Here is a 143,558-nt window from a genome sequence, read left to right on the forward strand (position 1 = left end):
TATATATATATATATATTATATCACAATCAGACAATTTCTTCATAGGTTTTAATATATAATAAATACTTTGATGATTGAAAAATAAATAAATAAATAAAATTGTGGAGTAGGCTTAACGCGCTTTCATTTGAATTTCAAAGAAGGGCCCACTCTTTCGTAAGGGGAAACCAAACGGCTATTTTCTGTATCTGCTTCAAAAGGTGCCGTTAGAGACTTCGAAAATTGAAACACATTTTCAGTAATATTTCTAAAAAAAGAGGTCCAGAAAGAGAAAGAAAACTCCGATCGAAAGCTCTCCTCCTTTGCCTTTTCTCCAAGCTATTTCTTTCAATCTAGGGTTTCATCATACTCTTCTTCTCCACCAAGAATTCAGGTGAATTCAAGTACCTCTCTGTTTATTAGCTGAGAGAATTGAAGGAAAAAAGAGGAAAAAAAACAGATGATTCTAAAAAGTTTTTATGCTTTCTGTCACTGTTTTGGTTTCTAAAGGATTTGAGACTCTGATCAACCGATAGTCCTTTAAGGCAAGTTAAACGAGTTTACTTGTTCTTCGTTCACCTACGATGATTAATCCAAAATTCATAGCTTCAGTTTTTTTTTTTGCCTCCATCTATATTTTCTCGGAACCAAACGAGGAAATAGGGTTTCTAGGGAATTCCTTTTCTTGAAAGATCTAGTAATTTTGTGGTTCTGATCCATATTTGTGTTCATGTAGGTTTTGGAAAATTGAAAATGATGTCCCTAACCCCATATCATTTCAGAAAAGCTGGATTGGGGGTTATGGCACCTCTGATTTTATTTAATATTTTTCTTAAACAAACATTTTCTATTGGAGTCATTCCAAGATCGTATGTTGGAGGGCGGAATGAGAACTAAGGTATGGCAGAATGACCATGAAATTTATTCTCACTTTTTCAATAACAGTAATCACATATTTCTACAGTCAATATAATGATCGTATTTTGTTTCTTATAAGGCGGTCAATTGCCCGCCGAGGCTGGAGTCATTCCAAGAGCAGTTCGCCAAATCTTTGATTCATTGCAGAGCTCGAAAATTTGCATGGGAAGCAAAGGTATTGTTTTTATTTAATTCCACCTTATTAATTGCTTTTGCTAACAGTTCTTGTTTGAAAACCACCTGCAGGATATTGAGTTATATCTTTATATGTTCTGCTCATGACATCTTTTATTATTTGTCAATGCCTAAAAATTTTGCTTAGAAGTCCAAGTTTTTTATCTCGTTGCCTCCTGGGTTCTTAATTCTTGTGGCTGATGGAATTGTAAGTTAAATTTTTTCCCAAAAATACTTTTGCCAATTAGGGCTTCTTTTGAGTTGTTTAATTGTTCAAACCAGCTTTTTGTATCCCTGTGTGTGTTGTATGGGAATTCTTTTTGTGTTAATGTTTAGTTTCTTGTAGCCTAGTAGTTGATTGGGTAGTCTATACTTTATAGACTACCCAAGGACCCAAGAATGGGCGCAGAATAAAAATCAAGGAATAACTGCTAAAGAATATCGTTTTTATCAATAAAATCCCAGATTGCATGAAGTATTAAGCGAACTCTGGTGTGGAATTTTTAGCTATACTGAACTGGGAATTTGAATATTCTGGAATTATCTTCCACATAAGGGAATTTTGTTTTGATGGACGTGAAGTTTTTGAATATAGAAACGATAATGTTTGTTAAGTTTTATTGTTTTACTTCATGGGGAATAGACAGGCACCAGAAATGTGCCAATATCAATAAACTAGGAGAATGTGGTCATATAGAGGATTAAAACTCCTAGAACTACATGTTTTTGTTAGTTTTTTTAAACTCTAGACAACCTCCTTAAATTCTATGTGACAATAATATTTTTTCTTTTCATTTTTCCCTAATTTCAATTTTACTGTGCACACTGGTGCTTGTAATGACCGGGTATTTTATGACACGTTAGCATTTTTAGTTTGAAAAGTCTTATTTTGTGTGATGGTTGAAAAGTTAAAAAGAAAAGTGTTTGGAGAACACGTGTCAATTTCAGATTGGTGAATTTCATTTTTATTGTGTTGGTCAATTAGACGAGTTGAAATTTTATGCCATGTTAGCCTTGGGGTAGAAAATTTCTTAAGATTTTAGAAATTGAAAACTTCCGGAAACGAAAAACGGAAACGAAAAAAAAAAAAGAATTAATTAAAAATTAATTAGAATTAATTAAGAAAAAATTAAATTAAATTGATGAATAATAAAATTGAGAAAATTAGTTTTGGATAAATAAATTTGTGTGTTAAAAAAAAAAATGAATTAGAAATCAAATAAAACAAATAGAATAAACAAAAGAAAAGTAAAATAAAAGAAAAGAAATGAAAATATTCAATGGGCTATTAAACTTGGGCCATGTAAAGGTAGTATGGATTGTTAAAATGAAATGAAATGGTGGCTGGTGAAATTTTAGTAAAACAAAAAAAAAAAAGGGGAAAAGGGGGAGAATTAGAAATTGGCAACACGCGGGGGAGAGAGAGAGAAGGGCACTGTGCAGAAATTTGGTCACTCGCCGGATCTTTGATCGGCTGTTTGGGTTGAAGCGAAGGTTGTTTGGCCGTCCAAACGGCCGGTCAAAGATCCAGCGAGTGACCAAATTTCTGCACAGTGCCCTTCTCTCTCTCCCCGCGTGCTGCCAGTTTCTAATTCTCCTCATTCCCCCCTCCCCCCCCCCCTTTTTTTTTTACTAAAATTTCACCAGCCACTTAAGCCCAAAACCAAAGGCCCCAATTCCATTTCATTTCATTTTAACAATCCATACTACCTTTACATGGCCCAAGTTTAATAGCCCATTGAATATTTTCATTTCTTTTCTTTTATTTTACTTTTCTTTTGTTTATTCTATTTGTTTTATTTGATTTCCAATTCATTTTTTTTAACACACAAATTTATTTATTAACACCAATCCAAAACTAATTTTCTCAATTTTATTATTCATCAATTTAATTTAATTTTTTCTTAATTAATTCTAATTAATTTTTAATTAATTCTTTTTTTTTTCGTTTTCGTTTTTCGTTTCCAGAAGTTTTCAATTTCTAAAATCTTAAGAAATTTTCTACCCTAAGGCTAACATGGCATAAAATTTCAACTCGTCTAATTGACCGACACAATAAAATGAAATTCACCAATCTGAAATTGACACGTGTTCTCCAAACACTTTTCTTTTTGACTTTTCAACCATCATACAAAATAAGACTTTTCAAACTAAAAATGCTAACGTGTCATAAAATACTCGGTTTCGTCCCGAAATTTAAACTAGCTTACCTTAAAATTCGTAGAAGAGTTGCGGATAGTGTCGTCTCATTTCTTCCTCAGGTTTCCCAAGTGGCTTCTTCTATCCCATGGTGTTGCCACCACACTTTGACTGCAGGAATCACCTTGTTTCTGAACCTATGCTCTCCAACTTCTAGAATTCGTAAAGGTTCCTCCACATAAGAAGTATCTTCACTAATCTGAACATCTTGCAAGTCCACTACCCAAGTTGGATCTGGAGTACACTTCCTTAGCATCGACACATGGAAAACATCATGCACAAGGGACAGCTGCTGAGGCAAAATTAACTTTTATGCCACTGGGCCAACCCTCTTATCAATCTGAAATGGGCCCACAAACCTAGGGGCTAACTTCCCCTTCTTCCCAAATCGAAATATGCCTCTTCGAGGGGACACTTTTACAAACACCCAATCCCCTTCCTCAAACTCCTAGGGCCTTTTCCTTTTGTCTGCATAACTTTTCTGTCTATCATGGGCAGTCTTAAGTTTTTCCTTGATGAGTTGTATCTTCTCTATAGTCTATTGGACAATCTCAGGCCCCAACAAACGACTTTCACCCATCTCTATCCAACACAAGGGCGATCTACAAGGTCTCCCATAGAGTGCTTCATAAGATGCCATGCCAATGCTAGATTGGTAACTGTTGTTATAAGCAAACTCTGCCAAAGGTAAGTAATCTGCCCAATTTCCTCCAAAATCCAAAACACAAGCCCTTAACATGTCTTCTAAGATCTGGATCACTCTCTCTGATTGACCATCTGTCTGAGGGTGAAAAACGGTGCTAAAATTTAGTTGGGTGCCCAAAGCCCTTTGTAAACTCTGCCAAAACTGAGAAGTAAACTTAGGGTCCCTGTCAGACACTATAGATACAGGTATCCCATGTAATATCACAATCTCCTGTATATACAACTTAGCCAAAATATTCATGGAATCAGTAGTTTTCATGGCTAGAAAACGAGCTGACTTAGAAAGACGATCCACAATCACCCAAACTCCATTTTTCTTGCTTCTAGTTCTTGGCAACCCTATCACAAAGTCCATAGTGATATTATCCCACTTCCACTCAGGTATAGGTAAAGGTTGCAACAACCCTGCAGGCCTCTAGTGTTCAGCCTTCACTTGTTGACAAATCTGACAGTTGGCTACAAATTGAGCAATATCTCTCTTCATCCCACTCCACCAAAACTGTCTCTTTAAGTCTTGATACATCTTGGTATTCCCAGGGTGGATGGTAGACTTCGCCCTATGAGCATCTGCTAGAAGTTCATTTCTCAACTTCACATCTTTTGGCACACACAATCTCCCTTTGAACCTCACACTCCCATCTTCATACATAGACCAATTTTCATCTATTTCACCTGCTACCAACTGGGCTTTAACCTTTTCTAAAAACTCATCATGAACTTGGGCCTCCACTATTCTCTGGATAACCATTGGTCTAGTTGATATACTGTACAAGCATGGACCATGCCCTTCCAAACCAAGACATAATTCAAAATCCTCAATAACTGCATGCATCTCAAACTCTCTCAACTCCAAGCTAGACAATTGGCCAAAACTCTTCCTACTCAAGGCATCTACTACAACATTCGCCTTTCCTGGATGATAATGAAGAGCAAAATCGTAATCTTCCAATGTCTCCATCCATCTCTTTTGCCTAGAGTTCAGATCCTTTTGAGTGAAAATGTATTTCAAACTCTTGTGATCAGAGTACACCTCAAACTTCTCTCCATACAAATAGTGTCTCCAAGTCTTAAGGGCAAACACCACTGCTGCAAGCTCCAAATCATGTGTTGGATAATTCCGCTCATGCTACTTTAACTGTCTTGAGGCATAAGCTACCACCTTGCCTTGTTGCATTAGCACACACCCTAGCCCCACTGTGGAAGCATCACAATAAATTGTAAACAACTTTCCACTAATAGGAGCAGTTAACACTAGAGCAATGGTCAATTTCCGCTTCAACTCCTGGAAAGCATTCTCATACTCCTCATTCCAATCAAACTTCACCCATTTTCTAGTCAACCGAGTCATTGGTGCTGCAATTCTAGAGAAGTCTTCTACAAACCTCCTATAATATCCAACCAACCCCAAAAAACTTCTAACCTCAAATACATTAGTAGGCCTTTGCCACTCCTGTACAGCTTCCACCTTGGACTGGTCTATTATTATTCCTGCCTCAGAAACCACATGGCCTAAGAAATTCACTTCAGTAAGCCAAAACTCACTTTTGTCCAACTTCCCATACAATTGATGCCTTCTCAAAGTTTTAAGGGTGGTCACCAAATGCTGCTTATGCTCCTCCAAACTCCTGGAGTAGATCAAGATGTCATCCACAAACACAATCACAAACTGATCCAAGTAAGCATGAAATACTCTGTTCATTAAATCCATGAAAGTAGCGGGGGCATTAGTTAACCCAAAAGGCATGACTAAGAACTCATAATGCCCATATCTCGTTCTAAAAGCGGTTTTAGGAACATCTTCTTCCCTAACCCTCAATTGATGATACCCAGTTCTCAAGTCAATCTTACTAAAATACTTTGCACCCTTCAACTGATCAAACAAGTCATCTATCGATACTTGTTCTTCACAGTAACTCTATTCAACTTCCTATAGTCAATACATAACCTTAGTGTGCCATCTTTCTTCTTCACAAACAACACTGGGGCTCTCCATGGCGACGTACTTGGACGAATAAAACCCTTACCCAACAATTCATGTAACTGAGTTTTCAATTCCTTCAACTCAAGAGGGGCCATCCTATAAGGGGATACTAAAATAGGATCAGTTCCTAGGTATACTTCAATAGAGAAATCAAACTCTCTATGCGGTGGTAAACCTGGTAACTCATCTGGGAATACATCCTGAAACTTCCTCACTACTGGAATTTCTGTAATGTCTTTTTGGGCTTTCTCCTTACCACGAAGGCAAGCTAGGAAATTTATTGATCTCTTCCTCAACACATACTGATAACATGGGTCGGACTGCGAAAAAGGCAAACTAACACACTTCTCTCCAATAAAGCAAACCTCAAATCCCTCTGGTAGACAAAATATTATCCTATGGCGATGACAATCAATAACCGCTCTATACACTGTCAACCAATCCATTCCCAAGATAACATCATACCCAGTCATATCCAAAATCCTCAAATCCACATTTAGTGCTCTATCTGCCAAGGTAATAACACACCCCTTGCATATTCTATCAACTCTAGAATTCGTACCCATAGGGGACTCAATAAGTAACAAATTTTCTACCATTTCTGTTTTCAACTCCAATGCATTAGCACAAGATGCAGAAATGAAAGAATCAGTTGCACCAGTATCAAAAAAAACACGCACCCAAGTACTATATACCAAAATCATACCTTCCACCAAAAGAGGGTTCTCCTCTGGCTCTGTTGGGGTCAAGGCAAAAACTCTTCCTGCTGCCTGCCTTCCCCTACCTCTAACATTCGACCATTGAGAAGAACGGGTCTGATTACTCATAGTAGCTGTCCTGGTTCCCTGCGCTGCTGGGGGTAATTGTGGCATCTGGTAGTAAGGCAATTGAAACTGAGGGGGCTGGAAAGACACTATTGGCTGTTGCTGAGAACTTTCCTGAGACCGAGGTCGAGCCTATTGTACACCCCTCAATGGGCAAGCCCTCCATAAGTGGTCTCCCGCTCCACAACCATAACATACTCTATTAGCAGCCACCCTCTGAGCACTCTGCTCACCTCCTGCATAGAATGAGGAATGCCTCTCAGACTACTGAGTCCTCTGTCTCTGCTACGGGCCCTAAGATCTCCCTTGAGAACTTTCCCCCATTATTTGTTTCCCTTTTCTATTCCCCCTTTGCTCCCGAATTTGGTTGGTCTCCTCAATATCCTACTCCACCAACAAAGCCCTCTTAACCAATTCAGAATAATCCCTTATTGCCAGTGGGACTAATCTGTTCCTAATAGCAGGCCTCAACCCCTGCTGGAACCTCCTAGCCTTTTCTCCTTCCTCACTGATCATCCCCAAAGCAAAACGAGACAACTCTGAGAAACGTGACTCATACTCCAGCACTGACATGGTTCCTTGGATGAGGTGCTCAAACTTCATCCTCTTGGCATGCTTAGCCACCTCCCCAAAATACTTGCCTAGGAAGATTCTCTCAAATTCCTCCCAGGTCATAACTTCAGTGTCATACACCCTTTTCATTGATTCCCACCAGAAATCAGCTTTATCAACAAGCATATATGCTGCCAGACCTACACTTCTTTCCTCAGGTATGTCCAGTCCCACCAGAATTCTTCTCATCCTCCTCAACCAATGCTCAGCTGCTTCAGCACTGAGCTCTCCATTAAAAGATGGAGGCTGTATCACCATGAACCTCTTCATTGCTTCCATTTGGCTCATTGTTGACCTTTTAGTGCGGCTCCTCCTATGTGAGTGGCCTAAATCCTCATGGCCCTGGGTACCTCTTGATCTTCTAGAGTCCTGACCTCTCATCGATTGAACAGTCTCTCTCAACTCCCTTCTTACTTCTTGGAGTAGTTCTTCTCTTAGTTCTTCTCTTACCGACTCCAACTCCTCATTTCTCTCAGATCTTTCTCTTCTGGTCCTTCCTGCCATTTCAAATTTAACAATCCCTAATTCAACCACATTACCAAGGTGAGCAAAATAAATTCACATGTACCCATTTAACAACCTCAACAACTATCAAAACTTTCACTTTCCTACAATCACAATACATAACTCAACATAATTAACATCATCATGTTCTTATTATCATCTACAAGAACCATCACAAGGCTTTTCAAACATCAAGAATCAACAATTAACTAATTTATTTGATAATAAACTCATTAACTAACACATACAGAAAATCATAACATTACAATACACACAACACCCACAAACATTGACCCCAAAGTATTATTGCAACCTTGGCTCTGATACCACACTGTCACGACCCAAATTTTGGGTCGCCCAGAATTTGGGTCGTGACAGTGCTGGTCTAATTTTTCCTGAAATCCAAGATGATGGGAAGGTAATTCTTAACTTACCTATAATTCAAATGTTACATTGTTATACATCAAAATAAGTGTGAATTTAAAATTATAGTTTTCCAGGACAAGTGATAATCATTCATGAATTTACTTACAAGTTTCATAAGGTCACTATTATCTGCCATGCTGTTTTACTTACCAATTAATGCTTGTTGAGGGTTTTCTCTTAGGTCTTATTTACTTCATGTGCTTTCTTTTATGATGCTTTTGCTGTTGTTTTTGCACATCAAACCTTTTGTACAATCATGTTTTACACAAAGGTTTCCATGTAAAATTAATAATGATCTATTTTTATGGTATTAGGGACTTATTATAACCTTGTGGTGTGGTTGCTTATTGCAATTTCAAGTTAAAGTTGACATGGGCAAACCCATACTTAAAGCGTTGGATGTACCTACAAAATTACCTACAAACAAAGATCAATCCGTTGTTAAATCAGAACTAAATGTAGATGGTGTATCTTGGAATGTGACTTGTGTTAGTATGGGAAATCCTCATTCTGTAACTTTTAAAACAAAAGGAGGCCAGGTATGAATTTTGGACATGATGGAACAATTAGTGATTGTTGCATTCGTCTAGATCCATTATGTTGTACCTTATTTTAAAGCATATGTTTTTTTTTTTAATATTATATCTTTTTTCCATTTGACCCTTGATTTGGTCATAGGTAACACACACTTGATGGGATCCTGAGTTCGTTTGGCAACCCCTCTCCTGTCCAGGTATTGAACGAACCAAGTGTCATCTAGGTAATGACCACATTCATTTCAGGAATGATAAATATACTGAACCGTTATGACAATAGAAATCATGAACATAAATGCGTAACTTTAAGCATAAAAGTCGTTATTTGCAAAGGCCAATTATTGACATAAAGTATTAAAGAGACACATAAAATGTTACAACTCTATTAGAATAAAAGGCCATCAGACATCAAATTCAAATATGAAAAACAATTCCTTAGAAAAACTATTATTTGTTTCTTCCAAAAACTGACTTAGGATTCGAAAATGTGTGTTAAGCAAAATCATTTAGACACACCTTGTTGTAGGTAGGTACACTCATTGTCTGCTAAGAGGAAGGTAGCGAGAAAGGAAGATTGTTGTCCATGCACCAACAATTGGTGTCATATGTGGGAATTAAGCTAAAAACCTTAAGAGTAGATAACTAACTTACTTCCTAGAAATGCATCCTCATTTGATAGATATGGGCGATTAATTCCGTGCATAGCAAGCCAAAATGGGGAGAAGACAGGTAGAATATGAGTGAGCAGCTGAAATAGGAAAAAGAAGAGTTATGGGCACAAATGGTCTAGGGACATCATGCGAGCCAGAGGAAGCCACCACACACATAGTCAAATGATCTCGAGGCCAACTCGAAGCTAGACAGCGAAAACTCCTCCGCTTGATAGAGAATCATCACTACAAGCTGACGATGAGTTATTTGCTAGTAGTTCACCAACCTTACCAAAGCCAAGGAGTTCCAAAATGGTGTGTAGTTTAGAAAAATTGGGCGAATGAAACCACTAGTTCGGTGAAGCGCAAGAGGGGCTCAAAATAGGGACCATGAGTGTTAGATGCCTTGAAAACCCGATTTAGGCATCCTCAAGAAGAAGCTTCACTAAGACGTTTTCCGCAATGCATAAATCCCGAACATCAACCACAAGAAGTTTTATTAAAAGCCCCATTTCCCCTAGGCACGATAAGTAGACGATTGGATGACATGTCGTCCATCGTTTGACTTTTATATTATCATTACGAGTTGCCCAAAGAATTCGTGGTACTAAAGTTTACCATGTATGATGGGTCAAGCGATTTTTTTGACCATTTGATGCACTTCCAGCAAATGATGATGCTGGATATAGGTAATGATTTGCCACTATGCAAGGTTTTTTCTGTCAGTCTTCATGGTTTGACTTTGTTGTGGTTTCACCAACTCCTCTAAAAATTTGGCAAACTTATTCAGAGACATATTAGAGGCATTTGTGGCGCATTACCTAAAGCTCTGCCCAACAAAAACAGAATATAAGCACCTTGTTGAACATCAAGATGTTGGAAAACAAGTCAATGAGAGATTTTATGAATTGGTTCAAACAAGTGGTGTTTATAAGTAGAGTCGTACAACAAGAATTCGTGCTTTCTACTATAAATTTTTGAAAAGAGTACAAGTCTAGGCATTCATTTCTTCAAGTATTTTACCAAAAAGCTGTTGGCTACCATGGATGATTTATTCCGGAGGGTAGCCAAGTACATGACAAGATGATGTACAAGCAACCTCTCGGCAGATCCTTGTCACAACCTAGACGTTAAAAAAAAAAAAAAAAAAATTCCAAGTTGTCAGACAACCGGTCTAGACATGGTAACTGAAAATATTCCCAATAAAGGCAGTAAAGACGACAACAACCTTGGTTCGTATTTTTTACTGTCTCATATGAATGTATTATGCCACTTATCCAAGAACTACCTGAATTCAAATGACCGGAACCTATCGAGATAGATTAAGCTAGAAAGGATTAGAGATGATAATGCTTTTACCATAAGGAACATGGGCATATCATGGAAGAGTGCCAACAATTGTACTACATGGTAGAAAAGCTAGTAAAGACTAGAAACTTGAAACGGTATGTTCAAACAGTTGTCGGATTGAACTCTCACTTATCCTATAACACAACGTGGTAGCGATAAATTATATACACAGGGGACCGACAAATAATAAATACTATTCAAGGTATCAAATGAGGATAATGATTAGGACAACCACCGTGAGAGAACATGTAAACATGGTCTAATGTTGTTTCACTTTAGAAAGCGCTCGACCAATTGATAGACTAGTCACCTTCTTACCGATTAACCCTAATCAAGTCATAGTGCCTCATGAGGATGCGCCAGTGCTAACACTTAGACTTAGTGGCTTTAATGTACAAAGGATTTTGGTTAATCCATAGAGCTCCGCTGACCTGTTACAGATGTTAGCCTATAAACGAATGGGACATTCACCAACTGTTTTAGAAAGTCCAAGTTGTGTGCTATTTGAATTTAATGAAACTACTACAATGTTCCTAAGAGATGTCATACTTTTTATTAAAGCCGAACCAGTCACTCTCTATGTAAGATTCTCCGTGGTAGTAGATTTGATGCCCTACAATGCCATACTGGGTCGGGCATAGTTGCACAAAATGAAAGCTATTTTGTCCACTTACCTTCAGACGATCAGTTACTTAATGGAGAAAGACACTTTACCTACACGGGAACTAATTAGCTTTCTGGTAGTGCCATCAAGTAATAATGGAATCAGACCAAAGTACCTTCCCTGTAGACGAGCCTAAGTCATTTGAGGAATGTGCCAAATAGGAATTGCAAAGTCGGACACAAGAGAAAATGGAAGATCGAGACCCTTTGGTTGTAGACTCGCTTGAACGACTAAGTCTTTCTGAAAGCGAAGATCAGATAACTTATAATGCCATACTGGGTCGGGCGTAGTTGCACAAAATGAAAGCTATTTTGTCCACTTACCATCAGATGATCAGTTACTTAATGGAGAAAAGCAAAGTGCACCTATACGGGAACTAATTAGCTTCCTGACAGTGCTATCGAGTAACAATGGAAGCAGACCAAAGTACTTCCCCTACAGATGAGCCTAAGTCATTTGAGGAATGTGCCAAATAGGAATTGCAAAGCCGGACACGAGTGAAAATGGAAGATCGAGACCCTCTGGTTGTAGACTTGCTTGAACGACTAAGTCTTTCTAAAAACGAAGATCAGATAACTTATGTCAACACTTTGTTGATTACAAAAAGTACAATAGTTTAGGGCAAATGCTAAAAAAAAGCAAAGATGTATTCACATGAAAATAGTCAGACATGCTTGTTGGCGCACGACCAACAATATCTTTTTCGACTAGCTTTTTCTGAGCGAACGACGAGCTTTCCTGCAACAACGTGTGTCCGGATGGTTTTTTCGGGCACTTCCCTCCGAATGTTAAGTTAATGTCTAGAAAAGACGAACAATAACTTTTTAGGGAACTTATTTCATACATGAATTTGATGTTTGATGACCCTTTATTCTGACAGAGTTGCAACATTTCACGTATCTCTTTAATACTTTAAATGCTAGTAATTGACCATGCGAATAACAACTTTTGGGCTTAAAGTCAGACATTTATGTTCATGATTTCTTTTGTTGTAACAATTCAGAATATTTATTACTTTTTGCACAATGAATATGGATGTTGCCCAGATAACCCTTTGTTTGTTTGATACTTGGACGAGAAACGAAAGATTGGATGGATGCAGGTCCTACAACACCCCCAAATTCCCTCAACTAGATCCATTTAGAAACTAGATGGACGGTTGGAGATAATTTACTATTAACTTACTTGTTGGAAAAGTTTTCAAAATTTTGTTTTGGAGCTAAAGTGGCACATGTTCGATAGGTGATGCATGATTATGGTGGTTGATAGACAACAAGTCTTTTCAAAATGCCTCGATCATTGCGCCCATTTTTCTCTTATTTAAATGGTATTTTTGCCATTTTGACTTTAGTCTTTTGTTTTTGGATTGGGCTTCTTCTCAAGATTGCACTTGGGGACACTGTTGATGTTATTTTCACCATCAACATTGTTGCAGGTTCGCTATCGGTGCCATTTCAACCTAGTCATTGGTGTCAGAATACCTCTACTTTATTATACCATGTTAGGTTTCTTCATCTTTCATTGAATGTTTCCTTCTTTTATCAGCATTGTGTTAGGGTTTTTGCATATTATGCTACTACATAGTTTTGCCTGAGTTGTGATTTGTGAGGGTGTTTTGCTTGATTTGTAAGGGTTTTTCAAAGCCAAAGCATGAATTTTAACCAACCAATAATTTTATAAGTGGCTTTGAGTCATCGATACTTTATAGAAAACTTTAAGCCATCCAAGGGGTCAAACTTAGTAGCATTAGGATATCGGGTTGATGTATTTTGTGTCTCGATCTAAGAGACATTTGGTTAATTCTTTTACACTATTTTGGTTTTGCTTTTAATCGATGAGACCAGGGCTCATGTTGTTCGGTTTCGTTCCTTCATTTTCAACGGTTTAGTTAAGTGCTTGTAAGCACGTAGCCATCTTTGACTTTGTTCTTCCACTTTTAATGGTTTAGTTAGGTGTTTGTAAGCACGTAGTTGTCGGCTTCATTCTTTCATTTTTAGCGGTTTAGTTAAGTGCTTGTAAGCACATAGTCATCAACTTCATTTTTTGCTTTTAGCGGTTTAGTTAAGTGTTTGTAAGCATGCAGTCAGCTTCGACTTTGTTATTCCACTTTAGCAGTTTAGGTGCTTGTAAGTGCGTAGCCGAATTTGACTTTATTTTTTCGCTTTTAGCAATTTAGGCGCTTGTAAGCACATAGCCAAATTTGACTTTGTTATTTAGATTTAGCGGTTTAGGTGCTTATAAGCACATAGCCAAATTCAACTTTGTTATTCCATTTTTAACGATTTAGGTGCTTGTACAACATATAGTCGGATTCGTCTTTGTTCTTTTGCTTTTAGTGGTTTAGGTACTTGTAATCATGTAGTCAGATTCGTCTTTGTTCTTCTACTTTTAGCAATTTAGGTGCTTGTCAACACATAGTCGATCAACTTTGTTCTTCCACTTTTAGCGGTTTAGGTGCTTGTAAGCACGTAGTCACATTCGATTTTGTTCTTTTGTTTTTAGCGATTTAGTTAGGTGTTTGTAAGCATGTAGTCATATTTAGCTTTGTTTTTCCACTTTAGTGGTTTAAGTGCTTGTAAGCATGTAACCGAATTAGGCTTTGTTCTTCGGCTTTTAGCAGTTTTGGTGCTTGTTTTTTGTAGTTGAATTTGGCTTTGTTCTTCCGTTTTTAACGATTTAGGTGTTTGTTAGCACATAGTCGAATTTGACTTTGTTCTTTCTCTCTTAGCGGTTTAGGTGCTTGTAAGCACATAGTTGGATTCGACTTTATTATTTCATTTTTAGTGATTTAGGTGCTTGTAAGCACATAACTGAATTTGGTTTTGTTCTTCTGATTTTAATGGTTTAGTTAGGTGCTTGTTATCATATAGCCATATTTAACTTTGTTTTTCTATTTGAGTGGTTTAGGTGCTTATAATCACATGGATGAATTCGACTTTGTTTAGTTCATTTTTAGTGATTTAGTTAGGTGATTTGCAAGCACATAGCTGGATTCGGGTTTGTTCTTCTACTTTTAGCGATTTAGTTAGCTGCTTATAAGCACGTGGTCGTATTCGACTTTGTTCTTCCACTTTAGTGGTTTAAGTGCTTGTAAGCACATAGCCAAATTTGACTTTATTCTTTCGCTTTTAGTGGTTTAGTTAGGTGCTTGTGAGCACGTAGCCATATTTGGCTTTGTTCTTCCACTTTAGTAGTTTAGGTGCTTGTAAGCACGTAGCCAACTTCGTGTTGGCTTGGAGGTCATTAAGGCTGGGTGTGAGGTGGCTTCTTCAGCTTGCACAATGTCTTGAGGTCATCTAAGCCTGTAACTCTTCGTGTTCCTATTTCTTTGTAACTTTATTTAATGGTCCAAATTAATAATAAAACTATTTTTTTTAGTGTATGAATATCTCGAAATGAAAGATGGTTAATGGACATGTTGTCAACAATTTGACCAAGTACAACAATATCATTATGGTTGCTCAATTCCAATTCGATTATATAGGGTTTCATAATGGGCCAGTACAAACATGGAGGGTTGTAGCACTAATAGGTGATATTTCTATGCTCAACCTATCGGGTATTATCATATTTATTAGAGACTTAAGGCAGAGGCATCAACCCAAAAAAGGAAAAATCTAAATTAGAAGATAGTACACTGATTGAAGCTATGACAAGGAGCCCACTTGCATTGTGATTGCAGGACTAGTCTCATGTGCTATTGTTGTAATGACTGGGTATTTTATGCTATGTTAGCATTTCTATTTTGAAAAGTTTTATTTTGAGTGATGGTTGAAAAGTAAAAAAGAAAAGTGTCTGAAGGAACACGTGTTAGTTTTGGATTGGTGAAATTCGGTTTATTGTGTTGGTCAATTAGGCGAGTTGAAAATTTTATGTCATGTCAGCCTTAGGATAGAAATTTCTTAGGATTTTAGTAATTGAGAATTTTCGAAAAAGAAAAACGAAAATGAAAAATGAAAAGTTAATTAATTAAAATTAATAAAAAAAATGAAATGAAAAATAACCAAATGAAAATAAAGAGAAAAAAAAAACAAAAATGAAAAGGAATTAATTTGGGCTCGAATGAAATTAAAAGAAAAATGTGAATTAGTTATTGGGTTTTTAAACTTTGGATTGAGCTTGAATGGACTGGTGGTAAGTGGATTAAAACAAGGAAATGAAATGAGTTTTGTAAAAAGAAAGGAAAACATGGGAATTAGTTATTGGGTTTTTGAACTTTGGGCTGGGCTTGAGTGGACTTGTGGTAAGTGGATTAAAACAAGGAAAATGAATGGGCTTTGTAAAAAGAAAGGGAAACAGTAGCAGAATGGTGAGAAAAGGAGGCGGCGGCACTGTGGGAAATTTCATCTCGTCGGAACTTTGACTGGCTGTTTGGGTGGCTAAACGACCTCCGTTTCGGCTCAGATTTTGAGGGGGTGCTCTACTCGACGAGAGGAACAATCCTACGGTGGCCAATCATGTTTTTAATGGTTGAATTCTTAGATCTGTGGTAGGGGAACCTAACCCTAAAAAAATTGTAAATCTTGTCATTATGAGTTAAGTAGGAAATATGAGTGTTGTATGAATTTTTCTGGATTATTTGGAATTTGTTTGAAATTTTTGTAATTACGGGAAATTGCTTTTGGTTGATAATTAATTGTTTTGAATTATTAAAAATTATTAGAAGGGTTGAAAAATTCCGAAATTAGAGTTTAATTTCAAATATAGTGATTTGTGAATTTTTGGGCATTGGTTAGAATATTTTCGAAATTTTTATGGTGGAAAGTTAGTTAATTTCGAATATTAAAAATTATTAGAAGGGTTGAAAAATTCCGAAATTAGGGTTTAATTTAAAAAATAGTGATTTGTGAATTTTTGGGCATTAGTTAGAATATTTTCGGAATTTTTATGGTGGAAAGTTAGTTAATTTCGAATATTAGAAATTATTAGAATGATTGAAAAATTCCGTAAGTGTGGTATAATTTCAAGTTTATTGATATGCAAATTTTTGAATATTTATTTGGGATATTTTCAGAAATTTTAATGTGGAAAATTATTTTATTGGATTATTAGGGAATGTTGAGATTGTTGAAATTATTGAGGAACTTTGGAATTATGGCATTCATTTGCATTATGGTTATGTGAAAAAAATTATGAAAATTGTGAAAAGTGTATGAAATGGAAAAAAATGAAATAGTGATGAAAAATGAAAGCCCGTGTGAGGCGAATTAAGAAGGGAGAGAGATCCCTAGGGTGAAAGACCCAAAAGTTACCCCGGGAAGACTCTGAATGAGGAGTGTATTTGGGTGCGGACGTGTATCATTCGATGAAAGCCCGAGAACAATAGTGCATTGTATGACTATGTGTCACACGTTCATGTACATTCATTTAATTGTTGAATGTTGTGAAATTGTGTATAATATTATATATTAAACTATGTGGTTTGATTGATACTGTTGAATTGTTCCTATTGTGTTGAAGTGTTCTTTTCATATTCTTTGGAACTTAGTAATCCCCTTAACCCCTTGGGTGTTAGGCATCCTACTGAGCAATGTGGAAATGCTCACCCCTTCCTTTTTACACATTTTTAGATGCAGATATTACTCCTGAAGATCCATAGGTGGGGTAGGGAGGACTTCACCCCTTCCTTTTTACACCTTTTTAGATGCAGATATCACTCCTGAGGATCCACAGGTGGGGTAGGGAGGACTTCAGGATGCTCCTGGAACGGCCTAGTGGAGCGTGGCATTTTTTTTTTTTTTTTTACACATACATCCCACTAAAATTCTCATAAACTACAATATCACAAAACTACTCAAAACAACAAGGTTAAATAAATATTCATTATAGTCCAAAAATAAAAGTTCACAATTAAATAACTTAATCAAAATAAGGCTTCATAACAAATTCATAAGTCATAATTACTAAAACAAATCCCAAAATCCAAAAAAACACAATAAGAGAAAATGCCACGCTCCACTAGGCCGCTCCAAGAGCATCCTGAAGTCCTCCCTGCCCCACTTGTGGATCATCAGGAGTGATATCTGCATCTAAAAAGATATAAAAATGAAGTGGTGAGCATTTCCACATTGCTCAGTAGGATGCCTAACACCCAAGGGGTTAAGGGGATTACTAAGTTCCAAAGAATACGAAAAGAACACTTCAACACAATAGGAACAATTCAACAGTATCAATCAAACCACATAGTTTAATATCTAATATTATACACAATTTCACAACATTCAACTATTAAATGAATGTACATGAACGTGTGACACATAGTCATACAATGCACTATTGTTCTCGGGCTTTCACCGAAGGATACACGTCCGCACCCAAATACACGGGGATTCGGAGTCTTCCCAGGGTAACTTTTGGGTTTTTCACCTTAGGTATCTCTCTCCCTTCTTAATTCGCCTCACACGGGCTTTCATTTTTTTTCCATTTCATACACTTTTCACAGTTTTCATAATTTTTTTCACATAACCATAATGCAAATGAATGCCACAATTCCAAAGTTCTTCAATAATTTCAACAATCTCAACATTCCCCAATAATCCAATAAAATAATTTTCCACATTAAAATTTCTGAAAATATCCCAAATAAATATTCAAAATTTGCATATCAATAAATTTGAAATTATACCACACTTATGGAAATTTTCAACCATTCTAATAATTTCTAATATTCGAAATTAATTAACGTTCTACCATAAAAATTCCGAAAATATTCTAACTAATGCCCAAAAATTCACAAATCACTATTTTTTAAATTACACCCTAATTTCGGAATTTTTCAACCCTTCTAATAATTTTTAATATTCAAAATTAACTAACTTTCCACCATAAAAATTCCGAAAATATTCTAACCAATGCCCAAAAATTCACAAATCACTATATTTGAAATTAAACTCTAATTTCAGAATTTTTCAACCTTTCTAATAATTTTTAATAATTCAAAACAATTAATTATCAACCAAAAGCAATTTCCCGCAATTACAAAAATTCCGAACAAATTCCAAATAATCCAGAAAAATTCATACAACACCCATATTTCCTACTTAACTCATAATGACAAGATTTACAATTTTTTTCAAAGGAAAAACACATTAAATTTAAGTTTTAGGGTTAGGTTCCCCTACCACAGATTTAAGAATTCAATCGTTAAAAACACGATTGGCCATCGTAGGATTGTTCCTCTCGTCGAGTAGAGCACCCCCTCAAAATCTGAGCCGAAACGGAGGTCGTTTGGCCACCCAAACGGCCGGTCAAAGTTCCGACGAGATGAAATTTCCCACAGTGCCGCCGCCTCCTTTTCTTACCCGTTTTGCTACTGTTTCCATTTCTTTTTACAAAACCCATTTCTTTTTCTTGTTTTAATCCACTTACCACCCGTCCACTTAAGCCCAGCCCAAAGTTCAAAAACCCAATAACTAATTCCCATGTTTTCCTTTCTTTTTACAAAGCCCATTTCATTTCTTTGTGTTAATCCACTTGCCACCAGTCCACTCAAACCCAGCCCAAAGTTCAAAAACCCAATAACTAATTCCTATTTTTTTTTAAAACCCCATTTCATCAAAGCCCAAATTAATTCCTTTTCATTTTTGTTTTTTTCTCTTTATTTTCATTTGGTTATTTTTCATTTCCAATTTCATTTCATTTTTTTTATTAATTCTAATTAATTTTAATTAATTAATTTTTCATTTTCATTTTCGTTTTTCTTTTCCGAAAATTCTCAATTACTAAAATTCTAAGAAATTTCTACCCTAAGGCTGACATGACATAAAATTTTCAACTCGCCTAATTGACCAACATAATAAACCGAATTTCACCAATCCAAAACTAACACGTGTTCTTCAGACACTTTTCTTTTTGACTTTTCAACCATCACTCAAAATAAGACTTTTCAAAATAAAAATGCTAACGTGTCATAAAATACCCGGTCATTACATTCTACCCCCTAAAAGAAATTTCGTCCCGAAATTTAAACGAGATTACCTTAAAAATCGTAGAAAAGTTGCGGATAGTGTCGTCTCATTTCTTCCTCAGGTTCCCAAGTGGCTTCTTCTATCCCATGGTGTTGCCACCATACTTTGACTGCAGGAATCACCTTGTTTCTGAACCTATGTTCTCCAACCTCCAGAATTCGTAAAGGTTCCTCCACATAAGAAGTATCTTCACTAATTTGGACATCTTGCAAGTCCACTACCCAAGTTGGATCTGGAGTACACTTCCTTAGCATCGATACATGGAAAACATCATGCACAAGGGACAATTGTTGAGGCAAAATTAACTTGTATGCCACTGACCCAACTCTCTTCTCAATTTGAAATGGTCCCACAAATCTAGGGGCTAACTTCCCATTTTTCCCAAATCGAAATATGCCTCTTCGAGGGGACACTTTTACAAACACCCAATCCCCTTCCTCAAACTCCAAGGGCTTTCTCCTTTGGTCTGCATAGCTTTTCTGTCTATCTTGGATAGTTTTAAGCTTTTCCTTGATGATGTGTATCTTTTCTGTAGTCTCTTGAACAATCTTAGGTCCTAACAAACATCTCTCACCCACCTCTATCCAACACAAGGATGATCTACAAGGTCTCCCATAGAGTGCTTCATAAGGTGTCATGCCAATACTAGATTGGTAACTATTGTTATAAGCAAACTTTGCCAAAGGTAAGTAATTTGCCCAATTTCCTCCAAAATCCAAAACACAACCCCTTAACATGTCTTCTAAGATGTGGATCACTCTTTTTGATTGACCATCTGTCTGAGGGTGAAAGGCGGTGCTAAACTTCAATTAGGTGCCCAAAGCCCTTTGCAAACTCTACCAAAACTGAGAAGTAAACTTAGGGTCCCTGTCAGACACTATAGATAAAGGTATCCCATGCAATCTCACAACCTCCTGTATATACAACTTAGCTAAAGAGTTCATGGGATCAGTAGTTTTCATGGCTAGAAAATGAGCTGACTTAGTAAGATAGTCCACAATCACCCAAACTCCATTTTTCTTGCTACTAGTTCTTGGCAACCCTATCACAAAGTCCATAGTGATATGATCCCACTTCCACTCAGGTATAGGTAAAGGTTGCAACAACCCTGCGGGCCTCTAGTGTTCAGCCTTCACTTGCTGAAAAATATGACAGTTGGCTACAAACTGAGCAATATCTCTTTTCATCCCACGCCACCAAAACTGTCTCTTTAAGTCTTGATACATCTTGGTATTCCTAGGATAGATGGTATACTTTGCCCTATGAGCATCTACTAGAAGTTCATTTCTCAACTCCACATCTTTTGGCACACACAATCTCCCTTTAAACCTCACACTCCCATCTTCATACATAGACCAATTTTCATCTACCTCACTTGCTACCAATTGGGCTTTAACATTTTCTAAAAACTCATCATGAACTTGGGCTTCCACTATTCTTTGGATAACCATTGGTTTAGCCGATATACTGTACAAGCATGGACCATGTCCTTCCCAACTAAGACATAACTCAAAATCCTCAATAACTGCATACATCTCAAACTCTCTCAACCCCAAGCTAGACAACTGGCCATAGCTCTTCCTACTCAAGGCATCTGCTACAACATTCGCCTTCCCAGGATGGTAATGAAGGGCAAAATCATAATCTTCCAATGTCTCCATCCATCCCCTCTACCTAGAGTTCAGATTCTTTTGAGTGAAAATGTATTTTAAACTCTTGTGATCAAAGTACATCTCAAAATTCTCTCCATACAAATAGTGTCTCCAAGTCTTTAGGGCAAACATCACTGCTGCAAGCTCCAAATCATGTGCTGGATAATTCCGCTCACGCTGCTTTAATTGTCTTGAGGCATAAGCTACAGTCTTGCCTTGCTACATTAGCACACACCCTAGCCCCACTGTAGAAGCATCACAATAAATCGTAAACAACTCTCTACTAATAAGAGTAGTTAACACTAGAACAGTGGTCAATTTCTGCTTCAACTCTTGGAAAGCATTCTCACACTCCTCATTCCATTCAAACTTCACCCCTTTTCTAGTTAACCGAGTCATTGGTGCTGCAATCCTAGAGAAGTCTCCCACAAACTTCCTATAATATCCAGCCAACCCCAAGAAACTTCTAATCTCAAATACATTAGTAGGCCTTTGCCACTCCTGTACAGCTTCCACCTTGGAATGGTCTATTGCTATTCCTGCCTCAGAAACCACATGGCCTAAGAAATTCACTTCAGTAAGCCAAAACTCACTTTTGTCCAACTGCCCATACAACTGATGCCTTCTTAAAGTTTTAAGAGTGGTCACCAAATGATGTTTATGCTTCTCCAATCAAAATGTCATCCACAAAGACAATCACAAACTGATCCAAGTAAGCACAAAATACTATGTTCATTAAATCCATGAAAGCAGCGGGGACATTAGTTAACCCAAAAGGCATGACTAGAAATTCATAATGCCCATATCTCGTTCTAAAAGCGGTTTTAGGAACATTTTCTTCCCTAACTCTCAATTGATGATACCTAGTTCTTAAGTCAATCTTACTAAAATACTTTGCACCCTTCAACTGATCAAACAAGTCATTTATTCTTGGAAGAGGATACTTGTTCTTCATAGTAACTCTATTCAACTTCCTATAGTCAATAGACAACCTTAGTGTGACATCCTTATTTTTCACAAACAACACTGGGGCTCCCCATGGCGACGTACTCGGACGAATAAAACCCTTACCCAACAATTCATCCAACTGAGTTTTTAATTCTTTCAACTCAAGAGGGGCCATCCTATAAGGGGATATTGAAATAGGATCAGTTCCTGGGTATACTTCAATAGAGAAATCAAATTCTCTATGAGGTGCTAAACCTGGTAACTCATCTAGGAATACATCCTGAAACTTTCTCACTACTGGAATTTCTGTAATGCCCTTCTGGGCTTTTTTCTTACCACGAAGGCAAGCTAGGAAATTTATTAATCCTTTCCTCAACACATACTGATAGCACGGATCAGACTGCGAAAAAGGTAAACTAACACATTTCCCTCCAACAAAGCAAACCTCAAAACCATCTAGTAGACAAAATATTATCCTACAGCGATGACAATCGATAAGCGCTTTATACACTATCAACCAATCCATTTCCAAGATAACATCATACCCAGTCATATCTAAAATCCTCAAATCCACATTAAGTGCTTTATTCGCCAAGGTAATAACGCACCCCTTGCATATTCTATCAACTCTAGAATTTGTACCCATAGGGGATTTGATAAGTAACAAATTCTCTACCATTTCCGTTTTCAACCCCAATGCATTAGCATAAGATGCAGAAATGAAAGAATGAGTTGCACCAGTATCAAACAAAACACGCACCCAAGTACTATATACCAAAATCATACCTTCCACCAATAGGGCGTTCTCCTCTGGCTCTATTGGGGTCAAGACAAAAACTCTCCCAGCTGTCTGCCTTCCCCTACCTCTAGCATTCGATCCCTGAGAAGAACGGGTCTGACTACTCGTGGTAGTTATCCTGGTTTTCTGCGCTGCTGGGGGTAATTGTGGTATCTGGTAGTAAGGCAACTGAAACTGAGGGGGCTGGAAAGACATTACTGACTGCCGCTGAGAACTTCCCTAAGACTAATGTCGAGCCTGCTGTGTGCCCCGCAATGGGCAAGCCCTTCATAAGTGGTCTCCTGTTCCACAACCATAACATACTCTATTAGCAGCCACCCTCTGAGCACTCTGCCCACTTCCTGCATAGAACGAGGGATGTTTCTCAGACTGCTGAGTCCTCTACCTCTACTGTGGCCCTTGGGAACTTTCCTCCATTCTTTGTTTCCCTTTTCTGTCCCCATTTTGCTTTCGAATTTGGTTGGTTTCGTCAATGTCCTGCTCCACCAACAAAGCCCTCTTAACCAACTTAGAATAGTCCTTTATTGCCAATGAGACTAATCTATTCCTAATAGCAGGCCTCAACCCCTGCTGGAACCTTCTAGCTTTTTTTCCTTCTTCCCCGATCATCCCCAAAGCGAATCTAGACAACTCCGAAAAGCGTGACTCATACTCCAGCACCGACATGGTTCCCTGGATGAGGTGCTCAAACTCCATCCTCTTGGCGTGCTTAGCCACCTCTCCAAAATACTTGCCTAGAAAGATCCCCTCAAATTCATCACAGGTTATAACCTCAGTGTCATACACTCTTTTCATCGATTCCCACCAGAAATCAGTTTTATCCACAAGCATGTATGCTGCCAGACTTACCCTCTTTTCCTCAGGTATGTCCAACCCCACTAGAATTCTTCTCATCCTCCTCAACTAATGCTCAGCTGCTTCTGCACTGGGCTCTCCATTAAAAGATGGAGGTTGCATCACCATGAATCTCTTCATCGCTTCCATTTGGCTCATTACTGGCCTCTCAGTGCGGTTCCTCCTATGTGAGTGGTCTGAATCCTCATGGCCCTGGGTACCTCCTAATCTCCTAGAGTCCTGACCTCTCATCGACTGAACAGTCTCTCTCAACTCCCTTCTTACTTCTTGGAGTAGTTCTTCTCTTACCGACTCCAACTCCTCATTTCTCTCAGATCCTCCTCTTCTGGTCCTTCCCGCCATTTCAAATTTAACAATCCCTAATTCAACCGCATTACCAAGGTGAGAAAAATAAATTCACATGTACCTATTTAACAACTTCAACAACTATCAAAACTTTCACTTTTCTACAATCACAATACATAATTCAACATAATTTACATCATCATGTTTCTTATTATCATCAACAAGAACCATCACAAGGCTTTTCAAACATCAAGAATCAACAATTAACTAATTTATTTAATAACACACTCATTAACTAACTCATACAGAAAATCATAACATTACATAACATTACAATACACACAACACCCACAAACATTGACCCTAAGGTATTATTGCAACCTTGGCTCTGATACCACGCTGATTTTGGGATTTGTTTTAGTAATTATAACTTATGGATTTGTTATGAAGCCTTATGTTGATTAAGTTGTTTAATTGTGAACTTTTATTTTTGGACTATAATGAATATTTATTAAACCTTGTTGTTTTGAGTAGTTTTGGGATATTGTAGTTTATGAGAATTCTAGTGGGATGTATGTGTAAAAAAAAAAAAAAAAAAAAATTCAGAGTGTTTTGGTTGATTGCCAGCGTGGAATAAGAGGAACCCTTAGGGTCAAACCTTTGACCTAGGGTCACGGGCCAAATTTTAGGTCGCCCGGAATTTGGGTCATGACAATTGTGCTTTTGGGTCTCTGTCTCATTGTAGAATCCCCTAGATGGTTGACAAGAATTTTTGTAATAATGACAGTGGGTGTGCTTAACATAAATATGGGCAAAAAAGACACAAAAAAGAATTTGAAGCTGCACTGTAGGGACTTGGTGACAATGACTTAGAAGATTCAAAATTCTGGATTTGTTTCAAAGAAGGTACTTGCGTTCAGTTATTGTAGTTGTTATTCTCTTTCTAAACTCGACTTACAATTAGATTTATCTTCTTTTGGTTTTTCTTTGATTTCATTAAAAAAAAAAAAAAAAAAAAAAAATTGTTCACTTCATATACTCTTGGTCTTTACATCTTTTCCTTATTTTAATGTCTGATTTTTTTTCCTTATTTGGTGATCAATAGGGTGAAAAAGACCTTATAGAAGGATACCCTAACCAGAAAGGGATGCAAACGACCTTTGTATCACTATAGCCTACGCCATTCTTCAGGTTTTGCACATTAGGTAGAACTTACCCTTGAAAACCAGCTGTCAAGGGAACCTTAATTTCACGATGTGGGATGTAATTGACCGGTGATAGTTCTGTTTCTAATTAGTAACTTTCATCACCATTGAAGATTATATTCTAGTATGACTAAACCAAAAGCAAAACAGAATGCTTTCATTTCCTTCTTGTTTCATCTTCCCGGTATTTGTTTCTGCATGTTTCTTCCTCCGTGGATCTGCCTGGAGGGAGGAAGATAATCATGTGTACATAACTGGCCCAATTGACTTTTATGGTTCAGTGCATCCTTGATAGCGCTAAATTATTCACATGAGAAGAATCAATGTTTTCAGAACTGAATCCATTATTGAACTGGAAAAGTTATCGGTTCACGATTCACTGATCGAACCGGTGTCGTTATAAATATATAATTTATAAATTATTAAAATTTAAAATAATTATAAAAATAAAAAAATTATATATTATTTTTAAATTAAAATTTTATTTAAAATCAGAAAATTAGTTTAAAATTTAAAATTAATTTTTCAATAAAAAAACTTATTTTAAAATCAGAAATTTATTTAAAATTGTAATGTTTTTATTAATTTAAATTAAAATAATAAGTTTTAAACATGAAGTAAAAAAATAATAAATATAGAAGAAAATAAATAATAAGTGAGATAAGGTAAAAAATAATTTTTAAAAAAATATGGAAAAAGAAAGGAGAGAGTCGAGCAAAAAGGGAAACAGTTTTTCCAATGTGGGGGGTTTCAGTGGGGTTGTTGGGGGAGGGGGTGTTGGCTTTTCTAGCACGTGGTGTGGGCGGGGGGTTCTTGGAGGTCGCGTGGGGGCAGGGTTTCTAGTGCGGGGTGGGGGGGTTCCAATGGTGGGACGAGTGTGTGAGTTCCAACAGGGAATGACGAAAGTGGAAAAAAAAAAAAGTTGTTGGACGATTCGGAGGGAACCGTCCGATTCATCCAGTTTATCGGTTGGACCACTAGTTTAACTTGTCCAATTGACCAGATTGGATCGAAACCGTGATCGGTTGGCTGTCCGACCGATCTAGTCCGATTTTTAAAACCATGAGAAGAATGACTTCCTAGGCCCACTTGACTATTTGTAGAAATTTATGTAAAATATTAAACTAAGTGGGTGTTTTGGTAAACTAACTTAACAACTTAAAATGACTTAATAACTTAATTTAAGTCGTTAAGTAAATTAAATATATTTGGTAAAATAATTAAAATAATTTAATGATATAACTTAAAATTTAAAAAATATATAATAATAAGAAAAAGCAATCAACCTCTACGATCTCATTTGCTATTTCACCTTATTTGCCTTAATTATAATTTATGAGGATAAATATATTATTTTGAAAATTTAAAATAAGTTTTTAAGTTAATTTTATTTAATGATTAAAATAAGAATTAAGTAATAAATTTTAAGTTAACAACCTAAATATTATTTAATTTAAATCATTAAATAATAAATATTAAGCTTTACCAAATACATGTGAGAATTACATATGAGGTTTTTAATCAAATGAATAACTTTCTTCTTATTTGAACTCTCTTTGGATCTCAAAATGTGAGAATCATGCAAAAGAAATTTAAAACCTTTTGGTTCTTGTTAATCAACAACTTTTGAAAAAAAAATTCCAAATCTGATAACTTTTCCAAATCTAAAATGATCATTTTGTGAGTCAAGAGTAACACCTGTAGACGAACATTGCGATGACTCCCTCATTGCCCATACTTAAGGAATTTGAAATAATTCAAATAAATAGATCCCACGTTTGAGCATCGTAAAAAGCAGGGTAAAACCGTAAAAACACTTCTTAATGTTTGTTAAAATAAGTATATTGATGTTTGAGGACTTTGTGGCTTTACATTTCCAAATTGGAGCTCATATTTCTAATATTTTTTTAGGGAAAAATGTAAGGAAAAAAAAAAGAAATATAAAATTAAAAATAGATTTATAATAAAAAAGGTTGAAAATGTATAAATTTCTAATTAATTTTAGATATATTTAATTTTTATTTTTAATAATAAAATCAAAGATGAAAAATCATTTTCTTTATCATGCTCGGTTCCTAGAAATTTTGAAAATGTGACCTAGTATAAATATAAAGAAAAAAAATGAAAAAAAATTAAAATTAATAAATTGTTTTTATATTTTATTTCAAAATCATCTCATTTATTTTAAATATTATATATAAAAATTAAATAATTTGAAAATATATAAATTTGTAATTAATTTTAAATGTATTTGATTTTTTTATTTTTTATTTTTATTTTTCAGAATCGGACAATTTCTTTAGAGGTTTTAATATATAATAAATACTTTGATGATTGCAAGAAAAAAAAATACAAAATTGTGGAGTAGGCTTAACGCGCTTTCATTTGAATTTTCAAGAAGGGTGGGCTCTTTCGAAATGGGAAACCAAACGGCTATTTTCTACATATGCTTCAAAAGGTGCCGTTGGAGAGTTTGAAAATTGAAACACATTTTCAGTAATATTTCTACCAAAAGAGACTCAGAAAGAGAAAGAAAACTCCGATCGAAAGCTCTTCTCCTTTGCCTTTTCTCCAAGCTATTTCTTTCGATCTAGGGTTTCATCATACTCTTCTTCTCCACCAAGAATTCAGGTGAATTCAAGTACCACACTCTGTTTAGTAGCTGAGAGAATTGAAGGAAACAGGAAAAAAAACACTCTGTTTAGTAGCTGAGAGAATTGAAGGAAACAGGAAAAAAAAGAGGTGATTTTAAGAAGTTTTTTTCGCTTTCTGTCACTGTTTTGGTTTCTAAAGGATTTGAGACTGATCAAATTCCACCGATAGTCCTGTAAGGCAAGTTAAATAGATTTACTTGTTCTCTCGGTTGACAGACGATGATTAATCCAAAATTCATAGCTTCAGGTTTTTTTGCCCTTATCTATGTTTTCTTGGAACCAAACGAGGAAATAGGGCTTCCAGGGAATTCCTGTTCTTGAAAGATCTAGTAATTTTGTGGTTCTGATATATGTTTCTGTTCATGTAGATTTTGGAAAGTTGAAAATGATGTCCCTCACCCCAGATCATTTCAGAAAATCTGGATTGGGGGTTATGGCATCTCCAACGCCTTTCCTCACACCAAGACCTGAAAGGCGTCGCATGGATCCCAGGGCGATTGAATGGAGCTCAAATAGACAAGACAGAGACCGGGAGGTTAATGTGCAAGTTGTTCTTAGATGCAGGTTCTCCACTTTATGCCCATTTTTTTTTTTTTTTATGGTTGAAGTTCTGATTATTAGGGTTTATTACCAGTTTGGAGTCTCAATTCTTTTGCAACTGTTTGGATAATAATAGTAGCTGTTAACAAGAGTATTTGGGTGACAAATAGTTTGACCACATCACCTCTGATTTTCTTTAATATTCTTCTTAAACAAACATTTTCTGTTGGTTGAAATTTGCAATGGAATTTTGAGGGTTAGATGAGAAGCATATGTCAAATTAATAATAATGTCAAATTATTATCGGTTGTGGTCCTACTATCGATTTTTTTTTTCCCATACAAGATTGTCTTTTGTATTTTGTATGGATACTACATGTAATCTTTGTTTTGAAAGCTCTGACAGCATATTGAGCAATGGGCTATTTCCTAACAAGTCAAGCCCAGTAGATATTTGAGTTTCAATTGCTTGTTTTAAAATTTTTTTCATTTAGCTGCTATACTGTACAATGGGATAAAATTTGATTGGCCTAAGTACGTAATGTGATCATGCAATATCATAAGAGGTAGCTGAGTTTTTCTGTCTTCCTTTTTCACTGAAAGTCATGAATAGCTAATAAAATCTTTTAACATATACATTGACATAAAGAAGGATGGATCTCCAAACAGGTGGGGTTCTAATAATATTGGCAAATTTAGCCTCAATTTTTTCTATGGAAGTCTTGTTAGTTTATGAGAAAGCAGTGCCTATATTCGATCAAAATTTGAAAAATCATTCCAATGTCAGGCCACTAAGTGATGACGAGCAAAAGGTAAACGTGTCAAGGGCGGTTTCATGTAATGAGCATAAAAGGGAAGTCACTGTTCTGCAAAGTCTGGCTAATAACAAGCAAGTTGATAGAGTTTTCACCTTTGACAAGGTATGGTTTTTATTCTATTATAACTATATCATATGAATTTTTTTGAATGTGTAGTACCTAAGTTGTCTTCATCTTGTTTCAAAATTTTCAAGGTATTTGGGCCCAAATCACAGCAAAGGTCAATATATGATCAAGCTATTTCTCCTATTGTTAATGAAGTTCTTGAGGGTTTCAACTGCACTGTCTTTGCATATGGGCAGACAGGCACTGGTAAAACATACACAATGGAGGGCGGAATGAGAACTAAGGTATGGCAGTATGACCATCAAATTTATTCTCACTTTGACAATAATAGTAATCACATATTTCTACAGTCAATGTAATGATCGTATTTTGTTTCTTATAGGGCGGTGAATTGCCCACTGAGGCTGGTGTCATTCCAAGAGCAGTTCGCCAAATTTTTGATACATTGGAGGCACAAAATGCAGACTATAACATGAAAGTGACATTTTTGGAGCTTTACAATGAAGAAATAACTGATTTGTTAGCTCCTGAAGATAATTCAAGAACTTCAGAAGATAGGCCAAAAAAACCCGTTTCATTGATGGAGGATGGCAAAGGTTGTGTCATTGTAAGAGGCCTTGAAGAAGAAGCTGTATACAGTGCAAATGAAATTTATAACCTCTTGGAACGAGGGGCGGCCAAAAGACGCACAGCAGATACCCTGTTAAACAAGCGCAGCAGGTAGAATTATCCATTGCTAGCGATATACAGTTTTAGATGAAACTACAGATGACTAAATTTGTTTTCTTTTCTGATGCAGTCGTTCTCATTCTGTCTTTTCTGTAACTGTATACATAAAAGAAGCTACCATGGGAGAGGAGGAGCTCATTAAATGCGGAAAGCTTAATCTTGTTGATTTAGCAGGATCAGAGAATATTTCTCGTTCAGGTGCACGTGAGGTAACAAAAATATTTTTATCTACATAAGATTCTATTCTTCTTGGTAACCTTTTGATTTACTAACTAAGCAAATGCAAAAAGTTCAGTATCTACCTAAAATTAGCTTCCAGATATATATTTTTGTTCTAATGATGAATACTAGGCTTTGACTAGAGAAACCCGATGTTTAACAGAAAATCTGATGAAGGCAGAACTTTTCGTCTAATATTCCCCAACATAAATTGAATAATGTTAACTATCATGTGGAAACTGTTGGGATTGAGCCTTATGGGCTCACCATGGTTGGCGCTTAGCACTTCCAAAGGGAAGGCCAGAGGCCTAGAACCATGGCCCCCCTCAATCATACCAATTGTTTATTTGTTCCAATAAAGGAGGTGTCCCCAGGAATTGACATTTAGGTGGACCTTAAGGGTTTGGTCTTAGGTTTATGGGCCCACCATGGTTGGCGCTTAGGCCAAAGGCCCAGAATCGTGGCCCTTCAATTACACCAATTGTTTATTTGTTCCAATAAAGGAGGTGTTCCGAGGAATTGAACCTAGGACCAAACCCTTAAGGTCCAACTAAATGTCAATCCTAGTACCATCTGAGCTACTTTATTAGAACAAATAAACAATTGGTCTGATTGAGGGGTCACGGTTCTGGGCCTCTCTGTCGCCTAAGCGCCAACCATGGTGGGCCCATAAACCTAGGACCAAACCCTTAAGGTCCACCTAAATGTCAATTCCTGGGGACACCTCATTTATTGGAACAAATAAACAATTGGTATGATTGAGGGGCCATGGTTCTAGGCCTTTGGCCTTCCCTTCGGAAGTGCTAAGCGCCAACCATGGTGGGCCCATAAGGTTCAATCCCAACAGTTTCCACATGATAGTTAGCATTATTCAATTTATGATAGGGAATATTAGACGAAAAAGTTCTGCCTTCATCAGATTTTCTGTTAAACATTGGGTTTCTCTGGTACCAGGTTTAATTCCTAGGGACGCCTCTTTTATTGGAACAAATAAACAATTGGTGTGATTGAAGGGCTACAGTTCTAGGCCTTTGGCCTTCCCTTTGAAAGTACTAAGCGCCCACCATGGTTGGCCCATAGGGCTGGTCAATCCCAACAGAAACTTCTGAATCAACCGTGTATGGTTTATCAAATGAGCACTAAAAGGAACATGTAAATTTCAGATTAAATTACAATTCCTAGCTCTTGATCATTTTAACAAATTAGCCAGCAATTTCAGTTGTTGAATACAAATATTTACCATGTGTTTTAGTTAAGACAAGTTCAGAACTGTTTTATTTTCTGATAGTTCTATTGATCTCAAAAAATGTCAAAAAACTAAGAAGCAGCTTCATTCATGAATTTTACCTTGGATTTATCTATTTGAATTGATTGTGATGAAAATGCAGGGTCGTGCAAGGGAAGCTGGGGAAATAAACAAGAGCTTACTCACCCTTGGCCGTGTCATAAATGCACTTGTCGAACATTCTGTTCATATTCCTTACAGGTTTTTGCCAATAGCATCTCTTCCAATGCTTGAAATTTGTGGACTGTGATTTAAGTGTTCTTTTTGCCTTTTTTCATTAAAAAAAAAAAAAAAAATTTGTCCAATGTATGCAGGGATAGTAAGCTGACAAGGCTGTTAAGAGACTCACTAGGGGGAAAGACAAAGACTTGCATCATTGCAACAATTTCTCCATCTGCTCATTGTCTGGAAGAAACTTTAAGCACACTTGATTATGCTCACCGTGCTAAAAACATCAAAAACAAGCCAGAGGTTTGTTTGGCTATTTCTTTTGCCTTGTTCAAATCTTTCCTCCCATGTAATATATCCTTTGTCTTGATGATGAAGCTTATTCTTGCAGGCAAATCAAAAAATGTCTAAGGCTGTGCTGCTCAAGGATTTGTATGCTGAAATTGAGAGAATGAAACAAGGTTTGACATTCTCTGATTTTTTCTATGTAAAAGTTTTAACTAAATTTATTGGTTCTTACGTCTAATAAAATGAAACAAGGTTTGACATTCTCTGATTTTTTCTATGTAAAAGTTTTAACTAAATTTATTGGTTCTTACGTCTAATAAAATCAAAGCAGATGTTCGAGCAGCAAGGGAGAAGAATGGTGTTTACATTCCACATGAAAGATTTGCCCTAGATGAAGCTGAAAAGAAGGTGGACTATTACATTAAAATCCCACTTTCCATTGTTGCTTCTTGTAGAAATATCGTATTACAAATCACCAAATCAACCAAGATTTTTAATTATAGGATTATGTAGGCTTCATAGTTCATCTGGGTTGATGGACATTCAAAATTATCCATTTCTTAGATTCTTTTTTTTCATATCACCTAGATATAAGGGATGGTTATGATTGTTTGATCAGACCAATATTCAAACTAAGTTATCATATAATCTAAAAAGTCTAAAGTCCACATATGGATCAATGGACAATAATAACTACTTGACTAACAAGGGATTAACTGTTCAGATATTTTTCTATATCTTGATTTATGAGTTTAAAATAAGTTCATTATAATATCCTGTAGGCAAGGAATGAGAAGATTGAGCAATTGGAGAGCGATCTCAATCTCAGTGAGAAGGTACAACTTGCTTGCTCTTGATTTGCCCTTTCTACAGTCATGTGATAACCTCTTCTCTTGCAGCAAGTTGATAAATTTCGTGAATTATATGTCACTGAGCAAGAACAGAAGCTAGTTATAGAGAGTGAGCTCAAGGATTGCAAGGTATAAGACTTTAACATTTTGTTTACTGCTTAGTTGGGGAAAACCATCTGGATTCAACCAACAATTGTTCTTTCAGGTAAACCTGGAAAACAGTAACAGGGCCTTGTTTGAGCTTCAGGAGAATCACAGAGTAGCTATCTCAACCCTCAAGGAAAAGGAGTTCATAATCTCCAAACTACTACATTCAGGCAAGTGGGAACTGATAATCATTTATTGAACTCTGTATCTCTTATCATATACTGAAGATCCCGTGAAATTTCTACTCATAAACAGAAAATTCTTTGATTGGACGTGCAAAGGAGTTGCGCAATGATTTGCAAAATGCATCGGAGGACATAACTTTGCTGTTTGAAAAGATAGGTACAGATCTCTTTTGCTTCTAATTATTGGTGCATAACGTTGAAATGATTGTAATGATTTGAATTTAAAGAGACCGGGTTACATAAGATTCCTTAAAAAATGTTTGAAGTTTGAATTTAAAGATTGCTTTCTTCAAGAGACCGGGTGGTAGGAGACGGAGAAGGAAAAAAAAATGAAAATGAAAAATAGCATGTCTCAACCAGAATACGGGAGAACCTTTTTCTTGGTTCTTTTCCTAATGCCTTGTAAGATGCCCATACCAATCAACTTTTGAAGAACTTTTATTTCTACTTTTATAATTTTTTAAGGAATATTTCCTGGGACCCTTGTCAAAATAGGATTCCACATGTTATTCTTGTCATGAATTCGGGTAATTTTTGGAAGTTGTCTAATCATTTTTCAGTATAAGGGCTTATAATAAATAAATTGTTTCCAAATGTCAAATGGGATGAAATTATTTTCTATTTCATGTATATTTATTTGAGTTGGCTTAAGTTATTTTAGGAATTTTATGATTTTTATTACTTTTGGTAATCTTCAGGCTTCATCATATAAGATTTTAGGAGCTCTTCTTTCTTCTATTAAGATTTCAAAGACCTTTCTGTTCTAACTCCCTGTGTGAATTCTAGGATCTGTGGTTGATTCAAGGGAAATCCTACTGACTATAGGATCTGGGATTGGATGGTGATCTTCCTTCCTTTTTACGATACTCAATGTCACTTTCTAATTTTTTACAGATCAGAAAAACAGGGTGGAAACGGAAAACCGGGACCTGGTATTAGCATTTGGTTATCAGCTTGATCAGAGCTTAAAAGACCTGCATGAGACCATTCTGGGTTCTGTTTCTCAACAACAGCAACAGTTAAAAAGCATGGAAGAGCATGCCTGCTCATTTCTTGCTAGTAAATGTGATGTAAGAAAATAAAATTTGCCATGTTTAGTATTTTATCAGTCTGATTTAACACTTCTGTCACTATCTCTAGGCAACACAGGGCAATTTATCTTGTTTACCTTTTTATGGTTTCTGGTTCTCTAGTTATATATAACTGATTTAACTTCTGTCACTATCTCTAGGCAACACAGGGTTTGGAATCAAGGATTAACAAAATGAAAGAGACATATACATCAGGAGTAGCAGTATTGAAGGAGTTTGCTGGTACATTGCGAAGGAAAGCTTCCACTGACCTGGAGCAGATGACTTCTACAATCTCATCTCAAGCAATGGCTGTTGACAATGTAAGAAAAGGAGAAAATCATTTTTGTTTAGAATGGCTGGTGAAAGAAGTGGCTGAAAATGACTAAGCATGATGTCATGTTGTCTTTACAGTTTCTTATTGCTGCGGTTTTGGAGGCCAAGGAAGTTATTTGTGATATCCAGAATTCTCTCAGTGAACAAAAAGAGATGTTGGCTTTCTCTGCTCAACAACAAGAGGAGGTAGGGACTATTTCTCCTTCCTGAATGAATGTTTGTTTGTTTTCTTCTATCAATTATGTTCAATTATAACGTTTATTTTCTTTTATCAATGATGTTGAATTATATTTTGTGACTGGAACAAATCCTTGTGATAAAATGTAGGGATTACAACGGACTCTTGTGTCTTCACAAGTTATCTCAAAGGCATCAGTGGATTTTTTCAATGACCTCCATCATCGAGCATCTAAACTCATGACAACTCTTGAAGGAAGCCAAAAACAAAAATTCCACCAAGTAGAAACTTTTGAAAAGATGTTTAAGGTATGTTACCATCAAAGACATATTATATGTATATGACCTGTACTGAAGGGGGATCGAAGGCTGATGTAGATTTCTATTGCTATGAAACAGGAAGAGTCTGCTAGAGAGGAGAAACTAGCTATGGAAAAAATTGCAGTAATATTAGCAAATTTGACATCTAAAAAAACAGCTATGGTTAGAGATCAATTAATTCTTCTTGTTTTGTTGTCTTTGTAAAGAAGTTATTGGAATTGTGTAATTGATATTCTTTAATTCTTTTTTAGGTCTCAGAGACATCAAGGTATATTCAGGGCTCATGTATGGAAGAGAATAAGAGATTGCAGCAAGAGATTTCCAATATGCAGCAAATTGCAGTTCATGCCAAGAAGGAAGTGGGTGAATACCTGGGAAAAGTAGAGAAACATTTCTTAGAAGACACATTTTCAGCAGCTGAAAATATGGCAGTCATGGAAAATTACCTCCAGGAGTGGTATGTTTTTCATTCAATTGAATTTTCTTCACAACTAAATTTAATTCGAGCATCAAATATCCTAGGATGCATATTCTTATTTATATATGATAATTACCTAAAGAACTTTAGACCAAAAATGCAATAACCTTATAACAATGAGAACACATGCGGAGAAAAGTGTGTTATAACATTTGAGGATGCAATGTCATGTCATCACTTCCACTAGAAAAAGGAGAGCAGAAACCTGTTAATTACTAGAGGGTTCAGCAGGACATACAAGGGAGCACCGTGTGTGTGTTTGTGGGGGGTGGTGATGGAGTTGCACATGTGTTTGTGACCTAACCTCCTTGGATGATTGTGGTCAAGATGGGTAGAACAAGTCTGCAGTATAAAGAAAATCAACTTTAAGCAACTTCTTGTATCTCTTCTTAATATGCAGTTCAATGAGGGTTGGCTATTCTAGTCACCAGTGGGAACATGTTCAGTCATCCATAAACCATCTTAATAACAGCAGCAACACAGAGATAGAATCCACTGTAAAGTAAGTTTGTTTCTCAGATTTTTTATTTATTTATTTTAATTTTATTATCCTCTTTTTTTCTTGTATATCATGAGTATCAAACTCTTTCCTTTAACAGGGCAAGCATACGTGCAAATCATACTGCATATGAAGATTTTGTCTCCATGGCCTCCTCTTTGGATGCAGAATTTGATGCTGGAGCATGTGATATGCTGGTGGCTGTTAATGGTAATGTCGAATGCTTATGCATCAAAACTTTAGTATCTTTCTATTAAATTGTGAACTCATCATGTGTAACAATATGATGAAACTGCAGATTCACTAATGCGGGACCATGAAACTAAGAAAGGAATAGATTCCATGTCTATGTTATGCTTGGAGCATCTCAAATCAGTGCAAGAGAAACATGATGAAAGCATATCAAAAATCCTAAACAGTGCAGAGAAGTGCCTTACAGAAGATTATTTGGTAGGTTGGCTTATTTGAAATATCTAATGTTCATTCACACACATGCACAATGGTGGAGAGAAATGATCTAAAAGATAAAACGAGAACAAAAAAATTGGGAAAAAAATGCCTTTCTTCTGGATTTAGACCACATATAACAAGCCACTAAAGAAAGAGATAACTATAATAATGCTAGAATCAAGTTATTTAATCAGTTACAATGAGACTTTAGCTCACTGGAATCACTTATAGCTGGACAAGTATGCACAATTCGGTTATTAAATCAATTAACTGAAGTACTAGCTAAATTAGCTCAATGGAATCTCTGATAGATGGGACAAATATGCAGTATTTAGTTAAAAACATATGGAAAATATATTTTCTTTGTCAAATGATCCTTAGTTTGCCATCATATTTGGTGGTAAGAAAATTGTGATGTGCCCTGTCTATGCAAACTGATCATAAGAAGTGGTGATTTAACATACGGCATAAAAAAGTTTGGTTCCTGAATGTTTAGGTTTTGAACTTCTCTATTTGTTCATTCCCCCTTAAGGCGGACTTGATATCCATTTCTGGCTCATTTCCTAGCCGTTTGTTTAACATGGTTTGGAAGTTCTATTTTTAAGAATTTATGAGTTTGAAACCTCCATCTCTTCCCTGTTTGTTTCCTTGTGGTTCGTTGTCTGCTTCATTATGTTTGGGTTGGGACACAATCTCAGAAAAATTTTCCATATAAAAAATGGCTAATTTCCCGAATGCTGCAAATATATGAACAGGTCGATGAGAATACAACGCCCAAGAAACGAGCAATAGCAATACCTAGCTTGGCATCAATTGAGGAGATGAGAACACCTGCTTTTAATGATCTTACAGAAAATATGATCGCAGATAACACATCAAAATGGGCACCGACTGACGGCAAGATTCAGCAACAGCAGCATGTAGCAGCATCACCAAATAGAACTCCTTTTGGAAGTGTGAATTGATTATGGCGGACTGTTGATAAAAAACACGTTGACGAAAAAGAAAGCAGAAGCTGATACACTCGTTTTCTGTTGATTGCCAAGTCTTAAATCCCACTTAAAAAATGCACTCATCAACTGATGAGTACTAGGTTCAAAAGAATGGGATGATCCAGAAGAAAGTTAGATGGTATTTTGTTGAGACCAAATGTAAATTAAATAATCCTAAGAACAGACAGAATATTTGTTAGACACTGCATTATTATCACCAGTATAACAGTAGTATGCTCCCATTCATGGTTATGTATTGGATATGGTGATGTTTTGTACAGGTTTCTGCATGCCAATTTTCATAGTGTGGCTCAGTGTTTATGTATTCAAAACATCAAGCAAAGTTTGTGCTCAAGCTGGTGAAACTCATGCAGACATCTTAATAAGGATCAGTTGCAGGTGAGATAGCCAGGTATTTCTTGGGAATGCGAGGACCTGAAAATTCACCTTATTGACAGTAATCAAATACCTGTAGTGTGGTATGCTTACCGTTTTTTATTTTTAACAAATAGGTAGTGATTTGTTGTGCAGGGACAGGTTTGTTATCCAGGGGATCTAATGGCTGGGAATGGTTGAAGGCTTACCAGACTCTCCTTACTTTTCAAAGACACAAGCATGGAGCATCAACAGTGTATTCTGCAATGGCTTTCTTTGTTCAAAATGAATCATGGGGCTCTCAAACTGTGCATGATCAAAGCACAGCACTAAGCTTAGTGATGCATGTACATTGCTCTGTTTCCTGAAGCCTCTCAATCTCCTCTCATTTCATATAATAAACTATTGTTGTTTTCAATGTATTATTCACACAAATATTTTAAAATTATTTTATTTTTCTGAGGAAATTTTAACTATTTAATAAATTTTTTTAGTTTCTCAAAGCGATTAATATGAAAAAAAAAAATCCATACAAATACTTATTTTCTTGAGATGCAAATGAAAATTTCCACTGCCTTCTCCATGTTTGGTGCGGCTGACTCTTGGGAATCTTTACCACCCGCCAACACTTATTCTCTTTTACAATCATCCTTTGGAGAACAACTGCCTTCTAACCCTGCAATGGATACTATACTAAGGTGCTTGAGTGGTGAAGCATTAAACTTAACAGTTGCGTAGTCCATCCAGAGATGAGGCTCATGCCAGTACTGGTGAAAAATTGGAGTCGAAATTGACTGGAGCTGCGGTTCAATCTGCATATATTATAAATACAGTTTAAATTAATAAATATTCATGTCAACTACAAGATGAGTCTACAGTACATCGTTGCAGACAGGAACTTACATCTATGAATAACCTTTCTAAAGATGGAGTGATGTTTAAGAAGCAAGACATGGAATCCCTCGTCTCTCTGTCCATGGAAGGGCCCTTCCACCATAGTTCCTTTAACTTGTTGAATTGAAAGTCAAGCGAGAGGCTTCTGAAATCTTGTGGTCTAGACCTCAACCATTTGAATTTCCAAATTCAACTTTTGTAATACCGAAAGGCCACTTGGATTAGGTTAGCGCTGAGGTGACTTGACTACATGCAAGTTGCAGCTCATAAAATCAAAGTTATATTTTTTATTTGTTATTTTTAGAAGTAAAATTTTTTTGTATAAAATATAAGACTCTTGTGCGGATAGTATAAATTTACTTTGTGTTTTTGAGACAATACAACATTTTCCTGTATTTCAATATTTCTTACAACTACGTCAAGCCATAAGGGCTTTTTGCACCAAATTTATGGACCCAATGGAACTTTTCCATATGTTTCATTATTTCTTAGATTTTATATTGGTCGTGGCCTGTTTTTCTCAGCTTCCAAACAGATTCTTTTTCCTTTTAGAGCTTGCATAGTTTTGAACTGGGCCTTTATAATATGCTGGAGCTCAGTGTATTATGACAACTACTTGCTATCAAAAACATTTCCAACTACTTTCATTCTCAGAGAAAGTATAGCAGAGCTACCAAATTGGTATGCAATTGAAGAAATCAAGCTGATCTATCAATCCACAAGAAGTTTTATATTTTATATACATGGCATTAAGATTTTTTCCATTAGACACTGAAGAGAAGTCTCAAATTTTTACATACAACCTTAACATGAGCAACTGTTATCTTATCCCGCAAATCTAAAAAATTACTTGTTTGAAGCTGAAACCACCATTTGCTTTGGGAAGCTTCTGGACGTCTGCTTTAGCTGGCTCAGAGGGACCTTTGCAACACTCCATGAATGATTCTCAGGTGATATTACAGTCATGGACACTAGTCGTTGCAAGAAAACCATCACCTTGGGGGCGTGCCTGTAATTTAGTGTTATATCCCAAATTGACTCTGTTTCCATACGGTATGAACACCAACACAGCCTACTTACACATCTCGCCATGTTTTGGAGATGGGTGACTGCAATCGTCTTCTATAAACCCATACAAATACTTATTTTCTTGAGATGCAACTGAAAATGTCCACTGCCTTCTCCATGCTTGGTGCATCGGACTCTTGGGAATCTTTACCACCCGCCAACAGTTATTCTCCCTCGACTTTACAATCATCCTCTGGAGAATAACTGCCTTCTCGAACAGAAGATCCATTAATATCACCTCATCTAATTTTCTTGTGAACCCTGAAATGGATACCATACTAAGGTGCTTGAGTGGTGAAGCATTAGACTTAACAGTTGCGTAGTCCATCCAGAGATGAGGCTCATGCCAGTACTGGTGAAAAATTGGAGTAGGAATTGACCGGAGCTGCGGTTCAATCTGCATATATATATATATATAGTTTAAATTAATAAATATTCATGCCAACTACAGGCTGAGTCTACAGTATATCTTTGCAGACAGGAACTTACATCTATGAATAGCCTCTCTAAAGATGGAGTGATGTTTAAGAAGCAAGACATGGAATCCCTCTTCTCTCTGTCCATGGAAGAGCCCTTCCACCATAGTTCCTTTAACTTGTTGAATTGGAAGTCAAGCTTATTGAATATAACTCCTGCCAAGCACAAGCACTTTGGGGTGGAAGGACAAAGAGAAGTTAAAAAGTGAATCATCAGTATGTATATATGAAGGACTATTAAATTTATCATAAGATTAGAGTACCTGGAGAAGCCAGCCACTGAGAGTAAGAATCTCAACCTCCTTAAGATCTGCAAGAAGAGAGATAAGTTGCTCCGTGTCGAACTCATAATTGGCTGGGCTTTGTATGAAATCAAGGATAGAATCCACCAAGTTGGAACCCTTATTTATTTGAATGGAGGGAAGAATCCCACCGTACCGGAATGATTTGAGATTAGGTGCAGAAAGAGTGATGCTGGCCACGTTTGGACAATCCACCATTTCAAAACTACGGAAAGAAGAAGCCGCTTCAACATCTATGCTCCGCAGATCCCTGCATTTCACAAACCTCAAGCTCTCAAGAAGCAGGCAATTAGAGAACAAAGCTGGAACTATGTCCTCGGCCAGAAACGAAACGGATTCAAAATGGAGATTCTTGAGAGACGCAAAGCAAGAGGCTTGTGAAATCTTGTGGACTGGACATGGAGGACCCACATCCAACTTCAAACGGAAATCTCTTACCCACGTGGTATGTCCCCCACCAGAGAAGTTGAGGTCCACCTTTGTAGCCAAAATAACCCATCCATCCTCCATTATCAAGCAATCTCCTCTGCCTTTGAGAAAGCCAACACAAAGCCTCAACAACCCATTCTGGGAAGATAAGAATCTACCCAAAGCTCGAATGACATCTTCGCTAGCTTCATGACTGGTGACTCGATCAAAATCAAAATCAAAATTGACATGGGTAGGCGCCCAAAGGCTTCTCTATAGACCGGAAAGAACGCTAGTTCTAGCTGCATCTTTCAATGGGAGGAGTGAAACAATGCAACGGATAATTTCTTGGGGCAAACTGCTAATAAGGTCAGTTGGCTCTTCCTTCTCCATGTTCACTAATGATTTATCAGCCCCAGACTGCATCTTTATATCGAAAAGTGAGATACCTCAACCATTTGAATTTCCAACTAGCTGTATTCAACTTTTGTAATACCGAAAGCCGACTTGGATCAGATTAGTGCTGAGGTGACTGAATACATGCGAGTTGCAGCTTATGAAATTAAAATTGTAGGGACAACTTCGTAAAAAAATAAAATAGGAAAGCCGACTAGCAATTTTTTATTTTGTTATAAAAATAATGAATGTCACCGTATTAATTATAATAAATGTTAATTACATATTATTTATGAATTCTATTAATACTTATTAATAAAAACCATTAATATTATTTATGAATTCCATTAATATTCATTAATGAGAATATTAATAGAAGTCATTTGGAGAACCTATAAAAAAAACTTCTTATCTCTTATAATATGCATCCTAAGCAAAAAAGAAATTTTTACTTTTTCCAATTTTTTCAACTTTCTCAATTCTCTCTCTTCTTCTCTATTATATATTATTATCCATAATTCCATAAAATTGAATTTATACTAAAAATATTTATTTAAAAGACATTTTTCCATAATTTTTTTATTAATTATACACGTTAAAAAAATTTTAAATTTATACTAAAGAAATATCTTTTCCACAATACCATAAAATCGAATTTATACTAAATGTGTCTCTTAAAGAGACATTTTCGATGATTTTCATATCACTTACATAATGAAAAAAAAAATTGAATTTACATTGAAAACGTTTCTACAATTTCACGAAATTGAATTTATATTAGTCATCTATCGAAAAAAATTAAATTTATACTAAAAGTGTCTCTTAAAAGAAAACCTTTCAATATAAATTTAATTTTATAAAATTGTGGAAGGTGTCTTTTGAAAATATTTTTTTTAGTATAAATTCAATTATTTCAATTAATTATTGACACAAGAATTGTTGAAGATGTTTCTTCAAGAAACACCTTCAATATAAATTTAATTTTGTGAAATTGTAGAAAGTGTCTTTAGTATAAATTCAATTTTTTTTATTATGCAAATGATATAGAAATTGTGAAAAATGTTTCTTTAAAAAATATTTTTAATATAAATTCGATTTTATAGAATTGTAAAAGATATCTTTGAAGAGATACTTTTAATGTAAATTCAAATTTTTTTAACATGTATTATTGATATAAAAATTGTGGAAGATGTCTCTTAAAAAACACTTTCAATGTAAATTCAATTCATTTGAACGTGTATTATTGGTATAAAAATTATAGAATATGTATTTTCAAAAGACATCTTTCAAAGTGGTAAAAAATGTCATAGATTTAAAAATATTTTTTATTGTACTGTATTTTAAAAAATTAATTTTAAATTCACCATACAATTATAAAAAAAAGCCACGCATTTCCTTTTCTTTGAATGCATCATTTTCTATCGTTCTTTAGACAAAAAAAATGATTTGATTGATTTCTAAATCTTTCCAACAATCCAAAACTCATAAAGTAATGCAACTACCAAAGACATTGAATTGGGCTTTGATTACATTAGCATTGAGGCCCGTACCTCTCATTTTGTCAAAAGCCAAAAGCCTAAAAATGAGAGGTACAGAGAAAGCAAGTCATGATAAGATTCTAAAAATAAAAAAATTCCCGCTTGAAATCGCATTGGATACTCTGTCCACCTTAATTTAAATTGGCAAATCATGCGAATCGGTCAACTCGAATGGATGAGTGACTAAAATATGGAACATATGTCACGCATCCCAAGGTTTAGAGCAAGTGAAATAAAAATATAGCCGATGTTTTTTAAAATAAAAAGTAAAAAACTTAAAATATATATACGCTGTTGACTTGGAATCTACGCCACCCAAAAGCCGATGTTTTTCATTTTTATTTCTATACATTTTAATCTCCAACATCCTCGTATTAAATATCTGAAATCTTACTTATATAATTTATTTTATCCTATTGCTGCCATTCCAAAACCTTATACTTCTACACTATTTAATTTCAATTTTTTTTTTTTCATATTTAAATTTCTTATCTTCTCTTTACCATCAATCAATCAAATTTAATTCATAAAAAATTATAATATTTTAATTATTTATAAGAATATATTTATTTTAATGTAATTAAAAAATTTAAAAATAATTTTTAAAAAATTTAAAATATCATACTTATACTATTTCATTTAATTTTTTAAATGTAACGAAAATAAGAATTATTTTGAACGTGGTTGGAATGGGCCATCTGTCCCAAATCACCCAAACCTACCCTACTGGCACCCCTTATGTAGTAAACATGCAAGATGACGTGAGTAAATTAAATATGAAAGAAATGAAGCCTCTCTCACACTCCTGTTTTTTATTATTTCCCTTTTTGTCGACCTCTTCCATCAAGGCCGGTGGAAATAAAGGTCTAGCTTCCCTTTTTTAAGGGAACTCCAGCCTGTCTCGCCCTCGTAACAACTTGTAGGTCAATCATTTATAAACACTAATCTTCTCCGGTTGTCTATAATTAATACTAAGTTTTAAAGTTATTATATTTTACTCATGCTATGGTGGTTTAATTAATTGGGTTCTATTAGTTTTTTTTTCTTTTTTTGTCTATATGGAAAAGGTTCTGACAATCAAGTAGAGCCTCACATTGTAATTGAGGTTCGTTGTTTTATAATTGTTATGTATCTTAATTTCGATGATGCATTTTAGAGAACAAATATTACTATGTAAATCCTAAGAGTTTTTGGCACTAAATATCAACCAAAATTATATATAAATATGATAAAAAAAAATAAAGAAAAATATAAAATTTTTAATATAATTCAGTGATAAGTGTGATCCCTACATTTACGAAGAGTATAAAAGTTTAATAATTCATTAATAAAAAATAAAGAGTTAAAATGATGAAACTCTAAAAAAAATTGTTTTTAATTATGGTCATACTAACATGATATGATTAAATATATAATTAGGGCAAACTCGTTATTGATCATACAAAATTTTTTTGTAGAAAGCATCGTAAATAAAATACAATAAAACTAATTCAGACTTTACAATCTAATAACCATTTTTTATATTTCAACATTTCAACTAAGTCATGGGTTGACTTTTATTACCAAATTCAAGCATCCAATGCAACTTTTACCTATGTTTCACTATTTATTTGATTTTATATTAGTGATTCCCTATTTTTCGATTCTTTTGCCTTCTAGAAGTTGCATAGATTTGAACCAAGCCTTTATAATAACCACTTGCTCATAAAACCATTTCCAACTCATACTAATAAACTTCCTTTCAATGAATCTATTTATTTAATAATTAAGAATTCATTATTCAGTAATGATTTTAGGGAATATTTAGGATCTTTTTAACACTAAAAAAATAAAAAATTCTAAATTCTAAAAATATAATAAACATTCTTTAAAATCATTATCAAATACATTCAAAATGTCTTATAAAATATGATTGGGAAGTATAGGACCACCGAATTGGTATACAATTGAACAAACTTCGAAGAAAGTTTTATGTACATAGCATTAAAATTTCTTCCCTCAAACACTTGAGGGAAGGAAAGCCTCAAATTTTTAGATACAACCCTCACATGAGCAACTGTTATCTTCTCCCGTAAATCTAAAACAGTATTCCTTGTTTGTAGCCGAAACCACCATTTGCTTTACGCAGCTTCTGGACGTCTGCTTTAGCTGAGTCAGAGGGACCTTTGCAACACTCCACGGATGATTCTCGGGTGATGTTACAGTCATGGACTTGAGGGTGACTGCCTTCTTCAGCAAAAGATCCATCAATAGTAATTCATCCTCTTCGTTTGTGAAGCCCACCAACCTCACCGATTTTAGGACTACAAGCTGTGATGCATTGCATTTCACGGTTTTATAATCCATCCAGAGGTGAGGCTCATGCCAGTAATGGTGAAAAAAGGGATGGGGGATGGAACTGAGACTTTGATCAATCTGCATATTTGTTTATATTGAAAGAAGTAAGCGCACAAATTAAGTGAAACCAATAGCAAAGAAGGAAAATAGTTACCTCAATGTACAACTTTTCCAAGGAAGGAGTGCTGTTTAGGAAACAAGCCAGTGAATCCCTCTTGGTTCTGTTCATCAAAGAATCAATCCACCGTAATTCCTTTAATTTGTTGAATCTGAATTGAAGCTGCCCGAAAATCACTCCTGCTGAGCACATCCACTTTGGAAGCAACAAGACAAATATCAGGAGAAGAGCCCAAAGACAATTTGATTTAAAGGAACTCTTGTTAGGATTAGATAGACAAATTAAAGGCGCATACCTCAAGAAGCCAGCCACTTATGGTGAGAATCTCAACTTCCTTGAGAGAGGCTAGGAGATATAGGAGTTCCTCGCAGTCGAACTCGGTGTAGCCTAGGCCATCCCTTAAATTGAGCACCACGTCAATCAAGTTTGAAGTGTTTTTCAGCTGAATCAAAGGAAGAACTCCCTGATACTTGAAAGATTCGAGATTGGGTGCAGAAACTTTAATGTTAACCATATCGGGACAATTAGTCACCGTGAAGCTCTCTAGATAGTTCCCCGCTTCAATATTGATGCTTTGCAATCCACTGCAATTTTCAAGCTTCAGGTTTTCGAGAAGCAGACAATTGGAGAACAAAGTGGAGACCAAGTTTTCAGCAAAAAGAGTAACTGATCTAAGATGGAGAGACTTGAGAGAAGAAAGACCGGATGTCTTTGTAGTCAGCCCCAGTGTCAATTGGAAAACATTGGGCACTTGTTCTCCATCACAGAAGTTAAGGTGGAGCTCCTTATCTACCCCCATGGTAGCCAAGACAAGCAGTTGTTGGACCGTTTTGGAGGGCTCTTGCTTGTTTTTCTGAAGGCCTAGGCGGAATTTCCATTGCTGTGGTCTCTGACAAGACCGCAAGAAAGTAGCCATAACTTGTGCTGCCTCTTTGCTAGCTTCCTGACCAGTCATTTGATCTGAAGCAAAGTACAAATCCACTTGGAGTGGTGCCCAGAGGCTCCTCCATGGAGTTGAAAGAGAGCTAGTCCTCACCGCCTGTTTCAATGGAAGAAGCGACACTATGCGGCCCAGGATCTCAGGAGGCAGCTTGCTGATCAAATCGAGTCTTTCCTCTTCCATGTCTCTTCTGCTCAAAGACCAGAGTCCACAACCAAAAAGGAAATTAATATCATCCTACGCCTAATTGACTATCATCGAGAAGTAACAAATACTTAAAACCCAGGAAAACAATAGAAGCAACAAGCAAGAAAGTTGAATTACTTGGCATCCACGGACATCCCCTGCTGCTCCACGTGTTCTCCTGACATGACAGACTCAGAAAAGAGGACCCGGTTGGATGACCTTGAAGCCTCCGATTCACATCTTCACATATCAAAATTGAACGATCCTAGAAGGCTAGAACTAATCTTATGGATAAATCAAAACTATGTATTGGACTCCGCCAAGAACATTCAAAGGGTCGCAGTGTTGAATCCACAATTAATTGAGACTGGAGAATTGTCTAGATTAATCTGAAGAAGGGAAGATACGGTGTATTATATTATGCTAGAGAAAAGCAAAGGGTGGAAGGCTGGTCTCTTTGGCAGTTGTACATGTTGCCCCAAAATCCCATATTTTGGGGCTTAAGACATGATACAAAGCACATGCCAACAGACTTGGGTTCAACAAGGCTCGTCCTATGTCACAGCTGAGGTTTAGGGGATTAATTCAAATAGGGCCTCTGTCAGCCATAAATACAGCCAACTAACCCATAAATAAGGCACTAAAAATCATGGAAAATTTCGGAGGTGCTGAACTCACATTCACATACAATCACATCAGAATAAAAAATTATTTACTTAAAAATATATAGAAACAAATTGAATTAATGGTGCTTTCATTTATGCATATGAAATCATTTTAACTAGTCAACTCATGCCAATGGGTATTTATTTTAGTACATCGCTCATTTCATAACATAAAATTTCATGTATACTATTGTTGGCCTTAACAAATTGAATTGTTGTCATTCGGATGTCTATGGGATAACTCTTATCCTTATTAAAATGTGAATTCAAAAATGTTTCATTGTCAATTTGATATCAGAGTCAATGCCTCGATAAGCCGAGAAATTGTGAACAAACTTGCAACTAAGACTTGCCAAAAAATTTCAATGACTACAGTGATTTTATAAGGATTGCAATATGATGATTCACATTCAGTATAGATAAGATTAGGATAATGTCTTGTCTAATTTTATCTGAAGACATTAATGATCCAGTGAAATTCAAACTTCTGAGACAGGTACTTGACAGAAAATTCAATCCTATTCTCACGAAAACCTACATCTAGAATGGAATTTTGGGATGAACATTTGTCATGCAGACAAGTGTCCTTGTTTTTGAGTCTTTGATAGCAAATCTGGAGTCTTCCACCAGATGATTGTCAGCATCAAAACAAAGGGAGAGGAAGGAAAACCAAGGGATGCCGTCGGTGACTCGGTGTGATTAATTGACTCGTTACCTAAAGCCTCTTGGTTGGAGAAAAATGGGGTGGGCTAAGGTCCCACTGCCAAAGACGGTGTAAATATGGTTCGGATGGCTCACGCGGTGGTGGATGATGCCAGTGTCTAATATGGGAAGAAAAGACATCAATCTTCATCAATTGAACCTAGAAATTCAGCTGCATCTAGTTGTAAGAATGGTCCTCCTGTCGCCTAATTCATCACTTTTCTTTGTCTTACAAATTGCATGCTTCTCGATCCCATATTAATATTAATTTGTAATTTTTTAAGCTAAGCTCTATAAGATAGACGCGGATGAATGGATACGGAGGCACTTGGTGGCCCTAGTGGTGGTGGGAATGTAATGCCACTCAAGGCACCCGCAAATGATGGGTCCATGCCTGTCAACGTGTCCAGCGTGCGAGGTTAGGCTGGGAATTTCCTCATTGGAATGCTTCCCAATTTCCCGTCCAAACAAAACCGCATGTTTTTCTTGATTCCTATGAAGATAGGTTTGAGGGTTTGGTACCCACCATTTATTTTCGGTTCCCCAACCACATTTGACCTACTTATAAAATGTCTACGCGGATATGTAATTAAAAAATTAAAAAAAAACTTATCAAATCTATAAAGGTGACCTACTAATCATATCATATATATCTAAATATTATAATTTTTTATAATTTATTATTAAATATAAAATATAATTTATTATTTAATGAAATACCTACCATTTATTTAAGAAAACCTACCAACTACCCTTATTTATTGTTTTAAAACCAAATTGATAACAAATATGACCAAATGATATAATTTTCTAACTACTCTTTCTTTTATATTTCAATTACTTCACGGATATGATGGACGAAAGTAAAGGAAATGAATCCATCATCAATTTGAATGATGAAGAATTTGATTACCAATATGATAACAATGTGAAAACCAAGTTTGATGAGTCAGAGAAGATTGTGAATGGTTTAACACTTGAAGATGTATGAAAAATGGAGTTAAGCTCAATAAAGAGTGAAAGAATTTTATAATTTATATGCAAAAGTTATTGGATTCAATGTTAAAAAGGATTATGTGAAACGAAATAAATCAAAATATAATATCTTGTAAGTGGGTTTGCTCAAAAGAAGGATATCGACAATGAGTATGTTTGGAGAATGAAAATCCAAAATGAGAACTGAAGGCAATAACTAGAGTTTGTTGTGAGGCAACATTTCATATTGTGTTTAATAAACAATTAAACAAGTGAATTGTGAAAGAGTTTATGGCCAATCAAAATCATCCTTTGGTGGAACAAAAGAATACCCAATTCCTTCAATCCCACATGGTTATGAAGAATGCAAATAAGGCTCAATTGAGTGCAATGTGTGATGTTGACCTGAGAACTAGCCAAATTATGGATTACATGGTGCAACAATTAGGTGGATATAGTAATGTTGACTTTACAAAAAAAATATCTACATAACCATATTGATTCTGATCATAGAGTTCAAATGAGAGATGGTGATACAAAATGTGTTATGACTTACTTGTGTGGAAAGACTTAAATGAATCAATTATTTTATTACAAGTAGAATGTTGGTGAAGACAACGATCTAACAAACCTGTTTTGGGCAGATTCTATAAGTAGATTGGATTACACTTGTATTGGAGATGTTTTAGCATTTGATACTACTTATCGAACTAATGCTTATTGAAAACCATTGGTCATACTAGTTGACATTAACCATCACCATCAAACTATATTGTTTGGATGTGCATTATTAGTAAATGAGATTGTTAGTAGTTATACATGGGTTTTGGAGACATTTTTGGATGTAATGAATAATAAGAAGCCCCTTTTTGTTATTATTAATGGGGACAAAACAATGTGTAAAGCCATTAGAGGATATTTTCAAATTCTTATCTTCGATTATGTGTTTAGCATATTCAGCACAATGCATTCACTAATGTCGGTATCAAATACATCATTGAAGAATTTGAATGTACATAAAGTGACATATTGGAAATGTTTAATCTTCATGGATAGTATAATGGATCATCCAATGGTATCATAATAGATGGTCATGATTTATTCTTTATCATCCAATGGTATCATGATTAAGAAAATACTTATTTGGTCTCTTGTTTAATAGGAAGGCATTAAGATAAAATATTTTTAATATCCATATAAATCCTCAAATCCTACTTTTAGAACATCTGGATTAACCAAACAAAAGTTTCTTAAAAAAAAAAAAATAGAATAAAAAACATTCCTTCTCAGTGGTTTGAGCCTTGCCTATTCTGGGTTATTGGGCTTGATACTGATGAAATGCCCCAATATCTTAATGTAATTTACTAAAGCCCAGATCTAATGGGTTATTATTGGGCCCATTCTCTAAGCAACCAACGCTGCAACAAGCATTCCTAGTTGGGTCTCACGTGGCTCAGCCCATCACAATCAAAGTTCCAATCCCAACCAATTTTAAGCTTGTTATCAACTTCCATTTTTATATCATCTCAAAATGTGAACCTGCAGATGGCCCAAGTCAATAATAGGACCATTTGAACGGTGGTTAACAGCCTAAACTAAGTGCATTCCAACCGTTGAACACCACTTCTCATTCGCTTCAGCTGCGGCTCTACCAACACGTGGCGTCTCTGAGTGAGAGGTCCAACATCAAGCTTACAGAGCAATGCAGTCGTAATTGGGCAGGTGTCACGCGTCCATTCATGGATGGGTATGGCGATGACTTTTACCACCATCTGCATGTGCTTTTCGATTGAAAATGAAGCCAACTATAGGTTTAGTATGTACTTTACATGTAAGCCAAAACATGGGGCGAGGGTTTGGATTATGAAAGGACAGAAAAGATCTAATGATGAAAGAAAGCGCGTGTTTGGGTTGATGGATAAGACATACATATCGTTCTGTCATCATCATTTTTCTCATTTTTCCTTTCTCCTTTTCTCCAAATGAAACGGCCCGCTTGTGCTGGCCAAAGTTGCGTCAAGGGTGGAAGTCCTTGAAAAGATATGTGCACATAAGGCCCCGACATGGTAGGGTGTGAAAATTTTTTTATCATTTCCATTAAGATTCAATCTTACTTTCTGAAACTTTTGAATCCAAACCCTAGTACAAAAGATTGCAATCATCATATCCTGGGTCACCTTCCATTGAGTAAAAAAAACGGAAAACAGGGCGAAGTCAAACAGAAAACGAGAAGTAGTTGGGAAAAACATTCTCCCTGCGCAGTTTACTCCATGGTTCGTTTTCATGGAAATGTAACTGGATTGACAACAAGGGAAATGACAACTGTACTGACAATGAGCTGAAGACACAATCCCGAGAAGTACGGAGGGTTTTTCATGGGTTTTAATTTCTTACAAGTAAGAAATGGCAGAGTCAGGCAATACTCCGCATTTCTTTCTGCTTTCAAATAATTATTTTTGGAAGGGTTTGACATTCCTTATTTTCTTCGAAAGCGGGGTTCTATTAATGTTATTTCTCTAGAAAATCCTCGCTTTCTTTTATAGATTCTTTGCCTCTGTGAACGGTTCAAAACTCTTCAGTTTTTCTCCCACCATCATCATTCTTTGTGAAGGGAGAGAGAATGGCTTCCCTTTGGGCTTCTCAAGAGGTGAGTTAACTTTTTCTTTCCATCATCTATGCTTTCCAGTTGGGTTTCTTGGCCATTTGGTTTTGGCAATTTTAATCATTTTTCTTTGTCCTTGAATTGATGTGCTCTGCTGTATGTGTCATGCATGGAAGTGGATTCTGATTGGGTTTCTCGGTAATAATAAGATAGTCCAATTCTTCTATGATTCTTTCAGAATTCGTTGTCCAGTTAACGAGGAATTGAGTTGCTTTTTTGCCGGAATTTTTACGTTTCTTTTGCCCCTTGAATGGGTTTCAAAGATTTCTTCAATCCTGTTAGACCTTCATATTGTAGATTTTTTGTGTTTAGGAGAAAAGGTGTTGTCCATTTGGAAATTACTTTTTCAACTATTAAGAGAATGTTAAAATATTCTTTCTTTTGAAACATATCTTCATATTTTATTGAGATTGCGGATATACTTTTCTTTCTTTAATAGGAAAATGAAGAAAAATGGTTCCAAAAGGCCAAAAAATCGAATATAGAATCATAGAATCACAGATTCACAATTTGTACAGGAGTCATGACTAGGGTGTATGCTTGTTTCTCCCTGTTCAAAACCAGTGGGCTTTGTAATGGTGGTTTTGCGGAATTTGCAGCTCACATGTTCACCAATTTGTCTAAGATGCAAAATATTAAATAAATAAATAAATAAGACTAATAGTTACTCGTCTCTTTTAGCCCAATTGACCTGAATACTTAATCTCTTTTATGTGATGAGTAAATCTGGGAGGGGTGAACTGGGAAATCATTACTCACCAAAATAGCTTCTTGTTGAGCACAGAATAGAAGGTGTCATTGTTGATGGAGGCCTGTGATCTATTGCTTTATCATAAAACTAATTCGGTATTTGACTGCTTAGAGCAATATATCTGATTCAAGATATTTGATTGCTTTCTAGAAATCACGTACCATTGTGTTTGCATGAGATGTCTTATAATCTGTGTTTATGACAGAGTATACTTGACCTGAAGCACAAGCTTCTCTGCACCACCTTTGAGCTAGAATCGGCGAGAACAGAAGCAAAAGAGGAGATGATGAGAAGTGAGGAGAATATAAAGCAGCTACTGCAGCTCTTGAAGATAGCTTACCTAGAAAGAGATGAAGCAAGAGGTCAATTGCAGAGTCTACTGAACAACGGCTTGCCGTCTGGGCCAGTTAAAATCCACCCAACACTTCCACATGCCCAACCTGTAAGCCTTCCTCCTCCAGAAATCGCAAAAGCAAACTCATGCTTCAAGAAATCTGATAATTTATCAGGGGCATACTACTGCCATTCCTATCGTCCATACCCACTAGATTGCCTTTTAGACGCAATCCTCCCCACTCAATACTTGTCTAATACAGACATGTCTGATTCGGGTACTTTGGGAGCATCCAAACAAGCTTTTGATTATGGGGGGTCTATGTCGGTGGGTATTGTCTCTTCTGAAGCAGGCATGATTGATCGAGCTTCCATGGTAATTGACAATCTGGTCAAGAGAAAGCCACTGCCTCAGAAGGGAGGACTCCTAAAGGCTGTAACAGAAGCAGGTCCATTGCTTCAGACTCTACTTCTGGCTGGACCTCTTCCTAGATGGCAAAATCCTCCCCCAATGCAAAATTGGCAAATTCCAGCCATTCCCATTCCAATTGAAGAAGGTGCTGCTGGTTTCGTGGACCAGAAATCTATTGTCAGTTTGAACTGCACATCGAGTACTTCATACTTGGAGATCTCTCATGGATACTTTCAAAACTCTTCTTCATCAATGTCCTCCTCTGCACATGGTTCTGGCTCATTCCTGAACAGAGGATGCCCATCATCTGATGGTACTGATAGTGATTTCATGCAAAATCATATCCCAGCTGGAAAGCGAAGAAGGCTCTAAGGATAGTATTAACTTCTGGTTTTTCTCCTTGTTTATAAATATGGATATCAATTGATGATGGTGTAACTAGTAATTGGGATAGTTAGGTCCTGATTGGATATTTATTTTTTGTATATCCATTGCTGGTTTTCTTGTTATGTAAACTAGCGTGATTAATGTTACAAAGCAAAACTCTCATAGCATTCTTAGGATGCACCATGTCAAAAATCTTTATACAGTTATTAGCTCCATATTCTTCTTTCTCCCTTGGTCTTCTCGTATCTCTAAATTTGTGAGTTGGGCTATTTTTCATGCGGCCACATCCTCCTGGGCTGCCATTTCTTGTATAACCTGCTAACTAAAAGTAATTGTTTTTTCCTCATTTGATTTCTGAAAGAGGGCAAAAGCCAATTTAATTTGTTGAGTCCATGCCACTGTGATCTCATGTGCCCAAATAAAACGGCTTTAGTATTTTAAGTTTCAACAAGGCCATCCCAACACCCACCTTTAGGTTTAGGATCTGATCTACTGCATTGATTTTCCATGAAATCTCCATGTTTTTCTAGGACTCGTAACCATTTTTACTGTGATAGCATCATGCACTCCATTGTTTACAAGACTTTGCACTCTCTAGCCAAATTCAAGCCACAAAGAGAAACCCACGCCTTAGCTTGCAACCAACTCAAAGAAAGCCAGAGAATTCATGGCCGTGCCATCAAACTAGGAACCACTATCCTTGAACCAGACATTGTTTGCTCATACTCTGCATCGAAGGCATTATGGGATGCTTGTAAATTGTTCGATGAAGTGCCTAACTGGGACGTGGTGTCGGCCACAGCCACAATTGGCTGCTTTGCTCGATATCATCATCATGAAGAGGCCATCTATTTCTTCTCAAGGATGTTAGCGTTGAATATCAAGCCTAACCAGTTCAGCTTTGGTACCGTAATTCCCTCATCGACTGCTCTGCAAGACCTTAATTCAGGCAGGCAACTCCATGCTTGTGCAATTAAGATGGGCCTTGAGTCGAATGTGTTTGTGGGTAGTGCAGTTGTCGATTTTTATGCCAAGCTGACCAGTATAAATGAAGCCCAGAAAGCTTTTGAAGATACCCACGAGCCCAATGTCGTTTCTTACACAACTTTAATACGTGGGTACCTGAAGAAAGAGAGGTTTGATGATGCTCTTGCACTTTTCCGGAAGATGCCTGAGAGAAATGTAGTTTCATGGAATGCAATGATTAGTGGGTACAGCCAAATGGGCTACAACGAAGAGGCTGTGAATCTTTTTGTTGTGATGCTGAGAGAAGGCACGCTGCCTAATGAGCGTACTTTTCCTTGTGCTATTAGCGCAGTTGCCAATATAGCAGCTCTTGGCATGGGCAGAAGCTTTCATGGTTCTGCGGTTAAGTTCTTGGGTAAGTTTGATGTGTTTATTGGGAATTCTTTAGTTAGCTTCTACGCAAAATGTGGAAGCATGGAAGAGAGTCTCTTGGTCTTTAATACACTTCCCAAGAAAAATATAGTCTCTTGGAATGCTTTGATATGTGGCTACGCCAACCATGGAAGAGGAATGGAAGCCATATATTTCTTCGAGAAAATGCAGGACACAGGACTAAGGCCTAACAGTGTTACTCTTCTCGGCCTATTATTGGCTTGCAACCATTCCGGTCTTGTTGACAAGGGCTATTCATATTTCAACAAAGCAAGGGTAGAGGAGCCCGGCCTGCTAACGCCTGAGCACCATGCGTGTATGGTTGATTTACTCTCACGCTCTGGGCGTTTCAAGGAAGCAGAGAAGTTTCTTCATGAACTGCCTTTTGTTCCAGGAATTGGGTTTTGGAAAGCCTTGCTTGGCGGCTGCCGGATCCATTCAAATATGGAATTGGGGGAGCTCGCAGCCAGAAAGATACTGGCTTTGGACCCTGAAGATGTGTCATCATATGTGATGCTGTCCAACGCACATTCTGCAGCTGGTAGGTGGCAGAGCGTGTCAATGATAAGGAAGGAGATGCGGGAGAAGAGGATGAAGGGAGTTCCAGGTTCCAGTTGGATTGAAATCAGAAGCAAAGTTCATATCTTTGTTACAGGGGATAGAAACCATGACCAACACGATGAGATTTATCAAGTACTGGGATTTTGTATTCAACATTTAAGGGAGACTTATTCTTTGGGCCGTCCTGAGGTGGAGGATATAAAACTTTATTATCAGTAAAGAGGTTCTTCATCAAAAAATAAAAAATTGAAAACATCTTCCTTTTTTTTTTGTCTTTTCTTTTTTTCTTTATTATTATTTCTCTTTCTTTCACTATTATTATCATTATCATCCGAATTTTTAATACATTTTAGTATAATAATTAGATATGTACTATATAAAATAATATTTTTAATATTATTTATTTTTGTTATTTAATATTAGTATGATTGTAAGTCTTTATTTAACAGAACAAAAAAAAAATTACTACCTTATTGATCTTTCTCTACAAAAGAGCCTACTCTCTTCAAATCTAATTTTGAAAAAAAAAAACAAAAAAAAAATCATTTTTCCAATAGTAAGAACATTTTGAACATTATAGAGGAATCAAATGACCTTGAGAACAATATATTTTGCTGAGCTAGATTTGTTGCATGAATTCCTATAATTTCCTATAATTTGATAGTCTCCTTCACCCTAATTCTTCCCATGTTTAAAGGGGAGTCGGACTTCCTATTTGCCCGATCAGGCAAACGAGCAAGGACAGGGACCATACTCATGATGAAAAGATACCCAGAAGCAGTGGCGGGCAAACACCGCACAATTCTAGTGAATATGGCCACGATTCATGAATTGGTAAAGGCCTGAGGTCAGGATGCTCAACAATAATAAGTTCCTAAAATTGGGTCTAGGCAAAACATATTGACCAGAAGAATCCATCCACACGAATGGCCGATCACAATCCACTAGTTATACATTCTCATAAGGTAGTCTGGCTCAAACCATGATTCAACTTGAAAGCACTGCAGAAACAAACCTGGTCCCAAATAATCAACTCTTTTGAAAGCCTTTGTAGGATGGGTTCCATAGTTGGATATTTCTCCACAGTTCAGATTAAGTACCCCATATACAAATTGCATTACCATCCACTAGGGAAGGTGGATAGATGTCTCTTCCAGAATGACAAGATTTGAGCAGGCACCTCATCAAAGAAGCGTGGATAAAAACAAAAGAAAAAATGGGGCAATGGTTCAGCTTAGACATCCAGCTAAAATGCAACTCAATAGAAACCCATTTATGTAATTATAGCCTCATCTCTCCGATCAAGGTTCTCAACTGACATTGTAATTAAAATATAAAATACTTCAAGCAAAGACATAATTTGAATCTAGAAAGGTTGGTTACTATTTTAAATAATACCAATCTTGTTTGCCACATCCAAAGCATCATAATCTGGCGTCAACCTAACATATGCTTTCTTTGTCCCATCAGGCCTGAAATAAAAGACAAAAGGATATATAGAACAAAATTTAGGAAAGGTATAAAACTGGAAAAAGAAAACACCACCAACTCGATATATATATATATAAGAAAGCTAGAATGCTGCATCTAAAGCAAGAAGAAAAATTACAGAACAAAATTAGAAATATGCATCACTATGATCTTAAGAGCTGTGTAGATTCAGTTCTGGGGATGTATATGGATTTCAAAAGAATTAAACCCTTCCATTTTCTTTTGCAGATCATCTGAAGGCACAAAGTATTCTTGGAATAGAGTCCTTTCCCACGATGAATACAGCAAAACAAGAGATCATGATAAACTATTTTCATACAGTGTCTTCAAATGCAGTTGTTTGCTGTGCAACTAACTACTTGTCCTAAACATGATGTATGTATGATTTTTAAAAATAACATAAGAGCTGAAATTTTTCTCAAATGAAAATTTGATATTGTCCACAAATCACAAAATATGAGGAAAGGTGAAAACAGTTACTCATCAAATGAATCCAGATTTGATACTTCAAACACATCAAATCAAACAAGGAAAAAGAAAACAGAGAAGAAAAAAATTCCTCAGAAGAATTTGGATTTAGAGTTAAAAGCACATCAACCACGATGCATCAAATAATATAGGAAGAAGTAAAAAGAATATGCCAACAAAAAATGATAATCATATGAATTGTTGCAACTGAAAAAAAAATGCCAATAATTTCAATTGAACTGCTGAGAAGATTCAAAATGAAGTCTTTACCTGATCAAGGTATTCACTTTCTTGGTCTGAATGTCATACATTTTCTTCATTGCATCCTTTATCTTCTTTTTGTCAGCACGGATGTCAACAATGAAGACAAGAGTGTTGTTGTCTTCAATTTTCTTCATTGCAGACTCAGTTGTGAGGGGATATTTGAGGATCTGGTACTGGTCAAGCTTGTTCCTGGGAGGGGCACTAATGCGAGGGTACTTGGGATTTCTTTCCTTCTTCAGTGTCCTTGGCCGGTGAAATGTAACTGATGTTCGTATTTTCTTGGCTTTCTTCTTAAAAGTCCCTCCACCTGATTTCACTGTCTTGGCAGCCTTTTGGGCCTGGGCTTTTGGGTCAGTCTTTTTTGTGGATTCAACTGCATTGAGAAAAAATCACCCTAAGCCTAGTAACAAAGTCCAACAACATTTTTTTATGGATGTAACAAAGTCCAACAACATCAACACCAGGTATTTTCTAGGCAAAGTAAAGAGGTGCTAAGAAAATGAGTTAACTCCAGAGAAGAAAGAGATTGCATGGCATTGGCTTACAACTGAGTAAACAAATGGATCAGACCATCATTATTTACCAAAAAAGATGGACACTAAAGTTATATAATAGCGAGTAGACCAATGATATGCAGGTCATGCAATCAGACACTCGTTATAGTTATTTCAAACGACTATTTAATAATCATAATACCAAATAAAGTTTGCTTTCCATGCTGTAACTAACCACACTACACAGGTTATGATCTCTAGCAGGCCTCCAAATAGAATTCAGACCCAGGTGCTAGAAAAAGACCTAATGGGTCTTGAGGAATTACCAAGAAATTCTTTGATTTGTTAAGGAAATATCTGTCTTTCACATTTCCATGAATAATGACATTGAGTACCATCAAGAAAGCTTTTCAAGGAAAAATTGTGACTGATCAAGTGATTTTCTCAAAAACTAAGTGTCATTCCTTCCTTCCTTCCCATTCACCTTTCTCAATAGCAGAACAGTTTAATAAACCCTGAACCTCTCATTCTCTATGTTGCTCTGCAAAAGGTAACCTGTGACTTCTATTAAAGTTCGAAACTGCTCCTCTCCCATAGAATGGTAGCAGCCGAAATCTGCAGTTTGATTTTATTTCCTTCACACTCCAACTCAACTCAACAAACAAAGCCTTAAACCACAACTGCACAGGCTTAGCGGCACTCCACAGTCCACGCTTATTTTCTCTGTCTTGGACCATATATTCCATTAAATCATTAGGACCTTTAACTTAATTCAAGTCCCATGTTCCAATTTTGAAATCAAAATCAATCTTACTTGCTGCTGTGCACAGCACACATTATGATATAAATCATTTGCAAAATTGAGAACCGATACTTTCTTTGTGGACAAGGGAGTTGCCAGAGAAGCTTAGATAGATAATCAGTTCCTTGATCATGCCTGAAGATTTCTAATAAATGCATAAGTTTTTTTTTTTTTTAAAAAAAAAAAAGGAAATCTTTCTTTTCCATTAAGGCTATCTTAAATCTTTTTTTGAAAAATTTGATTTAAATAATGGTATTGAACCTTATTCCTCACTAACTAAACAATGAAAATGTAATGGAAATGTGATGAGCTAATACATCATTCATATACCCTCAACTAAAATTTGCGACGAAGCATTTTCCAAGGAAGACCCAAACAACATGCAAAGCGCTTCTGCTAAAAATTACATGATACTCCCAATTTTTTATGAAATTGGCTCTCCTCTGTTTTAAAATAAAAATAAACCCTTGTTTTTCACTCATTATTCCGAGAACCAGTCAAGGTTCCCCCCCCCCCCCCCCCCCCCCCCCCACCCCAAAAAAAAAAAAAAAAAACAACTCGAAATCAAGAAAATCGCATCACGAACACAAAAATGGGAATAATCTGATACACACACGCATTCCACAGGATGAGAATGGCTAAATACATACCTTTCGAAGGAGCCATTGCCCACCAAATGTCACCTAAAAGGCTAAAACTCTACCTGTAAAAACAATTCACAATACACATCAGATATAAAATTAGTTGTAAACGTAAAATCAGATGTCGGAGAGAGACCGAGAGAGAAAGAGAGAGCAGCAGCAGCACCTGTTAACAACTGACGAACTAGGGTTTCCCGAGACGGTGAAGACGATAACTGGAGTTTTATATGATTAAATTTTTATGTCCCATAAGCTTGTCTATTTTTTATGCCCAAAATACCCTCACTTAACATATCCATATTAAATAATATAAAAAAAATGTCTTTTTTTAATGGAACAATTTATGATTAATTTTTATTACTTTTTCTAGATTTAATAGTTGTAAGATTAATTTTTTATTTTATTTAAAGTAAAAACTTTTTTTTTTACAGGACGATTATAAAATTATATTTTCTTGAAATCAGATAAAACTTTCTTTTACATCTTTATATTTATATCTTACTTTCAAAATATTTTTATTTTTATTTTGATTGACGACCGATTCATATTCTTTTTCTTATACCTAATTTTTTTCCTTTTTCTTTTTAAAGATTTGAGTCAAACTTGAGATTCGATTGTACTAAGACTTCCAAATCAAGTTTTCAAGTTTTATATTGACTACTTTATATTTATAATTTTTCTTAAAAGTTGTCTCGCTTTTGAACTCCCCACCTGATATCTTATACTTAGCAACTTTCAATTGATACCTCCACACTTGTGTCCACCTCACTAAACCTATAATAAAAGATTTGATAAGAATACAATTTTTTGTTTATAATTTGACATAATGAGATACAAATAAAATTAAGATTGAATGGTGCACATAAATGAAATATAAGTGCATTTTTAGAACACTTCCTAGTACTTAATAACATTCAATAATGATTTGGAGCTTTTTTCCCATCAATACAAGAAGTTTGAAACCTTTAAATAAGAATTGAAAACTCATAATTGTTAAACACAATCTAGGTTCATTCGGTCAATTGACTACTAGTTGTTAGGGTTATCATTACCCAACCAACTCAATTAGTTCTCTTCTACTCAGTCAGTCACATTATAAAGTGCATATAATACCTTAGTTTGAGGCTTAGAATCTCTAATAACTTGTATTCAATTTTGAAAACTCTTAAAAACAAATTTATGAATTATTATATTCACGATTTTAATAAAAACATGAATTCATCTAATTCATAAAATATAAAAAAATTAAAAAAATAAAAAGAGTAAAATAATTTAATACTTTGATGATCTTAGGTGCATAAGTAAAAATAAAATGCATAATCATAATGCATTAATAACCTTACAAAGAAATATTTGACAAAGGGTCTTTATTGATATTTTCTTTGAGATGTTCTCATTCTTCTTGATTGGATTTTTCTTTGGTTTAATTTATCTTTATGATTTTCATTTTAGAAAATTTCTTGCCTAAATATTTATATACTATGAAAAAAGAAAGGATTAGAAAGACTTGTAAAACAAAAAAGATATATGGTATAAAAACTTATTAATGTCCGAGAGGATCACTAAAACTTAATGTCCTACAAAATCATCAAAACTTACCTGAAAGATAAATATGTTTAAAGTAGGAGATAAGATGTTTAAGTACATAGGAGAATCATTACAATAGTCTTAGACTATTAGACTTCAAATCTTTACAATACCATATCTTGTTCCTTCATAGCATTTCATTTGAAAGGAGTCTAAAAATCAACATTAGCAAATGAGACGAGGAGAGTATTGTGCGAGTACAAAAGGGAACATACCTTTTCTAGTAAACGGGATTTGCAACAATGGGTTCAACAAAAGTTCCATGTGTCCATTAGCCAATCAACCATATCAAACACTCTTAAAAAATCTTGTGAGGTGAGATGAAAAATAACAATGTTAAGCAGCAAAAAACCAACAAAATACCAAAAGTTGTAATAGACATTCTATGAGTGGTTTCTTCAATATCAAGAGAAAGTGAAAAAGGCTAAAGAAATAATCCAAACCAAAGCAAAAGAGTTTTTGCCTAAATGATTCAAAATTTAACTTCTCTTGTGACTAACTAGATCGTTTCATATTGAGACATAAAATCAAGTGTTAACAACGATTAAGTGAAACTGGTTAAGTTGTTATGTGGAACATTGATAATGTTTTATTGAAAATACAAACTAAACTACACTAATTTCATTTGAAGGATATTTACAATATAGATGAAACATGGATATTTTATTGATTAGAAAATTATTTGTTTGCTACAAAGCAATTGCAAGGATGCAAGAAGGTAATGAGAGAATTACTATTGTTGTTTGTTGCAGTGGAAATGATTTCCACAAAGCACCCCTTTAGTTTATTGGTCAGTATGGTAATCCTAAATGCTCTAGATGTAAACATGTGCAATCTTAGTTGCCACTATAGAGCAAACAAGAGAGTGTGGGTGATAGAGATGTTTTCTTAAAGTAAACAATCTTTGTTGTCACTATAGAGCAATCTTAGTTTACTTTTTCAAGCATTTGTTGGTTGATTTGACAAGAAAATGAATGATAGAGATGTTTTCTTAAAGTAAACAATTGCTCAACCCATCCAAAGATTATTGCAGCTTGAGAAGAGTAGAATTATTTTTCCTGCCTCTTAATACAACACCAAAGATTCAACCATGTGAAGTTGTGTTATTTGAGTACTCAAAATTCATTATCAATCTTGTTTTTCTTCTAACATCTTGGAGGTCTATGAGTTAGGAGTGGAGTAATAAATCTTGAAAAGATTAACATATTCAATGTTATCAACTTCGCTAATATGACTTGGGACTTTGATGTGAAGACAATAACTACAAACTATTTTCAATATTATAAGATTTGATTAGATGAAGATATGATTTATAAACCACCAGTTAGCAAAGACGAACACATTCATGGATCGTGTGAAACTATTGTTAGTTTACAAAATATGAATATTATGGATGTTGAGTATCTTTTAAATTATCGTATTGGGAATTGTATAGCAATGAAATCTTGTAATGATGAAAAGATTATTCAAGGGGTAATGAATAGGATTATTGATGATCCTCATGATCTAGATAGTTGTATTTACCAATTGTTTCTTCAAAAGAGGTATTTCAACTAGTAGTAACCTTAAATGAATACTTGTTACAATATGAAAAAAAAAACACTAGATGCAATGTATGCATCGTAAAAAATTAAGGACAACATTGAGTTTAATCTAAGTACAAAGAAAAAACAAACTTATAGAAGTTATAAAAAAATATTTAATCATTATGAATTTTTGTTTTTTATTTTGTTCTAAAGTAATTCATTAATTTTTTATTTTATTTTATTAAATATTTATTTATCAAGGTTTTCTTATAGGAGACTACAACTCATGGATGGGCCGGAGAGCCGGAAATTGGAATTCAAGTTAGGCCTGAAATCCTCGATTTCGACAAGCTCAACCCAAATTCAAAACGGAAACACTAAGCCCACTAGATCATGAATGTGGACACGCAGCTGTCTTCTATGAGAGCAAGTGGGCCCCACCTCTTTCACGTTGTTGAATCCACGATTAAATTCAAGGCCCCGCCTTCTAACCACGGTTGCAATAACCACACATTGGGTTCTCCTCACCTGACTCTGGTTATCTCCTTCCCAGATTATCATCAGATCTGCTTCAGATTAGGGTTTCAGGATCCCTATGTTTCCATCAATTTCTTCCGAATTCCCCATTCCACTTTCAATTCTCACCGCCAAATCTTCTCCAACTCGTAATATTTCCTCTTTGCAAATTCGTTTTCTTCGAATCTGAGAAAAATGGAGACACAGAGGATCACAGAATTTCCACACAAGAACATGGACAAACGCCCGAGGAAACGTCCTCGCTTGACCTGGGACATGCCTCCTCCCCTTCCCCCTCCCAAGGTTTGTTCTGATTTGAGATTCGATGTTCTATTTTTGGTTGGATTTCGAGATTTTCTTTATTTTCACAAAGAATCGTATGTGAAATTTGGAGTTTTGAGATTTTTTTCCTAATTTTTAGAAAATGTATTTGATTGACGAGAATCAGGTTGTTTCTTTGCCTTTGCTTGTGAATCTTCATGTTGTGCAGGTTGTTCCGGGGATGTATTGCAGTCAGGAGTTTGTGTCTAACTACCCCTACTCGTCTCTTTTCTACAAGGGAGTCACTCGCAATGGATCACCGCCTTGGAGGCCTGATGATAAGGACGGCCATTATATTTTTGCCATTGGAGAAAATTTAACTCCGAGATGTAATCTCTAACTACTACTTTAGTTTGAATTTTTTGTTTTGAATTTTGGGTTTTGCAATGAAGCCTGTACTTTTAGTTTCATCTGCCGATTACATTGGGTTTGGTTGAATATGGGTGGTAGGTTACAAGTTTCTTGGTGCATAGAAATTGGCTTAGTTGATGAACCCTCTTTGTTCCACCAAAATCGTTGGTAAACAAAAGAGAGTGTTTGAGATTTTGTTTGCTTTTGATCTGTTGATCCATGAGTGAAGCCATTGAGCGCCTCATAATTCAGCGGAAAATTGTTTATCTTTATAGAGTAGCTTTTTTTGGTGGGAGGATGGGGGGAGGACCCTAACAAGGATTGTTAAAAGGAGTTTGGATTGGCAACCATTGAACCATTTGTGTTCACACTGTTCTATTTGATCTTACATCTATAAGCAAGCAAGATTTGAGTGATGATAATTTATATAAATCATTTATTTGCAGATGGCTTCATTCTTTCAACGACCTGCTATCTTCTGTTCTTGTTTGATCTAATATTCATTCATAACTTGGTGTGACTGATACCAATGTTTACCTTTATGATTGCAGACAGGATTATCAGCAAGATGGGTGAAGGTTGGTTTTCTTGTGATCTTTTTAATGCTCCCCTTTTTATTTGTTGTCATCTTCTTCTTCCTTGTATACATGATCTTTATGTTTTAACATACCAATTAGATCTGACTTCTTGTAGGGACATTTGGGCAAGTGCTGGAATGCTTTGACAATGACAAGAAAGAAGTTGTGGCAATTAAAATTGTTCGTTCAATACATAAGTACCGTGAAGCTGCAATGATTGAAATTGATGTGCTACAGAAGCTTGCCAGGCATGATGTTGGAGGCACTCGGTACGGACTCTCTGTCTCTTTGTGTTCTGTTCTTGGTTGTAGAAGTTTGAAGTGTTTTTTGGTATAAGTCGTTTCATTCTTTGCAGTTGTGTGCAAATACGGAATTGGTTTGACTATCGTAATCATATTTGTATTGTAAGTATTTATTGGTACTTGTGATTTGATTCATTTGAAGGGGCAATCCATGTTGTTTTGTGCCTAAATATTCTGTGAGTTAAAAACTTGCGGATGGATTTAAATGGTTTGAGCAGGTCTTTGAGAAGCTTGGACCAAGCTTATACGATTTTCTCCGCAAAAACAGCTACCGTTCTTTTCCTATTGATCTTGTTCGGGAGCTTGGCAGACAACTTTTGGAGTCTGTAGCATGTGTGTGGACAATTCTTGCACCATTCTATCTATATTGCAGTCCCTTGATGCTTAAATGATTTTTAAATGATACCAAGAATCTGGGCATTGATGTTTACTAAATTTCATGTCTTCTTTCAACATTTGTTTAAAACATGAAACACTATTGTTTGAACTAGCATGGTGAATTTAATAGTAAACCCCACATCTGATCCACTGATTCACATCACTTTGTTATCCTTGCAGTTATGCATGATTTACGCCTTATCCACACTGATCTGAAGCCAGAAAATATTCTTCTTGTTTCTTCAGATTACATCAAAGTGCCAGATTATAAGGTATTGCGACATTAAAAAAAAAATGCTATTGTTTATATCCATAGTTTCATTGATGATTTTGTGTATGTTCACATGTGTGTTATTACACTATTGAACAACTTTAGGTTGGAAAAAAAAGACAGTAACCTTTCCTTTCATCTTTATATTGAGTTGGATGTTTTCTTAAACCATGTTAAATGTTTTTGATCCCAATAACCAGTAAATTTCTCAAGGTTCTGATTTTTATTACTATTTTTAATTTTATTTTATTTACCATTTATTTATTTGAACTCTTTCCTCTGCAATTTAGTTTCTATCACGGACTATTAAAGATGGTTCCTATTTCAAGAATCTGCCTAAGTCAAGCGCCATTAAGCTCATTGATTTTGGGAGTACAACATTTGAACACCAGGATCACAACTATGTGGTGTCAACAAGACATTACCGTGCACCAGAGGTTATTTTGGGTAATTGTTAACTCCCCATTAGACTCGGTAGTTGGTATTTTGATATTAATAGTTTAGATGATGAATATTGTTCTGTTTACTGCAGGCCTTGGATGGAACTACCCTTGTGATCTATGGAGTGTAGGATGCATACTTATTGAACTTTGCTCAGTAAGTAATTCTGAGTTCTACCTGCCATCCCTGTACTTCCAGATCAAAATCATCCATGGGGAGTTAATTATAATCTGGACTTCTAGATCAATTATGTTTACATTAGATCAGATTAACTATTTTGGTAATGCCAATCTTTGCTAATTAAAACTATTCTTAGGTGCTGTTGCTTCCATCATAAGATTTCAAATCTTAAACCAGGGAATATGACTATGAGTCTGAATATTGATTGTTGGATGTTTCTATTCTTGATTGTGATGTTTGGATTTGAGGTTATATTTCTTCTCTTTTACTCACTGGCAGGGGGAGGCCCTTTTCCAAACACATGAGAACTTGGAACATCTTGCAATGATGGAGAGGGTGTTGGGACCTCTGCCCCAACATATGGTGCTGAGAGCTGAGTAAGATAGAGTTTGTCGGTTGTTCCTTTTTTGTGCATTCTTTCACTGCTTCTACATTGGCAATTTTCTTACACCTTTTCTGATCCCTATGCAGCCGCCGTGCTGAGAAATATTTCAGGAGAGGTGCACGATTAGATTGGCCCGAGGGCGCAACCTCTAGAGAAAGCATGAGAGCAGTTTGGAAATTGCCCCGTCTTCAGGTAATTGTTTTGTGTAAATTATATCTCATCATATTATTTGTTGAATCAAATGTTTAAAATTTCACCCAAGTTATCCTTTAATTGTTTTTAGATAAAATGACATGTTGCAGATTTGCTTGCTGTGTGATTGCTTCTTCTCCTTGGGTTTTTTTAGTACCCATATTATTTTGTGATAATTCATATATTTTTCTTGCATTCTTTCTTAGTACATGCTATTTTGCAGAAATTTTTTCTGTTGAAGCAACATGGACATTAATTTGTATTATGCTGGAACCAGAATAGCATGAAAGTACATTGTGTATGATGCTTGTACTGCTTCTGTGATCATTTCTTTACTCTTGTCTATTTATTGCTGTAGTTCTCTGATAAGTTTTTCAACCCAGTAACTAAGAGGGTCTGGATGCAATTTGGGATCTGCTGTGTCTGGTGGTTGCTTCTACCCAAGTTTGAATCTAAGAGATTGAACTTGGCTCAATTCTTGAACTGTACCAAAATTTTTCTATACCTTGGGTAAAAGTTGATATCTAACACTGCTCGACACATAGTTTTAAAAGGCTCGAGGCGTACCAAGACGCAAAGTCTTTTTGGAGCCTAAGGCGCAAGACTCAACTAAAGTGCGGGCTTTAATGAAATGAGGTGCATTTTAGTTTATATATATAATTTTATATAGTACATCTGGAAAGGTACGCAGCTGCTTCTTCTTCTTCTCTTCTTCCTCTACTCAGTGGCTTCTTCCTCTTCTTCTTCGTCGTCTTCTTCTGTACACATGAGACGGGAGCCCTAATCTGGGTTGGGCCTTTTTTTTTGTCAAATTTTTGTTGGGTCAAAACTGGTTGGGCCCCTTTTTTTAAGCCTTAATCTGGGCTGGACCTTTTTTTAAAAAAAATTGTTGGGTCAAAACCATTCTGGGCTGGGCCCTTTCCTTTTTGTTTTTTTTTTGTTGGGCCAAAATGCAGCATTTTGGGCTGCGGATGTTTTAAAGAGGAAGGGGCCAAAATGTTGTGGCCTTTTTTTTCTTTAAAATAAGCTGCAGCTCAAAATGCTGCGTTTTGAGCCAATTAAAAAAAAAAGGGCCCAGATTAGGATTCTCTGCGCCGCCTCTGCAACTCGTTCGAGGTCAGTGGATGAAGAACAGAAGAAGAGTGAAGGGAGAAGAAAAAAGTGCCTTTTTGGGGCTTTGCACCTGGCGGAAGGCGATCGCCTTGTGCACCTAAGCTGCGCTTCCTTCAACAGGCCTCACCTGGAGTAAGGTGAGGTGCCGATGGTTTGTGTCTGGCCACCTTGAGCCTAGGCGTGCCTGAAACACGCCTTTCACAACTATGGTTCAACATGGGGACTTCTTGATTTTAAATGTCTGTTAATGTCACGGGAAACTAATATTGGGTTCAGGTGTGTATGTGAACCAATACCAATTGTAAAATGCTATGGCTTATTTTGGTTCAAGATAGAAAAAGAGTATATGAGGAAAAAAAATTTAAAAAGCTAAGAAAAACAATTAATTGATACAAATAGATATATAATAGATCGAGCTGCTTCTTACTGATTTATAGAATTGTTACCATTGAAATTTAGAGAAACTAATAGCACTTATATTCTTTCTATGTATGATGTAATGTAATATGTATTTTTATTTTGCCATGTTTCTCTCTTACTTTTCTGGATCTTTCCAACATTGGCTTATCCATGTAGTATTTATAGAAATGCACTGTGTCAGTGCCATGCAACATTTGCCTATAGCCATTCCCACATGGAGTTGTCTGATGAGGGTAGTTCAGATTGGTTCAAGTGTTAATACATCATAGGCAGTTCTTGCAGAATATTGGGAAATTAAGCATCGAATTACTTACCAATTTAACTAGTTGGCAAGCCCCTTAAGATTTGTGTCATTGTTGAGGTTGTTTGATGGCTTAAAACTCACTGTTGCAAAAGAGCCTTTTTTTTTTTTTCTATAACCAATTGTTTCACAGATAGGGAATGGTGCTTCTGCTGCTTCTTCATTGCTTCCATTGTGGTCATTTTTGATCCATGCTTTGCTGACTTGGGCGATATAATGTTGAAACGATAGTTCAAATTGGGTGAACCCCTTATCTCTTAAACACCTGCACATGTGAGCATGCATGATCATGTGCATGGGTCCATGCTGAATATATACCAGTATAATCTTTTGCATCTCCAACATATGTGCTTAATTTCCATCTGGAAAGAGATGGATATTGATCTGTTTGTAGACATTTTGAAATGTATACTGGGGGCTGTTGCTTCTGAGCCATATCATTTTTATATTCTATTTTCTATTTTCTAACTGTTTGATTTGTATGTAAGATGCAAGGGATATTTTGGGCCTCATTATAATTTGAATTGTTGCATGCAGAACCTTGTAATGCAGCATGTGGATCACTCTGCTGGTGATCTGATTGATCTCTTGCAAGGGCTGCTAAGATATGACCCAGCGGAGCGGCTTAAAGCAAGGGAAGCTCTCAGACATCCTTTTTTCACAAGGGATGCGAGAAGATGTGGCTACCCCTTGTAATTGAAAGCCATCGACCACAATTAGCATAAAGCCACTGCATAAAGAGGTGAAAAAAGTAAAAAGAAAGTGATGGGGCCAGAGATATTGACTGACATTATTACTGACTCTAAGCTGTACTAATTGTATGATTATTACTGTATAGTGGAGTGGACTCTTTCCAATTTCCTATCACGGTTTTCATTTATCTTTGTGATCATCAGATCTACTGTGATTATATTTGAACCCCGAGTTTCTACTAAAATTTCTAGCTTCTTGTGTGCGCCTGGTGAACAGATTGATTCATGTGTTCTCCCAGTCTGATCCCACCTCTTTCCTCTCTATCAAAGGCTGGTCGCCCGTGGGTTACCCTGTAAGCCCTCTCTTTATCCCTGGTCTCCATGTCAAAGGAAGTTGGGTGTTTCAAGTCCAAAGGTAAGCATTTTTCCGGATGATTATGATTATTTAATTGGGAAGTGGTTATTTAATTGGGAATCATTCACTCAAGCTGCCTTTCAACGCAGGTGGGCAATACTAATAGGAGTATTTTACTTTTAACACTGTTCTGTGCAATAACTAGTTTAAGGTTGACACTGTTTGGGCATAAATTTATGGAATGGTCCTGGTTGAATATAAAAAGCGTTAGATATTCAATGCAATAATAGAATAAGGTTTGAATTCCTCGAATATGAAAATGTTCGATATTCATTAGAGCAAGGTTTAAATATGAAAAGGTCCGCATATGACCTGCGCCTTAAAAAAGGAGGATATTTCTGTAACAGGCGCGTAATTACTCGTCGGAGCGGATTTTTAGAGAAAGCCAAAGGCGAGACGGGACAAACTTGTACAGGTTAGTGACAATCAAGAGATAATTTAAATGTTTTTATTAACGGTTTCTTCATAACGATTAACGGCTTAATGTCAATTCTTAAAAGGAACATTAAGTTAATTAAATAACAAATTCTTCCGGTACTTCTTTCATAGATAGACGGATATTTTTATTTTTCCAACATTCCAACAAGTTTTACTGAAATGTCGTGGGTTCTCGAAGTCTGTAAAATTGTTTAAGATATCACCAAAGACTTTGAATAAAAAAAATTGTGTAAATTTGTTTGAAAAATCATCATGAATTCTTCCTTTTTCTTTTTAATATATAAATTATAATGTTTTTTTAGAAATTAGAATGGAAAGAGATTCCGATGGAAGAAGGATAAGGTTCTGATTTAGCTCAAAAATATTTTTAAGTCGTTCCTTATAACTCTTTAACTTTTTCTCTCTTTTGTTAAAGATCTTTTATGATTTGAATTCAGCACTTAGGTTTTTGGAAAAGAAAATCGGTTGAGGTTTTGTTTATTACATGGAAAAAGCTCAAATATGATTATTTCTACAGAAAATTACATAGGGAAAAGCCCTCATGTGCTTGATTTTTGGAGAATAAGTTGATTTTGTGTAAATATATTTTCACATTGGCGGGAACAACCAAGAGGGCTTGATTTTTGCACTTTAGTATGCCACATGTAACCCTTTAGTTATTTAGTTAATTAGCATTTGATCTGAGTAGAGTTAGTGCAAAATGCCAAATGTCCAATCATTTTGATGTTATTTTCTGTCATATTACTATTTTTATATCTTGATTATTTTCCATGAAAAGTGAAAAAAAGAAAAGGGAGAATTATGCGGTCATACACCAAACCTAAAAGAAAATAACTTTTAAGAACTTTGCTTTTTGCTTTTTAGATGCGGTGAATCTTGGGGCAAAAAAAAAATCATCATTCATGCACTATGATAGTAAATTGGACAAACTTTCAAAAATACCCTTAACACTTCCATTTGTATCACCAATTTGGAAATGACACGTGAGCAAGTTTTAAGTTAGCTCTCCATCTAAGATAATGACATGGGTCATAGTATATGTCACCATCCAACAAATTCCACATGGATAGGATTTAAAGAAAAAAATCAAGACAACAAATTTCACATGGATTGGATTTAAATAAAAAAAAAATCAAGAGAAAAATTAGACACCCTAACATTTACCCTAAACAAGTATTTTTTTTTTCCCTTTTGGAAGAGACAAATTTTGAAAGCAAACCCTAACTCCAATAATCAACCTTTTTTTCTTTCTCTTTCCTTCGTTATCACAAATCGTCACCATAGTTTTAAAATACTTAATGCGCACCAAGGCGCAAAGTCTTCTTGAGCACTTAAAGCACCCTATTTTATATATATAATTTTATATAATACAATTAAATTTAATAATTGTTTATTTGTCCTAAGTGCATATATCATCAAATATTATCCAAAATTTCAATCTAATTAACCAAAAACATAAAACATATCTAAGCTTAAAAACTAAGCATCATGATTGTTTCATTTATCATAATAAATAGATAAATAAATAAAATAAAAATATTACATAATGTATTCATTTCATAACCATAATATATAGATGAATCATTATCATAAATAAATAGATAATTCATTATAATAAATAAATAGATAATTTATCATAAATAAATAGATAAATAAGTAGTTTCCATCTTTCACAATTTCATTATCATAATAAATAAATAATAGATAAATTAAATAAATAAATAAAAATACATAAAAAAAATTAACAATTAGAGAAAAAATAGTTTTCTTTGACAATTTCATTATCATAATAATTAAATAATAGATAAATAAATAAATTAAATAAAAATATAAGACTACAAATTTAAATGCCAAAGAGACTTAGTGGCGCCAACGCCAACCACGAGGTATGTGCCTCTCTTCTTCTTCCTTGGTTCTTTTTTCTGTCATTTTTTAAATATCTACTCTCTATTGAGCCTTAATTTTGGGTCTTTTGTGTTTTTTTAAAGCTCATTATGGCTGTTAAAAAAACACTTCTTCTTCTTTTTCTCTTCACAATCTTACGATCCACTTCTAGCCCTAATTTGAGCATTTTCTTTTGTTTTTATTTCACCAACAAAATGCAACATTTTGAATTGGTTTATTTTAAAAGAAAAAACAGTGTGCAAAATGACATGGTTTTGGGCCATGTTTTTTCTTTAAAAATAAACTAGTCCAAAATGCTGCGTTTTATTGGTGAAATAAAAACAAATAAATGCCCAGATTAGGGCTAGAAGTAAATTGACCAAAGAAAAGAAGAAGAAAGAAGAAGAAGAAATATAGATGTGCGCATTTTTGGATCTTTATGCTTGGTCAAAGGGGCGCACGCCTTCCGCACCTAAGCAACGCCTAGAGTAAGACGAGACGTTGGAGCTCTGCATCGCGCCACCTTATGCCTAGACACGCCTTTTAAAACTATGCCTATCACAACCCATCAAAAATCTATTATCCTTTTATTCCACCAAAACCCATCAACATCCAAACATGAACTCTTATTTTCTTTCTCTTATCTTCACCTTGAGGATGACAATTTTCTCATTGCCCCTACCAACCATTAGCCCCAAACAAACGTCCAAACATCAACCCCAAATAAACCTTAGCTCCACAAAGAACCCATTTTCTTATCCTCCATTCACTACCAGCAAAGTCGTTTATCTCATTCATTTACTTTTCCTTTTTAATATTCCTTTCAAGAGAAAGAAAGAGACAAATCAAGACAAAGAGTGAATGAAGCATAGAAATATTATAGTTACATTTCACTTTCAAAGCTAAGGTTTTTTAGGTGATATATGTATTTTATCAAATTTTATTATATTTTTTATTTTTTCTTCTTTAAGATTTGAAAACTGTCATTTATGTGATTTGTGTATTTTATGAATTAAACTTGATTACATTGCATATCTCTATGTTCTTAATGTTCATTAATAATTTATCTTTTTTATATTTTAATTTATTTAAGGTTTATTTGTAATGAATTATAGTTTCAATTTTCAATAATAATAGAAAAATGAGATCTTCATGACCTTTATCGATTTTCTTTTCTTTTTTTAATTATTGTGTTTGTGTTGTATGTGGTTCTTAGGGAGAATGAGGAAAAGAGAAGAAAAATCTTACTATTGAATGAGAAGGGAATACAATTTTTAGGAAAGTTTCAACATTTTGTTTTGTTTAATCTTATTTATCTAAGATTCAAGATATTTTATTGTTTAGATTTGCTTGGATGCATTTTGAAATTTATAGGAAATGAAGAATGTGGGAAAATTTTGGAAATCAAGAATGTGGGAAAATTAATGACATAAAAGAGATAATGGAGGGTAGTTTGGTTTTAGGATTTACCTATTTTTTATATCTATGCATGTTATTCTATCACAATTACTCTAGGTGGGTTTTTGGTTGAGTTAGGATGGGTCTTTCTATACTTAGCTGGGGTAAATAGGAACAAATTCATGCTTAGGACCTATTAAATATGCTAAAGGCTCTAGGGCCGATGAAACACCTCAAATAAAGCCTAGGTAAAAAATGCGTGGTTAGGTTGTGTAGATCTTTGTTTTGAGCATTGATTGTTTTCTAAATTGTATGTATATATATTGTGAAATTTTTTGAAATGAAGCAATTTGTATGCTTATTTAACAGGTTGATGTCACTAATTTAAACAAGGTCGTTAAACAATTTTTATAATTGTTAATTGGTGAATGTGCATGGGAAAATAGTTCATGTTTATTCATGAGTAGATGAATATAAATTTAAAATAGAATTGTTGTGAGTTTTATTAGAAGCATACTTTGAATCATTTTATTCATAAAATTTTTCAATTTCTAATGAATGAGGGTTGAATTGAAGAAGAAAATAAAATATTTGTAATAAAGCAGACTTGAATTGATGTGGGCATTAGGTAAAATAGTAGTCGACCCTTAGTTGTAGAGGTTGACCCTCTAACATGAATATTGTTTTGTTTATATGTAGCTAGTAGTCACAATAGGGGTCAACCCTTGGATCAAGAAATAGTAGTCGACCCTTAGTTATAGAGGTTGACCCTCAAACATGAATATTGTTTTGTTTATATGTAGCTAGTGGTCATAATAGGGGTCAACCCTTGGATCAAGAGGCCAGCCCTAGTTTAAGTTATAACATTTGGACATAATCATCATTTTAGTGGGAAGTGGGCAATGGGCAAAATAGAAGCTGACCCATTTGTTTAGATGTAGGCTCGTGGTTCTAAACATTATTGTGGTTTGATGTGGGCAATAGGCAAAACAGAGGTAAACCCATTGTTTTTAAAGGCGCCATAGACGGTGATAGTATCACATTTTTACATGAATATTGGGCAATATAGTATTCATCCCATGAATTAAGAGGTTGATCTTCAACTCATATAACATAGCAAATTAGTACCAAATAAATTAGAATAATTGCATTGCTTAATGTTATGTATATACTATGTGTCTATATTTATAACATTACTTTTAGACCATAAAATACTAATGAAGTTCACTTGTATTGTTTCAAAGCTAAATGAGGCATTAATATATGATGCTCATAGGTGTGAGCATGACAATTATTATAAGTAATTTAGTTTTGGTAGTGTTATTTAAAAATTAGTTACTTGTTTCACCTTGTTAAAGGTCTACCCATCTTGTGAAACCAAGGTTTGATTAATCTCGGTTTTGATAATAACAAAACAAGGTTTAGAAACTAATTATTATATTTCAAGTGTGATTAGGCAAAACGATTTCCAAAATGGCAATCATAATGACAAATCAAGCCAAAGAAAAATCATTAAGAAGAAGAAGACCTCAAAAAGAAGTGTTTTTCAAGACCCAAGGTTCATAAGATCTCTTTGTAAGGTTGTTTGTGCACTAGGATTTTCATGTATTACATTCTTTACTTATGCACCAAAATCATCTAAGAGTTATTTTGTTTTAAATATTTTAAAATTGGATGATTTCATGTTTTCAACTAAAACCTTGTATCAAATGTTTTCCAAATTTGTTTAAAAGGTTTTAAGTTGAAAAAATTGGTTGTTGAGCCAAAAACATCTCAACCAGTTGAACCAGATGAGGAACCAATCGACCTCCAACTCAATCGGTCAAGGGGTGCAAAAAAACATTTTCTCTATTCCAAAACAGTTGTTCAACTGGTCGAGGTCCGGTCAAGGGGCAGTCAAGGTCCAGTCAAGGGGCGGTCGAGGTCCAACAGTTACCTGTCAAGCATTAAATGCTAACGGCTAGTCAGCTGATCGACCCCCAACTCAATTTGTCAAAACCCCAACGCCTAGTTTGGCTTTTTTTTTTTCCTCTATAAAAAGACTCAAATCTTCATTATTTTATGAGCTTAATATTCCTAAACATTTTTTGAATATATTTGAGCCTTGTGAGAGTGTTTTGAGTGCACCATTGTTCTAAAACTTGCATATTATTAGTACATCATTCAATCATAATTTTCTTGTATCAATTGAGTCTAAAGCTTTGTACTAGGATTTTGTGAAATTATTTGTATATCTTTGAGAGAAAAAAATCTAAGTGTGAGGTATCACTTAGAGATTCTCAAGTGTGGGGTATCACTTGAGGGGTTATTCAAGAGTGAAGTATCTCTTGAGGTTTGTAAAGGGTACTTTGAGTCAAAAGTTCAAAAGGGTGGATTGGAACCATAATCCAATTATATTGCTTGAAAGTTTGGTTTGGAAGTCTTGAATTAGTGGAACCTCAAGCTTGGGATTGAAGCTAAAGAAGAGTGGATGTAGGTCGGGTTGCGCCGAACCACTATAAAATCTTGTGTTTGCATTTTCTTTTCCCTACTCTTTTACTTTATATGCAATTATCTTTATATTGTTTTATTATATACTTGCATATAATTGTCTCTTACATTCATACATTTTAAATTTGCAAAAAGAAACCATCACCCTTTTCACCCCCCCTCTAGGGTGATTACCTTAGGTTAGATTAACCTAATTTTTCTAACACATCTAAACAGGGGTTCTAGCAGTGTTTAAGTAGATTCATATAATACAATTTATTGTTTTCTCCACCTAGGAGGGAAGCTAGTAAGGGGCTAACATGGCAATGTGGAATATAGGGGTGAGAGACAAGATGGTATATATTTAGATCGATCAATGACATATAATGATTTTGTTTTAAGGGTATGTGGGAAAATGAGCATTGATGTGGTTGGACTAACATTTTCATACACTCTCCCATTTGACCTATATGCATTTCAACCACTAAAAAATGATAAAAACCTGACAAAGTCTTTAGTCTCATCTGTGTCAATCGGTTCGCTAATTGGAAGACTTTCATTTCCTTATATTTCTTACTCTACTAATGTGTTAATCAACTATTATTGCAAAACATGTTAATTGTCATTCCAGTGATCCAATTGAAATGTTCATTAACTATCTTAACATAACTAACAACCAATTAAACCTCAACTTAACCAAATCTTTTTATCATTTCCAACTCCAACTTTACTTATTGCTTCAACAACAAATCAGTCCATGCAACACAACATGGTGTAGTAAGTTCCACAAACATAATTGAAAAATGGGATATTGAAAGGTAGAACATCTACCACATTATATAAAACATAAATAACATTAATATCATGACCAACATAGTCTACTTGCATTATTAAATGTCAAATACTTCATCATATAATTATTTAAAAGATGAATAGTTACCTATAGAAACATCAAATACCCTTTAACGTTTATTCTTTCTTTCATCCTATATTCATGTATAGATTGAATATGAAAGTAGAAACATCAAACACCCTTTAACGTATGTACTTTCCTTTCTCCTATGTTCATGTATAGATTGAATAAAAAAATTGTAATTCAAATTCTCCTTAATTTATATTCCCAATTAACTGCTCTTGCAGTGTATACCACAATATATGACTACCTTCCAAATGAGAAATGAGATCCAATAAGTTTACACATGAAAATTCCAAGAAGAGCCGCTTAAATTCATTAATATCATCAACGACAACCATCATTACCTTTACATCCTTTAATTTTGATATTGGACTAGGTTTAACATATGCCTCTTCAAGAATCAAATTCGTTTTGGTATATGGAATTCTCATCATGATCCCTTCATCATGAGATGTCAATGCGATTGTCTTTCCCCCAAATAACTCAAGTTGGGAATAAGCAATGTCCGTGTTGCTCAGCAACCAAGAACATAAACATAAATTCAAGTCATTGTAACCTATTTACAATAACCCCCCAAAACCAAGTTTTCTTATGGCATTCTTCTTTACATCAGAAAGCAATTGGATTCCTATAAGAAATCTAAGCCTAGAACAACGAGAATGTATCACCATAATATCATTGCATTAAATAACCAAAATTCATTACTAAAGGAATCAAATGTTAGAGATATGATTATTTACTCATACAATTAATGTCAATGTGAATAGAATGCTCCGATATGCAATCACCATAATTATGAAACAACAATGACATACATTAACAAGGAAATAATAAAAACTTTGTCACATCATTGAAAAGAAAATCGTTGAGATAGGTTAGGGCTAGCCTCTCAATTATATGATTGACATGAGAGTCGACCTGTTAATTATAGAGTTGGCCACTATTATGCCCACTACCCACATAAAAGTACACAATATGCATTTCAAATGGCTAACCTCTAAACCACATGGTCAACCTCTATTCTATGTACCACTCGAATCAAATTAAATCAATGTTTACATCCATTAGTCTTGGTCAGCCTCTAAAATAATGAGTTAACATTTATTATGTTTACTGCCCACATAATTCAACCTAAAGGCCCTACCTCATTTACTACAACTATTTAATTTTCCTTTTAATGTAATCTTGAAATTTTTTATCTTGAAATTTTTTATACTTTAATTAGGAAAAATCTTCAAATGAATAATCATAAGAACACTAATATTTCATTTCCCAAGCTTTTAAAAATTAACACTCATATATTCATAATACCCAAATTGGAAATCATATATTACATTGAAAGACCAAAATTTGATTTTCAAAATTTTCCCATACTCTTGAAAATGTCCCACATTTTTTATTTCCTTTAATTTTCACAAGAAATCCAACAAAGCTAAACAACAAAACATTTCAAATCCCAAAGAAACAAGATTAAACAAAATGGAATGCTGAACAATGTTTCCTTAAAATTAGATTCCCTTCTCATTCAATTTTTCAAAATTTCCTTCAATTTTTTTGCATTTTCCCAAGAACCAAACAAAAACAAACTTGTCGATTAAGAAAAGAAAAGAAAATCAATAAAAATCACCAAGATCTCGTTTTCATGAATCACTCTTGACAATTGAAACTATAATTCATATAAAATAGACCTCAGACAAATTATTTCAGACGAGAAGAAGAAAAAACAATATGACAAAAATGATCAAATGTTTTATTTGATATTAGATAGATTGGCTTCCGACATTCTCAAATCTCAAAGAATAGAAATTAAAAAACAAAGATAACAAAATTTATGATAAAATTTAATAGAACAAAAAAAAATCTAACCTAGACAAACTCTAACTTCGAAAGTAAAATTCAATTCATTTCGTGTTTCTTTGTCTTGAAATGAAAAAGTAAAAGAGAAGAAAAGAAAAGGTAAAATCAATTTCAACAGTGGTGAATGGAACACTAGAAAAGGGTTCCTTCTAGATCTAAGGTTTGTTTGGGATTGATATTTGGAGGTTTGATTGTGGTTGATGGCTTATGGCGAGATAAGGAAATTGCTGACAGTGGAGGAAGAAGAAAGAAAATAGCTTGATTTTTGTGGATGTTTAGAGGTTTGTTTGAGGTTGATGAGTTGTGTCGAAATAAGGAAATAACATATTTTTTTATGGGTTGTGACAGGTTGGTAGATTATGGCAGTGAAGAAATGATAAAGGGTTGATTTTTGGAGTTAGAGTTTGTTTTCCTAATTTTTCTTTTCCGAAAGGGAAAGAAAACAGACTAGTTTAGGGTAAATGCTAGTTGTCTAATTTTTCTCTTGATTTTTTTTTTAAATCCAATATTCCATATGGAATTTGTTGGATGGTGACACGTACCATAAGCCATGTCATGAGTTTAAGTGGAGAGTAAATTTGTTTGGGGTAAATGTTAGCCGACTTGGAGCTTACTTACGTGGTATTTCCAAGTTGGTGATCCAAGTGAAAGTGTTGAGGGTATTTTTAGAAGTTTGTCTAAATCGCTATTACAACCCATGAAATGATGATTTTTTCCGAGAAAGTTGTGTTTATAGGCTGTTATATGGAAAATATATGGTTTTGGAAACCCATATAATTGAAATATGAGATTTGCCTGGTAATGAGAAAAATATTATATGTTTTATGCACTATTTACTATTCATATTTACATTTTCGAAATTACCCTTTAGGTTTCCCTGTCAGCAAGCAAAAAAAAAAAAAACATTTTTTTTTTCTTAGGAGTTTTGCATGGATTTTCTTAGAAATCAAACGATGATGAATATTCTTGGAAATCAAATAGGGGCAACAACGGAAGCAAAAAAAAAATCCCCATTTGATCCCCAAAAAAATCCATCCCCCATTCGATTTTCAGGAAAATTCATCCTCATTTGATTTCCGAGAAAATCCATACAAAACCCCCAAGGAAAACAAAATAAAATGTTTTTTTTTTCTCCCTGTGTTTTCTGGATCTGTTCTCGTCGTTGCCGCTTCCATTCAATTTCTGGGAACATCGTTTGATTTCCGAGAAAATCCATGCAAAACCCCCAAGAAAAACCAAAAAAATTGTTTTTTTTTTACTCCCTATTTATTCTGGATCTGTTCTCGTTGCCGCCGCCGCCATTCGATTTCCAGGAAAATTCATCCTCGTTTGATTTTCGATAAAATCCATGCAAAACCCCCAAGGAAAACAAAAAAAAAAATTCTTTTTTTTTTGCTCCTTGTGTTTTCTGGATATGTTCTTACCGATTTCTGAGAAAATTCATCCTCATTTGATTTCCGAGGAAATCCATGCAAAACCCCCAAGGAAAACCAAAAAATTTGATTTTTTTTTTTTTGCTCCTTGTGTTTTCTAGATCTGTTCTCGCCATTGCCACCCCCATTTGATTTTCAAGAAAATTCATTCTCGTTTGATATCTGAGAAAATCCATGCAACACCCCCAAGGAAATAAAAAAAAAATATTGTTTTTTTTCTTTGCTCCCGTGCTTTCTGGATCTGTTCTAGGGGTATCTATCCCCATTCGATTTGTGGGAAAATTCATCCTCATTTGATTGCCGAGAAAATCCACGCAAAACCCCCAAAGAAAACCAAAAAAATTGTTTTTTTTTTTACTTCTTGATGGGGAGACCTAAAGGATAATTTCGGAAATATAAATATGAACAGTAAATAATACATAAAACATATAATATTTTTCTTATTACCATACAGATATCACATTTCAGTTATATAAATTTTCAAAATCATATATTTTTCATATACTCTATATACACAACTTTCCCCCTTTTTTTTTCCCCAAATTACACTCAACCAATTAAAAAGTAAACTTCTCAAAAGTTATTTTTTTGGGGCTTGATGCATGGTTGTATAATTGTCCCGAAAAGTCAAGAGCCCGATGTACTTGGGACTGTGGAAGTAGTTGACTCCCGTAGAAAAGACACGGCTGGGACTTCATCTGCAAGGGGTCAAAACTATTACGAAGGACAATGGTGATTGTTGTGTACGACGCAAGGCCCTCAACCCAAACTCAGATAAATCTACTTTTCTTGTTTCTTTTGGGTTTACTGTATATTGCTTATCTTTAAAATGCCTGTTTCCCTTTATTTCCAATCTATACGAAAACAAAGGTGAGGGAAAGTCAAGGTACATGGTTTGATTATTCTTTGATGAATCAAAATCTCGATGACATCATTGAATAAGAAATAACATCAATTAGGTTGAAGGCCCTACAGAGGACAGAATGGAAGTCATATTTAGAGAAGAAAAATGGTTTGATGGAGCAAAGGTTGGTTGAGAGTCCTGTTCATCTTTTGATTTTTCAACATGGGTGCATTATTACAATTATAATATGGTCATATGATACATAGAATTAGGTGCTTTAAATTATTTGGTTTAATATATTTCAAAATGTCTTCAGCATCGGTTCTCTGGTACATTGCACCTCTAGGCTCCAGCTAATATATCATTTTTAATGCTTTAAGCTTAAATAATATTTTTAAGATGGCCATTCAACTTTCAGGGCCAGACCTAATAATGTTGGTTGCTGATTAAGGTAGAGTCACCATCCATTTAAATAGTGAAGGGAGAAGATCCTTTTTCTCTTTCCCCCTTTCCCATCCTAACCTTAATCTGCAGGATGCCACAGTATTTGCATAATGGAAGTTTGGCCAAATAAATATGGATTTCGTGATTTAGCAAACATACTTGGTTGGCCAATTGAAGCTTGCTTTTGTCTTGAGACTCCATTGAACTTTCACCTGTGACATCCTTAGAGACACAGGGCCCGAGTCTATTAGTAGGCTTGGCTTTTCTAGGCTTCCAGTTGGCAGATAAGCTAATTTCTTGTGTTTTATGAAATGCATCTGATACACAGAAATGGGCTTCCTGTGCTTTTTCCGAAGCATTAGTGGTGGAATCACTAAACTCGTTTTACATGTTTCTATATGAAAGGGATACTGACTGAACTGGACCATTATAAGATGGTGTATAGTGAATCTAGTCGTATCTGACTGCTAATCAAAAGAAAGAAGGTAAAAACGTGAGGAGGCTTGTGAGGAATGAAAGCATAATTCTGCATTGAATGTGGCTGGACAAATACAGAACTTTGATCCGACCTTTCTTGTAGTTTTTTGTAAATTTGAAACAAGTGGGTGGACTCAGGAACAGTTTCATTTCGTCGTGGTTTGCCACTTTGCAAATGTTAAAACCCAGGCAATAATAAGCACAAGAGGTGAAAGCCGTAGGCATGTGGGAGTGGAAAAGTGGACAAGATGGTGCTGGGACAAAATATATATAGAGCTGGATGAATTGGCCATAAAAATTGCCTTAGTAGCAGAGACAACTAAAGAGCTTTAAAGTAAAACAACTGAGAATAAGGCTCGCAGTTCCAAACAAAATGCAATAAAAAACAGATGGGTCATGTTTGAAAACAACCCTTGCTTAACAACATCCAAAAAGAGAGCAGCACCAGAACAAATCGCCAACTAAGTGACCCCAAAAGATTCCATTTATGCTTGTCTGCAAGCCAAATGAAGATCTACCATTCACTGGTCATCCCTCACTTCACAGCCTTGGCTTTTATGTTACCTTTCTCCTTATCCTTGGGGGGCATGTTCTATATTGCAAAGCAGAATGAAAAATGATCGAGTATACCCAACTGGATATTTCAATTCTAATATCAATCGAAAATAAGTATACCCAATTTTGTTTTTGCTAACAAGCTGGGATGCTTTTGAAGTTAGTACATTCATGTGGTGATTTCCTCATCTTTGGCAAGGCAAGGACTAACATTCAAGACTTGTGGGACTCACTATTTTGGACAGTACACATGAGTTCTGGAATTGTATACAAGTGGCTTTAAGTATAGCTGGTGGATAGTGTGTAGAGGTTGGCCAGCAGTTTAACTTTTTCCCCTTTCCGTGGCCCTGTCTACTTTACTCTTGCTTGTTGCGTTTTTCTTCCACCTTTGTCCCATTTGATTTTTCATATGATCTGTAAGAAAAACAAGTTTGAAACTTTGTGTGTGAGAAGGACAGAGATGTAGAAATGGAAACAAAACAAAGGATCGAGCAGATACCATTGGATTCTTGTAGCAGCAGAAAATAATTGCACCTTTGAAGGAATCTGGGGGCGGCTGGGGGGATTCTTTTCGCATCTAGAGTGTCCCAACTAACAGCCATTCAGTGATTCAGTATTGGCACTGTTGCATGTAGTGGCACACACCCGAATCAGGTCTCCATTTGCTGTCAATGTCGTAGAATCTAACCACTTTTAGGGTCAAAATGACCCATTTATTAAAAAAAAAATATAACATCTAACCACTTTTAAAACTTATGTGCAAATTAACCTTTTTGATGTCACGTATACATCATGTCATTAAAAAATATTTTTTTTATTATTTTAATTAAAAAATCAATTGATAACTGAGACTTTATTTTTTAATTAAAGCCGCAATTGACAACTGAGATTTCATTTTTAAATTAAAGTTGCATTACAATTTATAATTGAAAATTTAAAAATATACTTAAATAATAAATTATTTATATTTAAACTTAAGAATATAGTATTACTTCAACAAACATAAATTAATAAATAGAAAATATTATAAATGAACATTTTATTTATTAATAATCTTAAAATAATAAATTTATATAACATATAAATAATATATAAAATTATATAATTTATTAATTTAAGATATTTAATTTGTTGTTTTTTAAAATATTAATTTATTTGTATTATGAAAAATTTATCTTTATCAAAATAATAATATACTTTTAAGTTGTAGTTGCTAACTGAGATTTCAATTATAATTTTATTTTTCACTTTCAAATTTAATTAAAAACTATTAAATTACAATTTATTATTGAAACTAAAAATATTTACTTTAATAATAAATTATTTATATTTAAACTTAAGAATCTAATATTACTTCAATAAACATAAATTAATAAATAGAAGATATTATAAATGAATATCTTATTTATTAATAAATTAATAATCTTAAAATAATAAATTTATATAACATATAAATAATATATAAAATTATATAATTTATTAATTTAAGATATTTAATTTGTTGTTTTTTAAGAAATTAATTTATTTGTATAATTTCATAATTTTTAATTAAATTTAAATTTTAAAAAATTTTAACTAAAACCTCAGTTGACAAGTGCGACTTTAGTTAAAAATGAAGTCTCAGTTGACTTTAATTAAAATAATAAAAAATATATATATATTTTTAATGATATAGACACAAAAGAACCAATTTGAACATAAATTTTAAAAAATGGTTAAATGTTATATTTTTTTTTAATAAATGGGTCAGACCCAATACTCTGCATCTCTCTAACAACTTTTAAGCAAGGAGAATGCTTCGAGTTAATATGCTATGCGGTCTAGTTTTGCGTTGTGAATTGATTGCCTCCCACTCCCAGACCTCGGTAGTTGAAGTGAACGGGGAGGAGTGGGAGCCACAGACTTCAAGAAATTTAACCCTGACCCTGAGCCTCCGATTGAAGTCGACTCCAAAGATGTGGCGGTGGGAGTCTTAAATAAGTAGAGTCATGAAAAGGAGAAAGGGCATGCATGTGGGTGTATAGTAAGATTTCAGCTTTAGCACTCTCTTTGGTTATTCTGCAAACATTTTAGCAATCCCATTCTATTGAATTTGCACGGTGGCTGCCACTTGAAAAACATGGATGGCTGACTTCCCTCTTGCTTCATTTTTTTTCCCTTTTTTTGGACCGATTCTTTGGTCCCACACCACATGTTTCAACCTTCTAGCCAAGAACGTTTGTAATGTGCTGATCAACTTACTGCATATCAGTGACCATGCGAAAAAGGGCACCAGGATTGTAGTTTTTCTCAGTCATTTTTCGATCCGCCATAGGATTCCTTCCAAAAGTGCCCCTGACACGGCTCCTTTCTTCTATTTCCCTTACATGCGCTATCGTCCCACAATTGAGTCCTTCTACTATTACCATTGATTAAAATGATATCTGAAATAATCAGTTTCCATTTCCCAAAACCAAAATAAGGGGCCCGGAGAAAAGCAAATAGAAAACAAAAGTTGCCAAAACAAATCCATGTAAAGTCAAAAGAGAAGAGCATGATTGGAGCAAAGCTTCCAACCTTGCCACCCTCTGATTTACATACTTTTTGCGGGAGGACATGGTATCCATCCAAGAGCAACGCACGTGATTTGATGTGGACTTTCTTTTTGATCGGATGATAGAAGCGGCAGCAGTGAGTAAAGCATCTACGTCAATTTCACGGGCCGCAACTCATAGTGGGCCGAAGAAGGTGGGCCTGTTATTGGGCAGTCCGCAGTCTAGAGCAGGACTTTCGCGCCACTGTTTTTTTGCCCCTAAATGTAATTGAACCCTACAAGTCACGTGGCCCATGTATCTGACAAAAAAACGCTGCTTATAAAATCTTCTCTAATCTCCTACCCACCAATCATATGCGTCTGCCCACGTGGGACTTCTGACCCCACCGCACTGTGACATGGTTTCATCATCATCTTCCCCACCATCTTTATTTTAATAAAATAATACTCTAATCCACCAATCTTCGAGTGCTCTTAATATTTATATTCAACCCCGTTTTGGCTTTCTTGATCTACCTGCTCTTTCCTATACTCCATTTCATTTTCCCTTATTTTTCTACCCTTTTTTCCTTCTCACTTTCCCCCTTTCCTTTCCTGGACAATTTGCTCTCCTTCCTCCCCCACCTCTCTCTATATCTCTATACATATTAGATTGTAGCATACCTAGCTAACTAGTATTAGATCATCATCGTCATCACCGGTCATGGGTGAATCTTCCGCTTCATATATCCACATGGTGAGCATACCTCTCTCTTATTCCAGATCTTTTCATATAACTGGCCTGGGTTTTGAATGTAGTCGATGCGATGAAGATTATGAATACACATGATTTGTAAGCAGGTGCAACGCCTGATAGAGGAGTGCATCATCTTCAATATGAGCAGAGAAGAATGCATGGAAGCCCTCTCCAAACATGCTGACATCAAACCAGTCATCACTTCCACAGGTCAGCGATTACCTTCTCAAACTCCATAACTATATATATATATATATATATATATATATATATATATATATTTATACATATGCTTGTCCTCTGCATAACACGTATATGCATATATATCTTGATGATACTGCAGTGTGGAAGGAATTGGAGAAAGAGAACAAGGAGTTCTTCGAGTCCTACGCAAAGAGCAGAGAGGCAAGAGGTTCTGATATGGAGACAAGGGAAAATTTCCAGAACATGCTCTCTGATTCTTCCGAGAGAGATACCAGCGAAAGCTAGGTAGCTAGGTAGCTAGATACCAGGGCTGGGTGTAATATTGTATGACGCTCAAGGTTTTTTAGGTAGTACTTGTAGCCTGTAGGTGTATCAGTCTCACTCAAACACCCCCATGGGACTATGGTTGGGGGGGAGAGATAAGGAGAGGAGAGAAACAAGGGAATGAGTGATTTGAATCTGAGAATGAAACGACGTCGTATTATTGTTGGAAGTTATTTTCATGTTACTCATGAGTCAGCTATAGTTGGGATGCGTGAGGGTAGGGGTGAACAGTGTGGCTGGGGAAATATGTACACGTGGCCACTCTCCCAGTAGGTACCCTTTGCCTTCCTAGTCTTGGAGAGGTATTGTAAAAATTCAATAATCCACTCTCTCTATGATTTATTTATGTTTGTTTTTTTGTTTTTGTTTTCGTTTTTGAGCATGAAAATGATAAATGAGAGGGAATGACGTAAAAAAAGGGAAAAAAAAAGTTGGCAACAGCAGCTTTGGAAGGGGTTGTCACCATCTCTGGCTTTTTTTTGGATTTTGTTACCACATATTGGGTACGATAACCAAACTCCATCTCCAGTCATTTCAGGTTGGAGGCCCTTACCCAACCAGAAGCCATCTTTCTGCTTTCCTTAATTAATGTCAGATGACAGCTTTAACCCACTCTTTCCATATTTAGCGTCCCTTTCTTCCATTTCTTTCCTTCATTTTTAAATCATTTTCCTCTGGAAAAAAAGCTATTGTACAATGTATTATTTTTCTTAATGATAAGTACAACTCCTGGTCTAAACCACCCTTTGTCTTGACATTCTTTTTTTTTATTTTTCTTTTCAACTTTTTCGGTTCATGCATCGAATAACACAAAGCCTCCATGAATGAACGCAGTCTGCATCGGGCTCATTTGATGCCCCCATGCCGTAATAATTTACAAAATGGACAGACCAAAAATAGCACGGTAAATAAGCCCATCTTGTTTTGGCCCACTGATGCCTCCTGGAACCAAAGCCCAAAGTCCAACATGGCCCACCGAACGTGTTCGCGGTGGGGCGCTGTCATTGTAGGTATGGTTTTGGAAATTTTGGCAGGCTGGATGAAAAAGGTGTCGTTGCAATTTCGCGTTTAAATAAAACCGGAAATGGTTTGACGGCATTGGCATTGGATTCCGCCCATGAGCTGCACCATAGTCGAGACTCGAGAGATTGCCATCACACTTACTGCCTCATGCCATACTCTTGGCGGGATATGACCACTACCATTTATCACCATCACCGCTATTGAGAAATCTTACCCTCTAAAGGGTAAAAAGCATTTAAAACCATTTTTAATGTATCAGGAAGCATAGTAAGTATCTCTACATGTATAATACATTTTTAAAAATTAAAGATAAAAAAAGTCCACTTGAAACCCCACTCGAAGAAAATCACGATCCTATAAAACCTCATGTTTCTTTTGTCTTTAAATTAAATCATTTATATAATATCAATTGTGTTACACATGTACACATACCACTCTCAATTCACCATCAAACTCGTGTCTCGTGCTCATAACCACAACCTTTTATACTTTCTTAGTCTCATAATTCATGTCGCTTATCATTGTCTTATGCATAACATGTTGCCCTCTATATCATCCATGTCATACGTACTTGTTAGGTTAAAGACATTGATTAAACTAGAAAATACTTTTATGATACCAATTGTATCACACGTGTACACACTTGCGTGTTACATATTACCACTCTCAATTCACCATCAAACCCATGTCTTACGCTCATAGCCTCAATCCTTTTGGACAGACATGTTTTTCATTCTTATAATTCTTGTCCCTTGTCACTTTGTCTTATGCATAACATATTGCCCATCATATCATCCATGTCATACACACTCATAGGTTAAAGACATCAACCAAGCTAGAAAATAGGTTTGGAAAGAGATAATATATGAAACTTATTTTAGGAGACCAAATAACATCAAAATACTTGGTAGGTCACTAGTTCCTCCTTTACTAAAGGATGGTACTTAGCCAATAATTGTCAACCATTTTTAGTAAGGTCCTTTCTAGCATATTATCTATTTAAATTTTCTATTTTCCTTCTCCACCATGATTTGATAGTATTAATAATTTTAAATAAGGAATGAAAAAAATATATATAAACACAATTTTGGTTCTAAATTGAATTAACCAAACTAAAACAAATTAAGCTACCATTAAATGGGATTAGTGAAGAACTTGGTTTTAATCATCCTATTTGAATAAAAATCAATCGAATTGAATGAATTTAATAATTACATAAAAATCCAAGTAAAAATTCGTCTCCAACAAGAAAGAATTGTAGACACAAAACTGAATCAATTTTTAACTTTTTTAAATTTACATTTAAAGACCAAGTGACTCTCCTTAAAAATTATTTTTGGCTATTGATCCATCCCAAGTATATGATATATCACTTTAAAAATATATTATCAACATTTTGTCTAATTAGCTTTAGGGATGATAGGACAAATGGTTGTCATTCCGACCTTGTCTCACTTAATTAAAATAATTCTCATACTCCCACTAATGGGTGGGAATGGCATTTAGATTTCCTATACCCACACCACCATTTAATATTTTTTTTTTAAATTGAACTTTCTAAAAATTTTAAATTACATTAAAATAAATATATTTTATAAATAATTAAAAATTATACTTTTTATAACTTATTTTATTGATTTTTTTATTTTAAAAATATAAAAAATGGAAAAAATAAATAAATAAATTACTTTAAAAATAATAATATTAATTTTATACATAAGGTAATATTTATTCGAACCCATCTCGGATTTGTAAAAAGATGTCAAACTCATTCTTAATTCCTTTATTTTAATTCCAAACTCGTCCCATTATAAGCGGGATGGTTACCTAAAAAAACCCTTCCCCATTCCCACCCCTACCTCGAATCGCTTTAACTGTACAAACCAACCAGAAAGCATAGCCTAGAAATTGGGATGTTCGTGTTGGGCCGGCCCAAATCCAAGTTTACCAGAGGAGGCTGGAGTAATGTTTTGCCCAAGAAGTTGATTTTATCTTAGGCTCAAATTTCGTTGCATTGTAAAGATTTGGGCTTCTGGCCCATGCCGGGGGCATTTTCAGTCCTGAAGCTGAGAAGTCAGACAAATTTAGCTTCATATCAAGGTCTAAGAAAATGTTAATTAAAAATACAAATAAAAAAGATAAAAAGTAAAAAATAGAACACAAATGATTAAAAATATGTTTGACAATGATTATAGGAAGTGTTTCTAATATTTTTATTACTTGAAGAATCAAATTTTTTAAATTTTATAAATATTGGAAACACTTTTTGGAATCATTATCAGACGCACTCTAAATTTTAAGTATCAAGTGAAACTTTAAGTGTTAAGTGAAAAATGATGTAAATCAGTAACACGGTCGGACCAATTATTTTTTTCAAATTTATAAAAATATTAAAATAAACAATTTTCTTATCATCATTTTAAAAAAAATATTAATTAATCTCCTTATATTAAATAAAATAAATGTTAATAATTATTAATTAAAAAATAAAATTTTAATCTAAAAATTTCAAATATTTTTATTTTTATTATAATCTCAATTAAAAAAAAAATTATTGATACTCGTCTGAATATTTAACTACTCCACGCATTCAGCAAGAGCAGAGGCTGATACAATTCCTAAAACATACAAACATTATTACATCATAATTAAGCAACCGACATTTTAACGAAGTAGAAGAAGATATACAGCCCATTCTGGTATCAGACGTACAACTCATGAGTCTATAAAGCAACCAGCACATAGAGCGCATATAGGATTCCTGGAATGTAGCCCAGAATGGTCAGCAGCAAGTCTATCCAGAACTCCACCTGCAATTTCATCCATGGTATTATTTTTTGGCAGAGGGAGAGAAAGAGAGAGTACCGAGTTAGTGAGTTACCCCACAGCCATAGCGGAGGAAGACGCCGACAGGGGGAAGGAGAATGGCCAGCAAGACTTCCAGGAAGGTTGCTGTGCCCATTGCTCTGCCTAATCTTCACCTTGTGAAGTCCTTGGAGATGGCGGTGGCCTTTTGATGGGGGGTTGCAGGGCAGGTGTTAAGCCTGAGGATGACACGTAGTGGGGGTCGTGAGGCACGTGTCGTGCTGTCAACAACACCTATCCTTCTCGTTTTCCTGGAGGACACACATCTGGAGTTCAGGTCAGGCATGGACCACCGCCCAAAATCAGTCAGAGATACCGTCATCACAAAAGAAATGTTTTTGTGACTTGGATAATAGTCACGTGCCCGTTGATATTTTTGAAGTAAAAAGGTTGCCTTCAGAAAATGCATTTACAAATTTTATTGTTGACGTTAATTACAATATCAGTATAGTATTGAAGCAATTACAAATTAAACAAAAGAAAAAGGAAATCTTCATCTACATCTACTTCTACATCGGCATCATCACCATCGAAGTCCCCCTCATCAGCCTCTTGCATCAAAGAGGGTGAACTCGAGAAACACGATGTACTCTTTTAGAGCTCTAGCTTTACCTAAGCATGTCTCTGCTTCTTTCTAACGTGAAAGGTCAATCGATACCACCTCTCAAATAATAATAACAACCTAATAAAAGTGAATAAGAACATTCAATTAAAACCCTTTACATGAAGCTAAAAAACCAATATTTTTTTTTTGCTTTAATAAAATGGAGATATAAAGTAATCAAGAACTTAGTTGATTTCTCCATTTGAAAACTTATATAAATATATTTCAATATTTGAGGTAACCCCCGAAGAAAAAAAAATTATATTATAAGATTTCCCCAGAAAAAAAATTGATGAAAAAACTTATAACTTCATCTTTCAACTCTAAAATAATATCAAAAAAACATAATCATATATTACTTTCTTTCTTCTTTTTTTATCACTTTTTTTTTTTGTTTTTTAAATATACCAAAGCTTTAATGCTATTTTTATTTGGGCTTACAAAATATCCAAATATAAGATAGTCTAATACATGGGTTGGGCAAACTTATCCCAACAAAAATTTGATTAAAGATATGATGATTATGACTTAAAATTTGGAAATTTGGAGAGAGGAATTACTTTGATGGTTGGGTAAGTCCAAGGAAAATGATCAAAAAGGATGAATTTAGGGTGATAATTATTTAGAATGAAATGGTCACTTATAGTATAAATTCTTATGAATGATCAAATTTATACAATTTTAACCTTAATGTTGTTTTGGTTCGAAATTTTATCATAAACCAATTTTAACAAATATGTATGATCGGTTTGCTTCGAAGTGTGATGACAATGGAATTTAATCTTTTAATTACACATCCCAGTGTACCTGGCAACTCTGGCATGATTGGCAATGTTACTTCAAAATCATGAAGAAGGATCCAACAGTTTTGATAGACTTGAAATGGGTCAATGTAATTTACTCCAAGCTTTGTTTGGATTAAAGAAAGGATGGAAAAAAGATGGAGAAGAAATAAAAGAAATAGGTGTAAGCTTAATAAATTTTCCCTCTCGTCTTTCTTCAATCTTAATGAAAAATTTGTAATTACAAGGTTTTAAATAATTTATATCATGACAAATCTTTCTATATTTTTTTTTTATTGCACACAAAAAATAAGAAGTTATTTGATTAAAAGTGTTATTAAAAACTTAATTTTGAAAATTTAACCCTTCACTATTTTTTTTACTACATTTTAATTAAAATGTCTTTATTCTTTTATTTTTTATTTTTTATAAAAATAACATTTTAAAAAAACTTATATATAAATATTTGAAATAATTAAAATCATTTATATTAAAAAATGATTACTATTCATGAAAATGTATAAAAGAGGTTAAAATCACAAATATAAAAAATATTTCATCCATTTTAATCAATTAATTCAAAAAATATATATGTGTATATATCAAATCAAATACTAAGTGTGGTTATGATACATTTATTGTTTCTTAATTTTTAAAGTTAGAAAATAGTAATAAATTTGATATAAAATATAAAAATTCTTGTAATCTTAAAAGTAATGATTTTAAAAAATTAAAGTTCAAAATTTAAAATTTTTGAAATTTTTTTTTAAGAATATACGATAAATTTATATCTTTATTATTAGAGATTCTACTTTTTATTTAAAATTTATTATTATTTTTAATTAAAATAATAATAAGAAGGATAAATCATGATTTGATGTAAACCTATTTATTATGAAAATATCATCTGTTTACAAGTTAAAGATAAATAATAAAAAAAAGATATTATCATTTTTTTAAATAAATAAATAAAAATAATTTATTTGACTAAAGAAAACACTTTTTAAGATAAACAGTAAAAATATAAATTAAAATTAAATATAATCCATTAATCCACGACTGAAATAAATGATATAGTAATAATTGTAATTTATCATTAAAAAGAAAATAAAAGGTTAAAATGTGAGCTATTTTGGCTGGAATAAGTTTCCAAATTTAAAATATAAACCGGACCGTCTACACAACACACAATTTCCAGAACATACGAGCATTGCTAAGACCCACCGGTTCAAACCGACCGGACCGCTCAAACCGCTGATTCTCGGGGTTTTTGAACTTCCCCTTTTCCCCCACTGTCGTCGCCTTCTATCATCATCAGGGTTTAAGAATTCTCCTCTCGTTCTCTCCCTCTACTGAAACATGGAGTCTCTTGCTAAGCTCCACCAGCGCCAACAGCCACTCCACCTCTCTCTCTATGACCACCGCCCTTCATTTTCTAGACCAATTTCTTCATTTTCTTTCAGAACTTCTTCTTCATCTTCAACCTCCAAATCACTCTTCGTCAGAGCATCCTCCTCCCCTTCATCATTTTCGCGTCACTCGCCTACTCAAGACCACCAAAATCCTAAATCCCCATTCTTCGAAACCCTATTACCCCACTTCTTCAAAGCCTCCTGCATCGCCATAGCCGCCGCTGCCGTCTTCTTCGCGCGATTCAACGTTAAACCTGTCATCGCCGCACCGGCTGCAACGGTGGAGCCTTTCAAACAATCCACGATGGACAGCGTTTCGGATGAAGAGAAAGAAAGGACAGTCGAAGAGTACGTCGAGTCTCACCCAGATGACGTCGAAGGGCTCAAGTCCCTCATGGAAGTCAAGATCAAGAATCGAAAGCTTCAAGAAGCGGTAGATGTTATTGAACGTTTGATTCAACTTGAACCCGACGACAAGGAATGGCCATTGTTGAAAGCCCATCTCTATAGCTACTCCGGAGAGTCTGAATTGGCAAAATTAGGGTTCGAAGAGATACTCTCTGCAAACCCTCTTACCGTGGAAGCTTATCATGGTCTAGTAATGGCGGTTTCACAATCCGATTCTGGCGATGAATTGAATCAGGTTCTGAAGAGAATTGAGGCGGCAATGGAGAGGTGCAAGAAAGAGAAGAAGAAGGAGGATTTGAGGGATTTTAAGCTTTTGGTGGCTCAAATTAGGGTAATTGAGGGGAAATACAATGATGCATTGAAGGTTTATCAGGAGCTTGTGAAGGAGGAGCCTAGGGATTTCCGTCCATATCTATGTCAGGGGATTATATATACTTTGTTGAGGAAGAAAGATGAGGCAGAGAAACAGTTTCAGAAGTATAGGAGGCTGGTTCCGAAGGGGCACCCTTATGCCCGGTATTTTGATGATAATATGATTGCAACGAGGGTTTTTTCACAAATGGCAGAGAATCAGAGATCGGGTTCCAAGAGCTGAAAGAAGTGGTTGAGGAATGTTAGTGGTGGTTAACAAATAGTGAGGTTCTTTTTTCCCCTTTTATTTTCATCTTGTACTTGTCTATGTTTCCTGTTGTCGTTTGTTTTTAAACCATAGGCAATTAAGTTAATCATGAAGAATAACTTTAGAGGCTTGGACAATTTAATGGTTCTATGATTACTATCTGAGTATTATGGGTAGAAGTCATTTAAAGCGGCAAAGTACATGGTAACTATTTTAAAATGATCGGGTTTCTTCTACTATTTTGGACGGGTTTCTTCTACTATTTTGGATTGTCAAGGATTTTGAAATTATTTTTCTGTTTGTTGGCATGGTTTACATGGGTCAAGTTCTCACTTAGATATGTTAGATTATGAATATGCTATAATAAAAGAAAAGTGTATGGTTCTAAAGAAAAATTATGGTAAGAGAGGAGTAATTGAAGAAATATATTTTATATATTGGTTTATGGTATTATTTATAAGTCTTTTTCCTAGTCACACAATTGTTAGTATAGAAATTTAGAAAATTAATCAAACTTCTATATTTTCCAATGTTATCAAAGGCGATCATCACCTTGCCTAGGCCATCAGGCTAGATGGGGGCAGATAAAATTCGCCTCTTGAAGACCGAAGTAAGGCGGCTTCAAAAGGGCAACACCTAGGCTGGCACCTTGAGATAAGGAGTTAGGCATAGAGGTAATCATAAGTTAAAGATTAAACATGCTTAGATTGTAATTTAATTCAATCTAACATTAAATTAAACAAAGTTTAAGATGAAATATTTTATCATCAATCATAGTGATAATGAGATGGAGGGCTATCAATCTAGTTTGGATGGAAGTGATAGCAATTTTAATTTCAATGATGACTATGATGATGACGCCTAAAGCTTCTATAGGATGTTCATTCTCTTATTTTGTTTTTTATTTTTATTTTTAGACGTTTGGAAGATTAGAATATGCACACAATGAATTTCTCTAAAAAATATGATGTTTGTTATGATGTAGAGTATAATATTTAACACTTTGAATTTTTATTACTATTTTGTTAATTTTGTAAGGTACCATAAGGCATAAAAAATTAATAGTATTGATTGTTGAAGACAACACTTGTTTGTACATGATGTTCTAAATTGATGCACCAAAATGCTATGATTTGGACAGACACAAACCTCATGTTTTGAGATGACATATGGTGTTGAACATGATGACTCTTGAAGTTTAGATATGGGAATGCCTCTATATGCTTGTTTATTTGCAAATAGATTTGTATATTTATGTTAAGATAAGTTTGTACCTACTTGTTGAAGTGCCATAGGGGATTAAAATTATGAATAAATCTATGACTTTCAAATAAATCTTATAGAAGATCGCTTGCTTTTTCCACATTTTGAAGTAATTATAATCGGATATTTTGTAAGTGTCCAAATTAATGTGGGAAACAGGCGGATATGGGTAGCATGATAAAAATGTCAGATATGGAAGAACACACCAATTGTTGATTGGGATATGTCTCTTATATATCTGGGGAAAAAGCATAGATGAATTTATGATGATTGAAACATTTGTATATGGATGCAGCATTCTACATAGTTTATGTAAGAGCTGTGTTTGATATGAGAGGGGTTGACTTTTGGTAGCCCTGGAGTAGTAGAACCATATCGTTCTGCTGTTTACAAGTGATCTCTGATTCTTATGATGTATTTGATTTCTCATAAATGAAGCATACTCACCGCTGCCTATTGCTATGGCACCTAAATGTAAGGAACATGACTGCCTATGAAGTTGTCACAACTCAGCTCAGGCTGGATCTTGCGTTAAGCTAGACCCTGACGAATGGTATGCCTGGGAAAAAAATGCCCATGCAAACCTTAGTTTGGAGCAAGGTTCAGAGAGCTTTTAATTTGTTTGGTCCTTGTTGTCAAGCACTTATAGAAACTCTAGCAATGCATGTTGTATGACTCAGGGTTCTTGACTTGTCAACTGGAATGGGGGCTTGTTGAGGCAGTTTGCATTCCTAATCTTGCTGAAACCAGTGCCTATCCCTTCAGCCTATTGGAGGCATGGTAGAGCTCTGCTTGTACATAGGATTTATTCAGATCCTTTATCTTCAATACCGAGTTCCACTATCTATATGGATTCTATGATTGCCATTTTTGCAGGTCTTTCATCTAAACAGTCTGCCCAAAGCCTGCAAACAGCATTGCCCAAGTCTGCTTTTTTCAAGTTCCATCCTTTGCTAGATTGCCTACTTAAGGTTCTAATGGTCTCTTTCAAAATACCTTTTGGTTACATTTGGTTGGCCGTATAGGATATGTATATCTTGAGATATCATATCCTACTTAATAAGATATATATAGCCTAGAATATTGTTTCCAATGCGATATGTTATGTCTTGCTTATATTTGATTTGTAAAAGGAATTAAAAATGGAGTAAAAACCATATTTATGGCTAAAAATTTAAAATTTATAAATAAAAATATGATATTCTATTGTTAAATATAGAAAATAACTTTTGTATATTGAATAATACATATATTAGTATTATTTTACAATCCATTTAATACATTTTTTTAGTTCTTTTTTCTTTTGACTTCTAACTTAACTTTTTTGAATAAAAATTATTTATGTTACAAAATGAGTAATATAGAAAATTGAAAAAAAAATTGAAGAAAATTGATAACATGTGTAAATTTATGATCCATGGGATATTTATGTCACATATCTCAATTTGAGATTATTATATCCCCTTTGGGATGTTAAAAAAGGTGGAATAATATATTCTACCACTTATCCTATCTCATGTTTAATTGAAGATGAGATATGATACGTGATGTGATAATTTATCCTATTTCATCGTCAACCAAACATGGGATAGGATATCGTATATGATATCTCTTTTATCCTATCCCATGCTACATCCAACCAACCAAACAAAGTCTTTGGAGTTTTGGAATCTCCTCTTATAGCACAATGTCGTTAAAGATCTCTTCCATGTTGACTTAATCTTAAGCAGCTTTACTCTCCCTTAAAGACTGGATGCCTCTCTGAATCTTAACTTACTATTTTGTTTGGTAGAGACCCATAAGGATGGCATTGCAATAAGGAAAATGCCATATAGAAAAGCCATGTTTGTATTGCATTCTTGCTTATCTGATGTTTTCTTTATTGTTCAAATATATGATGCGTAGACAAATTCTTAGATTGCCATATACCTTCCCTGGACATGTATTCCAGAGTCAAATAATTTAGAGGTTGGAATGTCTGGCAGGATGCTTGTATTGGATGCACTGTAGTTTTCCCAAGTTGTGCAGTGGACATACTTAAGCACAAAGTTTTGAACCTTTCATCTCAAACAAAAACGGAAACCATTTAATTAAAGTGTGTAATTGTTTTTCCCCTTTGCCATTTGATGAGCATAAACACCTTCATGCATCACATGGTGCTCTCTCAACTAAAATTGGAATGCCACATTCAGTGTGTGGCTCATTTTGTTACCAACTTATGTATTATGAGAGGTGTCACTATGAACTTTTATTGCCTTTGTCATTGAATAGAATTGTATATAATGGGTAATAGGTGATGCCAGTAACTTAAAGTTCAATTCTTTTAGCACTTATTTTATACTCCCTATATGCTTGGAGTGCATTCCTACTTTTTTTTACACGCCATTTTAATGCATTTTTACTTTGCTATGGAAAAATTTAACAGAAAGTTCATAACACCATTGATGGCATTCGGATATTTTATAATTTGCATTTTGTTGCATTAGGTTCTAGTGGATTTGTTGCTGAGGTTTTAGTGTCTTGATTAGTCATGATGCCTAGTTGAAACTTTGCAATTTTCAGTAGCATTTGATCTTGCTAACTGATTGTGAACTTGTTCTGTTTTTAATGTAGCTTGGTATGGGATTTTTTATGATGTTGTTAGAAAGCATGCTTTGGCAGAAAATATCAGAAGTAGTATTAGTTGGTATCAGAGTTAGGGTTCATGGGCTCGATCACAAAATTGTTATGTTGGGGGAGGAATTGTCGAGGTACAACAGTGCCACTTTGAAGTCTTGGGAATAAGTAACCCAAATGATGGCTCTTAGAACAGTCCCCAGGGTTGTGATATCAAATATTGTAAAAGGTTTGTCGCATTTTTACTGGATGCCTATTTGTTTTCAAATGAGATGGTCAAAGCCCGATCCGATATTCATGTGAATCAAATCCCATAAATTTGTTTGCCTTGACACTAGAACTTGGGATGCTTTGACAAGTACTTTGAACTTTGGTTTTCTGTCCATGTTTAAAGCAACAAACAACCTCTAATTTGCTTATATATTTCCTATTTCTTAGAGTTGCCAGTATTCCACTGGTTCTACTAGTTGATTAACTGGAACAATTAGTGTGTGGATCATGGAGTGTCTTGGTTGTAATCTGCATCGAATTTAGGTACCCAAGGCAACTGTTGGTGAAATTGAAATAAAAAATTTGCAAAAGTGCTGTTTTGCAAGAAAGCTTTATTGGAAAATTTCCTCATCCTAGAAAGTTTGCACTTTCTTTAATAACCTTATATTGGGTTACTGTGATTTGTGAATTTCAGTTAATGGCATGTCATTCTTGTGTAGCTGTCCATGTCAACCTTGAGTTGAGTGCATTTTTTTTTGTTCCTTGCTGAACCCTCAAATGATTGAGTTACAAAACTCTCATGAGCATTTTTTGTTGAGATTGCCAAGGAACCCATTGCATTATTATGCAGTCCGTCCTATTCATTCAATCAGTTAAAAGCAGACAAGGGACCTTAGATTCTGCTATAGGAGCTCTGTCTCATCCTTCTTTGTCCTGAACAGTTTTGACAATAACCATGATTGATGGCTGGGTGATCTCAACAGCCCACTTGTTTTCCAGTCTGCTAGCTCAGACCCATTACGCCCAAATCACCTCCTCCGATCTTGCACCCATTCTTGCTGCAGTATCCTAACTGATTTAGCTCACATATTCTTTAGAAATTTCCCTTTTTCTGTATTTTTCATGCATTTAAGATCAGATTCTGTGTCAAAGTTTGTTATGGATACTTGGCTGTCCAAAAGTGCCATATACATTTCTTTGCTCTGATGCCTTTTCCTTTTAGTTAAGATTTACCATATTAAGAAATGCTGGATGCACTTTTAGCGGTTCTTCAAGTCTAACAGCTTTCTTTGATGCAGTTATTCTAGTCTTAGTGGTTCTTCAAGTCTAACAGCTTTCTTTGATCCAGTTCCTCCTGAATTCTTAGCTTCTTAAAATGCATACCAGAACAGAAAAAGACAAAAAGAAGAAAACTTTAGTGGGTAGAGATGAAAGATGGTAACTTTGAAATATGGGGATGGGGATGCATTTGTCTCCTAGAAGGATAGTATTTTCCGGATGACTAGGGCTTTCAGTTGTCTTGTTTTTCGTTGCATTGGGATTCTTTTGCTTAGGAGAGGTGGTGCTGAGTGGTGAGGTGTGACGAAGATAGGAGATTCTGGAAGTGGAATTGTTGGGAGTGTTGGTGATTAGGTTCCCCTGGCGTGGCCAGACCTGATGGTGGTGGCCCGCTCGGGACTGGAGGTCTGTTATAGCATGCGGTACTTGTATAATGGATGTTTCCTTTTAATTCAGTGGTGGCAAGCCGCAAATTTGATAAGTATCCTCCTTTTCAGATAAACTTTATTTGGCTATGTTTTTGCTTATACAATACTATGATTAAAATGTTTTTAGTGGAAGTTTTTTTTAGAAGTATTTTTAGGATAATTTCAATATTACTTGTGATTTAAAAAAAATTTTAAAGTATTTTTAAATTTGTTTTATAGGCTAAAAGTGTTTTTCAAAACCACTATTGACACGTTATATTAAATATGGATTTCTTTTTATCCATTTGTTTTTAAATTTAAGTAAAAAAATAAATAAAAAAAGGAAGAAAAGAAAAGATCGCAGCTGCATTGTTTTCATTTCATTATTAAGCTTACATCTCTTCCAAGCATGGGTGAATTTAGGCCTCATAATTGTGGACTAAGTGAGTAGCAATGAACACAACAAAATTTTGACATTGTGAATGGCTATGTCACCTTTGATTTCGTGTTTAAATTCATTGGTAAGTATTGACCCCGAATTTGCCATAAAAGCAAATGATTGCTGCCGTCTTCTTCTTATATTGAGTCTGGTTACGTTGGATGCCACCTGACGAGGATGAGTTGTTTCCCAGATCTAAAGGGGGTTTTATGCCGGCTTTTCACGTTTCCTACGTTTGCTAATTCTTAAAGGGTTTGGTTAACATTGAATTAGATGTAGTGGTGGGTAGTGGTTACCATCAACCCTCATTCACGTTCTATGATTAAAACTTTTGACTATTTATCTTTCATATTTGGTTATGCATCATAGGATACTAAGTGAGCATCTCTCTTAAAGGTGGAATTTGGGCCCCCACCCTTTTTTTTTTTTAAAAAAAAAAGAAGAAATATTAGAAAATTGTATGATTTTGGTATTAAATTTAAAATATTGATGACCGTAAGGAATGGAGTAGATCTTTGTAGGATTCTCTCACATGTCTTGTGGTGCTATTTCTTCCCATTTTAATATAAGACACCAGAAGTCATGATTGTGGATTTGGACCTACACGCAAACTTTGGTTAAATTAGATATCATTGGCTTTTCTTTTTTATTTCTTTTATTATGGTTTTAGGTACAACGCACTCCTACAGTCCCATTCCTTCAATCAATTTTTAAAAGCAAAAACAAATATACTATAATATCATTCATTGACTCAACATTCATGCATGGGACATGGGACTCGAAACCCTCCGGGGGCTCCATAATGGATCATTTTTCCGGGTTTTGTTTGGTAGCCTAGATATACAAAAGGACATGTGCCTTTACTACTCATAAATATGAATTTGATAGGTTTGCAATGATTTGAGCAGAGACATCATAATTGTGTTCAATGTGGCTAAACCTAAGGTAGGAGATGTCCTTGATGGGTTTTAAGTCGGGTAAGTTTTTTTTTTTTTTAATATATATATATTCTATTATGTTATTTATTTTTTCCTAAATATATATAGTTTTATTAATGGTTTATAACATGAGATATGATAAGAAATAAAATAACATATTATCTATTTAATAACAAAATAAGATAATTTATTTAACTTGTAGTTTTTTATTTTTATCACATTGTCTAATAAATATCAGGATAATTTATTATGATCATGTTTTGTTAATTATAAATAATATGAAATAGAGTAACCGGTTAAAACATGTTATTTATGTTTTGTTAGTAATGAATCATTTATCCTATTTTATATTAAGTCAAATATATGATGAGATATGTTATCCATCATTTTTTTATATCCTTTATCATAATTTTTTTTAATTATTTATATTACTTATTTTTTATAATTTTTTATTACAAATTTAAATTTGTAGTTAAAAAAAAAGAACTAAAAGAACATTTATAAAATAATAGTAATGTATGTGTTATATATATACATGTAAATTATTTTTATATATTGAATAAAAATTTAAATATTTTAGTCATGAATTTTGTTAAAAGTAAAAGAAATTGCATATTTTTTTATATAGAAAACATTAAAATGCAATATAATTTTTATTTTAAATATTGAAAAATAAATCATATTCCATTTTTATTTATTTTATTTATTTAATAAATCAAATATAAACAAAATATATCTTATTAAATATATTATCTTATCATATTTTATTGGAAATAACTATTTATTTTTTATCCAATAAAATATGATATTTTATATATATATCTTATTCCAATAATCAAAATGTTAAAAACTTTTTTTTAAAAAAAATAATTAATATAGGATATCACATATCGCATTTACTCCTCCCATGTAAACACGATGGGTTAAATAAAAATCAACATATATAAGATACTATTTTGTAATGACCCGTTTTTAATTATAAAGACGTTATAAAGTGGATTTTAAAATGCTTTTACATATGATAATAACTTTTCCATCAAGTGAATATCAAATGTTTACTGTCTACAATTTGATGAAAGTGCATATATTTTCAATGAATTCTTAGAATTGAAGATAAGGTAAAAGAACAGTGCAGATGAGTTGATTAGATATAAGCAAATAACGAGCAGTGGCGCCCTTGAGCGTCCTTTTTTCCTGATTAGAGTTAGGTTCGTCCTCTAGAAAAAGTAGAGAAAAAAGGGGGGAGACAAACGCTCAAGATTCTGATGAAATGGACCCGTACTGGACTAGCCTTTTGCTTTATTGTAGGGATTAGAGACAACCATGATCTTCTTCCTATCATGCCTTCTGCTTTCCTTTGGCTCCATGCTACACTGAAATAAAGGTCTCAATCTCAGCGATGGATGCTTTCCATACTCCCCCCTGCCATATGCTGTCCATTTCTCATGCACTGATCCTCAAGTCCTACCCATTCAAACATTTACAAAAATTGGTCTCCCTGGACAATTTTGTTAGAAGATGCTTACTGTAAGACTATGTTTATGTGAAGTGAAATTCTCTTTCCAGACAAAACAAAAGGGTAAGTCAACTTTACGAAGAACCCAAAGATATTAATATAACCTTTACTTACAAGGCTACACTACCTAATGGCTAGCCCACCCCACCCTTTGGGTCGAGTTTTTCAAAATAAAGATTCCTTTTTCACTTGGGTGTATCAGAGTTTAAGACCAAAATAATATATTTATAAAAAAAAATGATAAGAATAGTATCCATTTGAAAATATTTGTCAAAGTAGTCTTCTTTATCCACGTAAGCATCCACATAGATTTTAAGTGTAAAGAACCACCGTTGGTAACTGTGGTTTTAGAACTTACAAAAATTTCCTTAAAACCACAGTTACAAACTGTGGTTTTACAATTTCTCTTAGAACCACAGTTACTAACTGCGGTTTTAAAATAAGTTTCCTTAAAACCACAGTTACAAACTGTGGTTTTACAATTTCCTAACTTTACAATTATTTTTAATTCGTTCCCATTTTAATGGTGTTATAATTTTAATATTATTTTTAAAATATTTTTTTTTATCAAAACAACCATAAAAGCACAGTTATTCAAATTAGTGATGTTATGTTATTCACATGTTTCCTTGATAATTTAAACAAATAAAACTCAAATGCATCCTAAAGTCTAAATGAAATAAATTCTAACTAAATAAATTATTACAACCACTACCTATTTTTCTTTCATATAATTAAAAAATTATACATTTTAACCCAGACATAAGTTCAAATCATACTTAATAATAAATAACCTAAAATCATAATCACTGACATTAATTTTCATATGAAAAGATAAAATTTTAAAATAATATAAACAATTTCTTTAATTATTTTAAAATTTAAAAATAATATGAATAAATAATTTTCTTTAGTTCATATGTGAAAATATTTGTAAAACAAATAAATATTTTATTTACTATAAATATATAAATTTTTATGGGAATGCATGTAGACCAAATTATTTTCTCAAATTTTCAAGGAAAATATGAAAAAATAAAGATAATATATATATATATATATATATATATATATATATATATTTAAAACAGTCGTAACAAAAAAATTTGTGAAAAGCAAAATTCTAAAATCCCATACTTTTTTATACATGAGTCCCCTTAAAAATATTTGTGAAAATTACAACATAATTGTAATTTTGATAAAAAAATATTTTAAAAATAATATTAAAATTACAACACCATTAAAATATATGCAGAATGAAAATAATTGTAAAACCACAGTTACTAACTGTGGTTTTATGGGTATTTTGATAAAAAAATATTTTAAAAATAATATTAAAATTACAACACCATTAAAATAGATGTGAATTGAAAATAATTGTAAAACCACAGTTACTAACTGTGGTTTTAAGGGAAATTGTAAAACCACAGTTTGTAACTGTGGTTTTAAGGAAACTTCTTTTAAAACCGCAGTTAGTAACTGTGGTTCTAAGAGAAATTGTAAAACCACAGTTTGTAACTGTGGTTTTAAGGAAATTTTTGTAAATACTAAAACCACAGTCACCAACGGTGGTTCTTTACACTTAAAATCCATGTGGATGCTTACGTGGATAAAGAAGACTACTTTGACAAATATTTTCAAATGGATACTATTCTTATCATTTTTTTTTACAAATATATTATTTTGGTCTTAAACTCGGTGTATCATGTATGTCCTTTTCTTCATTTCTTTCTTCTGATTTTGGTCACAAATCCAATCTAATTGTAAGATTATGGAATGTCCATACGCCAAGATGTGTGACAGTAATCTGTCAATGTAAACCATCACATGTCACCTTCTAGAAAGATGTGGCGCGTAAAATAGAGCTAGTGAATTATAGAGTAGCTAGTTCATTGATATGAATGAAAAAGGGGGAAGTCATATTAATGGAGTGGGGTTGGAATCTGAGGCAGAATTTTAATAGAATGGTCAATAACTATACCCACTAAATGAACATTACTATGATTTCTGTATATGAACGTACCATCAACAGTAGGCTTATTATTCTCCCAAAGCTCAGACCCCATTTTGGACTACACATTTTCTCTTTCACATTTGCCTACACATTCTACTTTTACCGGAGTATGATAAAGTTCTTGCCTTTCTTTTCTTTTCTTTTTTATTCTTTTATTATGGGTGTTGAAGTGGGCAACATAATGAACCTCAGGGTAGCCATTTTGGGGTGTTGATTAATCTTATAGTGACCATATTCTTGAGAATATGATCATAAGGTTGTATTCACATTAACACGATTTTTGTGACCATATTTCGATAACACGACAACATAGTTTTAAAAAATATTCTTTTATTACAAACAATTATCATTTTGAGCAATCAAGAAACGATATGTAGACTCGTAGTGAAAGATAAAAACCAATAAATAGTTTAAAAGAATTCAAGTAAAAATTCAATCTAATAATAATTGTAACCTGAATTTTATGAAAATTAAAATCTATTTTAATCATTTTATTATTAGTATGATTGTTATTGGAATTCACTTTCCTTCTTTTATCTCCATTTTAAATCAAATAGACATGAAAAAAGATAAATAAAGATTTAAATTTTTTTTTTCCACATTTTCATGTTTGAGTTTTAGAAAATATGAAAGAAAATAAGAGTAGAAATATATAAGAAAGGAAAAGATAAGCGTGTATAAAAAATATTGAATATAAGGAATTTATTTATTTTCCCAATCTCATTATTTTATTAAAAAAATGAAGAGAAAAGTATTTTACCATTTTTTTTTGTCTTTTTTTTTTCTTTAGTAACTTTTTACTTTATATTTTCCGTATTCAAATATAAAAAGTAGTTCTTTACTAGTTCTTTTAAATTTTTTCAAATCCCCAATAAAGAAATTCTTTTTTCTATTCTAATATCTTTTTCTTTCTTTTTTATGACATTTAAGTAGATATAAGAAAAATGATAAAAAAAATGATTTTTTTTTTATATATTTGATTTCACTTTTTAAATATATTAAAAAAATTAAATATAATTTAAACCTTTTATTGGATCAATAACCTCCTGAATTAAAATTCAAAACCATTGGATCTTTCCTTTGCATATTAAATGTCCTAAAATTATATTCAACTAAAGAAGCACAAATTCAATTGTATTATTGAAGTAATAAATTTTATGAAATTAAATGATGACACTACAATGATATCACTTATTAAATCTTGCCGACGTGTCACTTTATATTAACTTGAAGTAAAGGGTAGCTAATAAAATTATATTTTATTTATTTATTTATTTTGACAATCCAGATAAAGTTTGAAAAATGGAAAAGGCACCACTATTAAAGGAAAAAGAAAAGAAAGGGTCTATAAAAAATTAAAAACAATTTATTTTTTAATAAGAGAAAGAGAAAGAACTCAGAATGGTGACGTGGAAATAAGGAGTGAGATGGCAGGACAAAGAGGTGACAGGTGGAAAAATAAAGCAAGAGAGAGACATGGGTAAACCACTTGCCCAGTTGCCCGCGCAGAGGGTCAGGGTACTGTGTCAGAAAATCGGTATTTGAAAGTTCAAAATCTGGGTCCCTCTTTACCACTCCTCTCCCCAGCTCTTCCCTCCGCTTCAGAACGGCCTCAACCATTAATGCCCTCGCCGTTGCCTCTCTCTCCTCTCTCTCCCTCCCTCCCTCCCTCCCTCCCACCGTTTCAAGTATCACTCCCTCGTTCTAAATCCGGAAAATAGAAACGCATCACCCTTCTCTCTCTTTCTCTCTCCCTCTCCACATCTGGCCATACCGCCTCTCTCTCTAAACCTACAAGATCTGCTTTCCGGATTCCGTTTTAATGCATTTAAATAATAGCAACGGTAATAATTTGTTCTAGGTTTTCTCTGCCCGTGATCTTCTCGGATTCTTCCTTTTCTCTCTGTCTTTTTTTTTCTCCCGAGGTTTCCGATCTATCATTTCTTACGCAGTACGTTTTTTTTCCTCTTTTGTTTCTTTTTTAAATGACTAAAGATGGAGAGGTTCCGGGCAAAGAGGTCAAAGATTGCGGCCCCCACTGATCGGACGGCCTCCGCCATGAAAGAAGGTCTGATTTTCCTCTTGGTTCCCGGGAAAACAAAATGTGAAAGAAACTTGTAAATGTTTGTTTCCCTGGATGTCTGTTTCGGACTTTGTTTCTGTTTTGTTCACTCTCATTTTGGTCTCTCTTTTTTCTACCACATTTTCTCAGTGACCAGTGCCGTACTGTAGAGGTTGTCTTTTCTTTTTCTTCTTTTTTCTTCTTCTTCGTCTTTTTTTCCATCTTCAATGCTTATGTTTCTGTAGGTTTATGGAGCGTGGAGATTATGACTTAGTTGCTTGTGCTTTTGTTAAAGTAGGGTTTGAGTTGGGTTGAAATTGATTGGTGATTTCCAGTGTAGTGGTATTGGCATGATTCTGTTTGTTTTCTTTAATGAGTTGTAGGGTTATGATGAGATATAATGACAGTTTTCATGCTCTTAAAAGCGTTTTATTCTATTTATTTAGTTCTTCTCTAATCATATCTTTAGATGTTTCGCAAATGTGAAAGATTCTTTTTTTCACTGATGCAATTACTTGAATTTTGTTAACATCTGCTTTACTATATATATATATACATTTTTTTTATTTGTTTTTTTTTTTGTTTTCATTTTCCAAGTTTTATTTCTTCTACCTTGGAGTTCTGTTTTTTCTTTTTTCTTTTTTCATTCTTTTGAGTTGCATTTCGTCTTCTTTTGTGTTCTTCTAGGGTTTCAAGATGAGAATCCATAGTAATTTTTTGTTTGAGGGTCTCTATTGTTTTTTGTATCCGCATACTCTGTTGTGATGTTTCATCGCTTGGTCATAGTGTTTTTTCTTTTTCAAATTATGCTTCCAGAAGATCTCAAACTATATGATTCTTGGTCATTTGCTCTTTGGATGGCTATCCTAATTTTCTCAGGGGAATTCACTTTCAGGAAACAGGCAGATCCGAAATCAGAGAAATTTTCCAAAATTGGCCTCTGATTTGAGTTCTTGCACTAGTGGTTCTACGGAAGAAGATTCGGTGGGTTTGGTTCTCATTCTTGAATGTACCTTGCTTTACAATTTGATTTTGTTGTTTGTCATTTTGGTATCTGAATTATTAATGGGAAGAAATTTTTTTGAGATATATGAGTTATACTTCTTTTCTTTTTGTAAATAATGGTGAATTTTGGCATTTGTAGTTCACGATTGAGTTGGGACCAAGCTCTTCAAAACAAGCAATTGGAACCCCGATGAAGAAGTTGTTAGCTAAAGAGATGTCAAAAGAAGCTGAACCTAAAAAAAGATCACCGAGTGTTATTGCCAGATTGATGGGTCTTGATGGACTGCCACCACAGCAGCCCATTCATAAACAACAAAAGAAGTTAATGGAAAATCATCAACAGAGGACAGAGACAGTAGAAAGAGCTGAAGGTGGTGGCACATTTTATGGCCCCCAATTGCATAGGAAGAAGAATTCAAAGGAGCAGGAGGAATTTAAGGATGTGTTTGAAGTTTTAGTAGCACCAAAAGGGGAAAGCGATTGTTACCAAGTGGAAGGGCAAGGAACTACCAATTCAAAGCTCACTGAGGCCGAGAAGGCATTCATTCGGCAGAAGTTCATGGATGCAAAGCGTCTTTCTACTGATGAAAAGCTTCAGGATTCTCAGGAATTCCATGATGCACTTGAAGTACTGGACTCAAATAAGGACCTTTTGCTGAAATTTCTTCAGGAGCCAGATTCCTTATTCACAAAGCATCTGCAGGATCTGCAAGGTGTGCCTCCTCAGCCCCATTGCCGTCGTATAACAGTTAGTAAGTCATCAAATTCTCCCAAGTATGAAAACAATGCAACAGGCTGGAAATCCAAGAGAGGAACTTCACGGAAGAATGATATTAGCTCTCCTCAAAAACATCATGATGATCATTTCAGTCACTCTTATGGTAAACATGATGCTCATAAATCTCTTCACCCATCAAGAATTCAATTTGAAGGGAGGGATGAGACATCTGTACTGCCCACAAGGATTGTTGTTTTGAAGCCGAATCTTGGGAAGGTGCTGAGCAGTTCTAAATCTATTTCATCACCCCGATCTTCTTATGATTTTCTTTCAGATTGTGGGAAGCATACTGGATCCATGAGTATCAGGAATAAGGAGGCTGAATTGCAGGGATCTAATGAGATGGGGTTCTCAAGGCACAAGTCTAGAGAATCTAGAGAAATTGCAAAAGAAGTCACTAGGAGAATGAGAAATAGTATCACCAATGGTTCCATGAATTTTTCATCTGCTGGGTTTCGAGGCTATGCTGGGGATGAGAGCTCATGTATGTCTGGAAATGATTCCTTGAGTGAACCAGAAGAGACTGTGCTCATTTCGAGAAACTCATTTGACCGGAGTAGCCGATACAGGGCTTCATCATCCCATTCCACGGAGTCTTCTGTAAGCAGGGAAGCCAGAAAGAGACTCTCTGAGAGGTGGAAGATGACTCGTAGGTTTCAAGAAGTGGGAGCAGTAAATAGGGGCAGCACGTTAGCCGAAATGCTTGCTATTTCTGATAAGGAAGTGAGGTCTGAGAATTTGGATTCCATGATTGGTCAAGGTGGATGCAGCAATAGTTTTTCTAGAAATGATGGAACCTCAGAGTGGGCTAGTCCTTTGGGTATCAGCAGTATGGATGGGTGGAAGGATGGATGTGGCAGGCATTTATCAAGATCAAGGTCTCTTCCTGCTTCATCTGATGTCTTTGGAAGTCCTAAGGCAAGCATGCACCATGAAACTCAGGTTGATGGCTGGTATCTGATGTCAAAAGAAGTCATGAACCGGGGAAGAAACAGGACAATAAGGGGGAGTATCGGTCCAAAGGAAAGTCTATCCTCCAGAAACTTAAAATGTAGTAGTAAGAAATCTCAGTCCTCCCGGGACAAAAGTAGGGAGCATAACGACACGTTACAGGAAATTTATTTCAACCACAATGAAATGAAGTGCAACCTTGACGAGAAAGGTCCATCTGAAGAAAAGCCTATGATTTCTGAGACATCGGCTTATAATGCCACTGATACAAATTTAGTTGTTGATACAATAGTGGATGAACAAGAGAACATGGCCATGTCTTCTGAGTCCCCTGACGAGTCGCTCCGAGAATTATCAACATGTATTTTTGTGGAAAATAATTCTTCAACCCATGGCCTTGATGATTCAATTCCACAGGTTTGTGATTTTTTTTTTTACTTTTCTGAATGAATTTCTTTACTTGTTAACATGTTATTAATGCAGCAAATCAGTATTTTTGAGGTGTTATTGTAGCATATTATTTTGCAAATCTTGTCATGTCTGGGTCACTTAGTTGGTCCTCTATCTTTTTTCTTTTCATCCCTATACATTTAGATGTCCTGTGGGGTTCATAAAATTGTTGAGTTGTACTCTGTACATATTAGCTGGTCCTCTTATCTATTTTATTTTTTCTCTTTCGTGGTTTCGACAAAAAATCCTTCATTTTCCTATCTGAGCTACCTTATTGCAGCATTCTGCTTCTTTGAGTTCTCTTTATAATTACGTATCATATATTTTGGGCTGTATATTGCTTAGAACATGCTCTGGAACTTGCCTATTTGAGTTTGATTGCTGTAGCATTGTGAAGGCTTCAAAATACTTTTGATTCCAGTTTTGTCTTAAATATTTTCCTTGTATATTGTTCTTATTTTAGCCTATTTTCTTAGTTACATCATTAGGACCATATCGCGTACCTTGACATTCTTCTACTGTCAACAGAGGCAATGACAAATGTGGGTGTGCAATTGTTTGCCATAAGAGATGGATTTGGATGTTTTCTATCTGAACTTTTTTATCCTCCTTTTTGGACCTTTATCTAGTTAGCATGCAAAAATCAGACTTATGATCACTTGAAAATCTACAATAAGGAACTCTGGAAATTGTCTACAACAACCATTTATGATGATTTATAGCATCATTTGTTCAATATAGCCTCAAGGGATTTTGGTAATCATATTCCTGTACCTTTGGATTTTGACCTGTTAGTGAAAACCAAATCAAAGCATGGTTTATTTATTTATTTTTCTGTATGCTGGTAGTTTGATGCTTAAGGAATCATTAGGCAGTGGTTTATATTTCATGCCTAGAGAATATGTCTTCTACCTTCTCTCTTCTGGTATCAGTTAATTTTGGTAACTAACCAAGGGTGCATGCTAAAATTTGTTTTTATACATTTGAGTTCACATTTTAACCTTGCAAACTCCTGAAAAGCTGGCAACAGTGTAGGTGTGGCATGCCTGTAGTCTATTCACTTTGCCAGCTATGCTTGAATACTGTTCCAAAATCTAGAATTATTTGCTATAGTATTTGATCAGTTTTGGCTCCCATGTTTGCCTGCACTTGACTTTTGGATGGTTGTAAAAGTGAAGCATGATTTAAACATTAATTGAATCATTATCATTGTCTATTAATCCTATCCACTTATGATGTAAATAGAATATGTTAGGAACTTGTTAGATTCTATCCTTGAACTACTAGTTTCTTTTGTTTTTCTTCCCTATGGACTCACGTGAAGTTCTTGTTTGACTAAGATTATGACAGTTCCAGTTGCGTCTTTACATATTTTTCTTCTAAATCCTTTATAATGTTCCAGGAACCATCAAATGGATCATCTGAGGGAAGTTCAGTTCCTTTGCTGGGCTCAGTGCCTGAACCAGAATCTCCATCAAGCTCCAAGGAGGCTGAACAGCCTAGTCCAGTTTCTGTTCTGGAAACTACCTTTCCAGAAGATTTATCATCTGGTTCTGAATGCTTTGAGAGAGTCAGTGCTGACCTCCAAGGTAAGTAGAAGCTTTTCAAATCATTGAATTTTTTTTTTCATAGTATTTGAAGTCATAAATCTATTATAAAAAATGAAATTGTTGCAAGAAAAAGAATCTATTAGGATAAAAAAAAAAACAAAAAAACAAAAGAAAAGTTTCAAGAAAGAAAAGGAGCTATGAGAAGTAAAACTTATGTTTGATTCATGGAAAGTACTAAGGAAAGAAAAAAATACTAAGGAAAATGATTTTCTTCTATTTGGTTGTACTATAAAAATCACTAAAGAAAATCAAACATAACTAAAATATGTTAGAAACTTATACATTTTAAAATTATTTAATATTTATATGTAAGAGTTAAAATAAATGAAATGAGTTTGAAGTAGTATATAAAAATAATTTATTGATTTTAAAACTATTTTTTATTTTCCTTTACTCTTTCTTTCCTCCTACTTTTCTTTTCTATTTTCTTTCTTCCCTTACATTTTTCCTTAAATTTTCCAAGAACTAAACATAGCATTAAGTAAAAACAGGATTTTCATTTCTAGAACTCATAGGTGGGAAATTATAATTTATGCAGTAGTTAGTTTCATTAGAAATATATATGGAAAAAAGTGTGGTATCATGCTTCAGATTTTTACAAGCAACGAAAGAATGAAGAGCTCAAATGGCTATATAATTGAACATGTATTAACTGATCTATTTGGGGTCATATAATTGAACATGGCTATATATGTGTTTTTTTTTCTTTTCTTTTCTTTTCCTTTAAAATCAGAGTACAAACATTTTCACTCTCATGATCTCATCCTGTATTGGTACATACCCAAATGGTCACAGTTCTTGGATTTCTAAGTCATGAAGCTCTCATGTTTATCCTGATCTTTCTACTAGTGTCAAGGATGCGGTTGTTGTCCCATAATGAAATCATCCCAGCTCTTTGATTTCTAAGTCATGAATGCTCTCATATTTATCCTTGTCTTAGTACACAGCATTTTAATCATCCATTTTAAAGCCCTCATTTTTTCTACTCCAAATGCTAATGCAAAACAAAAAGTTGGATGTTCTCATTTTCATATGATGCCGTTCAATTTATGTATACCTGTTTCTCTTGGTTATGCACTCCCTATGTGCCTGTTTCTTTGCTTTAATTACCTTTCATCTCATTTGTGATTGTTGCTAGGGCTTCGAATGCAACTTCAGCTTCTCAAGTTGGAGACAGATGCTTATGCAGAAGGATCCATGGTTATCTCGAGTGATGAAGATGCTGGAGTTTCAGAAGAGATGGGAATATTTAGAGCTGAGGATAGCTGGGAATCTTCCTACATAGCTGATGTTCTAGTTGACTCCGGCTACAGTGATAGTGACCCTGAGATGTTTGTGGCAGGATGGGAGTCCTCCGAATGCCCTTTGAGTCCCATGATCTTTGAAAAACTTGAAAAGCTGTATAGTGACCATACAACTGGATTGAAGTCGGAAAGGAGGCTAGTGTTTGATCGAATAAATTCAGTACTCATGGAAGTTTTCCAGCCGTTTGTAGACCCTCACCCGTGGGTGAAGATAGGGTCGAGTGTTCATTCCAGATGGCGCAAGGACAGGCTCAACGAAGAAATATATAAGTTGCTGGCAAGGCAGGAGAAGATGGCGAATGATGCCACATTGGAGAAGGAGCTGGAGAGGGAATCAGAGTGGCTGAATTTAGGAGTGGATGTGAATGCAATTGGTATGGAAATAGAGAGGCTGGTGATGGATGAGCTAGTGGACGAAGTTGTGTCCATGTAGAGATTTTGAACCAAAGCTGTTTTTGGTTCTAGGCAGTTCACATATACACATATGAATTGATGTAACGATCAGTTCAGGTAAAGCGTATAAATAAAATGATCGAAATCGACATGCTAGAGAAAAATTTGAAAAATGAAATGAAAGCAGAGCAGAACCCCTGGTAAAAAGGTTATGATTAGTGGAGTTAAAAATGCTTTGGTTTTTAAAATAAAATTTAAGTGCTTAATAAATTAAATTATTCAAATTATTGTGAACATATGTAATGATCAAAATAATGGTGTTAAAATTTTAAATTATTTCTATATTTGGATATAAAAATAAGATTTTAATTAAATGCCTTATTGTATTATTTGAGGTTAATTATTAGTATTTTCAATATTCACATTTTTATATTTTATCACCATTTAAGTATATATATATATGGATATATTTTTTAATTGTGAAATGAATTATAAAATATAAATTCCAATAAACAAGCTTGCAATCACTTGTCATAATTCGTGTCATATGACATGTGTCATGACCTATGTCATATAACATGTGTCACGAACTATGTCATGATACATGAAGAGTGCCACAACCCATATCATTATATATGATACGTGTCACAACCTATGTCATGATAGATGATATTATGTATGTCATGAGTAGTGTCATGATGTGTGTCATTATCCATGCATAGAAAAAAAATAGAGGAAAATTTTTATAAAGAAATCATGAAAGAAAATTAATAGAAGACATAACAAACAATTTAAATGTGACATTTTATTTTTAAATGTTACTATTGTTTTCAATATAAATAAATTATATATTATTTCTTTGAATTTATGACTAATATAAACGAAGAAATCATAAATGATTCTCGTTAAGTGAATAAAATAAAATAAAATTTGTTTTTCCTTTTTTTTAAAACACATTTAAAATAAAAATAAAAGTTTATTTTTTTTACCAGATAAAAGATAAAAAATTCACCAAATTTTTAGTTAATTTATTTATAATTATATTTATTTAATATAATTAAAAAATTAAAATAAAAGGAACTGATGGCGATTTTAAGATACTAGGAGTAGGCAATCTTCCACGGTACTTAGATAAGAAATAAAAAGGGAGAAATAATTGATTAAGAGGAAAAAAAGAGTCATTTATTTAGGTTAAAAAAAATTCTTTCTTTCTTTTCTTTTTATATCTATTTTTTTTAAATATTCATTATCTTAATTTAGGGGCATTCAATATTGGACGACTTATCTAATTTAATCCACAGTTTTTTAAATGCCCAATATTTATCATTTTATATATATTTTTATTATATTTATCACTTCAAAATTATTTTTTATAAATAAAATAAAATTATCATGAAATTGAAAATAACTCAATTATCTACAAATTCAATAAAATAAGTTTTTTTTAAAATATAAAATCATACGAAATTGGAAACAATTCAATTATCTACAAATTTAATAAAATAAGTTTTTAATTTTGAAAATAGTCCAATAATTATCGAGTTAAATTTTTTTTTTCTTCATATTTATCACTTTAATTTTTTATTTTTAAAAAATAAAATTATCATGAAATTGAAAACAACTCGATTATCTACAAATTTAATAAAAATGAGGTTTTTAATATTTTAGAAATATATGTTTTAAATAAAAATAATAATTTGATGAGAGAAATTATAAATACAAGCTTCCATAATTTTAATTTAAATAAACTAATGAGAACAAATTATCAATTTTTTTTAAAAGAAAGTACTTTCAAATGAAAAAAATATCAAAATAAATCTTAGTCAGAAAAATTGAATTTTTTATTTATTAAAAATGTAACAAAAAAGGTTTAAAATTAACCATAAGATTCCCGAATTTTGAATTTATTTTTTCAAATAAACGAATATAAAATAGATTAAAAGGAATTTAACACAATTTAAATAGAAAGTTAATAGCTTTTTTTTTTTTTTTGTATTTAAACCTAAATCATAGGTATTTAGGCATATGTTGTCAAAATTCACACAAGCAAATTTGTATATATGTATTTTTTTTTATATAAAAATTAAATAAATTGAACGAAAAAGAAATAAAAATAAAAGAACAATAAAGAGAATGAAAGAAATCGAACTCCTGCTAATAAAAATAAAAATAAAAATTACAAATAAAAAACTATTTTATGTTTTTACCTTGTTTCACTTATTTTTTAAAATTAAATATAAAAATTATTTTTAAAATATATTTAAAAATATATTAAAAACATTCTAAAAAATGGTTTTGTTTTTTAAAACAATTACCAAATGGTGTAAATTCCCTAAAAATGATTAGGTTTTTCAAATATAAATTTAAGTTTGAGAGACAATATAGCAAAAAAAGTAGAAAGTGGGATAATGGGAAGAAAGGAAAATAAAAGAAAAATTTACAAGGCCATTTTAGGAAAGAAAAAAGTACAAACACATTTAACATAAAAATGTTAGTTTATTTTTAACAAAAAAATTAAAATTTAAAAATTTACAAAATATTTAATTAGTTCATTTATAAATTATATTTAGAGTGTATTTGAAGATGATTTTAGAAAGTATTTATAATATTATCTAACGAGATTTTAGTTAGTATAATTAATAATATAAAGTAAAATAAAAACAAAAAAAAAGATCTTCTATAGTACTTAGATATGAAATAAAAAGAACAAAAATAAAAAATAAAAAACAAAAAAAACACATTTGTTGTGATTTTTTTTTCTAATTTAATCGACGAATTTTTTTTATAAAAAAACCCAAAATTTATAGCTTTATTTTTAATTTTTATAATGTTTATCACTTTAATTTTTATTTTAAAAAATAAATTTATCATGAAATTGAAATCAGCTCAATTATGTACAATTTTTTTAAAAAATATTTTAGAACATTTAAGTTTTAATCAAAAAAATAATTTGATGAGGGAAACTATAAATACAAATTTCCGTAATTTTAATAATTTAAATAACTAATGAGAAACAAAATTATAAAAAAGGCTAGGTTAAAATTGATTTTCAAACCAAAAAAAATAAAAATAAAAATTGATGTAAATTTTATTTAAATATTTTGAATGTTTTTTTTAAATCCAAAATGCAACAAAAAGTTTAAAGGAATTTAAAATAATTTTAATAAAAGTTAAGTAAATATAGATGGATTAATAAATAATTTTAATTTAAAGTTAATCATTCATAAGATAATTGTAATTTAAATTTAATTATTTATCATATATTAATATGCTTTAAGTAATGAAATAATATTATTTTATTTTATTTTTAAAATAATTTGATCATGTAATAATTTTATGACACATAAATTATTATTTTATTTTTTAAAGATATATATATATATATATATTATTTTGGTGAGTTTTGATTATTTTGTAGTCTCATACTATAAAATACGTGTGTTACGAGATAAACTACATAATAGAATGGAACACCTTGAATTATTAATTAATATATGATTAATAAAGAAAATATTTATGAATAGATTTAATATTTAATCATAAATGGAGCAATGGGGAAGAAAAGTAAGAGAACAATAAAGAGAATGATAGAATAGGACCCATGACTTTCATTTTTTATTCAACCACTCCTTATTAGAGGATAACAAAGAGAATGATGAAATAGAAGCTATGATTTTTATTTTTCATTCAAACGCCCCTTATTATGAGTAATAACTAATAAGCATCCTAAGAACGTATTCCTGACTTGAGGGTAGATGTTACTTGTGGTGGAGGTGGTGCATTTGAACTTCCATGGGAGGGCCCGGATGGAGGAATAGGGACTCCTTTAGGTAGCATTCCGTATCTGAGAGCTAACCTCTTGCAAATGAGTGAGGTGGAGGTGGCGTTTCTGAACCTCTATGGGATGGCCCTGATGGAGGAATAGGATCTCCCTTGGGGAGCATTCCAAACCTAAAAACAGATGCTCTTGCAAATGGTTGTGGTGGAGGTGGTGGATCTGAAGTTCTTTGGGATGGCCCGGATGGAGGAATAGGGTCTCCTTTAGGTAGCATTCCGAATCTGAGAGTAGGACCTCTTGCGAATGAGTGAGGTGGAGGTGGCGTTTCTGAACCTCTATGGGATGGCCCTGATGGAGGAATAGGATCTCCCTTGGGGAGCATTCCAAACCTAAAAACAGATGCTCTTGCAAATGGTTGTGGTGGAGGTGGTGGATCTGAAGTTCTTTGGGATGGCCCGGATGGAGGAATCGGGACTCCTTTAGGTAGCATTCCGAATCTGAGAGTAGGACCTCTTGCAAATGAGTGAGGTGGAGGAGGCGTTTCCGAACCTCTATGGGATGGCCCTGATGGAGGAATAGGGTCTCCCTTGGGTAGCATCACAAAATTCATTGCATGTCTTTGGGCATTAGCAAGACCCAAAACACAACCCAAAACTAGCAAAACCATAAGCCTCCTCCCTAATCCACCTCTATGCTCCATGTTGTTCTTTTGCATTTTGGATCTTCTCTATTACCCTTTACATAGAACAAAGCACTCCTCGAAAAGGAAATTCTACAAATTCATAACCTATTACATTTTAATAAAATAATATAACGAATATAGATATTTATCAATAATAATAAGAAAAAATAGATTTTGACTCACTTATTTGAAAAAATATATATAAATTTCAACTTTTATAAATCAATTTTATTTTCATCAATTTAAAAATATTTTTTAAAATATATGCATTTTTTCATAAATTAATAATTATATCTTCAAATACCATTTTACTTGATAATATTAAATAGAATTACAAAAAATTAATTTATCATTTTAATTTGATAAAAGTATATTACAAATAAATATATAACAAATTTTGTATTATATAATATAACATACAAATTATTTTGGAAAACTTCTCCAAATCCTCTAATGATAAATAAAATCTTTCTAATTCTCTAATTAATAATGGTTTTATATCTTATATTATATAAATTCATTCATCTTTTCATTTTTTTCTATATTTATTTTTAAATTAGTGTGTCACAACCCACTTTCCCATAATATTATGATATTATAATCTTATTCTTATTTTTTACCATTAATATTATATTTTCAATTTTTTATTTTAAGGAAAGCGGTAAAAGTGAAATACAAATATGGATAAAAATTTAGTATAGACAAAAAGAATATAGATTTATCAATAATATTATGAAATCGTATTCTTATTTTTTACCATTAATATTATATTTTCAAATTTTTTTTAAAAGAAAAGTGGATTCAATTTTCTTAAAAGTGAAATACAAATATGGATAAAAATTAAGTACATACAAAAAGAATATAGATTTATCAATAATATTATGAAATCTTATTCTTATTTTTTACCATTAATATTATATTTTCAAATTTTTTTAAGAAAAGTGGAATCAACTTTCTAGAAAGGGAAATACAAATATGGATAAAAATTTAGTGCAGATAAAAGAAATGTAGATATTTATCAATAAAAATTTATTTAAAAATAATTCACTTTCTAACATATTTTTAAGAAAAAAACATAGAAAATGAAATATAGAAAACTTTTTCAAACCAAATAAAACCTTAGGCTGTGTTTAGTTCTTGGAAAATTTGAGAGAAAATGGGAAAGAAAAAAAAAAGTTTAAATTTAATAAATTATTTTCATATATTTCTTCAAACTCGTTTTACTTATTTCTCTTTATTATAACAAGATTAAATAATTTTAAAATACATAAATTTCAAATTATTTTTAATTATATTTGATTTTCTTTTATATTTTTTATAATGAAATAAAATAAAAAAACCATTTCCTTAATATTTTTTTATTTCCCTAATTTTTTGGGAAAACCAAATATAGTCTTAATTTTTCAATTTTTCTTTTTGCAAATCAAAAGACATTTTTCCCAAGAAAAATAATAGCATAAGTGTAGAAACGGATATGGTTTATTTTGTCATGCCAAGAAATTTATTAAAAATTGATTCTTTTTTTAATATATATTTTTTGTTTTTTGTTTTTATACGCGAAAATACTTTCAAAAATTTTTAAATTTGAAATATTAAAGATTTACATGTCTTCAAGAGTTCTTATTTTTCTGAGTGCTTGTATATTATTTTCTTATTTTAAAAACACAATCTTTTTACTATCACAATTGGATTGACAATTTTTTTTTGTATCTTCTACATAAAGATTGTATTTTTTTTTAATGTCCTTTATTAAGTTTGCAGTTTACTTTAGGTTGAAATTCTTTCTCTCTATGTAGGCTTGAAGAGTGTGTTTTCATGCTAGATAGACTTGTTGGAGCAAATCAAAAAGGATAAAGGAAAAATATTGTTTTTTCCTCTACTTGCTGAAAAGTCTTTGATTCATTCGTTTTTATCACAATTTGAAAGATGATGATAAAAACTTTTTTTTTTAAAAAAAATCAAAGATTAATTGAGAGCCACAAGTGGCTTGTCCACATGTTTCTTGAATGAATTCATTGAAAGACAAATATCACATTTATAACACTTTATTCACCTTGATCACAATTTGAAACATGATAATGATTTTTTTTTTTTTTTTTAAATTTCGAAGATCAATTGAGAGTCACAAGTGATTTATCCATTTGTTCCTGAATGAACTTGTTAAAGGTAAAGATCACATGTGTAACACTTTTGTCATTTCTCGGATTGTTTGAGAGATTTTGTAAAATATTTTCTTTTCTATGAAACCTTTTTTATTATGTAGAATCGTTTTGTCAAGTCCTCTTCATTGAAGCAAGTCATATGTGAAATTAGGAGACTAAATTTGAAATCCTCAAAATTTAAATTTAATTGTTTAATTCAAAAAATTTGGTTCGTTGATTTTAACAACTTATCTTCTTCATTAAAAGATTTGCCAAAAGAATATTTATTTTTAATTCTCTTTTGATTTCAATTAAAAGATTAAATTTTATTTGTAAGACCAAATTTTGTCTCATATCCTTCTTTTTTAATATATGTCACTTGTCAAATATGTGAAATCCATCTCAAGCTCAAATTTTGTTGAATTGGAAAGTTATCATTTTAAAGACCAATTTATCGATAATTTAATTTATTAAAAATTTTGTATCTTTCTAAATTTTGTCATATGTCATCTTTTTAAAATATATGTCACATGTTTAGGTTCCAACTTGGGTGGGTTGGTTGGGTTACCCAAACCCAACCCAAATTAAAAAACAATCAACCCAACATGATTGCTACCCCGAGGCATTCAATCCAAGTCCAATCTAACTTCATTTTTCTAAACTCGAGTTGAGTTAGGGTTGATTGAATTGAGTTCAGGTTATATATATATATTCTTCCTAAGAAAAGTAAAAAGTATATGATATAATAAATTTGGTTTTTTCTTAAAAAAAAAAAAGAAAAGAATATTATTATATAGGATAATATGTATTATAAATATTATAAAAATAGAAATTGGGTTCGGGTTAGACTTGGTTTCTTCCAACTTCTAGTATTGAAAATGATTATCCAAATTTACCCAAGCATCATATTAAGCTCTGGTTAGGTTGGACCAGCCCACTCAAGTTGTACCCCTACACATGTCAAATGTGTGACTCATCACTTGTGGAGCCTAAATTTTATTGAATTGGGAAGCTGCCATTTTGAAGATCAATTTAGTGATAATTTAATTCACTAAAAATTTTAATGTCTACAATAACATTTCCAAAATATCTTAAGATATTTATTGTTTTATGCATCCTTATGAATGGGTAGTATCTTTGATTGGTAGAGCATGAAATTTTAGGTTTCTATTTTTATTTTCAAAGAAAATAGAAAACAAATTGAAATTTTGAAAAATATGTTTAATATTATAAAATATAAAAATCCCTTGAATTATGGGAAATTGGGGATATCATTCATATATTCATATCAATGTAAATCTCTTTACGACTCTTTTGAATTTCTTTCTTAGAATTTTGTATTTTCTTATCATTCCTATTATTCTCTCCTATTTTTTTCTTTTCATTCTTTTATTTCACGACATTCAAATATTTATTTCTTGTTTATAGAAAACAGAGTTTAAAGTGAAAAAGTGAAAATGTACATTGGTTTTTTGAAAACTTTTTTAAAAAAGTGGAATCAATTTTCTAAAGAGTTACACAACTATAAATAAAAAATTAAAACAGATAAAATAAATATAGATATTTATCAATAATATTATGATATAATAATCTTATTCTTACTTTTTTTTATCAATAATATTATGTTTTTTTATTTTATAAATATAATTAATTAGCAAAAAATATATAATATTATTGGTAAGAGATATATATAATATTATTTTTTAATGAAAAAATTAGTAACAAACAAAAGAACACAATGGGTCAATTCCTTTGTTAATTATATACATATAACATTTTTACTATTAAGATAGATAATAGCTAAAAAAAATTAATGAAAATAATCAACAAATATAATTTGATTGCTTTCATTATTTTTCGTGTTATTATTTTTTTAAAAGCAATTCCTTAACATATTTTTAAGAAAAGAAAACAGAAAAAATGAAATCTAGAAAATGTTTTCGAACCTTAATTTATCAAAGACACATTTCTCAAGAAAGAAAAATGATAGTGTAAGTGTAAAAACGAGACCCGTGCTTTTCACCCATATTTTTCACATGTACCGCTGCATGAAACATTTTTCACCGTCACATACGTCGAACAAATGGCGAATATTTTTCACATGTCTCAGTCAAACATTTTTACATTTTTCACTCCAACTGCGTAGAACATTTTTGTGGGGACATTATCCCACATGTCCACCTTCAAATACTTCCACATGTCTGTCCACACGGGGTCGTCCCAACTAGGTCACGTGTTACTTCTTTTACCATTGGTCGAACAACCTTTGAGACATATATCCCACATGTCCACCTACAAATACTTCCATGCGTCTGTTCACATGGCGTTATCCCAGCTAGGTCAGGTGTCACTTCTTTTACCATTGGTCGGACAACCTTTGAGGCATCTGGGGATAACCTTTGAGGCATCCGGAAACATCCTGTCCGAACCATTTGCGCTGAGACTTGCATCTCCTTGATAGCCTCAAATATTATTTGATATACACGAGAACGGATAGTGATAGCCTCAAATATTATTTGATATACACGAGAACTGACATCAGATTGACTTTGATATCTTTGGTGACTTTGATATACGAGAACTGACACCAGATTGACTTTGATATACGAGAAACTGACACCAGATTGACTTTGATATACGAGAACTGACACCAAATTGACTTTGATATACCATAACTGACACAAGACACCAGACACCAGATTGACTGAGAAATCGTATCAACAATTTTACATTTTTTGTGAAATAATCAACAATTTTACATTTTTAGGAATTCATCTTCAATTGACTTGGTATCAACAATTTTAGAAGTGTGCTAGGAATTTATCCCCAATTGACCTGATATCAACAATTTTAGAAGTGTGTTGTGAAATCTGAGGGAGGAATCCATCGTGAGTTGACTTGGTACCAACAATTTTAGAAGTGTGTTGTGAAATCTGAGGGAGGAATCCATCGTGAGTTGACTTGGTATCAACAATTTTACATTTTTTACTCGGACAAATGGCCATAACAAAACCTCAAATCCTTATAAAATACTTTCAAAAATTTTAAATAGACAATTTTTTATATATAGAAAAATTGTTTTTTGAAAATTCGTACAAGAAATAAGGTAATTTTTTAGAATGTTATAAAAAATAATCTAATAAATATCAACATTGATTAAAAATAAAACATAGAAATTACTTGTAAGAAATATTTAAAAACTAAGAAAACAGTTGTTATAGAAACATTATAGAAGTGTTTCCAAACAGACTTTGCTGGATTTTTGTTCTAGAAACATTGTAGAACTGTTTTGTAAAATTAGAATCATTTTTGAAAGACAGGCTGGTGGTGGTAAACAGTAATAAAAAAAACCTGTGTTGGTAAAAATGTATGGGAATAGAAAGAGTGGCATTGCCCTACCTAAATAATTGTCCGGCAATTTTCGGAAAACTTTCTTATCTATTTATTCATATACCAAGTGGGATGATTACATGATCAAGCAATCAAAATATGAAATTTATAATTTGAATTTCATTATTTCAGAACAACATCTTGAATCAAACCTAGGAATGACAAAAACAAAGCACAATTCAAATACGGAATCCATTGGAATACGGAATGAAGAATGAAAGTTGCTTGCCTAAACCAAGATAAGAAAGATAAGGAATCCACTGGAATTGGAGTTCAGAATCAAGAGTCAAGTTGCTTGAGTAAACCAAGATAAGTAAGATAAAGAACTCTATCTTTAGCACCCGTTCTATGACTCTTGGTGTGCTTGCAAAAATACTTGAGTTCAGCAAGTTTGCAACAGCCAAGCATTTGCCCCAAAAACAGAAAGAGCCAGTTGATGCGTCTCTTCTTTCCGAGAAGAGGCTTGACACAGTTATTCTGCTCACAAAATCTACAGTTGGGCAAGATTGGACTCTGCCAAATTTGTGGAGCACGATCGTGCATGTTGTCCATGTTGACAGTTATGAAGGTATTTACTTCAGTAAACTTTTCCTGCAAATTGTATTCAATTTGGTACCGTTTCTCGCATCGCTTACACTGAACATCACCAGTGATTTTCAATATTCCTTTCGATAGCAGATCACTGACACTTCGCACTTTGGCTCGTCGCGTGGTCGCCCATGGATATGGTTGAGGGATGGTCTCAGACTTTCCTGGTCGGAGAATTCTCATTGGTGATTTGCGGGTTTGGGAGGGACGAAGTGGGCCTTCCACGTTCTGGCGAGAAGTAGAAGTTCGATGGGATGATGGGTGGGGAGGATTAGTAGATGCTCGACGGGAAGATGGGTGGGGAGGATTGGTAGATGCTCGACGGGAAGATGGGTGGAGACTAGAATTGGTAGATGCGAGATGGGAAGATGGGTGGGGAGGGGAAGGTGGTGGCTCCAGAGGAAGAGAAGTAGGTGGAAAAAACTGTCGTAGTAGCAAGGACGGGGGAACTGGATGGGTGAGCAAAGACAATAACGAGGATGAGAGCAAGAGTGGTTGTTGCTGTTGTGGTGGTGGTGGTGATGGAAGAGCTGGGGCCGCGACTGTTACTGGTGACGATGCTGATCTGATTGCTAGTTTAAGTCTGACCAGCTCTTCGTCTTTATCTTCCATATAAAATGACGAAGATGATATTTTTCGGTTCATGAAAACGACGTCATGGAAAAAATAGGAGACAAAAGGGATGATTGAAAGGGAAGTACAAGGGGTTCAACAGAAGAATAAGAAGAACCCTGGACATTACCATTAAGTAATGTTTTAGAAAGAGGAATTGTGTTTGGCTAAGACTTCTATTTCCACTGGAGTAATGTGGGATGATAAGCCTCTGAATATGTCCCAGTATCTGATAACAACTTGATAGTGGAAAGCGGATGTGGGAACTAATTCAGAGTATTTTTCCGGATTTCTTGGACGTGGTAGGTTGCTCTTCAAATGCCACCGGACTCTTTTCTTCCTGTTTGCTCTCCTCCTTCAAATTTCGAACTTCAAATACTTCGTTGTTCTCGGAGGCCCACAGTCTTCTCTGGGCTCCACCCCGTATAAGACTCTGTCCCACTTCCATCACATGACGTAATCTCGAAATGGAATCAACTGCTGCCACCAAAATTGGTGGTGCAGGCTTAGTGGCAGTTTTAGGTTTCCGGACAGAAGATAATAAGTTGATCACTTGCCCATGCTAGAGGGAATGGAAAAACGTTTCCCACTTATCACGCCCAAGCTCATATGGTTTTAAATTAATTCATGGCGCGTTTGGTGTTTGGCATTCAGGAATAAAAACTGAAATAAGTCAAATTATAATATCATGTATAACAGAAGAATAAAAGTGTTGAGTCAAGTCATTTGACGTTGATTAGTAATACTACACTTGCAACCCAAATCCTTTTACATTGCTCGGTCAAAAGCACATTTAGACATTGTTAATGTGGTAGTCATATTTTACTACCACAGTATGTAAAAGAACATAAAATTGGTGCATTTTCATTTTCAAATCCTCCATTGACATGAATCACTTCGGATATTGTGGTGGTATCATAACGCTTCTAATGGCATCATGCACTTATATCACAAATTTAGCCGTTTTCTTAGGATTTCCCAATGGTATTATGTCACGAATTTAAGTGTTTCCTTAGGATCTATGCCACTTGTACATCATGAACTTAAAAGTATTTTTCATGTTTGCCATAATTAGATAATAACTCAAACCACAAGTCTTAGACAACTCAAGTCACTTTACATTAACAAGTTAAAATGTTACACTTGTACAACTCAAGCCACTTTTAATTTATTAAGTCAACTTTTTTATAGCTTTCTATGCTCAACGACCAGACTCAAAAACTAGAAATGAAAAAAAAAAAAAAAAAAAAAAGAAACTTGTATTGCACATAACATAATGTTTGAAACCATCAAAGTTCCTTACATCTATAAGGATATGTTCAGTTCTCAAACATTATGAAGGAAAGAAAAAACATACCTAGAAAATGACTTTTTTTATATTTGATTTCACCATATAAAATGCAAAAGACAATCAAATATAATAAAAATTAAAATTAAATTTATAAATTTATAAATTATTTAATATTTATATAATAAAAAATAATAAATGTAAATGAATATATAAAAATAATTTATTGATTTCAAGGTTTTTTTTTTGTTTCTTTCACTCTTTTTCTTCCTTTTCTCTGTATTTCCTTTTTCTGACATTTTTCCTGACAATCTTTACAATTCCCTACACAAATTCTATATACAAGAAATATATGAAAATTTCAAAGGTCTCCATACTACCCCACCCCATCTTCTGTGAACGCACGGAGCCGAGACGAGAAGAGAAAGAATTCTCCGGCGGGCTTTCTCTCGGAAAGCCAAAGACGCCCCAAGACAAGCGGGTCGTCATAGATATCGGAAGGGGACATGATCAATAGAACCTGGCTGGATCCGGGCTGGGTTAGTGGCCCCATTCCTAACCAGTTCCAAAAAGGTTCCCTCATGCTGGAGGGGATGCTCTTTTTGAACTTCTCTATAACTGTTTTACACCTCACAATGTAGATGACTCCAGATGATCTTATAAATTTCCTGCTGCTTATAAAAGCTCAATTGAGGATATTTGAGGAGGTTGGACATCTATCTGGCTTGACTTGGTGCAAAGGAGCCACATTATCTGAACTATGAAAGAGGGTTCTCCCTTTTGGGAACTTATTAGAGTCTCAAGACTCTCAAAATGGGACCTATAGCCGCGGACCACACTTTGCTTAGTCCTTGAGCACTCCCTCAAGTTGTGACCTCTGTCCTGTCCCTAATTCGCTCAGGCGTACTCGAGTACAAAACTACTACCATTTATTTTGTGCCATGTGCAACCTCTGTTCCAGTCCGCATTAATTAACTGGCTCACATAACCGACCACCCCTTCTGGAGCACCTGATACGTTTCATGGGGCACACTTACTGGCCGTTGCCCTTATATGGCCTCCTCGTTTACTACTTTAATGTTTTGGCAGAGCGACTGCAACTAACCATGAGAGCCTGTAAAACAGAAGCACGGTAAAATCGTCGGGGACCAAGTGTTGCCTTACAAGTTACAGCATCCGTTTCTCTAGATTAGGAGTAGCCATACTATTTCTTATCTTTTTAGGAAGAAAAAATAGAATTTCTCGTAACACCCATTCTCCACCAGCTCTCAATTCTGTTTCCCATGAACTGATTAGTGCTTAGTGATTTGAAGAATGGAAACGATTCACGGTGATTCTATTTATCATTTGTTTTTCAAGACAATTTTTTTGGATTGATTTCAAGTGAAAGTGTGGAAACTATACAATACATATTTTATCTGGTTGCCTGAATATAAACTTTGAACCATACACCAAAAAAAATATGGTCTCGAGCCAGTGATCAGGATTTTCTACCTTCCCAAACAGCATCCCTTGAATAGGAAAGCCAAAATGGTGTTGGGAAGTACAAGAGCGTGACAATGTTGTAGCAAAATCATGGGGAACTGGATACAGATGATAATGGGTCATACTTAAGCAAGTGTTTAATAATAATTGATTAATATATCTAAAAAGGCACCATTGTTATCGTTCAAATTAAGAACAAGAGTTTCTGAGCATAACTGAAAAAGAGAATCAATACCTCTCCTACTTTACTTTCTCCTAAGGGACAGATTCTGCTTCGGCTACCCACGCTGTGACTGCATTTACACTAAATTAAGCATCTGATTCACCCTCATCACAGATTCACACTCCCCCACTGAAATTTCCTTTTTCTTTTCTTCCTAAGTCCTTTTTCCTTTTATCTATTTCACTCGAGCCAACCCATGAGGCAATGATGACGCCATGGCAGGTGTCCAAAGTTGCGCGCTCTTCACCTTTGACACACTTGCCAGGACGCCTAACGGCGTCACGTCTCCCACCACTGTTACCTTCTTCGCTGCAAAGTCTATGTTGAAAGATGTCACCCCTGCTCACATCATAAAAATTGCCCATTTGTTAATCACTACTCATCTTCGCTAGTATTAGTAAATATAACATGGCTTGGAAGATGGAAGTTGGAACAGATACTGAAGATGATGACCAAGAATTAAGTTTGATTTGTACATGTCCAGTTTTTATCAAGATGCTTGCTTTCAAATCAAACCAATAAAAGAGTGGAAAGTCATATGCACACCTTCCATTCTAGAGATGTGTTTCCTCAATTTGCCTTCACAGCCTTTGCAGTGCAGGGACACCCTCAAAACCACAACCTGAAAGAAGAATACATCAAAATCACACCCGCCCACCCTTCCTCCACTGAAATTATGAGTTTATTATTCGGAAAAGTGGAATGATTGAAAAAGGGCTTTGGGTGCACTTGGACTTCTGAGATAAGTGAACAGGGAAGTACTAAGAAAAGATAATCCCAAGAACTTTTAAACCTGATTCATGAGGTTTTCATCATCATCTAATGCAGCTTTTGGAACAAGTCCAAGCATTCATCCACCCACAATTAGTATTAAGCAGATCCAATGCTCTTCGTATTCCTTTTGTTGCTTTACAGATTAAGAAAATGTTAAATTTCTTCGTAGAAAACATATGGAGGCGCTGCAACCTTTTTCGCAAACAGAAAGAACTACAAGCAAAATGCTGTTATATCTAATTTTGTCCAGTACTTTCATCATCACTATGTTTAAAACTAGGAAGTAGTTTCCATAAATTGACCAGACACTTTCCCTGGTGATCATTCACTTAGCAGTGGGGGAGAGAGCAGATTTCTTACCTGGTCGGCAGAGCCTGAGGATGAAGAAGGTTTCGAGTCCGAAGAGCCAGATGACGAAGAAGGTTTCAAGACAGGGGAATCATCATCAAGATTTACAGCTTTTGCCTTCTTGGGTTCAACAGGAACCAATGCTAAAACTGGATCAAAATCAGGTAACACGTCGAAGAAGGGTGGCTCACTCAAAAGATACCTTGATGAACCAGGAGGGCTGATTAAATCTACAAACTTAGCCGAGCTCTTTCTGAGCATATCCAATGGCTTAGCAGAGCTCTTCCCATATTGATCAACGTTCTTTGCAGAGGCCTTCTTGATTTGATCATTTGACTTACCAGTGGTTTTTCGATTCTTTTGGTGGAGCTGGTGGTAAGGTTTAGGATTGATGGGTGATTGAGAAGAACAAGGAGTGGTGAGAGTTTTAACGCTGCTCCTTCTTGCATCTCTGATAATGGGATTGTGCCGATCAATTGCACGGCCACCCTGATCAATGGCGGAGGACGAAGACGACCCTGGTTCCATGCTCACACATATGGCTGTTGAAGCTTGTGACGCACAGAATATATCGATTCCTTTCATCTTTGGAGAAAGATAACAGATAGACAACAACTAGTGGTTTAGGGAATATGCATTTGAGAGAGAGAGGAAGAGAGAGAGAGAGAGAGAGAGAGAGAGAGAGAGAGAGAGAGCTTCTCAAGAAGTTTGTTTGCTCTGCTTTTAAGCTTGAACTCTTGGTGAGAGTGGAGCAGTGTCCATTGAGAATTAAAAGGGAATAGTAAACCATAATACACCAACGACTAAATCATTTTTCTATGAGTTTGCTTTGGCTTCCACTCCAAACAAATACTTCAAACCATAAATATCACTTGCAATATTTATCGAGAGTACGATTCCACGTATAATCTCTAGTTTAATGTTGCAGGGGCCCATGATACATGCTGGTGAACAAACAAAAACAAGACTTAAAATCACAATTTTTGTCATGGGTTTTGATTGATAATCCCATATTTGCAAAAAAAAGTCGGTCTAGGGGAGTTAATCCGTACTCTGAGACCAAAATATTTATGAATATCTTTTTCAGATGTGCCTTCATTTTCAGCTTTTTACCGGTTATTAAAAGTTTGAATGAGGAGGGTGAGGCAGAGCAGACGCGCAAAACTAGGCTCTATCTGCTTGACAATCACATTAATTTAGTCTCCGGCGTTCAATAATCTAATCCAGTCCCCTTCATGGGTTGAATGAAAATTTGGAAGCTCCAGAAACAGCCTCCTTACAGTGCGTTGGCCCCATTATTAAATTAAATTAGTTGTTTCACATAGAAACACAATATTGTGAACGTGTGCTCTGCAGGGTGTGACCTACAGCTTTTAATTGTTACTTATTGCCCAGGAAAAAAACAAACTAGTGGATAAATTCCATCCATGAATCAGAAAACATGAGGGTGGGATGAGACAAAAGCAACGGTAAAATAATCAGCAACGGCCTGCGGTGCTAAATTTATTGAAGGGTGCAGGGCACTATGAGCTCATGTGATGAGCAACGCAAACGTTAGATTATTTTGAGAGAAGAAGGGGGTAATTTCATTCAGAAGAGAGAATTAAGCCTATGTTTGGTTCTTGGAAAATTTGAGGGAAAATGCAAAGGAAAGAAAATAGAGAGGAAAAGTAAAAGGAAAGAAAAAGTGAAGGAAAATAAAAAATAGAGTTAAAGATGATAAATTATTTTTATTTACTACTTTAAACTCATTTTATTTATTTTAACTCATTAATATAAAGATTAAATAATTTTAAAATGTATAAATTTTTAACTAATTTTAATTATATTTAATTTTCTTTGGAATATTTTATAGGACAACCAAACATAAGAAAATCATTTTTCTTAGTACTTTTTTTCTTTCCTTTGTACTTTCCGGGAGCCAAACATAACCTAAATGATAGTATCTAAACTAGAACGACCAAATTATTTAAAAAAAATATTATATAGAATAATAGAGGCATATATTGAGATATCCTAGTACACCAGATGAGAGCAACCCTATCACCATCTAACATTTATTGGGTTGGTGCTTTGTATTAAAAAGGAAGTTAAAAGATACCGAGACTTTAATAATCTAAATATAAAACTGCATGCTACTAAAAAAATCAGAGACTTTATTTGTTGAATAAGGTTTGGTCAAATGAGTTTTGACCCAAAATAGTCCATCGAAATTTTTTTTTATAAAATAAACTTGTTGTCAAAATAATGTCTAATTCTTTGTGCCACATAAGCTATCATGTCATATAACCGTAGTTGGTATAAAGCCACAATTGGTAACTACGGATTTGAATTCTTTTAAAAATGGTTAAAGACATAGTCACCAACTCCGGTTTTAACTATATATATATATATATAACTTTAAATTTTTTAAATAAAAATAATATATTATTTTGATTTTAAATAAACTTATTTCATTATTTAAAAAATAATAATATATGAAATTAAATAATTGATATTTTTTATTTGATATAAAAATATTTTTTAAATTTTATTAAAACAATAGGTACTATATTTAATATAAATATATTTAGTTAATTATATTTAAATATAAATATAATATAATAAATTATATTTATTTAAAAAAAATTTATGAAAGCCTATTAAAAAAAACAAATAATATAAATTGTTATATTAATTAATAATTTTTTAATACTATATGTAAGTGGTATATAATATCACATGTATATAAGTTCAATTTAAGTTTAAAATTTATCATATTTTAATTTAAGTTTATAATATCATATCCATATATGATAATAATTTATTTATATATTTAAATAAAAATATGATAAATTTTAAATTTAAATTAAACTTTTATATATATGTAATATTATATACCACTTACATATAATATATAAAAATTATTAATTAATATAATAAATTATTTTTTTTTTCTAAATAGGCTTTCATAATTTATTTATTTTAAATAAATATAATTTATTATATTTAATTTTAATTAACTAATTATATTTATATTAAATATAGTGCCAATTGTTTTAATAAAATTAAAAATTATATTTTTTCATATCAAATTAAAAATATCAATTATTTAATTTCATATATTATTATTTTTTAAATAATGAGATAAGTTTATTTAAAATCAAAATAATATAATATTTTTATTTAAAAAAATTAAAGTTAAATATGTTAAATGAAATAACATAATTTTATATATATAAAAAAATTAAAGTTTAAATCACAATTGATAACTACAGTTTTGACCATTTTTAAAAGAATTCAAAACTGTAATCACCAACTGCACCTTTAAACTTAAAGTTAAAACTATGGTTGGTAACTACAGTTTCTAACCGTTTTAAAAAAATAAAACTGTAGTCACCAATTATAGTTTTATGACATGACAACTTATGTGGTACAGACGTTTGGGCATTATTTGTAAATAAGTTTTATTTGTTGGATTTTTTTTTCAATGTATTGTTTTGGGTCAAAACTCTGGTCAAATGTTATTTGTAGGTACACTAATTTTTAGTTGTCTTTTCCTTAAATGTTCTTTAATATTTATAATTATTGGAAGTCCACATGTCATTCTTCATTTGAAACGAGCAATAACTTCTTATAAGTTATAACAAAATGATTCTATTTCAGTTACATGTGGTCGTGTTCTTAAGAACACAGTGTTGTCTTCATGTTCTTGAGAACACAAAATTTAATTTGTATTATTAAAAACACGACGTTTAATATCTTAGTTTCGTTGCTAATTACCTTTTCTTTTTTCTTTTGGAAAATACCTAGTTTTCTATTATATATATATAATTTAGAACAATAAACAAAGATACAAAATAAATGATATCAAAACACAAATATATAAAAATCAGCTATAAAATAAGGAATCTTATTGGACAAGTGTCAGTATGGTGCCAAAAAGTAATGTTTGATAGCTTAGCTAAAGAGTTTTGAGCAAAAATAATTTATTTAAAAAATATATTCAAACCCTCCAAAAATAATTCTTAAATTTAGTATTTTTTTCATTCATGTGAGTATTCAAGGTTGCAGTTAATAACAAAGGTTTTGAATTTTTTTTTAAATAATCAAAATCATAGTTGATTAAGTTTAAACACATAATTAGTAACAATGATTAAAATATATTATATTTTAAAAAACTTTAGAAATATGGTTTTGTAACATAAAAAACTAAAAAAAAAATTCCCGTGCCATTAAGATGTTCAGATGTGAAATGCATTGCTTTGAGAATTATTTTGGTAAAAAATCCTATTTTTGATTTTTTTTTTCAAATATGTTAATTTTGTTCAAAACTCTTGGCCAAACCCTTTCCGTGTCTTCTATTTACTTTTCGTGGTGCCTGCAGGCTTCCATCACATCAAAACCATTCACAACTCGAATTGGGATGAGTTGAAGGTTATTTATTCAGTGAAGAATTACCTCTGGTTAAAACTGCCATGAAATGGAGGCAAGGTCTTGATTTAGTAGTGTCAAACAAATTATTCATGTAATCCCAAGAATTGCAAAAATGATGGTGCCATGTGAATTTTCCTGGTTTTAGCTAATCCACCTCAGCATGCTCTCAAGCACACTCAGTCCTTTAATACCAATACTGGAGCGGTAGTTGCAGAGGGTTGAAAATTTTAAACCAAATGGTCCCAACTAACGCACTTGCCCCGCATCGTATTAAAAACAGCAGTTACACATGGAAGGGCCCCAACTGTGGGCGCATTGAAGCAAAGTTGGATAAAACAGCTAGCCTGTAGTCTGTAGAGATGGTATTATCATGGAACAGTACTCAGATTCTTCAAGGAACATATGCTGCTTTTGTGCCAAACCATTGGGAATTTTTTCTTTTCTGTGGATTGATTAGACACAAAGCCATTTTCCTTCTTCCCCACCATTAGCTCTCAAGTTCGCCTCTCCACAACCTTGTGGAATCAGATGCCTTAATTTTGCATGACTTTCCGTCTATTCATGCATGCTTCTTTTTTGGTTTTTTCCTCTACTTTTTGTCCTTGCTGCCAACCCATTGCACCATGTCACCATTCAAGAGTCCTAGCCCCAAAGGATTCCGCTTTATCTTATGGCTGGTATATATGTTGACCTATCTCTATGTCTTGAAACACTTGGTTAAAAGAAACAAGGCTTTTGTTAGTGGAAGGATTAGACTCTATTTTTGTTCTCCTTTTCTTTTTCAGGGTCTTTCTTCTGATTCTTTATGCCTTCTTTTACGGATTATGATGCAGATTAGGCTCATTGATTACTAGTCAAGCTCACAGAATTCTCTTTCTTTTCGTGCTTCTTAGAATGGGTTCTGTACTTAACTTTTCTTATGCTTTACAGAGTGGGAATTGCTTTTAATAGCTTTCCCTTTGGATTCTGGCACCCAGATCTTTCTCTCGTAAAGTGGGTAAGCTTGATGTGTTGTATTCTAGACTTCAAAGGAAAATGGAATCATATATAACACCGGCCAGTGCCTCCCATACACGTCTTGCTTGATCCCCTTCATTGAAGGCCAGACTAGCCCAATGGCTTTTTGTGCCTATTTATTTCATACCCTCTTCCTCTTTTAATTCAAATAAAAAAATTAAAAATAAATTTTAAAAAAAAATATGGAAGTGAGTTTAGGACCTCCTGTGTTGAGCTGTTAAGCATCACCTTGGATGTGAAAATTGGGAGGATATTGTGTGGTAGGGGTTTCATGCTTTTGATGAATTCAATGATGAGTTGATTATTTGACCAGAAAACTTTGTATGTATAGAAAAAGGTTAGAGAGGCAGACGGAGTTCAGTTGTTTTAACATAACTTTATGGCAGTGGTCCTCAACTCAAATAATGTCCCAGGGCCACTCCATGACTTCAGTTCCCAATTTCTCCACGGAAGGAAAAAGTTGCAGCAACTCATCTTTTTTCTTTTTCTTTTGTGCGGGGGCAAAAGCGGTGGGGACTTGTAACTGCTTCAAAAATCAGTCCAAGAATGATGTTGCAATCGGTGATGACACCTTTTAATGTCATCATACATCAATCATGGCTATAAACTAGAGATTTCTTTGGCGTAATCAAGCCCGTAACAACATTTTGATACAAGTTAAAGTTGAATTTTTGTGGTAAGTAAATCTTTGAAAATTGGAATTTTGTTAAAGGATGATCATAAGCTGCCATCGTTTGATTAAAGCTGAATCCTCCCATACAATAGGGGGAAGGGTGGATAGGCCGCATCAACGGTGTAGAATGGATAAGACACTCATTCTGGAAGTGATTCAAACACTAATGGGATAAATGCAAGCCAGTTTCAAACCCCTAGAGGATTGAGATTCTGAGGAGGGAAGAGAAAACAGGAGACTGAATTTCATTTCATGTACCAAGTCCTTTCACCTGCAGGTTCGCTGCGCTCTTTTAACGTCTACCGTCACAGCCCACAGTTTTGAGTTTTCAGTTCTTTGAGAGTTATTTATGGAAATTGGACAGCTGCACAAAACCAGATGTACAATGGGGATTCCATTTTTGCTCCAGACAGAATGACAAAAAAAAAAAAAAAAAATCAAAAAACGCTAAAACAAGCAGTAGCTAGGGTGCAATTTCATGGAGGTCAGTGGACGGACCCTGGAAACCCAAACCCAGTAAGGCCGGACTGAAACTGTCAGCCAACACATGGATAGCCCCTAACCAACCAATGTTGATAGGGGCACATTAACTAAGGTGTCCGTGAAAAATTAGAATTAACTAACTATGAGCAATGACTCTCTAATCCCATTAGTTTGAAAAGACAAATTTTTTTTCTTCAGTTCTCAAGTCCCTGAATTTATTAAGTCTCATTTCTATACTGGATCAATTCATTGTGATACCACCGATCCATTTTTTATTATTAACATAATGACACCGAGCATTTATTGCAGCCGGTGCCATCATTCGATCAACAGATTGACTTTCTTAATTTTGATGACACCTAATTTCCATATGTTCTCTAAATTTCCAACTCCTTTACCTACGATAATCATTTCCCACGCTCTACTGAGTTGGAGAATATAGGTTGGAATCAAATTTGTCATGTTGATGTTAGCCTACATAATCTGTTTTGACTTTTGACCCGTTAAATTTATCATTTTACAACTCACATGTCACAACTTGTGTTTGTTGAAACTTTCAATTTAAACGTCGATCATATTCATACCCATTAGTTTTGTAGGAGGACGCACTTTTGTTATAGAAAAATTTTGAGTTAAATACAAGCATTTAACCACCACAAATGCATGCCCAGAAGAAAAGGAGTGACAATAATGCCTTCAAAAATCACAGGAGTTGATAAACAAACAGATCTATCTGCCTACGGATGTGACATATTTGCTGAAATTTTCAGAAGGAAATGTAGACCAAGGATGGATCGCAACATCCTAGCGAAACGAATTGAATCAACAAAATACATGATATGCTCTTCACACTATACATACTGGTATGTTATGTCATTCTTATTTCTGCCCTTTCCCTTCGTCTTCATTCAAGATGCGGTTTTGGAAATCTGACACCATGAGAGGCAGTCCTTCTCTCAGGGAGATTTTTGGTTCCCAGTTCAGCAGCTCCTTTGCTCTGCTGATATCCGGTTTCCTCTTATGAGGATCATCAGCAGTGTTTGGCTTGAACTCTATTGTCGCACTTGAATCAATTGTTTCTTTTACAACCTATAAGAAGAGGACGAAGGAGGCAATGCTCAGCACACTAATCGGTAAAAAAATAGGACCCAGTGACAAACATTCACAGTGAATGTGGGTATGGGAGAATCCAACATATCAGTTCTTTTATGAATAATAACGAAAGACAAACCTCTGCAAGCTCCAACATTGTGAACTCCCCAGGGTTACCCAGGTTAAAAGGCCCCACATGCTCACCTTCCATTAGTGCCACCAGTCCATCAACCTGACAATGAGAAAAGCTTTTGAATCCTCTTTCATATCATTAAAAAACTTCAAATCCATTCATAACAACTTCAACACAAATTTTAAATGGAAGGTCAGCTCCAAAAACCTGCTAATTATATTTTTTCTTCCCATTAGAATATACTACTAATCACTTGCCTAGTGGTCTATAGTAGTATATTCTCACAACAATTTTAGACTAAGTTTCCAGGAAGCTCTATGAAAATATACAAAAGAGTCATGCCAGGAAGAAAAAGGAATGGAAAAAGAGGAAACAGGTAAGCAAGTGATCAATTTGATTATTTGTACACCCATGCTCATCTTGATGGTCAGTGAACAAAGAGTATATATTCTGGCAACCATGGAAGTACTGTTATTTCTTTACTCTTTTCCCTGGGAGAGTGCCCAAGGCAACAATTTCATAATATCCTAAGATTTACTTAAACCCCCTAGAGCAAGTTAATGTGAAGTTCACAACGGTACAATTATGATATACCAAGTTTAATAGCTGTAAAAGTATTCTAACCCTGAAAATTCTCTTTGCAGTATTTTACATGCCAACAGCCTCAAAACCTATTTAAATGCATCTCAGAATCTGGAAAGTGTGAAAAATTGCTATAACATTCCCAAGCTGGTCTAATTTTCAGATAAGCCGACAAATAAAGGAAACCAAGTTAACTACCAAAAAGCTCAAAGGCACAGCAAGCATTTCCATAAAGAATCACATGTGTTATAACCTCTAGTTTTCCCTAAACCTGTTCAGCCTCAGGAAAGGAAGACCACAGTTCTGTAATCATGAGGAGCAGAGTGGACCAAAATAAAAATCCATATGAAAGAAAAAGCTGGTCCTGCCCCAACTTGTCTGCCCATGGTTTTATATCAGGAGGGATTCTAAAGCCATTGAAAATGTATTTGGTTTCTGGTTCAGATCAATAATTATACCAATGTGACTAGTGAACCTAGAGAAAACTATGTGCATGTAGAGACCAAGTTATTAAATCAACAATCCTTTTTTTTTTTAATGGGGAATAACTGCTTCTGTTTTTCCTTTCTCTGTCCCTGTTGGGAGTCAAATGTGAAAACTTTCCCACATCCCTATATCCCAACCACTTATCGCTGGAACCAAGCCCCAAGGGCATTATTTACTCAACAATTTTTTAAAAGAGTAATACTTGTTTCTTTTTTTCCTTTCACTGTCCCTGTTGGGGCTCAAATGTGGAAACTTTCCCACAACCCTATCCCAACCACTTGTCGTTTGAACCAAGCCCCAAGGGCATTATTACTCAACAAATTTGCAAGTGATACTTCTTCTTCATTTTTAGCATAACAGAATTAATGTTATACAATTAGAATATAGTAAATTCTCTGGTCTGACACTTATTGTATTTTTATCCTCGCTTATCCTAATTTTACAGCTTATATTTATAACATTTGATCCCACACTCCTCCCAATCTCTCATTAATATGCAGAAAATGGAAAAATCAATCAAATAATAAACACACATCCAAAATAAATCCCTCCAACAAGCAGAGGTAAATCAATTAGTTTCTGTCTTCCCTCTCAAAATCACAAAGGATGATGTCTTTCCTTACTTTTCTGAAAGATGAATGTATATGACAAGAGGGCACCAATTTCTCTAATAGTCCATTATAAGTGATGACATATGGTGATGAGGGATTGCCATCAAGAAAAAGGAAAACTAAGCAGGAATAAGTGAATAATGCAAGTAAAAAAAAAAAATCATTGACTAAAGTAGCTTTTTCCAACTACAACAATCAATGGGTCTTCCCAGACATGGTTACTCCTTTAGCACCTATCATCTTCCGCCATTTTTCTTCCTGAAGTAGACGACCCATTATAAACAGCACTAATGTTATCTATTTTAGAAACACTGAATCAAACTAACAATTGTTTTGGGCATTTGTGGGTATAACCACTATTACAGCTTCTGATTGATTCTTCATTATTATAGTAATCTCTCTGAAATTTAGCTTGTTTGTGAATCATTTGTATGCAACTTTAAAATAACAAAGGCAAGGCAATATCACTCTTCCTGATTTTTTTGTCTTTATCAGAAACAACAAAGATTTTATTAGCAAAGTAAAACTGAGAAGGATGAGAAATCCTTCCCTAAATACAAACCGGATCAAAACAGAGAAAAAGAAAAAAGAACCGAAAGACATTCAAACATCTCAACATAATTAATTTGACACTTTCGAACTACATATCAAAATCTACTCTTCCTGATTTAACACTTTCGAACTACTTTGATGCTCTTCCTGATTTTTGCATGCGGTAAATGTATCATATTGGATCGTTCATTCAATATGCAAAACCTCCATGAAACTATTATGACACTTCAAGATCCAATGGAAAATGAGGGAAAACAAACAAAAATGCATGGAAAATAGTGTCTCCAAAAGAGTATCAGAGAAGAAAATAAAAAGCATAGAATAAGCAAAAAAGATAATAATCCACTACATACCAAGTCAGAGACATATTGGAAGCTTCGTGTTTGTTTTCCATCACCATACACAGTCAAAGGTTGCCTGCGGATGGCCTGCAAAACATAGCTATAACAGTTAAAAAAACTTTAGAACTTATAAAAATGTCTAAGATTCGGTTCATTGTGTTTGGCAGAACTGTAAGGAAAATAAGTCAGGAGATCAAACCTGTGCAACAAAATTGCTAACCACACGCCCATCATCAATACACATACGAGGCCCATATGTATTGAAAATCCGTGCTATACGTACCTGCGAACAGAAAATTCAGTGATTAATCCAAACTATTGTCTACAGTCCACTTTATGGAGATATCTATACAGTAAAGTAGAAGTTATAAGGATGGCCCATTAAATATTAGAGTACAGAAAGACACCTAACTTACCTCACATTTAGTTAATATTAAATTAAGCAGCAATAATATAAAGTAAAAAAGGAGAAGAAAATGCTAAAGGGTCTACTAAACCACATCAAATCATCCAAGGAGCAAAAATTTTAAACTCATATTAGCCCTCAAATGTTCACCATCTACACTCAACATTACCCTTTTCAGGATTGTGAGTTGCCTAACCATGGCAAATCTTCTTGAATTAGATTCCCCATGTTAAAAGCAATGGAAACAAAATAATAGTTCAACACTATCATTAAAAACACTTAATGAATTGGAATTTTGAGTCCACATTCCAACCAATAGAGACCACCATTGGTGTAAGAGCCAGATTGCAGTTAGTAGCCCCGAAGGAGCAATACATTTTATTTTGATGGAAAACTTACAATTAAGATAGCTATCCCCAAAGAAGGGCCCAAGGATATAAGAATATCCTTCAAATAACATAAAATTGTAAATGATGTGCAGATATCAGAACTTTTAACCAGTTATGCAATACAAATGACAGATTTTATCATACATTAAGATATCTTAGTGAAAAGGAATACAACCTATTTTATCAAGTTATCAATGTCATGCATAACTTAACTGAACAATAAATGGAGAAGGGTTAGAAGCATTGTGCATGAATTATGAAATATCATAATCTGTCAAGTGCCAAAATGTTCCTTCACCGCATGATTGTTTAATTCAAGCCAATTAGTATTATAAAAACTGAAAGTCAAACACACAATATAATTCAGCTGTCCTCATGGGTAAACAATTCTAGGTTAAGTATAAATTCACTGATGTGGCAATTGGTTCTCAATGAATACCCTTTCTGACCAGTAACCACTTGCACTACAAATAATTAAGCTTTCTGACCAGGATCTTGTCAATTGCTAGATTATTCCCATTATATTACCTTCCTTTTAAGTTTATTACAACTTTTCTCAAATGCCAACATTGCTTTTCTTGCCAAAACCTAGTCAAATTTTGTTATGTCAGCATTACATTATGTTATTTGTAAGTTTCTCACAACTTTTCTCAAAATGCCAGGATTGCTTTTCTTACTAAAACCTAGTCAAATTTTTTTCTGTCATGATAATATTATGTTATTTGTAAGTTTCTTATTCTCAAGTCTTTTTCCAAAATACATATCTTACCCTCAATATTGAAGTGCAAAGTATCATTTGCTACTACTCATGAGTCACAACATAGGCGTTTGTGAGTATGTATGCGTTGTACAGTAAGTTCATGACAAAACAAACCCCTTTTGTTATGCAGGTGGAAACTTTAATGTTACATATTACTATAATAATATAAAGATAAAACAAAATCACACAAAGAGACACATAAGGTTTTAACATGGTTTAGCTAACCATGCTTACATCCACAGATGAATGATAATTATTCCACTGAACCAGAGAGAATATCATAGAGGACAAAAAAAACAAATATAATCATTGAGCTTCAAATATCTAATGTTTCCTCACTCCTTTTATCTCAACTCTTAACCGTGAGCCCTTACTCTACCTGGTGTCTCCACCTCTTCCTCACATGTCTAACTTCTCAAAACTTTACATGTTCATCTTCATCTCATAGTTTTTTTCTCTTATAACCTAAAATATTTATAAAAATATTTCTCACAACTTTTCTTATTCTATAAGAAAACTTATTTCCAAGATTAACAATATATGAAACATCCTATACAATAATTTTGCCAAAACGAATATATACCAAATAGGAATTCGAGACACTTTACAATCCCTTTCCTGGCCACTACTTTCTTCATGTGCAACATCATAAATGTGTAAATTCAATGATGTGGACCGAGGAAGAAAAACTCAAAAAAAAAAAAAGCACAATCACAATCTGTGTGACTTCTAAGATCATTGAAATAATGCATGCACTATCTCTTGTTAATACTGAAAATAACAAAGCAGAAGTATCATGGAACAATAAGTATAATATGCATGATCGTACCATGCAGCATTTTCATGCTTAGTTATTTCAACAGAGCCACCATTTCACAACAGCTCATTTACAAGAAAATATCAGGACCAGTTACCTCAACTTCAGCACCTCTATGATAATCCATTGTCAAAGTTTCAGCTGTACGTTTTCCTTCATCATAGCAGCTCCTCACACCTAATCAGTTCAAGTATTTAAACATTTGAAACAAAAATGCCACAGGCATACAGAACCTATTAACAGACAACAAAAAGCATAAACATTTGTTAAGAAATTATCAGTTCTCACCAATTGGATTCACGTTTCCCCAATAGGTCTCCTTCTGGGGGTGCTCAAGGGGGTCACCATAAACTTCACTTGTACTTGTGAGCAAAAACCTTGCCCCAATCCTCTTTGCAAGGCCCAACATGTTCAGGGTGCCCATCACATTTGTCTTGTAATCACAGTCAAGGATAAAAGAGATCCAAATTTCACAAAATCACTAACCTTACATTTGGTTTTTGAATCCTAAATTATTCATCATTTGGCACCCTTGAAACAAAATTTTTAAAATTTAAGAAATAAAAACAGCCATTCAATTTAGCCCAATTCAACTATCCACGTCGGTTGAGATCATTTTTTTCATTTTCCAAAACCAGCACAAAGCATAAAAACTGGCAACTTTGTTTTGTTCTCTCTTCCTCAGTTTTCCAGACAACTAAACGGAGGCTAAGACAAGACAAAAAGGCAATCGCACACAACAAACCCAAATCAAAATTTGCAACCAACATAACAATCAATAAGGATATAATTGTTTTAACAGGATTATACTTGTAATGAACTGGGGAAGCAGGGCAAGCCAAGTGATAGATCTGATCCACCTCCAACAGTATCGGTTCGACCACATCATGCCGAATAAGCTCGAACCTCGGATTCCCAAAATGGTGCATTACATTCTCCTTCCTCCCAGTAAAGAAATTATCAATGACAATCACATCATCCCCTCTAGCAATGAGTTTGTCGACCAAATGACTTCCCACGAATCCGGCTCCACCAGTCACCACAATTCTCAACCTCCTTCTCCCAATTCCAACCGGAATTCTCCCAACCTTGCCCGCTCCATTACTTTGGGGATATGGGATCGAAATCTGATCTCGACTGGTTACACCAATGGTAACCGATCTGGGTATAGTTGAACGGGTCTCGGCGGGGCCGAGGCGAGACAAACTGGGTTGAACAATGAAGAACGTGGAGCCAATGAGGATACCCACTAGGATAAAGAGAAGGCGTTGTTCCTTGAAGAGATAGTTGATGGATCTGGGAAGGGATCTGGGGTGTTTTAGGGTTTTGGGGGAGTATGGAGGTGATTGGGAGGTGGGGATTTCTTCATCTCGTCTATGGTTTACGCTTGATTGTTTGTGTAGCTGTTTCATGGCTTGGGATAAAGAGTTTATAGGGTTTGTGGGGCGGGGAAAACCGAAAAAGGTGAAAAAGGAAGATGCCAATGGAGATTGTACCTGAAAAAAGAGAGAGAGGTGTGGATGGGTGAGTTGACTGAAGCAGAAGCTGAAGCCTGAAGGGGCTTTCAAAGTTCCGAAGGCTGTGAAAGCTCTCTAGGTATATATTTCATTTCAGAAATGGAAGGTTGGTTGGGGAGAAAGATATAGAGAAATGGAGTGTATGTGTGTGTTGGGTATGAGAGTCTCAGCCATGACAGCCAATACGGGAGGTCTGTTTTCTTTTAGAAATGCAGTTATGATGGGAGGATTTGACTCCAATCCTCTGGGCTACGCTCTATGTGTTACAGTGTACACTTCCTGTGTGTGGGTCGCCCGGCTGTGCATTTACTGGGCCAGTTCCCTTCCCGCTGCGGCCATACAAAATAATAAATCCAATCTACACTCCACTACCCAATTTTTTTTAAAAAAAATTTTATAAAATAAATGTTGCTTTGCATATGGTTATATGAATTAAATCAATCATATTTTAGAAATTCTTATGATTCTATGACCAAGCCTTTCCGATTAGGTTGCACTGTGTTGATTCATGGAGTGGGCGTATAACTTTCGGCATTGAATTTGAGACTGATCACATTAGAAGTGGATCCTAACCTCCCATCAAGGTGGGTCCTTATGAGGACCCACTCTAATGGGGTGATGACAAGAAGTAATAATAGAGGTTGATGAGAAGAATGGAGAGAATTTTGTAGTTCTATAACTAGACCCTCAAGCTGGGCTAGTTGGGTCGGGCAAGGGAGCCTAATCAGGTTGTTACCTTGGTGTTGAATCATGGAGTAGCACATGTCGCTCCAGCATTGGATTTGAGACTTTTATCAGATCAAGAGTTGATGCTAACCTACCGTGTAGCGTGGGGATGACAGAGAAACTCTTTAGGGTGGGTCCTCATTGGATCTGTGCCCAATGGGACAAGGATGAGAGGTCTAAGGTCCGGGATGGAGAAATTTTTTATGATTTTGTGACCACACCCTTGAGCTAAACTAGGTTGGGCAAAGAAACTAAATCAAAGATTGTTAGCTTATTGGTGTTGATTCGTGGAGTGGCACATGCCTCACCAACATTGGATTTGAGACTGATCAAATCGCAAGTGGATTCTAACCTGCCATGTAATGATTGAAAATGAGAAATGGAGAAAATTCTTATGATTCTATAACTAGGCCCTCAGATTGGGCCTGGCAAAGCAACCTAAGTAAGAGATTATTATTATTATTATTACTATTATTACTATAGAAGTAG

The 143,558-nt window shown here is 34.2% G+C and overlaps 12 protein-coding genes and 1 long non-coding RNA gene across 23 annotated transcripts; 7 read left to right on the plus strand and 6 right to left on the minus strand.

Annotated features, from left to right (window-relative positions):
• The first annotated feature begins 240 nt into the window (after nt 1–240).
• On the plus strand, nt 241–25,398 carry LOC109123060 (uncharacterized). Of its 2 annotated transcripts, none has more exons than XR_009466408.1 (5): nt 241–374; nt 717–878; nt 978–1,073; nt 24,817–24,935; nt 25,135–25,398. It is a non-coding gene; the product is annotated as an uncharacterized LOC109123060 (long non-coding RNA). The 2 variants fall into 2 exon arrangements; XR_009466409.1 differs by lacking the exons at nt 24,817–24,935; nt 25,135–25,398 and adding exons at nt 8,638–12,850; nt 12,959–15,462.
• A 2,313-nt stretch (nt 25,399–27,711) lies between these two features.
• On the plus strand, nt 27,712–37,758 carry LOC100250033 (ATP binding microtubule motor family-like). Of its 2 annotated transcripts, none has more exons than XM_019221925.2 (24): nt 27,712–27,976; nt 28,257–28,452; nt 29,215–29,347; nt 29,440–29,595; nt 29,694–30,031; nt 30,111–30,249; nt 31,648–31,745; nt 31,859–32,015; nt 32,104–32,173; nt 32,332–32,408; nt 32,783–32,836; nt 32,900–32,980; nt 33,057–33,168; nt 33,254–33,340; nt 34,078–34,253; nt 34,415–34,576; nt 34,668–34,775; nt 34,917–35,075; nt 35,166–35,249; nt 35,339–35,544; nt 35,966–36,067; nt 36,165–36,274; nt 36,363–36,514; nt 37,270–37,758. In XM_019221925.2, the coding sequence occupies exons 2-24, from the start codon at nt 28,274–28,276 to the stop codon at nt 37,477–37,479; spliced, it is 3,150 nt and encodes a 1,049-aa protein (XP_019077470.1). In that variant the 5' UTR covers nt 27,712–27,976; nt 28,257–28,273; the 3' UTR covers nt 37,480–37,758. The 2 variants fall into 2 exon arrangements, with proteins under 2 accessions (XP_019077470.1, XP_002274736.2); XM_002274700.4 differs by having other exon boundaries at nt 27,712–27,865.
• A 1,688-nt stretch (nt 37,759–39,446) lies between these two features.
• On the minus strand, nt 39,447–41,594 carry LOC104880048 (F-box protein At2g39490). Its single transcript, XM_010655204.3, has 3 exons — nt 40,583–41,594; nt 40,333–40,491; nt 39,447–40,240 (listed from the first exon to the last, which is right to left on the minus strand). The coding sequence occupies exons 1-3, from the start codon at nt 41,129–41,131 to the stop codon at nt 39,848–39,850; spliced, it is 1,101 nt and encodes a 366-aa protein (XP_010653506.1). The 5' UTR covers nt 41,132–41,594; the 3' UTR covers nt 39,447–39,847.
• Nucleotides 41,595–44,829: 3,235 nt separating this feature from the next.
• Nucleotides 44,830–47,115, minus strand: LOC100255195 (F-box protein At2g39490). Its single transcript, XM_010655203.3, has 4 exons — nt 46,683–47,115; nt 45,714–46,548; nt 45,455–45,613; nt 44,830–45,378 (listed from the first exon to the last, which is right to left on the minus strand). The coding sequence occupies exons 1-4, from the start codon at nt 46,727–46,729 to the stop codon at nt 44,995–44,997; spliced, it is 1,425 nt and encodes a 474-aa protein (XP_010653505.1). The 5' UTR covers nt 46,730–47,115; the 3' UTR covers nt 44,830–44,994.
• A 3,696-nt stretch (nt 47,116–50,811) lies between these two features.
• LOC100265489 (pentatricopeptide repeat-containing protein At5g42450, mitochondrial) lies at nt 50,812–55,644 on the plus strand. 2 transcript variants are annotated; one of them, XM_019221437.2, is made up of 2 exons: nt 50,812–52,394; nt 52,505–55,644. In XM_019221437.2, the coding sequence occupies exon 2, from the start codon at nt 53,939–53,941 to the stop codon at nt 55,607–55,609; it is 1,671 nt and encodes a 556-aa protein (XP_019076982.1). In that variant the 5' UTR covers nt 50,812–52,394; nt 52,505–53,938; the 3' UTR covers nt 55,610–55,644. The 2 variants fall into 2 exon arrangements, with proteins under 2 accessions (XP_019076982.1, XP_010653710.1); XM_010655408.3 differs by having other exon boundaries at nt 50,819–51,533.
• A 993-nt stretch (nt 55,645–56,637) lies between these two features.
• LOC100246504 (large ribosomal subunit protein uL23) lies at nt 56,638–59,832 on the minus strand. Its single transcript, XM_002278150.4, has 4 exons — nt 59,717–59,832; nt 59,560–59,612; nt 57,620–57,986; nt 56,638–56,862 (listed from the first exon to the last, which is right to left on the minus strand). Exons 2-4 carry the CDS (start codon nt 59,573–59,575, stop codon nt 56,778–56,780), a joined length of 468 nt encoding a protein of 155 aa, XP_002278186.1. The 5' UTR covers nt 59,576–59,612; nt 59,717–59,832; the 3' UTR covers nt 56,638–56,777.
• A 3,298-nt stretch (nt 59,833–63,130) lies between these two features.
• On the plus strand, nt 63,131–70,749 carry LOC100251648 (serine/threonine-protein kinase AFC1). Of its 7 annotated transcripts, none has more exons than XR_786395.3 (14): nt 63,156–63,482; nt 63,628–63,829; nt 64,403–64,429; nt 64,545–64,698; nt 64,785–64,833; nt 64,950–65,064; nt 65,290–65,381; nt 65,671–65,827; nt 65,913–65,977; nt 66,281–66,378; nt 66,473–66,578; nt 68,950–69,154; nt 69,382–69,519; nt 69,867–70,749. XR_786395.3 is itself a non-coding variant. In XM_010655202.3 (13 exons), the coding sequence occupies exons 1-12, from the start codon at nt 63,375–63,377 to the stop codon at nt 68,627–68,629; spliced, it is 1,257 nt and encodes a 418-aa protein (XP_010653504.1). In that variant the 5' UTR covers nt 63,155–63,374; the 3' UTR covers nt 68,630–68,653; nt 68,950–69,061. The 7 variants fall into 7 exon arrangements, 5 of the variants coding, with proteins under 5 accessions (XP_010653503.1, XP_010653504.1, XP_010653502.1 ...); XR_786394.3 differs by lacking the exon at nt 69,867–70,749 and adding an exon at nt 69,609–69,723; XM_010655202.3 differs by lacking the exons at nt 69,382–69,519; nt 69,867–70,749 and adding an exon at nt 68,546–68,653 and having other exon boundaries at nt 63,155–63,482; nt 68,950–69,061.
• A 14,461-nt stretch (nt 70,750–85,210) lies between these two features.
• Nucleotides 85,211–86,377, plus strand: LOC100256772 (uncharacterized). Its single transcript, XM_002278038.4, has 3 exons — nt 85,211–85,503; nt 85,608–85,713; nt 85,847–86,377. Exons 1-3 carry the CDS (start codon nt 85,471–85,473, stop codon nt 85,990–85,992), a joined length of 285 nt encoding a protein of 94 aa, XP_002278074.1. The 5' UTR covers nt 85,211–85,470; the 3' UTR covers nt 85,993–86,377.
• A 6,116-nt stretch (nt 86,378–92,493) lies between these two features.
• LOC100267054 (protein SLOW GREEN 1, chloroplastic) lies at nt 92,494–93,881 on the plus strand. Its single transcript, XM_002277931.4, has one exon. It carries the CDS (start codon nt 92,665–92,667, stop codon nt 93,718–93,720), a length of 1,056 nt encoding a protein of 351 aa, XP_002277967.1. The 5' UTR covers nt 92,494–92,664; the 3' UTR covers nt 93,721–93,881.
• Nucleotides 93,882–105,726: 11,845 nt separating this feature from the next.
• LOC100248303 (uncharacterized) lies at nt 105,727–112,923 on the plus strand. Of its 2 annotated transcripts, XM_002274557.5 has the most exons (6): nt 105,727–106,050; nt 106,202–106,274; nt 107,164–107,252; nt 107,413–109,419; nt 110,855–111,041; nt 112,201–112,923. In XM_002274557.5, the coding sequence occupies exons 2-6, from the start codon at nt 106,202–106,204 to the stop codon at nt 112,797–112,799; spliced, it is 2,955 nt and encodes a 984-aa protein (XP_002274593.2). In that variant the 5' UTR covers nt 105,727–106,050; the 3' UTR covers nt 112,800–112,923. The 2 variants fall into 2 exon arrangements, with proteins under 2 accessions (XP_002274593.2, XP_019077419.1); XM_019221874.2 differs by lacking the exons at nt 105,727–106,050; nt 106,202–106,274 and adding an exon at nt 106,516–106,562.
• Nucleotides 112,924–116,610: 3,687 nt separating this feature from the next.
• Nucleotides 116,611–117,237, minus strand: LOC104880083 (uncharacterized). The gene has a single exon (XM_010655407.1). It carries the CDS (start codon nt 117,235–117,237, stop codon nt 116,611–116,613), a length of 627 nt encoding a protein of 208 aa, XP_010653709.1.
• A 9,611-nt stretch (nt 117,238–126,848) lies between these two features.
• Nucleotides 126,849–128,902, minus strand: LOC100244737 (protein SODIUM POTASSIUM ROOT DEFECTIVE 3). Its single transcript, XM_002277832.4, has 3 exons — nt 128,081–128,902; nt 127,493–127,568; nt 126,849–127,285 (listed from the first exon to the last, which is right to left on the minus strand). The coding sequence occupies exons 1-3, from the start codon at nt 128,651–128,653 to the stop codon at nt 127,122–127,124; spliced, it is 813 nt and encodes a 270-aa protein (XP_002277868.1). The 5' UTR covers nt 128,654–128,902; the 3' UTR covers nt 126,849–127,121.
• A 6,425-nt stretch (nt 128,903–135,327) lies between these two features.
• LOC100249866 (UDP-glucuronic acid decarboxylase 1) lies at nt 135,328–142,748 on the minus strand. Its single transcript, XM_059739088.1, has 7 exons — nt 141,614–142,748; nt 141,115–141,261; nt 140,924–141,003; nt 138,654–138,737; nt 138,467–138,541; nt 135,889–135,981; nt 135,328–135,746 (listed from the first exon to the last, which is right to left on the minus strand). The coding sequence occupies exons 1-7, from the start codon at nt 142,236–142,238 to the stop codon at nt 135,537–135,539; spliced, it is 1,314 nt and encodes a 437-aa protein (XP_059595071.1). The 5' UTR covers nt 142,239–142,748; the 3' UTR covers nt 135,328–135,536.
• Between the last annotated feature and the right edge of the window lie 810 nt (nt 142,749–143,558).

The sequence above is a fragment of the Vitis vinifera genome, chromosome 8 (genome assembly GCF_030704535.1).
Source record: "Vitis vinifera cultivar Pinot Noir 40024 chromosome 8, ASM3070453v1".
Classification (NCBI taxonomy): Eukaryota; Viridiplantae; Streptophyta; class Magnoliopsida; order Vitales; family Vitaceae; genus Vitis; species Vitis vinifera.

Coding starts and splice junctions, on each gene's coding strand:
- LOC100250033 (XM_019221925.2), top strand. CDS start 28,274: ATGATGTCCCTCACCCCAGATCATTTCAGAAAATCTGGATTGGGGGTT. Junction 34,776..34,916: donor CTGCTCAACAACAAGAGGAG/GTAGGGACTATT, acceptor GATAAAATGTAG/GGATTACAACGGACTCTTGT. Junction 35,545..35,965: donor GAAAATTACCTCCAGGAGTG/GTATGTTTTTCA, acceptor CTTAATATGCAG/TTCAATGAGGGTTGGCTATT.
- LOC104880048 (XM_010655204.3), bottom strand. CDS start 41,131: ATGGAGGATGGATGGGTTATTTTGGCTACAAAGGTGGACCTCAACTTC. Junction 40,492..40,582: donor TCAGTGGCTGGCTTCTCCAG/GTACTCTAATCT, acceptor TCCACCCCAAAG/TGCTTGTGCTTGGCAGGAGT. Junction 40,241..40,332: donor TAGAGAGGCTATTCATAGAT/GTAAGTTCCTGT, acceptor ATATATATGCAG/ATTGAACCGCAGCTCCGGTC.
- LOC100255195 (XM_010655203.3), bottom strand. CDS start 46,729: ATGTCAGGAGAACACGTGGAGCAGCAGGGGATGTCCGTGGATGCCAA. Junction 45,614..45,713: donor TAAGTGGCTGGCTTCTTGAG/GTATGCGCCTTT, acceptor TTGCTTCCAAAG/TGGATGTGCTCAGCAGGAGT. Junction 45,379..45,454: donor TGGAAAAGTTGTACATTGAG/GTAACTATTTTC, acceptor ACAAATATGCAG/ATTGATCAAAGTCTCAGTTC.
- LOC100265489 (XM_019221437.2), top strand. CDS start 53,939: ATGAAATCTCCATGTTTTTCTAGGACTCGTAACCATTTTTACTGTGAT.
- LOC100246504 (XM_002278150.4), bottom strand. Junction 56,863..57,619: donor AAAGTGAATACCTTGATCAG/GTAAAGACTTCA, acceptor CTTTTATTTCAG/GCCTGATGGGACAAAGAAAG.
- LOC100251648 (XM_010655200.3), top strand. CDS start 63,375: ATGGAGACACAGAGGATCACAGAATTTCCACACAAGAACATGGACAAA. Junction 64,430..64,544: donor TATCAGCAAGATGGGTGAAG/GTTGGTTTTCTT, acceptor GACTTCTTGTAG/GGACATTTGGGCAAGTGCTG. Junction 65,065..65,289: donor ACTTTTGGAGTCTGTAGCAT/GTGTGTGGACAA, acceptor TTATCCTTGCAG/TTATGCATGATTTACGCCTT.
- LOC100256772 (XM_002278038.4), top strand. CDS start 85,471: ATGGGTGAATCTTCCGCTTCATATATCCACATG. Junction 85,504..85,607: donor CCGCTTCATATATCCACATG/GTGAGCATACCT, acceptor ATTTGTAAGCAG/GTGCAACGCCTGATAGAGGA. Junction 85,714..85,846: donor ACCAGTCATCACTTCCACAG/GTCAGCGATTAC, acceptor ATGATACTGCAG/TGTGGAAGGAATTGGAGAAA.
- LOC100267054 (XM_002277931.4), top strand. CDS start 92,665: ATGGAGTCTCTTGCTAAGCTCCACCAGCGCCAACAGCCACTCCACCTC.
- LOC100248303 (XM_002274557.5), top strand. CDS start 106,202: ATGGAGAGGTTCCGGGCAAAGAGGTCAAAGATTGCGGCCCCCACTGAT. Junction 107,253..107,412: donor GTTCTACGGAAGAAGATTCG/GTGGGTTTGGTT, acceptor TGGCATTTGTAG/TTCACGATTGAGTTGGGACC. Junction 109,420..110,854: donor TTGATGATTCAATTCCACAG/GTTTGTGATTTT, acceptor ATAATGTTCCAG/GAACCATCAAATGGATCATC.
- LOC104880083 (XM_010655407.1), bottom strand. CDS start 117,237: ATGGAGCATAGAGGTGGATTAGGGAGGAGGCTTATGGTTTTGCTAGTT.
- LOC100244737 (XM_002277832.4), bottom strand. CDS start 128,653: ATGAAAGGAATCGATATATTCTGTGCGTCACAAGCTTCAACAGCCATA. Junction 127,569..128,080: donor CCTCAGGCTCTGCCGACCAG/GTAAGAAATCTG, acceptor TTCTTCTTTCAG/GTTGTGGTTTTGAGGGTGTC. Junction 127,286..127,492: donor ACACATCTCTAGAATGGAAG/GTGTGCATATGA, acceptor TGATGTGAGCAG/GGGTGACATCTTTCAACATA.
- LOC100249866 (XM_059739088.1), bottom strand. CDS start 142,238: ATGAAACAGCTACACAAACAATCAAGCGTAAACCATAGACGAGATGAA. Junction 138,542..138,653: donor TTAGCAATTTTGTTGCACAG/GTTTGATCTCCT, acceptor TATGTTTTGCAG/GCCATCCGCAGGCAACCTTT. Junction 135,982..138,466: donor TCCAATATGTCTCTGACTTG/GTATGTAGTGGA, acceptor TCTCATTGTCAG/GTTGATGGACTGGTGGCACT.